This window comes from Aythya fuligula, chromosome 16 (assembly GCF_009819795.1).
Source record: "Aythya fuligula isolate bAytFul2 chromosome 16, bAytFul2.pri, whole genome shotgun sequence".
NCBI classification, from domain to species: domain Eukaryota; kingdom Metazoa; phylum Chordata; class Aves; order Anseriformes; family Anatidae; genus Aythya; species Aythya fuligula.
This window is the reverse complement of record NC_045574.1, coordinates 8,334,952-8,479,130: the sequence shown is the minus strand read 5'-3', so window position 1 is coordinate 8,479,130 and position 144,179 is coordinate 8,334,952. Positions and strand designations below refer to the sequence as shown.

The 144,179-nt window shown below is 41.4% G+C and overlaps 2 protein-coding genes across 2 annotated transcripts; both read left to right on the top strand.

Moving 5' to 3' along the window:
• Positions 1-55,127: 55,127 nt before the first annotated feature.
• Positions 55,128-67,999, top strand: SALL4 (spalt like transcription factor 4). Its single transcript, XM_032198392.1, has 4 exons — positions 55,128-55,242; positions 63,148-65,679; positions 66,306-66,613; positions 67,577-67,999. Exons 1-4 carry the CDS (start codon positions 55,173-55,175, stop codon positions 67,997-67,999), a joined length of 3,333 nt encoding a protein of 1,110 aa, XP_032054283.1. The 5' UTR covers positions 55,128-55,172.
• Positions 68,000-81,135: 13,136 nt separating this feature from the next.
• On the top strand, positions 81,136-142,403 carry ATP9A (ATPase phospholipid transporting 9A (putative)). Its single transcript, XM_032198674.1, has 28 exons — positions 81,136-81,285; positions 90,046-90,190; positions 90,977-91,090; positions 94,492-94,600; positions 100,762-100,820; positions 101,677-101,728; positions 102,306-102,400; positions 103,677-103,757; positions 105,100-105,175; positions 108,121-108,197; positions 108,801-108,961; positions 109,713-109,855; positions 110,638-110,750; positions 113,645-113,857; positions 118,937-119,098; positions 124,215-124,307; positions 125,152-125,235; positions 126,089-126,259; positions 128,236-128,334; positions 128,592-128,681; positions 128,802-128,946; positions 129,778-129,842; positions 130,613-130,768; positions 132,100-132,164; positions 133,010-133,118; positions 134,400-134,457; positions 136,390-136,593; positions 137,733-142,403. Exons 1-28 carry the CDS (start codon positions 81,218-81,220, stop codon positions 137,867-137,869), a joined length of 3,144 nt encoding a protein of 1,047 aa, XP_032054565.1. The 5' UTR covers positions 81,136-81,217; the 3' UTR covers positions 137,870-142,403.
• Positions 142,404-144,179: the final 1,776 nt, after the last annotated feature.

Here is a 144,179-nt window from a genome sequence, read left to right as displayed (position 1 = left end):
GTCAGCTTAAAGGGCAAACACCCTTCTAAGCAGTGACAATATTAGCCATTCTCTTAATGGTTGTGCAATTAAAAAAAAAATAATAATAAAATATATATATAAAAAAAGAGTTGAAGTACCTTTGTTGAAATATGCTTTTTTAATATAAACTAGTTTTAACAGAATGTTCCAAAAGTGTTTAAAGTCTTTCATGCCAATATCAAAAGATTTGTGTTACACCCACTTTAACTATAAAGAATATTTATACATTTAGGTGAAAGGCAGATTAAGAGACTTGTGTTCTTGTTTGTCTGATACTGGGAAATGTATGAGATTACAATGAATGTACAGCAGCATATTCAGGTATTATTAGTCATCTTCAAAACAGATTGTGTTTTCTCTTTAAAACAAAAGGAAACAAAGACTTAGTTGGATGTGGAACTGTGCAGCTCTGTAATCAAGGCACAGGTTGGAGTTTGGGTCTGGACTTGGAGTGATCTTAAACAGGGTGATCCCTTCTCCAGCTCCGCTGAGTACAAGCAGTGCCTTGGGTGCCCCTGACTCTGCCTTGCTGAATGAGTGCAGCACACAGAGAAGGCGATGTTAAATTGTTTTACTGATAAATTGGCTGCAAACACACTTTTTTTCCCCTTTTCTTCCTCACCTCCTAATAAGCCACAGACAGTGCAAGAAAACTCCTCCTCCTTTCTTTGTGGTTGTCTATCACAGGCATAAGGGGGCTAGGAGAAGATTTAAGGAAGTGCTGCTCCTTCTTTTTCACTCCCAGGATTTGGCCACTGATATAGTGTTTTATTTAGCACACTCAACTTAATCTGGAGCTAAAGTAATGAATTCACCTCCATTTCATGTTCAGTGTTACATGTTGAAATTTGCTAAAGTAGGTGAAAAATTATTATTTTTTCCTCTCCCTGTTTCACTTCATTCAACCAAATGGTTGGGAAGATTTCTGCAAGGAGGAGCTGTATTATATTAGGTGGAATCACTGCTTTCTCATAGTCTTTCTCTGTCGGTGCAATAGCTGGACTCTGAATGTCCAAAGTGACATGCCACATTTAGGGCCTGATGCATGTAAAATTGCTGTTGGGGTTCAGGAGTCCAAGATTTGCTTTGGGGGGGATATGTGTTGAGGTGAGCAGAATACACTCAGGAATCATCTTGCAGAGTGCTGGGTGAAACTCAGTTGCAAGCAGACATATTGTTCATAGCTATTTGAAAGACCTTTTAACGGATTGATCGTTTGTAATCAATCTTTCATTGTGAGTAAATTGAAATAAAATCATATTCAGATTCCCATCCAGGCAACAGCAGAAAATATGATAGTTTAGCACCTGGCACAATCATTCCAAGTTCCCAAGCTGTTTTTTTTTTTTTTTTTTTTTCATTTTTAGCTCTGTTGAAAATATGAGATTGCATAATGCGCTGCAGTTTATATAACATCTTCACATGGCTTTACATTATAATTTCACATCAGTTTTACCTCAGAGTTTCTAACAGGTCAAGTAACCTTCTGATTTCATTTAAAGTTTCCATTATTCTCTCCTGAAAGGGAAAATCTAGCTCTTGTTTGGACAGCTTTGGTAACTCCAAAGGAAAAATTGGGCATTATGGTGAATACAAAAGATTCACTTTCCATGCATTAGGCTTTTCAATTGCTTTCTTAATGCAAAGTTGGACAGGAGAGTATAGGCAAGAAAAAAAAAAAGATCATTTTGTGTCCATGGTCAGATGTCAATATTGACAAAAATAAATGGAATGTAACAATAGATTCTTGCAAAGATGAAGGTCATATGACCAAAATGTCTAACTAGACCTTGCACTATAGCTGTATCTTATTGCTGTTAGTGAAAAAAAAAAAAAAAAAAAAAAAAAAAAAAAAAAAGTTTTTGTTTTTTTTACCCATAGTTTAAAACATGCAAAAAGAGAGCATATCTAGAATTTTTAAATTAGCCCAATTTAGGCAATAATATTGAAGGCAAATCAGAAATGAAGTACTTAGAGAATTAAAATATAAAAAAAAAAAAAAAAAAAAAGCCTGGGAAGGTCAAGAATGTCCATCCCATTGAGGTCTCAGCACATCATTCCCATCTGCATTTTTCAAAATTTCTTTCTTCAAAACTTCGATGATGCAAGCTGCTGCCTCTGCCCTGGGGGAATGGGCTGAGTTCCAGTTTGTATATTGGCTTAATTAGCGATAGTCTGAAGGGTCATTGTGTCTTAAACTGAGAGTTTTCTTCACTTCAGATTTTCTTGCCTAAGTCAAACTATTTATGAAATCAGCCTTTGAGATATTTTTTTTCTTTTTTTCCCTTAGTTAACATCATTGTTTTAAACTCAAAACACAAAGATATTACTTAGATGCTGTTCAGCATTCAAGCCTTTTCCCCTAGAGATATTTCCCAATTGTGGCAGCAAAATGTAGCCCTGCATAGTAGCTTCAATCTGGCTGAAATGTATGTCTGTGTAGATAACTTCTGACCACATCTGTAGTATCACTGAGAAGAGTGAACAAAGATTATGTGTCAAGCAAATCCTGCTTTGGTTCACAGAGGTATTAGAAAACTTCATTCATATTTACAAATTATTTGGGCCCTTTGATTCAGACACTTAAGAATTTTGAAGTGCCATAATTTATTTAGTATACAAGTTCAGTTTCTCTCCTTAGTGCTGCAGCATCTCTTGTCATTACTGTTCCTACCTCTTTTTCTCTTACTATATAAAGGTCTATAATACAGGCATCATTTGTTTATCTGAATGGTTGGATATCTCTTGTGAGCCTAAAAAAAATAAATCCTTAGATCCCCATTGTTCCCTGTTCAGAAATATGGATAGATACACAATGTAAGGCAATTTTTAAAAAGGACTTTAATTTGTGGCTGATTTAAAGATTTGGTGAAAGCTATTTTCTTGTCATGAAATATTTTTAAAAAGCAAATTATTCATTTTTTATTACCACTAAAGTCTGAAAAGTTCCTTGTGTCTTGTCTTGTATGTGGAAAACTTAGCTCCTGAAGACAAAGCAGTAGGAAAGGTTTCCTAACCATAGCATTGTCCTTCCAGAGCACTGAACAGCCCCACCAAGTTTGTTTCAATTACACTGCCATTTCCTAACTGAATCCAAAATATTTCTTCAAAAGGCTCATCTGGTTGAGGGTCATGATCATAGGTGGAAGGTCAGTTAGTCATTTGCTGAGACATTCACTTCTCACTCTAATAATCTTTCATAAATCTTAAAGGAATGCAACAGTTTATGGCAGAAGTAGGGGAGGTGGATGGGAAGAGGAGGGTAAAAACATTTATACGTTTATACAAAACACATTTCTTCAAATACAGTAAGTTTCATTTTTTCCTCTTTGTTGCTGTGAGAATGAGGCTGTTTCCTCACTTCCAAAAATGAAGCAGCTACATTGCTCCTAGGAACAAGAAGCTTCTGTCCAGCCCAGGCAGGCTCTGCCTGGAGGCTTAGGTCAGCATGCATATATTTGCTGGTTATATGCACATACATGTGCATACAATTGTGCTGGTTTTATTGTCCTAGTACAGCTATCCTCATGAGATACAGAAAAAAAAAAAAAAAAAAAAAAAAAAAAAGGATTCTGGGAAAGATCCACCTGAAAATTCAACAAAAAACACGTGTGCATCCTTAACCAATGTCCTTATAGGCAATGTCAGTCGGGCTACAAAGGGCTGCTCCAAGCTGCTACCTCTTCTCCAACCACCAACCGGACCTCAGATGCTATTTTAACAGAGCTGCTAATTAATCATTTTGGGTAGAAAACGGTGCCTGGTTTCATCTCTGATGGGAATCTTCGATGGGAAATTTCCAAGTACTGCCAATTTTAATGCAATACCAACAGGCTTTTCAGACAGCTTCATTTCTCTGTTTCTGAATTTGAATAGTAACACTACGGGAAATTCTTATTCAAAATGCGACCAGTCTGGCTTCTGGATTGCAGTAAGTGAGCCTGGTGCTTATCTGATCTTGGTGTAAATACTATGTGTCTGTCCTGGACGCCAACCAGGCTGTCACTGAATGACAAAGGAAAAGCATGCTAAATAGATGGTAAAATAACCTATTTATCAGATGCAAACAGCAGAGGAAAAAATTCCAATGTACTGCTTGTTGTCCTGGAAAATGTACAGAAACTGTCTCAATGTTTCAGCTTTCTCATGTAGGTAGATTTAATCATATTCATTTCACTTTTTTTTTCCTCACATGCAATAGTTTGTAAAGTTTGTTAGATGAAAGCTGCTAGAAAAGATGTCAAATATTAGTACCAATATATCAGTATTGGCTTTGTTGCTGAAAAAAAAGAAAAAAAGAAAAAGAAAAAAAAAGTGACTTCATAAATCTATAGCTTATCTATACTATAGATTTATCCACATAAAGCAGATTTTGGTTCCTCAAATAGAAAATATATGGGCTGATTTCCTCCTCATGATTATCAGCAGCATACAACAAAAGTGTTCTCCACAGTGTTTCTGAGCATGAGTTTGATGATGAGGTGTGAAATGTTTCAGTGATTTGTTTTGTGTTTGTTCCTTTCATTTCTAGATCACTCATGACAAATAGCAATGTATCAGCAGTACGAGACAATTTACCACTGCATGAGCTAAAAGGTGAAAAATGTTCCATACATTTTATATCCCTTTTGTAGTCACTATACTGCACTAAAGATGACCGTGGGTCACAGTGCTTGTACTCAGCATAGTTTATGTGTTAATAACTTATTCGGATGATCTCACCTTATTTATTTTAGGGTCCTTAGATAAGGATGACTGTTGCCTGGGCTTTCTTCCATAACAACCCCTTTCTTGACATGATTCAAAAGAAAACAACCTGGGCTGAAGTTTTTTTGTTTTTTTTTTTTTTTTTTTTCCCCTTCTCAACTAAATGGATTTTTCCTTTGTTTGTACATGACAATTGAGGGGGGGATTTTATGCTTAGACTACTCATGTGACTAAGTCACACGCACACCAGCTACAAAAGGAGCTTTGCCATGTTATGTGTAAATCTCCATTAATTGAGAAAATAGGAAACTTTTACGTGACTGGTATGTTGTTCACAAAAATTAACTTATTATCTATCTCAAACCACAATACAATCAAGGTCAAAACAACTGGGAAAACAAAACTTTGTGGTCATGCTGTGGTACCTACATGAATAGCCAGTGTTAGTATTGTCAGTCTCTAGTTTTCATATCATAAGGTAAGTCTTTGTAAATTTAAAGCCTTTTGTTCTGATTTATGCAGGAAAGGAGAGGTGTGTGTGATAACACAAGCTTTCTGTAGACATTTCTCCTCAACTAACTCCAGAATTTGTTTTCTGGTCTGACCTAAGTTAGACAGAAACAGAAGTCTCAGAGATCATGGCACATTTAATGAATCAGCTCGATATAAGAGGACATCTCTACTTTTGGATTGCAGAAAGGGTTATAACATGTTCACTTTTTATTGGACCTATCCAACTGCATGATATACAGGAAACCTTCATTGCTTTAAATGCCTGTGCACAAAGCAAAAGCTGAGTGAAATGCTGTGGATACATGTCCCCTCCCAGTCTGGGGCCTACTAATGAGGCTGCAGCTCATGGCAGCTTGTCCTGCAGGTCCTCTGATGCAGCCATGAGCAGGTTTGGCTTGAGCCCATCTTCATCCTGAGCTCACCAGGCTGCAGTGGGAGGCGTACCTGTGACTCCTGTGACTGACCTGAAGGAATTCCTCATACAGAACTTCAGGTACAGATATTTACTTATCTCTGTGTTAGATATGCACACTCTGTCTTTAGAGGAAACACCAAGTCCAGTTTTCAACATGGCTTTAAATCTGCATGTAACTGTCGAGACCCAGACTTCATCACAGGCTGTTGTACACCCAAACACATGCACAACCATGGAGCAAGGATGTCTGATGTCTCCTCCCCTGCCTGTGCTGCTCACCCCACAACGAGAGCGTGACCAAGAGCTCACAGGTTGTCTCACTCTCAGTCCCGATTGCATGCTTGTGCTCTCATCATAAAAAGATACCCTTATCTTGGCGACAACAAAGGCCCCAGTTCAGACAAGCTTGGAAATCTGGACAGGTCCAGAGGCACGTGAATGTGCAGTAGAGTCCCACAATGCCAGAGATGAAGTGTTATCCCAAAGCAGGCCATAATCACATCTCCAATGTAAATACTCTGTGTTACTAGTTTAAAAGTTGTCTTCTCTAAATAATCCCTTTTATATCAACAGCTGCTCTTTCTGTGAGGCTTTCCCAGCAAGCAAATCTCTTACACACAAGAACATGGGGACAAACAAATAAAATTGCCATGTATTTTCTTAATTTGAAGCAAATACTGAGGTTTGTTCCCAGCCCTCCATCTGCAGAAAACACGAGCTCTTTCATTTCCCACCACAGAAAACCAAAAAGAAGAAAATTACTGAAATAGCTTGGCAATCTTCAATTAATCTATTAGCATTTTACATTGACTTTAACTTAAAACTTTGCAAAAGACAAGTCCCACTCCACACAGGTAACCTCTTCTTGGTCACTCACTGTAACTCTGCTGTAGGAAGCTGACTGCCAAGGCAAGATTCCTGTTTCAATATGATGGGAACCCACCACAATTTTCAGTGGTTTTTTTCAGGGTTGAAGTACTGCTCTAGTGTTTTAGGCTTATCAGGTTTGTTTTCCATCTTTCGGCAGAGCATTTATGTCAGCTCGGCAGAGCATTTATGTCGGCCTGCATTCGCCTCTGTGCGTGGGTGGAAGTCTGAGCGATTTTACTCTTCCAGACAAAGAGAAGAGAAGACCGACTGCTTCAGCCAGGTACCCAGATTTGCTTTCCCTTCCACTTGTGGCACAGACGCTGTAGCCAAGCGGTTGTCGTCATTAAGCTGTAAAAGCAGGAGTCCGCATGAGAAGGAAATGGGCACATAAAGCCATCCCGTACAAAAGGCGACACCCCTGAGATTATTCCTGCTTTAAGAGTCTTTCTAATTTGTAGATTGGTGAAAGGAAGCCCAGCTTTTGTACAAAGGTTGGGATAAATCTTTTTACAACAAGCAGCACTAAATCTGTGGTGGGGGCAAGTCCTGTGCAGGTGTGAAAAGGGAGCGCGGCCAATGGAGCCACGCGGAGTGTTGTCAGCTGAGGGTACAAGCTCTGCTGGAGAGCTGAGCAAAGCACAGCCTGGCCTCCAAACAGCTTTGACAAAACAGGTTTTTGTCAATATCATGGCCAGGGTGGGCAAATCTCAGAGACAGGATTCTGTTTTCGTGACATGTTAATAATGTTGGAACAAGGTTGAATCAGGTGTTGAAGGTGAAAAATAACGAGTATGTGTTATCCCAAGCAGCCTGCGTCGGTGTCTGCACAATTTCCACTTGCAATGAGTTTGCTCTAACACTTGTGACTGTAATTCATTGCCAGTGGTATGACAGAGTCTGCTTGTGCGTCATCCCCAGTGGGAGCTGCAGGAGACAGCGTACCCTTCCCTAACTGTATGTTCCCCAAAAACTTGGGGGACCACATCCACCCTACTACCCTTTGAAAATGGAGCTAAAGCATGCTCCTTTGTGTAGGGAGGGAATTCAACTGGTGAGCACAGACTGTGGGTAACTACTCCAGCATTCCCACGCATTGCCAAGCACCAGCAAGCCTTGAATTTACGAGTTCAGTCTGAGTTGCAAATTGAACGAGACCTGCTTCTTTTGAATTTCCTAGTTTCATAGTTTTGATCCTTATGTTTCGTTGTGTTAAATCCTTTCATGTTTGGGACAGTATAAAACTTCTGTTTTCTTTTTCTGCGTTAGCAAGAAAGAATCACTTTGTATTCTGGGTGTTTTGCAAAAGAAGTTTAACTGAAATTGTTGTTTATCGTCATAACCGAAAAGCACTTCCTTTCATGTTTCATTTTAAATGCAGCTCTGATGTTCACAAATAATAAAATACAAACTCATCTTTGCAGTTGCAAAAGTTGGTAAAGCACATAAGCAATTCTGGGATTTTCTTGTTTCCATTAAAAATGCCCAATGTCCTGTATTTGCATGGTTGCTAACATGATTTAGATCTGGCCTGCTAAGCTCTTTTCAGCATACTGTAGGTCTAATTGTACAATTTTCCCAAAGAGGAACGCCAGCTTTTCCCCTTTCTGTGACAGAAATGCTCCCGCTGTGAACCTGCAGCAGGGCTGTGCTCCCCAGCGGGGCACGGGGGGGCACTTCCAGCCCCATTTCCTCCACCAGGCAGGGAGCAGGGGTCCCCAGGGCTTCCCCAGCTCTCCTTGGGGCTCTGCCTCTCTGACAGTTGCCAGCTTGCAGCCACACCTGCTCAGGGCCACTAAACTGTTTTATGAGAAAAGCAGCTTAATATCTTCCAGTAAAAATCATTTTGGAGGTTCCGTCCCCCTGAGCCTCCTTTTCCTTTTACCCCTGCCTCTCCTGCAGGCTTGGTGCAAACCTAATTCCCTGTGAGCGTGAACAATCCCATCTCTGGTTTTTATACATTTGGTATAAACATTTCCTGAAGCTCATAAACACCTTTGTCATTTATCAGTGCAGTGAAAGATGTTTATTGCCTAAATATGAAAACTGTGATAGGATTAGTGCTTAAAGAGGCTCGCCGCCTGATTCTGTATGGTGATGTTCTCCAAAAGAGGGGCGACTTTGGGACCGGGTTTTCATTGTGAATACAAAGGCCCCCACTTTTTAATTACTGGTAGCGTTGATTGCAACTTCCAGCATTAAATGGCGAGCACTGTCTGACCAAAGCTCATTTTACAGCGGTTCTGGTATGTACCAAATTGAAGGAGGTAAAAGAAAATGGTCGGGGTGGTGGGGGAGGAAGAGGAGATCTATAACTGGCATGTTAATAAAACTCCAGTTTGTCACTTCAGCAGCACACCCTGAGTGTAATAACTAAGCTTCCTTTCTATACCCCCTATGAGTCCCTTTGTATTGACAGATGCCATTTGTTCATTTACGACGTGATAATAAAAACCTTCAGTTTTACTGAATGTTGTTCTTTTCCTCCCCTGACACTGGGGCACCAAATGGTTTGTACTGCACTCAGCAGGCACTTTTCATTAGAGATCATGGCATGAAAATGAACTGTATTTGAAAACCATTTAGTAGCAAAAGTTCTGGTATTGAATAGGCTGCATATAAATCTTCCCTACCTAGGAAGCGGCTTCCTAGGTGCCTCGGCACACACTAGCACGCATTTACAGATGCATGCTGAAATAATGGGTGTCTTTATGTCAAGCAGCGCCGCTGCATTTGAGAGTCCAAGTGCTCGGATTCCTGTAGTAATGATTGTATGTTGGTATCAGTTTCCTGTGATATATTTCTTTTAAATCTCCATCCAGATTTAAATGGCTCAGAAACATTTCTTTTGGTTTATCTGTATTTCTTTAAACTCATGATTTCAAATGTTTCCAGAAGTTTTCTCTTACACACACACACAAATTAAGCCAAAACTGTAAATTCAGATGTCTGGAAACTAGCATCTGAATTGATAATTAAGCCTTTATTCAGGAATGCTTGTAAACATCAGTTCAAAGTTTATTTTTAAGCACTATTCAGAACTCAGGCTTACAATACCTAAAAATGTGACTTGGTTCTCAAAGACACTGAATGCTCAGCATTCCCACTGACCTGAAAAGAATATAAGTGCATAACTTGTGTTTGATTCACCTTTGAAACTGGTGTCCACAAGTTAGAAATATTTTGTCCAAAATCTAACATTATAAAATGTGTAAAAAAAAAAAAAAAAAAAAGCAACAGATAAGCAAAGGAATGGACATAATTTGCTCTTTTTTTTTTAATAAAAAAAGAAAAGCTTGGAGGATAAATAATATTTTTTCTCTCTTTGAAAAGAAGTCAGTTATAAATTCAGTGGCTATCTATATGTTTTTCTGTGAACAGTACAGTTAAGTTTATCATAACTAGTAATACATAGCAATAATCCATATTCGTTATTCACAACTGAATAAAAAAAGCAATTATTAAACCAAAAAGAGTTTGGCCGAAGTGGAACACAGCCACATACTGTGCTGTTTATGTGCTAATAGAGTGTTCTCTGCATTCTTCCCAAGGCAAAACTCTAGCAACACATCACAATAGTCTGCAATATGACAATGTTACTCTTTTTAATTATTATTTTATTTGAACCCCTCGTATTTCATTGCATTTGGCAAAATCTCTGTACAAAGAAGTATGTACTAACCACAAGAAAGGTAATAATAACTGTTATCATCCTTCCCTGATCATCCAGGAGAGACTTTTATCACTAACATTATCACTTGTTGCCAAACAAGTACAGAGATGTTAGCCCGGAGGATGAAATAGTTTAATCATGGGGAAACAATTTGCAGTGCACAGATCTCAGCTGGTTCCCCTTTCATCTGCTCTCAGTTACTAAGCGACTTCTGAAAATCTGTTTTGTAGCTGTAATAAAATTCATTCTATGGTCTCGCACGCACACACCAAATGGTTTGCCTAATTCAGAAGTGTTACAATCATCTGGAACAAAGAGAGAATTCATAAGTTTTATAGGGGGTTATATATTTTTTTTAATCAAATAAACATAATCCGCGGTTAAAAAAAAAAAAAAAAAAAGACGAAATGGAAAAAATAATAATAATAATTTGGGGGGGCTGCTTGCTTCTGACTCCTTCTGAAGAAAAGATCTGTGGTGAAGTTACACAAATTGTTGCAAAGCATGTCAGCTTCAGATTTAATGTGGCCTGAAAATCTCAATATTCAAAGCTCATAAAGTGTCACAGTAACACAGCATTTTAAGTGTGTATCAACACATGCCTCCTGCAATACATTTTCCATATTAAATAAATACTATTTTTAATCTAAAAAAAAAAAAAAAGAGAGAGAGCGAGAGAAATTTCAGGTATTAGTGCAGCTAAAAACCTGTGTGAAATCTCTGCCCCATCTAGAATTCTGTGAAATTCTTCACATTTTTTTTTGAATCTGTGCTCTTGGTGTTAATCCAGTGCCAAGATGTCTCCTGACTGAAAGGACAATATATTCTAATATAGCATTTGTGCTTCAGCTCAATGCCCTTCATTTAAAGCATGTAAGTAATTTCTTAGCTTAAGAACCTTGGTGAATTGGTACTAACCCAAGCACATCATGCTGACCAATGATCAGAAAGTGCTTCTGTTGCACTGGAAGTGAAGCTTCCCTTGGACTTTATCTGTCTGCTGCTCACTTGAAGGGGTGTTCTGTGAAGTTAGCACAGTTACATCAGCTTAACATGTGGTGCTTTTTCTCTGTTTCCCCATGTGGTATCAAGAGCAGACTGCCATAAAATTATTTTAATGTAATTTTTATACTATATTATGTATCATTTAGATTACAGCTTGTAACTTAAAAATTTGTACATGAACTTCAGGCCTGGTACATGGTTTGCAGTTGTTAAGTACATTGGAAATGCAGACAGAATGAGGAAGTGGGAAATGTGCTCATGGATCATTTGCCAGCAGGTAGGTTTGGGTTTGGTTTCACTGTTTCTCAATAGTCTTAGCTGAAAGTCACCAACACTGTGTTTGCCTTGAAATAACCAAATGTTGGGCTTTGATACCCTTGCATTGAATACAGCTTTATGTCAGAAGCAACCCTGTTGAATTAAAAGCCCTTTTTTTGTTTGCTTGTTCACAGAGAGAATAAATTGGGATTATTTATTTTTTTTATTGTTGAGGAAAGCTTATGAAACTTGTTTTTGACTGGCTGGTTACAGTAGGCTCCTGAACTTGAACAAAAACCAGGAGGCTACAAATGGCAGGGTCCAAATTTATATCTGCATTACAAAAGCCAAATTATCATATATTCCATATTACATGTGTTTCCTTCTCTCTATGGTTTGGCTTAGACTACTAAAAAATGACAGGTATATTGATTCAATAGTTATATTTTCTTTGGATGCCCACATATACTTATCTGAATGTTTTTTGCTAGAATAAAAAATATTTCAGTTTAGTTGGAAGAGCCTATTAATTTCTAATTTAGTACCTGAGTATGACTGTTTCTTAGACTTTGATTAAGCTGGAAATGTATAAAAGTGTCTTTCATAATGCATCTTAAGAAATTGCACTATAATGCTGTTTAAACCAATGTACACATGAAAACAAGAAATGGAAATAAATGTCTAATGTTTTTCATGTCTTATCTCTTCGTCTTGCGCAAAAATGACTTTTGCTGAGCAACAGATAACATCTCTCTCTGAGCACAAAGCGCTGGGGTTAATTCAAAGAGTTCCTCACTCTTCTCAGGCTCAACTGCTCGTCAGCGTACTGTAGGCCGTTATTGTGGTCATGCAATAACCAGAAAGAGAAAGTGCTCTGTGAACCCTGAAAAAGGAACTGGTAGAAACCTATCTGCAACAAATCACAGATACAACACTGCAGGTAGGACCAGTGTACAAAGGAGCACAGGGGGACCATTATAATTCTTGCTAGCAAAAGCAAGGAAGTTCAGTTAGGTCAGGAGGCCTCTCCATCATCAGCATGCCAGTTTGTGTCTATGAGTTACATCAATCCCTGAAGAAAGATTTATTGATTACTTCTTTAAAAGGAGACATATAAGATTCATATAAGAGCAGTATTTTCTATCAGTTACAGCAGTACGGCTGCCTTTACCCCACCTCATGCCTTTTGTCTCTTTATCCATCACACATTTTTGAAATCCTACACTGCATCTCCCAGTGCGATGTTTTCATCAGTGATGATGGGCAGGTCCAGCCTGTGACTGACTCTTCCAGCTGTATAAAACACAAACAGCCCGGTACTGGCAGCTGAGCAGGAAGGCATAGTCTACCTTTCAGTCTTTATGGGAATATACCAAATGTGCTGTTAAAATCCATGATTTGCTCACCGCTGCACGGGAGGAGTCATTGAGCACAGGTTCTGTATGGAACACGAATGGTGTGCGTAAGGGGCAATGGGAGCCTTCTGTAGACTTCTGGCAGCAATTCGTCCATCAGATATAACATCTCCATGTACTCTACACAGCTCACTAGACACCATCATTAATGAAAATTTCATAGACATCAGTTTAGAGAGGAAGAGCTGTGCAGCAAGTGGGATGTTGGCTGAGGACTGACAATTTCCTGGGCAACATGGAGCAAACTACCTGTTCTCTTCTTGCTTGCCCCAGTTTCACCCTTTATACAGGGAAATGCACAGATTATATTGTTTCCCAATGTCAGTGTGATGTTGTGACACATCATACTCAGATACCGTGTAATGGGGACGCTATAAATTCCATAGCTACTTTATCTGATCCAGCAGTCATGAGGCTGCCTGTCTGAAAGTGGCTGCTGTTGATAAGAAAACATTCCTGCTCTTGAAATTCCTTTTTGAGAAAAGAGTAAGGAAGGTCTCAGTCATGTTCTGGTGAGCAGGTGCCTTTGCTGCGGCAACATAATGGTCACATGCTGTGTGCTGTCCCACACTTTGCTGGGTGAAAGTCTCTGTACATGTGCGCTGCTGACGCTGGAGAAGGGGAAGTTATTGGAGAGGCATCTTCTGCTGCCCTTCTGCAGGGCTGAGGTGGCCTTGGAGCCCAAACCGTTGCATCATTTCTTTACAACAAACTGCAGAAATTTTAAGGAACTGTTCTCTTTTTTTTAATTATTTGTTTTGTTTGTTTGTTTTGGTTGGTTGGTTTGGTTTGTTGTGTTTTTTTTTGTTTTTTTTTTTTTTTTTCTGAAATAGCAAAACAATGGAAATTAATTATCATAATCCCACTTGAAAACTATTTTTTTTCTGTATTTAAATATGTATAAATGGTCTTGATTTTACCTGCTTTTTAATGAAACTATTTTTATTACATTTGCTCTAGTTGTGGTAATTTTGCACCAAGTTTTAGCCCAATGCAATACATCTATAACCCTTTGAATGTCTTTGTTCGTTATGGGCTGACAACTGACTCTTAACTCTAATATGGTGCCCTATTATTTATCCTCTGGTGTCAAACTAGCCAAAAGAATTCCAGAACACTCACATATATTACTGTATGTGCAAACAAAAGGAGGTTTCCAGGTTACAAATACCAATGGCAACACTGGAGGATTCTCAGCTAGGCAAACATCATGACAGTGACCATTCAAAGTCTTGGAGAAAAACCATTAGTGCTACTTCTGTGGAGTCGAGGAATCAGCAGCTCCAATACTGTCTGTACACCTGAGTTTCTGATCCCATGGTAGCAAAGTCAGAGAGACTTGTAGTTTTCATATGTCTATTACAAAATTCTCACCTTTCCTCTCCGTCTTTTCATTTCATCTTCATATAGCCAGTCCTACAGGGTTAATTTAAATAACACATTTATTACTTCAGCAGTTCACAAGAAACATGACTTGTCTAGTTCTGTTTATAGAGCATGTAATCATTAGAGTAAAATAACAACAAAGATCAAAACTCTTAAATCACCATCTGTATTTAAAAGTGACCTCAAGTCTTTCCTGTAACAGAAATACTGCTGTGAGCACTTCTGAAGCTTTTGGGGCCTAAACTACAGTATTTTCCATTTTTAACAATATACATCATTATCTTTTGTTACGGTGGATTTTGCTATGTACATTTATTTATACTTTGTTGCTATGGTAGTTGCTACTGGTTTTGAAAGGTAGGGATGTATTATCAGTCAACTAAAATCAGATTAATTGAGCTCCTTCTGATATAAAGATCGCAAATCAATACAGTGTTCCCCCTGTAAAATGCCCAATTTTTGTGTTTTCTTTCATGCCTCCTGAGATCTGATGCATTAAAATCCATGTGGAACTAACTTTTCTTTCTCTTCTCACCCCCACACTTCCCCATATGTGGTTCTGATTTTCCCCTCAGGGTACCTATGGGAGGTCTGGAAAACTCTTGGGAGCTTTCACAGAATGTTAATATGTATAACACTGCATTTTTAGTTTTAAATAAAACATGTGAAGGTTTTTCTTTCTGAGGATAAACAAGTAAAACTGCTAGTTAAAAACTATTTGTGAGAGAAAGTTCTCTTTTATCATAAAAAGCTTAATAACAGTTAATTGTATTTCATAGCATTTGGCACCCATGGTATTAAGCATTTACAATTCCTTGTAAAATGTCTGGGCAACACTGACTTTTAATTCTCTTGATTATTTTTTTTCCCCTCTTGATAAGAAATTTCTACCTAATGGTCCAATCTAGCATTTGCTATTCGATCCTTAAGCATTTTTTTTGCCTAGCAGCAGAATCTGCTCCCTGATATCTATGCTGATCTTTATAAACCTCATCTTTGTGCTGTGATATTTGTTGTGAGTACCAAGATTGCAATCACAACTGGGAGCAGAACCTTCTGCTATAAGTAATTCTACAGATAACACGAATAAGCATTTACAAGATCAAACTCTCAAGCTCAAGCACATATACCAGCACAGAGACACAGGCACCTTTGGATAGATGACAATTCTTTGATGGCAATCAACATGCATTAAGTTATTGGTTATAGCTGCACTCCCTCATTTTACCCTCACTTGAAAAGTTAGCTAGTCAGTGCTTCAGATAAAGGCTGTGAAATTTGATCACTGGAACTAAAATGGATGGCTTAGCTGCCTAATCTCCTCCATCCCGTTATCATCAGCTCCCAATCCCCTCCCCACACCACCTTCAAAATTGGGAAATAGCCAGAGACTTATGGGAATGTTGTGCTGAGCTAAAAGAAACAGCTCTTCAGGATTGTGCAGCCTCAACCAGTACCCATGGGTGGACCTGATGATGAAACCCAAAAAGAGAAAACTGACTGTAGGAGAGATATCACCAATTTGTCTGTCAGATCAGCTTGTTAAAATTGATAACTGTGTTGATAATATCTGAAAATATCTGATTATATAGTCCTAATTTGTTTAATCTGTGTTTATTTGAGCAAATGAGCTCTGCAGACTACGTTCTGACAGAGAATGCATGCTGTTTTCAGGAAGAATTTTAGCCAGGAGAATTGAAACTGCCTCATCGACACTGTGCACCCATCTGCGCAGCACATGGACGGGGGAAGAAGACATGTTTGGATGTCTTTGAGTGGTGTCCCACAATGGAGATCAGATTGTGTTTCTCATGCATGACCCAGAAGCAGCTGGAAGCAGGGAGAGACCCAGCTGCTCCCCTGGTACTGCTAACAGCACAACCAGGGCCAAGTCCCCACCTCCCACTACAGCAGATGCAGAGCACCTGGGGGTTGGCCCCTAAAAACAGCCACCATGGTACCCACAGAGCCATCCCTGCCTCCTCAGTCCCTGTGGCTGTTTCTGAAGCCTGCCAGAGTGTAAGGGTTCAGTGTGCCCTGCAGGACCAATGTTGCTTCTTTGCAAAGTTTTTTCTATAGATATAGCAGGCAGTCCTAGATCTATGGAAGCCTTCTTTTTTTTTTTTTTTTTTTTTTTTTTTTCCTTCCCCCCCAACAGAAATTATTTCTCTGTAAGTACAAATTAAGTTCGTTTTTCTGCACCGTGTTGGAGGACTATTTCTTCTCTATGAATACACAAAGAAGTCAAAATTAATGTGGGGAATAAATTCTAGTTGTGTTTCACTTCTGAGCTTCACTGGAAGGGATTGTGTACACTCGTACTTCTTCCAAGGGAAACTCTTTCCAGCTTTGCTAAATGGACATAGTCTTGCTATCTTGTCAGTGCATTTATGTTGTTAATGGAAGTTCATTTACTGGAATTGCTGAACAAGAAGACAAAATAGTAAAATTACTACTGACATCACGTCCCTTTTACATCCATAGACCTTACAGAGATGAAAAACAGTTACTTACACTTTTCTTGATATTGTAAATTGCAACTAAAATCCCAGTTTAATTCCAGTGTTTATTCTATACTATAACAGCACACGGGCATTCTCATCACACATTTAAATTGTATTAGATGATGGAAATAATTATAGCAAAAAAGTGTTTCATTTTCCAATTAGTTGCAATCCTTGCATAGGATAACACAGTAGGACTAAAAACTGATGGATTGGGCTAATAGTTTGAACCTCTGGAAGCTTTAGCAATATATATACACTTATTATTAGGTTTTAACTGGACATTTTATTGGTGATAAAGTATTTACATTCTGTACTAAAGTGTTTCCAGAACATATGAGTTGCTGCTAATTAATCTAGTTCTGATTATCTGAAGTGTTTTTACAGTAATGTAATTTTTACCAGTTTGCCACTGGTCTGTCAGGTATGGGCTCCTGCTTCTGGCTGAGAGCAACAGCTGAACTCTGGACAATAGTGAATATCTCCCAGGTAAATGTGTAATGTTGAATGTGGAACTGGGGAGTTGGCTTTAGTCCTCACCTGTGGCATAAGGATTACTGTGAGAGTAAGTAAACGATGGTCTCTTATTATTCTACTTTTTACATGCTATTTAAATTCAAAATGAATGTCCTTTATCCAAAAAAAAAGAGAGGTATTTCCTACTCTGCACTCCCCATCCCCCTTACACAACCAAGGACATATTTAAAACTTAAGGGCAAATGTTCCATAAAACACTGCCCAACCCTTTGCAAATTCCCTGCATAACTCTCACATGCATCCTCTAACTTTAGTCCATCCCTACTCCAAAGTTGTAATTTGCCCTCCAGTCCTTTTCTCTCTCTCTCCCTCTTTCTTTTAAAACAATCTTTGAGATGACAATTAGCTTAAGAGAAGCACTTAGAGCTTTGCTTCAATTACAGATGCTTCCATCTCAAGTTATATGCTTGGCTGTTTTATGCTAATTTGAATGTCATTTTGCATGAAACACCAGTCTGAATTCTCTGATTGTTCCCTCCTTATCTGAGATTTGTCTCGTGCTTTCCACCCATGGGTGTGGTGATCTACATCCCCCATAGATGCAAAGGCTAACTCCTTCACCCAAAACTAGGTTTTGTTAAAGAAAATCCCTTTAGGCAGAACTGCTAAAGCTAAAAAAGAAATAGAAGTATTAGTGCTGACCATTAATACAGTCCTTTTCTCTCTATAGATCTCACAAAGCTTCACAAAGAGAAGAAGTAAACATTTCCATTTGCATTTTACAGGTACACAAAGAGGGGAAGAGTACATTTGGACCAAAACAAATCTGATACAGAGTCATAAAGATTTGGGATATTCATTGGGTTTGAGGACACTTTAAATGATTATACTTATGATAAGAGTGATATAGCTGGGGAGAGCTACCATGGTTATCATGATTTTCCTTTCTCCTGTATGCTCATCATTTTTTGTGATTTTTTTTTTGGTCTTAAATACATGCATCTGATAACTTGAAGTAATTGTTATTCATAGTGTGAACCTCAAAATTTCTGTCCAGTTTAACTCCATCAGTGCTACCCATCCCACTCTCCAAAGATATCCAATATTTCTTTCCATGAGAACACCTTGGAGCAGAATAGATTTAAGTAGTGTGTTGGTGGAGAAAATTAGGTTGGGATACCTGGTATTGGGTTGCCAAATGCTGTGAATCACTAACTGGAAGAAGCAGTATGAGATGTCCTTGAGAACTTCAAGGAAGCAAAGACCACCTGTCTTCATGCCAATAATCCTGTCTGAGAAAAATGATGCTGGAGTTAAAATTGTACGTGACACTTTCATTCTTGGTCTTCCTCTTCACCCCTCAAATTTCTGCTGCTGTATATTAAGTATCCCCCTTGTGAAGTTAAAGTAGCTCATAAAAGTGTTAAGTAAAAAGTCAAAACTTACATGGGAACTGTTACATTTTCTCTGTGTGGCCATAATGAGGTTATTTATGGTACATGTAGGAAAGATTAAAGGTTTTCATAATAAAGGAAAGCAAGAGCTCAAGAATTGGGTGCCTCCTAACAGCACTGACTCTCAAGACAGGATAAATCACCCAAGCAACCATTAAAACTTCAAGAAGATTGCTTGTAAACCTCCAAGCAATGCCAATAAAGCATATTCCTTGCCATATAGCAGTCCATATGGTGGAGCTCAGCAGTTTTTCAAAACTAAGGGCTATTCAGAATTTAACCCTACTGTCTTTTTTCTTATAGGGCATAGTGCCAATGAACCACTATCAAATCAATGCGATCTTTAAATGTGGGAGGGCGGGGGACCTGGGGAGCAGACTGCAGTCTCAGGAAAAGTTAACTTATCGGGAAGCGGGCTTCCTGAGACCATGAAGATGTTTTTGATTCCTGTGTTTAGGAACTCAGCACCATTTTTCATTATGCTGCTTCTTGGGGGTCTCACATCATAACAAAATATTAGAGGCACATTTTTATGGGCTATCAGGAAGCTAGGAAAATAGTCCAAGGCCCCTCAAGGTTCTGGTTCATTTGCATTTTAAAAAAACTCAAGTCTGCCCGTTCCTTCTACTCTGAAAGGCCAAGGTAGTGAAAACTGCAATAAATCATAATGTAAGCTTGCGTGTGGCATAACATCAGCAACTGCATCAGAGCCAGAAATGACCCCTCTAGTTTTACAGCAGAGGAAAAAAGACCAAAGCCAATGATATTCTTTCTCTTTCTTATTCTTTTACTTTTTATTTTTTCCTCCCAGTACTTATCAGGAACCTCAGACCAGGAGATTTGATCCTACTAGCTCAGGCTGTATGAAGGTAAGCACTGAGGAAACTGATGTAGGAAATAATATGGGTCAGCACTGGCTGAAGTGATGCCCAGAGATGGATCACACAGCTTTGCAGACCCAGGGGATTTTATTTATTTTGTTTCTTGGATTTTATTTTATTTTATTTTTTTCCAATCCTTCCTCAAGGGAAGTTACTGAGTGTGATCTTCATGTTATTCATAACCTTGATTTAAGAGAGTACCACAAATTTATTAAGAGTCTTAATTCCGCAGACTTCAGGCTCCACATGGCAATCTCCAGTATGTTTCTGGGGGACTTCTCATAACAGACTTGTTTCCCACATGGACAGCTCGATTCTCACTGGAGGAATTTCTAGTGTTGTTACATAATAAATAACAATGATGATAATAAAATAAGGAATACCTAGTGGTATTCAAATAAAGCAGATTTAAGCAAATGCTCAGCTTATGAGAAACATTTTCTTCCAACCCACTTTATAAGAAAAATATTTTTGGAGGGAAAGGAGTAAACCCAAATCTTTTATGAATACATCAATATTGGACACTCATGTAAGTCAATTGGACTCAACATCAGCTGATATAAATTGTCATAATTCTGTTAGTTTTTCATTGAGTTATTCTAGAGCTGTGCTGGAGTAATTTTCTCAGTCAGTCGAAGTCAGTGGACATATTAAATCTGTGACTTTGGTGTCTATGTGGACTGGGATTTATCTATAAGAATCCCAAACTTCTGTCCATACAAACTAGACAGTAAAGCAGTCTCCAGTGCAATCTTCAGATATCATTGTGATTCCTACCATAGACTACCTGCAGATCTGACTTCAAAAATTATCGAGCTTTCAAGCCCCCCCAGACTCCCAGCAAAATTGAGGAATGCTTTAGGTGTTTAAAACCTGTGAAATTGGGTGCTATCATGATAGATTAATCAAGCCAGAATTCTGCTTCTGCCTGGGAAGGAAAAGGAAGAAACAGCAGAGCTGAAATTGTCAGGTCTCAGCACATGTTTCTCTTTCCACTGCCAACTTGGGAATCAGTAAACCCCTGGGACAGGATTGTGGGGGTCATATCTGACTCAGTGATGCTGAAGGCTATGGGAGATACCTGAGAATGAGCCTCCCCAGCAATATCAATAAATATCAATACAGCGGGGGCACTGAGGTGGTGTGACTGGAGGGGGCAATGGCCTTGACACTCCAGCAGTACTCTGAAGTTCTGCTCTCACCATTGCTTGCATTAATCTAGTCCAGCACTTATAAATGGGAAGAAAATTTCTTGTCTGAGGAAACCAAATTGCATTTCAGGCGTAGCCAAGAAAGATATGTTTCCTTTGTCTGTGGGAAGGTCAAAAGCACTCAAGAGTCAGACCTACAGTAAGACCAAAGTAGGGGAAGTGAATTGGGAACTAATATTAAAAAAAAAAAAAAAAAAATTAAAAAAATGTGGCAAATGTGGTGCAAGTCCACTAAATTCTCATTCCTGTTTAGTTCACTCTCCCTTACTCTTCAGAAACCCATGTGTTCCCAGCACAGTACCTTATTCTTTTTATTTTTATTTTTAAAGTGCCCTACTGAATTAACCGTCGTATTCACATAGCAAAATCATTCAGCTATCCATCCAGAAATGCCCATGAGATTTGAAGTTAGCCTGGAAATCTTTCAAAGGACACCAAAGATAACTACACTGGGTCTTCTATTGCATTTCCATTTTATGGCATCTTTTTATATTCTGTAGTAGGCTTTTCTGAATAAAAATGAGACAGCCTCTTAAGAGGCCTTTTTATTATTTGCATTTGGCAAAAACAGCCTTAATGAGCTGTTAAGAGTCATTCCCCAGTCCTATTGTTGGCGATGCATGGGAGCCTGTAAAGTGTTGAAAAGCCAAAAGACAATTTATGATCCCTGATGCTATCCCTTCCTGAGACAATTCTTCAGAAAGGAAGATATCTGGGGAGTAGGAAGTACCATTATTTAAATGCCTGAATAACTTTTACTGGAGTCATAACTGTGGAATTTGCTATTTTAATTTCAGACTTGTTTACACTCTGTGTTCCCTAAAAGCAGCAACGTCATGCGTGCACTGCATGGTCATTCAGATCTGCAGCACTGGAGATTAGGAAGATGACGCAAGTAAAATTCACCATTCATTCCCAGGACTGAATAAATAGCACAAAATTCCAAACAGGCACTAATCAACTTACAGAATTCTTAATATTATTTTTTTTCCAGACACTGTTCGTGCTTAATATCTGGAGGCAGTGGTCCATTTGTCAGCGCTAGTTGTATTAGCCTGGTCCACACAGATCTGGAAAGTGTAAAGGAACTAAAATTCACTGACATATGGGACAAGAGGGTTATTCAGCACAGTGGGAAAAAATGAAACAAAGAGTTTCACAAGTTTCTGCAGCAGATGGATGTGTGGTTGTTGGCATTGTTTTCTCTTTGAAAATGGACAGCAGCCAGTGAGTGTCAGAGGTGTTTGTTATTGACTGAGGGTGCTGAAAAGACAATCAAATATTTGTGACAAAGGCAAAGACCTTGGATGTTATCGTTGACACCCAGACATCTCAAGAAAAGAGCAAATATTGCATTCATTGTACTGTCTCTTCCTGTAAATGGCAAAATGACATCTTTTACCAGACTCATGTGTATTGATCTGCTTCAGCCCTTACTAACTTAAATACTGTAAATGGGTGAGGGGATAGGTTTGTCTGTTTGGCTTTAATTAAGTGATACTCTCACTGTCTGAACAAAAGGATGACCCAATGAGGCCTTAAGGTAGTGCAATTTTTCCTGTTTTGAAAGAGCAATAATCACTTTCCTTGCTAATAAAAACAAGGAAAGCATTAAACTAGTGCAAGATTAAAAACTGTCTTTAAGACAGCTTTTATTTGCAATATATTCTCTTTCAATACAATATTTAAAAAGAAAAAAATGAACAGTATCCTCCACTGTGATATTTCCATTGCATGCCTTACCATACGATCTCAGCACACCTCAGGTGTACAATGAACACAGAGTTTAAGCATGATATTTAAGGAGAGGGAAAAGTCATTTAGATGGTTAACTAAAGCACTCAGGTGAGCTTGATACAGTGACTGGCCAATAGGTGAATAAACAAATTACCAGGAAAGAAAGGAAAAAAGAGAAAAGGCTCCAAACACTGTTCTGCCTCTGACAAGAAATTCTCTACTCTAATCAGCCAGGTGAGGATATCTGCATGCCACCCCCAGATGCTGAGTTGGCAACAGTAAAAAAGAGAAAGAGAGAGCAGAATGAACCCAAAGCTGCTATAAAGGGGATTTGTAGCCAGCTCCAAGCCCCCCAGCCCAAAAGGAGGTGGCTCACGGCCTGATTTTAGCATGTGGCTCTGCACCCTCTGGGACACTTACAATGCAGCATGATAGGAAGAGCCCCAGGAAGCAGGAGCAATGTGAGATGGATCAGATCCATGCCTTCCCTCTACTCCTTCCAGGCAGTGCCATCTCCTCTCTGCAGACCATGGCTTTGGGTACCATCTGGGCAGGAATTAAGGCACAACGAGGGCCGGGCAATGAGATTTCAGGCCATTGTTACATTCAGCTTTTCATCTGGTTTCAAAGGGCATGCCACATGCTTGATTTGGATTTGGATGTATAATTTACAAGCTATTTTTGACTAAATAATCAAACGTGTGTAATTTGATTGCCTTCCTTTTATTGGTACACATAATAGTCACTTATGTTCTACTGTAAGAGAACAAAGTTTCCAAAAATAAAGTAACTTACTCTTACTAAAGGTGCCAGCATGGGTACTACTTTTTACTCCTGTCTGCTAGGGGGGCTGATAAAGTATGAGGTCCTGCAGTGACTCCAGATCAAATTTCAATTGATTCTTGCCTGTGCCCAATATCTATTTTTTTTTTTTTTTTTTCAGACACAATCATATTTTTCTCTTTGATTTTTGAAATCCCCTGAAATGTCAAGGTCTGATTCTGGCCTCACGTCTTAAAATCAGTAGAGTGACTTTGACTCACTTCTTCCATTAATAGCGATATAACTGCAGTATAATTTTTCTTCCATCAGGGAAATATTGCCTTGCTGTTTTGTTAACGCTGGAGTCCTTTGTCTGAAATGTAATCATCAGCAATTACCCATGTGCAGAGCATTTTGTCACAGTTACTTACTGCTCACAAGCCAGCCGTACATAGTAAACAGTCAGACCCAGGGCCAGACTCTTGCTGGTGCAAGCGGCTGTAAGAAGTGTGACAATAAAGCTATGCAAATTTGCAACAGCTGGATTCTTGGCTCCTCACTTGGCTTCTGATTATTTAAAAATGTTCTTTCCTTCTGTAATTTTATTTGCATAAAAACACAACACAATAATTTGACGACTACTCACCCTCACGCTGTGCATAGAAGCAAAACAGCTTACAACTGAACCGAGCAATCAATTTTTATTTTTTTTCTGAATTCACACATCTTTCACTTTCTTTTCTATGCTGTGACTTACAAAAGTGACTTACAGTGCAGCTGGGTTATGTGGTAAAATGAGTAATTCGGAGTTGTTAAAAAGAGAAGGATTATTCTTCTGTTAGCTCGTGGAACAAAGCTTCCCAATAAATGTCGTATTCTGCTGTGCACTGAGTGCTTTTGTCCAGTTCATAGCACAAATCATACTGTTCCCGAGTGCTCATCCACAGCAGTATTCTTTAATGCTTAACTCAGTGACCTCACAAAAATAATTGGTGTGAAGCAAATTTACTTAGCCCTCTGCCTTTATTTGCAGACTGAATGGCTCAGAGAATTGTGCATATTGTTTATGGAAATGAAGAGGGAGAAAAGAAAACAGAACATTACTCTCCAGATAAAGATGGGCCCATGCACAGAAGGAACACAGGGGCTTAGCGTGATGTCCCTGCCTGTGTGAGAGACACCTAATGAAAGATTCTGATAGACTAATACAGCTGCAAATCAGTTCAGTGACTGTGAAAATCCAATCCAGCTGCTCTGAGTTAAAACAGTTAGCATTTCTGACATTATTCCTAAGTTAAAATTTCGGGTTTAACTGTGAGCTTTGACTAATAATTATCCCCCAGATGCAAACAGCAATAATTTATAAGCAGATTTCTGTTGCCTTGCAGGTGAAAGGACAGATTCTGTATAAATCTGAAAAATAAAATAAATAAATAAATAAATAAATCCCAACATAGCCCTAAGTGAAATTTGGGGGATTTTCAGCAAAAAATATGTTCCGAACACAAGCCATTGTTTCAAACTATCTTTCCTCTGTGCTACAGCTGGTACCAGCGCATCTGGCAGCTCCTTGCATACTGAGCTCCTGCAGAGGAAGGCAGAGAAGGGGGTAGGAAGGGTGTTGTGGAGCAGGTCAGTACGCTGGCTATTTGTGTGCATCTATATTTATATGTATACAGATGTAAACCTTCCCTATGGAGGAAAAAAAAAAAAAAAGAGAGAGAGAGAGAGAGAGAGGGAAAAAAAAAAAAAAACAATCACGCAGTTTAAAACAGGGTGATAGACATAACAGAATAGTTGTGCTTGATGTGCATGTGATATAACCATAGCACAAAAGAAGCTTACCAAACAGCTTGCAGAGATTAGCTAACAAGAACTAAGCTATTCTTTTCAGGAGGTGTTATTAGCATATTTTTCATCAATACTATACTTAACAGCTACTACATAGCAGGAAGTGGTATTTAACCTCTTGTTGCAATGTAACGAGATTACTTTGTATGGTTATGTTACATTCCATTCATAAAGGCCCTCCTGTGTCCAGTTAATTAGATTCACTGTTTGGCAGCATTAGCTTGAAGAAAATGTAACAAAACGTATTTGGAATATTTAAATTTTAAGCTTTTGTTTTGCCTTTCTTTCTCGAAGGCTATATTGAGAGCTATGTAAAACTTGATTTGGGGAGATTGGCATTCATTACAGCCTTCTGCCAGGGGCTGATTAACGTGGACTTTTAACCACTTAAATCCCCGAAGTCTAAAGGAAAGCTAATCCTCAAAGTTATAGTTATCCAAAATAGATGATGATCACCTGATTTCACAATCAAAACCAGAAAATGAAACTATTTTTTTCCTTGATTTGCCTGCAAAAGTGTGAGCAATGCCATGAGTTAGAGGGGACTTTCTGGTCTCAAGTTTTGCTTTTCAGTGAGTTCAGGCTCGCTTTGGAAAATAGTTGGAACATTTGGAAGAAATTGATCTGAATTCAGAGTCTGGAGTAAAACAGTAAAGCAGGTGAGTCTTGTGGAATGTCACATTTCTGTTTTAAACAACTTCTGTGGTCCTGGTATTTTTTCCATGAAGAAATGACTGTGGAGTGCTTTTGTTTTTCATTATTTTTTTTGGTCATCTTTTTCCTATTTTCCTAAATATTTCCTGGGTTGCACAACTAGTGCCAGAAGTGCTATTTATTTCAAAGACCCACTATTAGTTAACAATAAATAATTTAAAAGAGAAAAAAATAAACATGCAACAGCTGCATGTAGTTTGTCGAAGAGTTACAGCAAGCAAAGAGGAATCAGCATCTCCCTCTTGCAGAAGCTGTTCTGTGCTTCTACAAAACAAACAAACAAAAAATCTTGAAAAATAGTTAAACAAGGCTATTTTTTCATCTTCCTGTAAAAACATGATTTTACCACTGAGTAAAAAAAATAAAAGGGGGGGGGGGGAGGGAAACACTAATGAAATTCAGCAATCCAGCTTAACAATGCCACTATTTTGCTGTTTGGCCATACAAAGCATGCCTGGCTGCAGTATTACAGGCAGCAGTTTCAGTGCTGTAGCACAAAAGACAAATCACTTTTTTTTTTTTTTCTTCCCCTGCCTTCCGCCCACCTTCCTAAGACTCATCAGCCTTTACTCTCTGTACATTTTTTAAAGCCAAAGCAAAATTTACAAGAGGACAGAGAAAATGTGTTTTCATGCCCAAGATTTAAAAAAAAAAAAAAAAAAAAAAAAAAAAAAAAAAAAAAAAAAGAGGGGGGAATGTGTTGCTGAGATTTTTTTTCTGAGAACCTGAAAATCAGATTTAAAATATTGATTTGTCTTTAAAAATATATTCTGAAAGTGCTAGCATATCCTCATGAATATTATGTAGTGCCTCGTTGGGTTGCACAGTTAGATGAGCTAATGTCCTGAAGCCTGACAGAGATTCACCTTTTAGGAGCACATTGGTGTGGATAGAATCCACGGGCAGATTCATGCCCTCAAGGAAGAGGATGAGTGGCCACCTGGCTGTGCCTCTGCAGCCTGCCCTTGCCTCTCTGTTGTCCATCTCCCCACTGAGAGCCCCTCTCAGGCAGCCCCCAACTGCAAATCACCACCCCAGAACTGAAGGGTCTTGAGTTTCTGATCCTTTTCAGTGCAAAGGCTGCTCAGCATGGCATCAGCATCAACTCTTGGGCTGTTGGATGGAGGCCGAGGGGCATCCTGTGAGAGGGGACTGGTGGCAGAGCCTCAGCACCCTCCCAGTCTGCCCTACTGGAGGGGACCCCACCAGCATGGTGAAATGAACCTCTTGTTTGTGTTTCATGTGCCACTGCTGCCAGCAAATGTCATAAAGCAAAGGAGTTTTCACCACCAGCCTCCCAGCCGCTCTGCTTTTGTCCTCCTTGCCCAGGCCGGGTGACATGGGCGGGTGGCAGAGGGCACAGTTGGCAGGCCCTGTACAGAGCCCTCAGGGACTTCCTTCCCTAGCACAACACGGGCCATGCAGAGCAGCAAACTCCAGCCTTGCCACTATTTCTTGTTCAGATAACAAATCTGTTAAAACATCTTTTTTTTGTGTTTCCAGACTGCAAAATTAATTTAAAGGGACACTGCCAAGGTTAGCATCCTCAGAATTTGATTTGACCAACTGGGCATGTTTCCTAATAACTTTGAAAAGTCTGCACAGATCTTTATATGTGCCTTTTTTTTTTTTTTCTTCCCTCTCAAGACAAAGATATTTCTCCAGGGAAAATATATCAAAGCTGCAGGTCTGTCTGTCTTCATGGGCAACCCTGGTAAATCTGCCCAGTGTTCATATATAATAGACAGAAACCAAATTAGAATGAAAGCAAGCTTCCTTTTCAAGCCTTCCAAAGGAGTGAGTTTATTTTCAAGAAAAAAAGGAGCTGAACCAAGAGTTGGATTTTATAAATGGTGTACAACTCTTTAAGCAAAACTCTTTGAAATTTAAAAACCAAACAAACATAGCAAGTATTTGTCAGTGGATTATGGGGCACTTATTGACTCCTATAGCAGTTCCCACACTTCCCAGGGTCACACTCAGTCTCCCATCTGCTTCAGCCCTTCCAGATATAGCAGACAAATCCTGACATCCATATTTCTCCACTGCAACTGCTGCTTGCAGGACTTATCAATTATTCAATCAATAACTTGTAAGATGTGTGTCCTCCTATATGTAGTTGCAGAAACTTATTTTCCCCAGCTACTGTGACGTTGCTTGATGAAACAAGATGGTGAAGCTCTGGGGTTCCTTGTTGGCCTCACCCTCAGTGTGTACTCAAACTTCATTATGTGTCACTTTTAGCTTTTTTTTTTCCCTGGAAGAATACACCATCTAAATATTTTACTATTGGCACAGTTGTGCCAGCCAATTGATTGCAGAAATGGCCTACTTGAAATGACAGGGCAAGCCATGGAAACTTCCTAAATATAGGGTGATCTGCTCTTGAACTGTGATCTACCATAGAATCAGCTACAAATAACATCATCTCCAAGGTAAACACATCTATTCCTAGGGCATCATTTCAGAATGGAAAGTAACCAAATTACATCCATGGAGTTCAATTAAAGATGTAATCTTACGTCTGTGAGTTCTGATTTTTTCTAAAACCAGTAAAAGCCATTTTTCTATAACGCTTTCTCACAGCTTTTCCAGCCATTTCCAGTATCTCGTTTGTGGTGGTGCTGGTGGTATGTTTTGTTGTTGTTGTTTTGTTGAATAAAATAAGGGCCAACAACAGGTAGGTACATAACTGAGGCACCCGCTGAGGCATTTTGAGCCCTTAGCATCTGCACTAGAACTGTCTCCTTGTAATATGGATGACAGGTTTGTTACTCCTTTTTAAACTCTGCGGAGTATAGATATTATTAACAAATTCAATGCCTTGTAGTACTTCTTACAATGCTCTAAGAATTGTTTCCCAAGTTTCATCTCATTTCTCAGGTGCACACCCTGTTTCTCTTAAAAAAAAAAAATACCACTCGCATTGCTCCCGCTTGTCAGCTCAGCAAGCATCTTTTATGCACTGTTTACCAGGAGCAGACCCGCAGTATTTTCTCTTACATGGAGATAAAATATTCTGCTTCTGCAGGTACAAAACAGTACTCCAGAAGTGTTAGAAACACTGCAAATGAAAACTGTGAACCTCTGTGAATTTCATTTAAAAGTTCCCTTTCAAGTGGAAATTCGTTATTTTTCCATGAAAAGGATGATCAAATTAGATCAGACTCTAGTTTTTCGTTTCCTCTCTTTCCTTTCTTTTCTTTTTTTTTTTTTTTTTTTTTTTTAACATTTCCCCCTTCTGCAGTGAAGATAGGGAGTAAAAGAAAACACTTTTAAAAGACCTGCACTTTTTTCTTGAAAGAAGTACTACTATTCAAGTAACTTCTGAAAATAAGCTTCGAAGCAAATTTCTTCATTTTGCTTTTGAGACCTCACATTTATTCTTTGCATTCCAAGTACTGCCAATCCTATGGAATTCTTTCAGTAAATTCACAGAAGCAGAGCACCCTCGCTACCTTTCCCTCTATCTGGATTCTCTTGCAGCTGCCAGTGGAACGCGTGATGGGCTGGTACGGCACGGCACAGCCCAGCTTCCCGGGCGCCAGGCAGGAGCTGTCCAGCAAGGCCCGGGTGGCTGTCGAGCTTTCAGCTGCTCCTGGAAGCCACCAGCACACTGCTTGGCTGCTTTATACCAGGCAAACGTCAGGGACTGTCTCTGATCATCTGCCTTAAATTTTATAGAGTTGCATCAGCTTTGCAAAGCGAGGGAGACGATGTGGGGTGTGAGCTGTCTCTGCGAGCATAAATGCACAGGCATTGCGTGTTTACAGCGTCGGTGTTTGTGCTGAACAAACGTCCTGCAGCCCCTGCTCATCCTCATTTAGCCTCTTCTCACACCCTAAATCATTCCTGAAAGGGAAACGTTCACCTGCACGGCCACTGTGGAAAATACAGTTCTGTTTAGCCTTCTGTAAAACCCTCTGTAATTTCATTATCATTTTTCAAAGGCTTCATTGTATCACGTATGTTAAAGGAATATCTGAAGGAGCTATCTTTAATCCTTTTCTGTAGGGTTTTCTTGAGTATCTTTTCTCCCAACTAGGTTTTAGGACCCTTCATATTTCACCTCCAACTGGTAAACCATTAAGCTGAAGACCAAAAAGCAATGTGACTGTTCCACTTGTCCTGTGAAAGATAAGGGGTAACTATATAGGTTGGATCAATTATTTGGCTGTAAGTTAGGAACATACTGAGTCACGCACCAAAATTTGAACACACATGTTTTGCTGGGATTACTCACATGCTTCAAGTTGGGCACATGAGTAAGTAGTTTGTTGAATCAGGGCCTAAAATGGCATGCTATTTCTCAGTATAAATTATAGTTTAAAGCTCATTCTAGACCACCATGGCAAAATAAATCTTTATCTTAGCTACTTAGTACTAATGAAAAACAATATTATCGGTATTTTTCCTATAGCAATTCACTTAAAGAGAAATGTTGTACAATTACAGAGAATGGCTAACCGTGCTTCTTGATCAACCTGATAATTAATAGGAATAGAAGAAAAAGCCCTGTATTTCTGAGTGCCGATCAGGCTGCAAAGGCACTCCAAACATCTGAAGAAAAAACAGTTTGTTAATTGCTGTCTAGACAGTTTATTGCTGCAATAAGATCAAAACACAGAATACTGAGGTTTGTGGTATGAATCATGCAGACTAAACAATTGTTTTATTGCATTTACAGAGCACTTGATTTATAATGCAGTCAGTTTGGTAATAAAATTCCTCCATTGTATATCCTGAATAATTTCACCTCTTTTTGCATCTCTCTTTTAATTCTATATCAAGATGGTTTAAAAATGCCAGTATGGAGGGAGGATTACTGTCATGTATATAGGATATTACTTAGCATGGATCCCTGTTACATTGTCACTGAGCATACAACACTCAGCTGAGCCTTGATCAGCTGGTGGTATTATGGGCACACCAAAGAACAGATTTATTGGGCTGCAGTGAGCACACTAGAGGAAAAGTAAGGCTGTCCCATTGTAAGAGGTTTTGTTCCACTTGAACCAAAAGGGATCAATCAGGCAAGTGACTTTTTTTTCCCTTTTTAAAAAAAAAAAAAAAACTTTATTACTCTGAAAAACTTTTTTCCTGAGAGGAGTGATTCATTGCTCCTCTTCTGTGGTTATCTCTGGAAGACTGAGGTTTAAGGGAATTCCTCTGGGAACCCAGAATCTTTTGGGATGAAGAAAGTTACTCTTGTCTTTACCGAGTGCCTGAGCTGGGATAGGGGAGTAATAGCATTAAACATTAAATTTTCCTGGGAACACAAAGTATTGTCTTTGTATAAGAGAAATATGTTTTGTTTTGTTTCATTTGCCAGTTTTGATCAGCTATAATCATCCTTGTATCTATGAAAAGAAAAATATTGGAACACAATGTAGTTCTGGAGCAAAACCAAAACAGAGCCCTACAGCTTGATGTTCTTAATTTCATAAATTGCATACTGAAATCCTGGTCCCATCAAGTTTGGTGGAAATGTTGCCATTGATTCCATTGGGTCACAGTTGGACATACAAATTTAGTGAACTACTTATTGATAAATCTGAGAGTGCTGGGGGAAGCACGATGATATTTGTCACTTTATAAAGACCTGTTTACGTAAGATTTTGAACTGAAAGCTGTTTGGGTAAGTTTAGATAAGTATCTTTTGTACTTTGCCTTAATATTGGGGGGAGGGGGGATCCTTCTGTGCAGTAATCCCCTGATTAAGGAGATCTGTTCTCTCTCATTGTAATATCTTAACTTGAATACCCTCACTGTAGTTGTATTTGGAGTTAAGCTCTTTAAGAAGGCAGGGCAGCCGGGCTTGACTGGTACGATATGTCTGAAGTGGAGGTGTTTTTGCATATACTCATACTTGGCTTAATTCCCCCCAGTAAAAGTTGATGTTCCTGGTGGTCAAATGAAATTACTTCTGACGATCACACAAGGCCTGTACAAAGCCTGCTCCACCCACCAAGTGTACTGTACAGGCTCTTCATTATCTCCTAGTACAAGCTGCATTCCAGAGAAATGACAGAAAATGCTCTGGTATAAATTTTGACCCCAGCTGCCCATACTCACAATGAGTGGAGATCAGCCCTAGCTCTTTAAAACTTCCAAGCATTGCATTGCCTGTCTGCCTTGTAATTCCTCTCGCAGCCATGCAGGAAGACCACAGTGGCCCCAGTTCAAGCTGCATTTGGATCTCAATCTTCCACCTAGGGCAGAACAAACCTGCTGAACGTCCGAAGCATGCGAAGAGCCGAATTTACAGGGGACAGATGGAGAAGTGCACAGGCCAGAGTGCAGCGGAGGAGCTGACCTGAGGAAAGGTAGGGCTCTGGGGACAACCCAGACAGCATGGGTCTTGTGGCTGATCCTACAAGCTTTGTGTGTCTGCAGGGCACGAGTCTCAGCAGCACACTCAGGTGAGGAGCCTGTAGAAGCTGGGGGCTCAATCAGTGCACTTCCAAGAGAAACCCAGAGCAACTCTGACACAGGGCTGGGTGAAGAAGGGGAAGATGTTCAGGCAGGTACCATGTTACACATTTCCGAAAATACCACTCCACAGCCCCCTTCCTTTCTTCTCTAAATGACAGAGGAACATACAAGCAGAGAAGAAGGTGCCTTTTTACGTAGCTGTTTTATTTAACAAATAGGTAGTGATAGTTGTAGACAAAAGCAAATACTAAAAGCCACCGTGACAGGGCAGGCCAAGCCCAGGGGGCTTCCAGCAGCATAAACCAATGCACTGTGAACAGAGAGAGGCTGAAAGAGTGCCTGAGATACAAACAGCATTCAGTAGTCTTGCAAGCAATCTGGTAAGTGATCATTTAGACTTGAAGGTTTTCGTGAATAAAATGGTAAAGTAAATCTACAGCACTGATGCCAATAATGCAGAACTACTGTTTTCCAGTTTGGAGAGTCCAGGTAAATTATTTGGTCACTTTCTGCAGAAAGAAGGAAGCTGTTGCTGTCTGAGAGGATTTGGCATAAATTACCTTGTGGGAATAGCAGAAGAAGCTCTTTTCAGAGTCTGACTTCCCTACTGATATTTTTTAAAGCAGAGCAAATACTTCTAAAAATGTGCCTTTCTTCTTTATGGTAGGACATTGGTCCACACCACACAAGTGAGGTAGCTGCCAGAGCGTGTTGATACCAATTCAGGCAGTTTTCTCCTCTGGTTCTCTAATGCTTCATGTGCAGCAACACGTCAGTCACCTGCACGTTAAGAAAAATTTGGGATGCCATTTCTATACATGTTGCCCAAGATGTTCCTGGGCCCATCCCTTAGTGCAGAGGACCCAGAAGATGGTTCTTACCCCCCTCTACTATGAATGGCCAAATACACTAACAAGCATAGAGGTACTTGTATGAAGAACTTTAAGATAAAAAGTTAGGAATTTTCCTCATTTTTTGGTCAAATGTCAGCTTACTGGCTTTGAGTGTGTTACTCTGGAGGATGCATTCTCCACATGCTCAGTGTGTATCCAGGCAGGACGGCAGCACAGTGGGCACAAAGTGTCCTCGTCCCCATACTTGGGACAAGGAGCAGGGGAATTTATTGTGGGGAAAGGCAAAGTGAGAGAAGGCTTATGTCTAGGGAAAGGTACCAAAATGTTGTAGATGCTGCAAGCAACAAATGCAGAGGCTGAAAGGTGTTGGGGACCAAAGGCTCGGGAAGTTACAACGCAGCAGCCAGTGTGCAATCCCCCCAGACAGGTCTGTGCCCCCCTCCTCCAGCAAAGTACCTTCTCTCTCATCAGTGCTATGTAAGCTGTTACAAGCATATGTACTCGAGGCAGTCAGCCCTTTGTGCTCTCTTTTACGTGGCTTTAAATGCTGCTAGAAGTATTTCTGTTGTTTATTGCTGCTCAATAAAGTTTTATCTTGTGAAAGTCATGATTTATTTACTCCATCTTGCAGAATAGACATGTGCGCTCTCCCACCTCAGCACCCCTTTACCAGATTCATAAAATGTGTTAACAATTCATTTAAAATTCATATACAAGCCAAGTACAGTTCCTTCACAAAGCTGCACCAAGTAATATAAAGCAGCACGCGCCCTGACATATGGCACACTGTCAACGTGTGCTCTTAAGGCCTCCCTCAGCTGTAAGTACTTCAGTGTGCTCTTGTAATTGCTCGTGTCCAGCCAGTCAAACAGCATCTTCCCATTTTCCAATTACTGTAGAGTTTTTGCTAATTTTCCCTCTCAGCTACCATGAAAACACAGGCTGTGAGGATAGGTGGTTTAGAGAGAGACTGGTCAAAGTTTATCTTCAGCTTTAAAGTTTATTGACTGCCTGTTTAACAGGGGGCTTTCACCTGCCCAGACAAGACATGTCTCCTTGCTGGTCTGTGTGTGAGTTATGCAAGGAAAAAGGTAAGGTGAGAATCAAAATAAGAATTTCTATCCAGTGTACCCTTCTGGGAAAATCATCTTACTGGTAGCTCTTGTGACAGTCCTCATTCTGAAAGGTGCAGTTGCCATGTGGCTTCAGTCACCTTTTACTAATAGCTGTGAAACATCTCTGGTTCTTCCCTTTCCCTGGTATATTCAGTTTTCTTGCAGCAGACTCACTCACATCACTGTTATTTTCATTTCCCAGCACTGAAGAGCTGTGGCTGTGAACCTGACCCAAGCACATCTCCCCTCCAGGCTCCTCGCAGCAAGAAGCCCTGCTCCAGTCTGCGCCAGGAAAAGACAGCTATGAGGATGTAACCTTAGGCTTCAACATCCTCTGGTACCTCACAATGTTTGTGTAATTCCCAACTGAATGAGACTTGAGGGATCTGTGATGTCTCTGCAGCATGCTTTTTTCTTTCTATTCCTATTTTAATAGGGCCATGCACAGGGAAAGGCGTGTTGGGGATTCCAGAGAGAAATCTATTGGCAGTTCTGTGCTGGCCCAAATAGTAAAATAAAACGTTGGGGTGTGGACAGGTCCCAGGCATGTGCTTCAGGCCGTGGCTCTTCAAAAGAGCACCCAGCTGGGCGGCTCTGCTCTGTGTGAAGCTGGGCAGAGTCCTTGCTGCATTCCTCACGATGTTGCTACACACATTTGTGCAATATTTGGCTTATTTGTGCAACATAATTAATGAAACATGTCTCATTGGCACCAACATCCCTAGGGACCTAAAGCAAATGGGAGGCTTTGAAGCCTTAAAGGATCTTAAAAGCAGAAAATATTTACCACAAGTTTATTAAATCAAGCTTTACTGGTAATAAATTAGCAGCCTGTAGACATGCCTTTTTCTTGAGGATCTGACATTAATCTTCTAGAAAAATACAGTAATGATTTACAATTTTCATAACACCTTTCTTTCTTTCAGTTTCCAGGCATTTTGCTTCCAGAACTCCTATGTTTGTTCAGGTCTCCCTACGGTGAGTTTCCTGCAGAAAAGGGCAATGAGAGAGGGACCCTCATTCATGTGCCATTCTCAGGAAGTCCATGAGAGACATGAGCCTTACAGCATGCTTTATAGGTGCATGCGAGCAAAACCCCACACGTAATACACTTGTTATTCCTTTTCACGTAGCCACTGATCCATGACGCTGGAAGTATTTTAAAGACATTGACCCAGAGTCTCAGTAATGGAGCTGGGGGTGGCTGAAATGCCCATTCTGCTCCTACATCTGCAGTTTAGGTTATGTGATCTTACTGTGCTGTTTTAAACCCAGAAAACAGTGGGGGGGTGTTTACAGATTTGCACATCTCTCACACTACGCCATTGTATGGTAAATTACATTGGAGCCTCTCCTGAGCTCATTAACAAAAGCCCATTGTGTGAGGGTGTTATATATCCCATGTGCTTAGCCTGGGACTTATACGTGTGTCATGAAAGTGTTGGTGAGCTCGCATGAGAACTGCTTTCTAGTATTTCTGTTTGGATTTTTAATGACATTTGTGCAGGTGCACAGCTTATAAAAGGAATCTTTTCTTAGTCCATGGAGTTGTTCCACAATTCAGCTGGAGCAACAGGCATTCTTAGCAAAGCTTGATTTTTAGTGGTGACCTCCAAAATTTTTGCTGCATCACTTAGAATTACTCATTTTTATTTATTAAGGGTGTGCTTGACTATCTTCCCATTAAATAGAGAATATTCTATATACAGCCAGGGGAGGGCTTGTCCAGTTCGACAAAAGCTAAATCAAGACCAGGCAATTGTACTCAAGGACACAAGCAGATGTGAATAAGCTTATCTTTTCAGTGTAATGCTGTTTTACAGTAATAGGTGATTAAGTTTTATTGCAAGATCAAACCTTCTGTGTTATGTAGTATATTCCTGGCTGTGTTTGACACAGCTTGATAACTGCTCAGAGGGATATCTGTGGCATCCGTGAGTGGGAGGTTAGGGGATGGTTGGCCTAGATGATCTTTGAGGTCTTTTACAACCTTAATGGTTCTATGATTCAAGCTTTCATGACAGAAAGGGGTTGGTGACAGGACTGGCCTAAACTCTTCTTGCCCAGTTACACCTTCCCCAGTTTTCCCCAGTACCCTTCCCAAGCTGGCTCTCCACCTTCTTTTTTTTTTTTTTTTTTTTTTTTACTGTTTAAGTTGGATCACATCCCTGAACTGGATCACAGACTGGTCACCCAAGAAGATGGACCAACACAAAAAGGACTGTGGTACAGAGAAGAGAAGTTAAAAAAAAAAAAAAAAAAAAAAATCAGAGGGATTCCTGGATTATTGGAAACCACAACAGCCTCAAAAGTCTCTGTAACATGAAACTGCAGATAAGGTTGGTCATAGCCCGTGACGTGCAGCTGACGGCTGAGCCCATGGGAGAAGAGCCTCCCAGCAGCATTGTGCAAGGGGCTGATACCGCGTCCTCCTAAATCTTGGAGGGCTGAAGCTTATTTGTACAACAAACAAGGCTTGACTGGAGTTTACCGTGCAGAATTGTGCCTCTGTAACACAGTTCAGCTGTGTGTATATTTCATAGCAAAGAAAATATAGCGATGACTTCCACTGGGTTTCTTCATCAGTGGCCATTGCATTAATGCTAAATGTTTGTGTGACTTGTTTGGGTTAAAAGAAGTGCATTGGACAGGATTCTGAATAAATGTAAATTAGAAGTGACTCATTAAAATATTTGGAGTTACAGGCACAAACGGGATCAGAGTCAAGCCACTTGTCCTAGTTTCTGTCACACAAACACTAACCCTTTATAAATCATTAATTTCCAGACTGTTTATTATCCAGGGGAAGTAACAAAACAGTAGTATCACATAACACATCCTAAGAATGCCTTGTTCATTTTAAGAGCAAATAAAACTAAATAGCACCAAGTTGTTAGTGATTCAGCCTATGAGAACAAGCCGAAAGACAAAAAGGGGAGCTTAATGAGTCTGAGGCCACAAAATAAACAGGGGAACGGGTAAAAAAAAGAAAAAGAAAAATAGTACAAGAATGACTTCACATAGAGTATCTTCACATAGATATTATTTGTTTACTATCACATGGAAATTCCCTGCTCATTACATGGTGGTGCTTTCACTGGGGATGCCACAGCCATGCTATTGGAGTGTGAATGCTTTCCACAGCTGCTGTTACCCTTCATCAGCTTTCTCCACAGGCATAGAACAGAGTGGAGCCACCCTTTCAAAAATAATAGTCGAAATTAATTACTCTGTCGAGAAAACAACCTTTGTGTTGTTTCATTTACTAGCCCCCTCTTCTAATGTGTTTGTCACATGTTGCCCAGAAGCTGCCCATGATGAGGAAATGACATTAGCGCACAGCTGAGGATGAGGCAGGGAAAGTGAGCACCGTGTCTGTCCTCGCTAGGACTGTGCTGAAGTTCACGACTTGCCTTTCTATGGGGCAAGGGGACCTGCCTTGGCTGCAGGAGCCCACCCTGCCACGGGAGCCCACCCTGTGAAGGGAGCCCATCTGCCTGCGCCAGGCAGGCTGCTGAGTTTCCCAGCCATGCAACCTGCTTGAAAGCACAGGGATGGAGGTGCAAGTACGAAAGTGGGAGTTAGATAAAACAAGTTTTTTTCTCACCTATTTTGTATCATTTCGATGGATAATGCTGACAGCTGAGGGTGCACAGCTATTTATTCCTTGCACTTTTGCTAATAGCAGCAACGCTAGACACCGTACTGCTTCAGTACCATCGAGCCTTGCTAGCACAGGCTGTATTGGCTTGTTGTCAATTTTGCTTAAATCCGTTCCCAGTTTCACTAGTAAAAAGTCCTTTTCTAGCCAATGTTACTGAGCTTATATTGAACTGGCTTTTTTGCTAGCCTTACTTGTCAGTAAAGTATCGTACTTCTAAAAGCGATGTTAGCAAAACCGTAATACAGGCCTCGCAGATGATTTGGGTCCATATGTTATTTATTTTAATCTCTTAAGGTTCCAAAACACTATATATTTACAGTCACTCTTTAAAGTTATTGTTAGTTACAAAATATTAGAAACATAGTTTCATCTATAAAATGCATGATTAATTTAATCTTTACCATACTATTTTGCATCATACAGGAAACATTTTAGCCTGATGAATACCATGGATGTATAATTAGTGCTTTATACAGTAAACTTGATTATAACTTACACTGTCCACCCTGGCTCCAAAAATCCTTGCAGATTTTAATTCAATTGCTGCACTTTATCTGGATGAAAGCATTTGAATTCAATTATTATTATTCTGCATGCATTTGTGCCTTTATATAGGTTAGATGTGGTAGTAGTTTTAAAACAAGTTTAGTGGAAGTCTCAAATTAGGCATTAGAGTCTATATTTAGGCATCTATCAGATTTTAAATGCTGACCATCTGATTTTCCTAGCTGAGGTTTGCCAAAGTCAGGGTTTAATGGGTATTGAGACTGGAAGATAAAATTAAAGGGAAACAAATTTTGAGGTGTTTCTGAATTTTGATGGGAATTAGGCACCTGCCCTGCCTGGACTATTGCGAATGCCACATTACCTGCTTATCTGTACCTGCCAATGCTCAAATGCCTTTAAAATCTTGGCAGGATGCTTTGGATACCCACATAACAGTAAACCCATTAAAAATCTCCTTGCTCATTTGATTTCGTCTTTCCATGGCTGAGAAACTTTTAGACATTTTTGGCATCGAGACATCCCTTGAGGTAGCTCTGCCCTTTTTCATTTTAGCTGAAGAGAACTTCATGCTATAGCAAGTTTAAGACATTTTTAAAAATGGGACCCTCAAATTGGCCACGTACTCCTGTATTTAGGCATCTCCTGGGTTTAAACACTGGCCAAGGGGCCAGATCTGTGCAGGTTGGTGCCCTTGGCAAGGAGGAGGTGGAGGTGGTCGTGCAGCAGCCTGGGCGCTGGCTGCTGGAGGAAGCAGAGGCAGGCCATTCATTCTCCTATTACAGGCCATTCCTGTGTTTATACCATCTTGTTTAGCTTACTCCTAATGCACATCCTAAGACGTACCTCTAATACACATCCTAAGACATGTTTATGAAAATTCTTTATAAGCAAAATATTTTACTTCCATTGAGTAAGTTCAGATACAGAACAGCCTCAGTGCTGCGCCTGGTTCAACTGCACTCCTGCTCTCTCTCTCCCCGTGCATCTTTTCTTTGAAAATTCAGCCTTCAGCCCACCCACATTACCACAGCAAGACCCAATAATTGTAACATATGGATTCTCGGCCAATCTTGTTTTGTTCTCGCTAACACGTTTACAAGCAGTAATTATTCTTCAGAAGATTAAATACTGCTTAGGGCTGCAGAAGGTAAGTTGTTAGCTGGAGAACCAGCAACTAGATTTTGGATCCATTTTTGGTTTTAATTCTTTAAAGGCTTCTTCAGAGCAGATCCCATATCCTTTCATGAAGCATGTATTCCCTAGGTGTGATCCTCAAATCAACAGCATCATTGAACTGGTTAAACATAAAGAATATGCCTTGGCCTGAAAAAGATTGTGAACGTTTACAAAACCGATTGACTCCATTTGTGGGTGCTCAGCACTTCTGAAAATCAGGCAAGAAGCTTTTAAAGATGAAACAATAGCCTGACTCCAGCAGGAAGGAAAATAATTTAAAATTTCAAGAGAGACACATAAAAAGGGGACATGACATTCAAGAGATATTTTATTATGTTAGACAGCAAATTCATAGGAAATGCTTTTTTCTGTGAAGTGATTTATAGTACTGTGAGACTCATGGCCACAGAGACAAGGATTTTAAAAGTTTCATGCGCAGACTGGATGACAGAACTATCTTTGTTTAACTGTAATTGCTAATAGCATTTCTGCAAGGGTTGTTTAACCTCAGGCTTCACAGCCTAATCTATACTCTGATTTTCAGGTCAAGATGAAACCTAATGTGGTGGCTGATTATCTTGCATCAACTTAATGCAAGGTCTTTTACACTGTCTGCTCTGAGCATCCACTGCTGTCCAGTATCAAGAGTGGTTATTGAACTAGATAGGGACCTCCCCCCTTTTAGTCCCACACAGCAATTTCTGCTGGTCTCAAATCAAGTGTTGGTGTTCGGACACAGCAGGGAAGGTACTGTGCAAATGCCCTGCAGAAGGATTCTGTCTGTAGGAGACAAGAGATGATGAGCACAGCAATATCGGGCTACTTAGATAAAAGTTTTCTGCCCTGCATGCTGTGATTTGTCCTTAAAGTCTCACTCCACACAGACCCGATGCCACATGCCCAAATCTCACATTCATCATCTCACGTTCAGGTGGGTGCCGCTTCCCACACTGCTGAACTCAGCTTTTCCTGCATTATTTATGGTTATTCTGTTTGGGGGAAGAAGAAAAAAAAAAAAAAGAAAAAGAAAAACAAACAAACAAATATTTTACATCCTTTTTAAGCTCATAAATATTATAAATCAAAGGCAATTTGGCAAATCTGCTTTATAGCTAGGGACCTTGGATCTGCCCACTTAGTTAAACTCCGTCTTGCTGAGGCATCTTTCTATGTCCGACGAGTCTGTCACTTTGAGCCAATCGATCATGATGACGTGCTGTTCTTCCCCCGTGTCAGGGCACTTGTTTCTTTTTATTTACCCATTACTTTACTTCCTGCCATCTGGCTCCCTGGAGCTTTCTTTTCCTTATTTTTAATACCTGTTCCAAATTGTATTGCCACCATCTATTTGCCCACTGTGATCATCAGACTAAAAGCAGAAAGAGGCTGAAGCTCCTATTGCCATCAGCCCGAAATCTGATTTCCTGTGCCTTTTTTATTCATATATCATTGATAGTATCTGGAAAACTGAATATGCACTGGATTTGAATGAATACATCTCACATAATGGTGAGATAAACATAGCATTCTGCTTCACAGGTATTTGAAGAAAAAAATGTGCAGGTATTAGCTTCAATTTCCCAAAAAACTCCACAATAAGCCCTCTGAGATTTATAAAAATATATGAAATGTTCTTTTTACTTTCTGGGGGTTGTGACCTAAGGGTGACCCCACAGAGACCCCACATTTTCAAGATTTTCTTTGTTATCATGTGTTTTAAGATTACTTTACAGATCCACAGAATAAAGGCTTCTCATACAACCATTTGTTTCTCTAGGAACTCCAGTTCTAAATGAAACATCAAATATCGTGGGAGTTAGTAACCTGAAACCGAACAGCTCCTATCAAGAAACTGCTTGATACAACATTGAGTGCTCTGAATAGCAGTCATTCATTTTCAGAAGTGCCATCAGCTGAAGTGCCATGTAAAAGTCAAGTCCCAAAATTACAGAAATGTTCAGAAATATACCCTCAAGTATATTCAAACTTTTTCCCTCTTTTCTTGTGAATGCATGGATGGAGTTTCCACAACATTTTATAGATAACATAGAATTCCACATAAGGCTTGATTTAATAAAATCAGTGTTTCTTGAATGAATGTTGAAAGTAAGGAGCAAGGTGAGAGAGCAGCTGATGTCTGTTGGTGCTGGGGCCAGAGCTCAGCTGTTATGCATCATGCCACTTATTTTGGAGCCCATTTATACCCACACTCAGGCCCTAGAGGGTTCCTTACTAGGGACTATGCTGAAGGGTGGGTGAAGGTGCTTTTCTGTTGCTGCAGATGTGTCCCAAAAGGTCTGGAGATCACCTTCCTTAGGGATTTGTGAAGACTACACAGGTGATTTTATGGGTGTTTTTTTTTTTGTTTTCCCCTCTTGTATTAGTAATGTGCTTTTGCTAGGTGAATTAGCAAGAAACAAAGTATGCTTCTGGTTTTCAGTGGTGCAAATTCAGCCCAGAGCTGTGCAGAGACTGGGGGGGGGCTATAACACCCCTGGGAAAAGCAAACCTGGGGGCTGCACTATGACATGTACATGGGCTTCAGATGCTGTCGATCCTTTCTTTGTTTCACTAATTTTCAAATTCCTTGTGAGTTTTTACATAACACCTTATTTTGATGTCACTGCAGATAAATCTCTGTAGATATCTAAATATTCAAAAAGCTGTTTAACCCCAGGAACACCCTCAGTACTTCACTGCGAAAAGATAGAGCAGGCTATTAAAAAAAAAAAATGTGGGGGGGGGGAGGGGGTAGCGCCCATACTATACAATTCCATGACTTGAGGTAAATCCACCCTAGCCCAGGAAACTGTATCCTGGGTTACTCATTCAGAGTATTTCTTCCTGAGAGGCTGGTTGTTTGTATATGGCTGCCCCAGGCTATTGCAGCAAAATTCCTTGTGCTGAAGCAACTCCATTCATACAGGCAGGGCCTGAAATAATGTGCACCAGGGCTAACGCACAGCTGATCCTGCTCGGGGGAGCTGCAGATTTGCATCCCAACTGACCTGACTGCAGTCAGACACAGCCTTATCAATGGAATTGAAAATAGAGAGAAATTCTCAGCACTTATATACACCCTGGGCATCCAACAGACCTCTCTCCTTTCTCAGAGGGTTACAGAATGCATTAATTGAGCTTCAGAATGGCTTATAATTGCTGACTAATTTCCCTTTCCTAGAGGTGAAATTACATTAGTAGCAATAAAATAAAATCCTGCACGGCTTCCTCAGAAGTACTCCTGGATACGAGACCCAATCCTGTCCTGACTGCAGCCATGCTGGTGAGAACCTGCTAAAAGCAAGAGAATCTGATGGGAGTTTTTGTGGCTGGGTCCTTTCTGTGCTGGTTGATGCTTCCTGCCTTGCTACACCAGATCTGTCCCAGAGATGTGGCAGGATGCTGCAGCTCATACCTAGCCTACTCTAGCCCCACATGCTTCTCCTCCTCAGCTGCTGGACCCATGAGATTTTTTTTGTTTGTTTTGGTGGTTGTGGTCTGAGGAAATAATCCAGCTGAGTTATGAACTCCTTACTGGCTATTTTTCAGCCAATGCAGCATAAAAAGAACAAAAGAGGTGGGAGCACCTAGCTATGCTGCTATTTAGGGCTGATACTAAATGTTACCAAGCTAAACTGGGAGGTTTTGGCTCGGTGAACAAGAAAACCCATCTAAAATCTTGTTGCCACCCAAGGGAGAAGGCTTTAGTCTTCTCCCATCTTTACTCTGTAGCTTCACCCTGAGAGAAAACACCAGGTCTCCTGACTGCATCTTTGTCCTCTTCTGTGTTTATACAGTCCTGAGCGTACTGACTGCACAACATAGCAGAGGAAATGCAGGTGATAGACTGCTCGCTGCTTATTGTAGATAGCTGTGCCATTTCTGAGACCTGATGTGCCATGCCACATGCAGTTCCCTTCATTGCCTCATTTTGAGAGAAAGCCCTGCAAGTTGATGGTGCCTGATCAAGTCTTTCAACCCTTGGGCAGTTACAACTTTATACTTTCTTTGACAGCTGTAAGGATGATAAATATACATGCATTTCTTAAGATTATTTCAGGTCTCTGAAAGTCCAAGTTTTCTAATCTTTTGCTTTTCCCAAAATAATACTACATAAAGGATTATCTCCATCTTAAAACCTACCAGGAGGTCTATTGCTTCAGACTCAAAATTGCAACTTGAGAAGGACTGTAAGGAAACAAGTCTGCAAATGTATTTAGTATATGAAAAATGATTTTCTTAAAAACATACAAAATGTTCTTTCACCTAATTCTGTATTGATTCCTGTAGCATCATCTTTTTCTTTTTATTCTCTTAATGCATTTCTATTTCTCCCAAACGCAAAAAACTGTTTCCTTTACAAAACAGAACAAAGAAGTTTTCCTTCCCAATCAGTAATTTTGTTTTCTTTTGTAATTGTAAAAAGAAACTCCTGAAAAATCAATATATCGTTGCCAAGTCATACACAATCAGGAATGGAGCAAGCTTAGTAAATAAAGGAAATTGCAATTTTTTCCCTCTCTTTGGTCAGCCTTTAGTACATTCAAGGTGACTGTCAATCTCTTCTGTGTTTCGGGTTTGTTCCTCCCTGCAAATTTAAAAGTTAATCTTGGAGATGAAAAGAAAAGTTTGAAAAGAATTGTTCTTGGAGTCAAAATTCCTGATGTCCTAAATTACAGCAACCCCCACCCCGAAGTGATTGGCTCCTTGAAGTAATCTGACCTCTCTCAATTAACTAGCACAGAGATAAAGATTGTTCATGCTAAAGTTGTCACATAACACCAGGCTTAGAAATTGGAAAATCTTAAGTAAAAGAAAGATACCTTTTCAGCTGTATCTGTAGTTTCAGCATATATCAATATTTGGATTTGGTTTACTCTCTTGATGTGCAAAATTGAGGGAATTTATGTAGTGAAACCTAACAAAAAGGACTTTTCAGTGAAAAAACATATTAATTAAAATGTAGAAGGAAGCACTTACTAGCTGAACATTTGCAAGCTGGGGTCTATGTTGCTTTTTCTAGGCAAAACTGTCACCTGCAAAATATATGCAGAGTTTTGGAGCTCAGATGTGAACTGCTTACAAACCCAAGCGGGGGAGAAAAAGATGTTTTAACGAGTTGATTTGCACCTGCAATTAAACAGACACACAGGCTAGTCTAATTTACACTGAAACTTAATTGCAAGCATAAATCTTGTGTATACATGTGACATAAATAAAACCTCTCCTAGCTATTCATGATCTGTCACAAAAGAGCCAAGAGTACCATAGCTCTTTTTTTCATGGTTATAGGTCTCATTTTTGGATATGGAATTGCTTTAATGCATTTGTCATCTTCCCTGAAAATACCTAATTGTGGAGTGTCAAAAAATAAGTAAATCAGCAACCAATTTGTCTTGGAGTACCTCTAAACACGGTTGCTGCTAACAGTTAATCAGCAAAAGTATGGGGAAATACAGGCATGTGTGCTATAATTTATTAAATGTAATTCCAGCTTCTTTGAGCATCCTGCAAAGGTGCTCTGCTGCTTTTGCATATTTGTGGAGGGAGCCAGGATTGAGTGTTACAGGGAATGGCTGAAGGGATTATAGATTTGCTGAGGCTACTTTTATCTTCTAAACAATATTTCATGTGTGGAAAGGCACTTTGAAACTCCTAGGGTGAGCAGCATATGACACTGGGTCAGCAGTCTTTACATGTGTGGCAACTTTTTGATGAAACCTAAAGGAGAAAGTATAAAAGGAAGCATCCAAAAACCAACAAGAAAGCAACCCAAGCTGGGTGTTTTCACCCAAGAATACCTCTTGCATAACAATTTATTTCTGTATGAGCTTGAATATTTCGAGGCTTTTGAGGAGCCTGGATAAGGAGATTGAGGCTAAGATGTAGAAGGCTCGAGAGACCTTAAGTCTGGACAACAATGGAGCACCATAGCCACCCTCTGAATAATGTTAATATCTTTATGGAGACTTGTATAGAAATAGGACTAGATACTTTGAGGGTCGAATTTTAATTTCAGTTTTGAGAAATGGCCAGTCAGTTAAGAGGCTGCAGATTTGTTTTGTTTCTCTTGCAAAATAAATTCTCTACGTTTTTCCTATTTGAATTGTGAGCCTGCTGTTATTCTGATAAGCCTGTTTATGGTGTGACCTACTTAACCAGAGCTCTGGTGGCTCAAGGCTCACAGTAGCGCAAAGACTAAAGGCCCCAAACAGGAAAAGATATCATATGAAAAAAAAAGTTTTCAAGCCTTTGTCCTTTACATGCTGCAAGGTGTCAAGCACTGAACCAGTGCAGAAACCATTGTTCAACCAACTGCTCTTTTCAAATGGAAATGTCTGCAAAAGCCATGTCAGCAAAAGGAATTCGTTGCTTAAACTGTGCCTCCTAGCTTATATCCTACAATAAAACCTGTGGCGTATTAGTCCATACTTAGAACTTGTTACTAGGTTTTAAAGCTCCTTTCAGGCACAGTTTTAGCCTAATCTGGCTGGATCACTAGCACGGGCAAGATTACGAAACTGCAAGGTTATGTTGCCTTTGACTTGCGAATGTATGTCAAAAGTCTGGTTTATAGTTTCCACCAACACAATTGTCTTTTAAATAATATCTTACTGCTGAAGGCTCTGCAATGGTACAGGACTAGCTACATCTACACAGGAAACAGGATCAAGGTTTTCCATAAGTCTGTTGATTTTTCAGCTTCCATGCTCTGAAGATATATTTCCTTTGAAGTGTCTCAAATAGGGTAGTATCCAATTATATTTGTAATCCCAATCTAATTCAATCAGAGACTCCAATTATAGCTGATCTGTCTTTTAATCTAGTTAAAGTCTGTAGAGTAGACTACACCTTAGCTAGCATAACAAAATTAAAATTCAAGCTGTTGAACACTTGTAATCAGGGATAACCAAGTTACAGCTGGAACTAGCTGAAAAGTGGGAGGCTTGCAAGGAAGAAGGGCTATTATAATTTAATGTCCAAACATTGCATCAATTTAACTTGAAGCTTGGCTGAGAGCTAGCTGCTAATTATGAAGGACTGTGAGAAGCACTTTTGGATGGAGACAGATACAACAAATATTTTAGCTTTGCCTAGTTTTCTTCCTCCACAAAGCTGCATCCTAGCTCCCCAATAGTGGGCCAAGGAGGTAATGCAGCACCACTTTCACAAGTGCATCACCTTGCAACTCTCTGGAGCAAGTGGCTTATCAGTTGCTTGGTATCTTACCTGCTTACTGTGAGGCCACAGCATGCCTGGAACAATTGGGCAGACACCCAGGTCTCAAATAAATCCACCCTCCTCTGCACACCTCCATTGAAAAGCCTGACCCGAAAATCCTCTGTGCAGTACAACCTGAGGGACAGCAGCTGACCTGACATATATGGACACACATGGTGATGGTGCAGCATTTACACTAGGAGAGGGAAAAGTCAGCACTAAGGGGCTTGTAGATACAGGAAGAGACACTGTACAAGAGCTGAAAGGGGAGCTTCACACAGGGACGTGGCTCTGCTGGCTGGTCCTGCTATATTGGTATAACTTCAGAAAATACATCCCTAGTTAATTAACCAGTGTTGAAAACAGCAGGTCCTAAACCAGTCTGATCAGCCAGTGTGAACGAGGTTACAATGAAACAACCGAGCTTCCTAGGCAGAAAAATATTAGAGTTTGTTTATTTGTAATTTATACCAGAATTGGCTGGCTGAAGTGACCTTGGCCAGCAAAAGAGCAAAGATATCCTATTGTGTTTAATCATACTTGGGGACAGCTATTAAACTTAATTAGTTCTGTCCCAAATCTCAGTTGCTCACTTTCAGTGTATTTATCTACCAATTCCAGTTCCCTTCTTTCATTTCTAAGGGTTGTACTTAAACTGCCTTGATGATGAATAAAGTCTGTTTCAGCCATTTTGGGAGATGATGCATGAACCATGTATGACCTAACACTAAAAAGTAATTTCCTTTGTTTGAAGAGAGAACTGAATAGCTATACTGGTGGTGGTGGTGGTTGTTGTTTTGTTTTTGTTTTTTTCTTAAAGTAGTGTTTGACAGAAGAAATGCTTTGCAGAAAGTGGCAGTTTATAATACTTTGGCCTGAGTTTTCTGATCTGACTTAAGAAAATACATATGCTGTAATTCTAAAATACAGTAATGTAGACACATGGCTACACAGCATCTAAACGGAATATTCACTCTGGGCTTTAAATCTTGCTGATTTATTTTCTTGTGTAAGGAAATTCCAATGCAATTTTTATTTGTCCTATCTAAGCAGAGATACTGAATAATATCAAATGTTGAGTCTTATCTTCAGTGGGCTCATGGTTCACTGCCGTGCACTTCAACATCTGCATAATAGCCAGATCAAAACCAAAGAGTTGCTTGAAAGAGTGTTACTTGCAGCAGGCAGAACTCACTGCCATCTTCAAGACTTGCCCAAGAATCAATCTATAAGAAAGTTAGAATGAGGCAAAAGGGTGACATTCTTCCAAAGTTTACGCTCAGCACACAATCCATAAATTGTGAAAACAGTAAATTATTCAGATGTTCAAGAGTGATCACACTGTTATATCCCCTCCATTTTCCACCTTATATTCATAGTGTAAGAAGTAGAGTACTAAGCCTAATTGTGTTAGATATTTAATTCATCATTCTACATATAAGCTAACACTTCACAAGAGGTGCAATTCATAGATTTCTGTCCCATTTTCTTTTAGGCTGTCATTCAGATAGCTTGGTGTTGACTTCATTCTATTCATTGTTTTAAGTGTTAATGTTTAGCTGTTGTTTTTTTTTTCTTCACCTTGTCTTCCAACCATAACAACCAAAACCAGGGTGCTTGTTTTTTTGTCACTTTTTTTTTTTTTTTTTAATAAAAGCTGAGTTATCAAAGACCAGATAGCACCTTCCGAACCTGCTAATGCTCTGAATCTCCACTAACAATTGGTTGTCAGCCCTTCATTAGGAATGGCATGAACCAAAGTCACCCACATGGAAACCAGCCAAATTTAGGACTAGGATATAACTGATGAAAGTAATGGAAAAAAAACTGCTGTAGCAAAAGAAATGGAATTAGGTCTACAACATCAAATACATACATTACTAATCATAGTCATAAAAGCAGAAAGTGAGAGGTAATTTTACTAAGTAGAAGATGTAGAAGATCCCTGCTAAGTGGTATTTTGACATCTGAAAATAATTCAATTTCGATCTTGGTGCTTCACTGACACGAACAGGAAATGCATAATTCTCTGAGCTGTTGTTTCAACCCTACCCTGCATAAACTCTCAGATGCCCAGCAGACTTTCTTGGCAACCCGCTAAGGGATCTCTTGAAACAAGGTCAACCCTTTGCCAAGACAGACAATGTGTTTCATGAGCCTTTCATAGAGTGCAGGGAGCTACTTTTTGGGAATCATAGAATCATTTAGGTTGGAAAAGACCTTTAAGATCAAGTCCAACCATTAACATAATGGCACGGCACAATGTATTGACAAATTATGAAGCGATACCACATGCAAATCTCTCACAGTTATTCAAGATGGTACATGTAAGTGTACAGGGGAAGTCATCCTTATTAGTTACTTACTGAATAGTATTTAGTATTGCTGACAGATTAAATATTTTACAATCACATTTGGACATGGTTTGCTGTTCATTCAAAAAAATATACCTCATGATCAAACCCTATGGGGCTCAATTTGTAATTCTGAAGGAGACTTACCACTAAAAAATGCCAGCCCTGAGGCAGCTGTGATGGCCTGGACACGCGGTTAATCTGGGGCCCCCTTACAGTGCTGCCTGCATTCTCGCCTGTAAAAGGGACAATAATTAGACATTTCTGATGGCTCCATTACAGCTTAGTGTTAAAAAAAAAAAAAAGTTTGTGTACCTTGTCTGGAAGGAAATGATCTCACAGGATTCCTGTTACTATCTGGGATGTATCATTGGGTCATGAAATTCAATGAAGGCAGCACCACAATGACAAGTTACGCTTACCTCTGATCTTAGTGTTTATTCAGAAGCAACTAGGTGTTTGCAAATTAATAAATATTGCAGAGTGGGGGACTGCTATTCACTTAACACACAGCTAATCCATTCCTTAAAATATTTGGTTTGTATTCTTGGGCAGAGGTGTATCCCTCACTCTCCAGATTGCATCTGCCATCTAATACAAGATATTACACTAGGATGCTTCTCATGCTGTGAGAAATAGAGCTGATAGTGTTTACTCTTGCCTAGATGAAACGCTTGGGCATTTTAACAAACATCCACAGATTTGTTTGTTTACCTGCCTATCCCACATGCCTCTCATTCCTCCAGGCTGGGGAGCCAGTTGGTGACTCTTTCAAGAAGTTACAATTCCTATGTCATTCCTCAGCTTACTTGGGACACATAACTTCCAATCAAGCTGCTTCCTGCATCTTCAGTGAGACACATCTTTCATAAAACTCGTTTTAGATGTAACAGCACAGAACCCATGGGAATCAGCAGTCCATTAGCTGCATTAGGAGGACTATTATGAAGGTGGTACTTCTGTTGTGTTTATAAAATGTTTTAGAATTGTCAGCATGGTAAGCCTGAGTAGGAGAAACTGTTTACAAGTAAGGAGGGAGGGTAACTATGAATACATCTTACACACACACCATTGTGCTTCTTTCTCCTTTACCTTCCCACGCTCTAATGGAGGTGTGAAGATTTCACCACCTCCAAACTCCTCATCCCCTCTTCAGCCCCATCATCCGTGTCTAAATATTGTTCCTAAAACATAATGCAAAATAATGTAATATCTTCAGGGAAATCCCAGCTAATGGAGCTGGAGTAGACACTGGGAATGGGGGCAATCAGATGGTTACGCAGAATCACAACAACTAAAACAACAGGGTTTGTTCCCATCTTTAACATGAGCATTAAAATAGTGTGAACATTGGCTCACACTTAACAACTTGTTATTAGTGAATAAGTGTTCTCTGATGCTGTTACCTGGAGGCTACATTTAGTGTACAGAAAATATGAATCTCTCTTAATACCCTGGTAGCAGCTTTCATGACTTTTACTTAGTGTTTTAGCTCTTAAATGTCAGTAACGTCAGTGCCTGGATCCTTTTAGGATATTCAAAAGATTTGGCCTCACAGATTTTAGCCCTGTGCTTGAGAAACTGGAAGCAAATTCAGGAGTTCCTAAATTTAGCTTAAAGTTTCTTCATTAACAGGTGTACCCTTTAATTATTCTGCCCTGCAAATACATATAAGGTATTGCTCTAGTGAGGGTAGTTGTATTAATTCCTGTGCAGAAAGTACTTAAGCTGTGTACAGTGCCTGTATTAATAGGAGCCATGCTAATTGGCCTGATAGGTCAATACGTAAGCTGTCCCTGTGCAGCAGGCTAAGGAAGCCTCTTTCTAAAGCTTTCTCCTCCATCATTCTCCTGTTCCTTGGTGTTTCACCTGCTCAGTCCGTGATGTGTTTGGGTGGCTGGTGCCAGCACATGTGTGCAGACCTGGAGCTACAAATTGGGTGGTGGGTCAGCAGTGCTAACATGCTGCCTCGTTGCTGGCTGCCATGCAGCTAAGGGTTGAACCACAGCCCTCTCTTTCAGTGAAGACATAATGTGCATCTTTCCTCCCTGTTTAGATGCTGATCGTCACATGGTTTCCAAGAACTCGTGTTTTTTGAAACTGCTATCCTGCTGTCAGGTTGGACAGAAACAGGCAGCAGGCTCAAGACTCATTTGAAAGATGGATGGATAGACTGACTGTGGAAAGACTTAATGCTTATTTTGTTATAAAGCAGGAGAAGAAAAAAAAAAAAAGTCCTTTAATTATCAGAGTTATTGCGGTATAAAAACTGTCTCAGGAGTGTGTCTCCTGACTTTGGATTCAAGTAAAGTCTAGTTTGGGAGTCAAAAATAGTTACCAACATGGAATTTAACATACTTATTAACCAGTTCTGAATTCGAATGCCTGAGACTCAACATTCAATCCTGATTAACTGGCACAACAATGAACATTAATTACCCTGATCTACATTAGTTACAGAGCTATGGTCAACTTCATATCAGCAAACTTGAGGCTTCCTAAACACGTCTAACAGGTAACATTCAACTCACCTTCCATGTAGTAGAGATAAGCCCTGAAAGCCTGCAGTAAGGTGTGGTGGGAAGAATACAGGAGGAAAGTGAACTGGTGTGCCTCAGAGTATGTCAAGGCTTGTTTTCCCTACCTCTCAAAGCTATTAAAAAAAAAAAAAAAAAAGAAAAAAAAAAAAAGTAAGTAACCTGTAGCAGCACAGCTTTTTAGAAAAGGACATATTTGTATTTAAATTCTAAATTTAGAAAGAAAGATTACATTGTAAATGTGTACATCCTTCCCAGAAATAAATTGAACTGATCAGAATAGGATCAGCACAGGATTTAAGAAAATACTTTTTACCTTGGTGGGAGTTAGTGTGTGTGTATGGAGATATATACACACGTATATATGCCAACATGTATACATAAATGTATGTATCACCACTTGTCAGATCTGCCACAGTCCTAATCATTTGGCAGTGACATTCCTGAAGAGAGGAATTTCCAGGGCTGGGCAGAGCCGTGGTTGCTGCCGCTGGAAGCAGTTTCTTGTGGCAATGAATTCCACGTGCTCATAATGCACAGCATTAAAAAAGCTTCCTTTTATCAGCCTCGAGGGTGGGGCTGGGCTGCTGTTGGAAGTATGCCTATCACAGATGATGCCTCAGCTCTGTTGGTGGTAGAAGATTGTTCCTCTGGACTTTTCTTAAAAAAATAAATAAATGTCAAGCCAGAAAAGGAAGCCTGCTATTTTTCAAATCCAGAAGCTGTAATCATGCTAATCCATATGATCGTACTAAAGCCAAGTTACATGCCTTTTGCATATGATGTAATCATGCAGAACAGCCTATTTATAATCACTGCTAGCTGGAGGTACCTTCTGAGAAAAGTTTTTTGGTCACATTTCCCCTCTTCCTATATTTTCCAGTCAGTTATGCTTTCTCCTACTTAAATACAGCAATGTGCATTGCTTCTTTATTTTTCATGTTAATGCTTTCCAACACGCCTTCTGCTCTCAGTGTGATAGAGCCATACCAACTGAAATCCCAGTACTCTGAAATCAATACCAAAACTTCCATTGATTTCATATAATATATTCTTTTAAATTCAGTACAAATTCTCCACATGAGATGCTTATTTTAAATATGGATCTACTGTACAGGGCTGTCTGTCTCAGCTTGATACATAAAACAGCATGTTTAATAAATTCGCTGGTGTGGGCTGGCAGCATTATGTGTAATAAATGAAAATCTGTTGGTTATACTGAGCATATCAAGTGTAAAAGGAGAAAATTCATCAATGTAAATACCTATCTGTGGATCAATTGCTATCAATCTTGTTTAACAGTCTATTTCCTCAGGACACACTTTGGAAACAAAGAGCATTTCAAACTGCTGGTTAAACAAACAAATATATAGAAGCTCTTTGGGAAACATGAGGGTGGAGTAATCATCAGATAAAAATGGTCGGAGTAATTTTAAATACCTGTTAATCTCTTCTATTTTATATTAGTAAACACAAAGTTTCTGATGGAACATGTCCATTCAGAGTACCCCATCAAGAGTAGGGGTTTCTGAGACAATGATCTGCTAGCAGAGGAAACGGCAAGAAAAGCAGCCTAAAAACCAAAATTTGTTCCCTGACCTCCATGTTCAGTAATTGTCCAAGGAGGAGGGCAATACCTTCTGCTCTGCAAGAATTTTTCTAAGATTTGTATTATCCTTGGCTAAATAGAACCCCTTAAGACACACTATAAAAACAAAACAAAACCCCAAGAGGATATATAACTAATGAGATCATGATGCACTGTTTACCTTGCTCTACAATGCTAAGATCTTTTCATGGCTGTCATGTACAAACTACAGCTCCCCCCTCCTGAAGCATCACCAAAAAAAGTCAAACCTGAACTATACCACAGGCACTTGGCATGACTGCGTTCACAGGCACAAACTTCATGATATAATAAATGTACAAAATGCAGGTTTTTTAAAGTTAAAAATGCTGATGAATTAACCAGTAAAATGAGACTGTAGTATTGTGCAATCGTGTCTGTGGCAACTGCATGGCCTTGTTATGTACTATTGTTTCCTCCCAACCTTTGTGCTGTCTACCCAGATTCAGGTTTTCCACCCTAAATCACCCTCCTGACACACACACAAAATAATCTATAGATCCATGCGTGGATGTTTGCCCTCATAACAGCTCTACAGCTGCAGAAATGCCATCCTCATTTTACAAGAGGGAAACTGAGGCACAGACCCTAGCAAAATGTGAGCACACCAGCAAGTGCAGGTCGAGTCCGACTTTGAACCTAAATCTGAATTCACCACAAAATCACCTCTCAGCCAAACCAATCTCACCAAAAAATCCCTGTAGAGGATTCAATAGGAAAACAAAAGAAATCAAGTCTCCCCCCCTCCCGGTTTTGCAATCCCCATCTCCAAATGCTTAAGGAGCCTCACACTTTTGCTTGTGCAATGTCCAGCTGGCTTCAGTGGGAATCGGAGGGGTGGAGGTGACTGCTCTGTAACTCTCTGGGGCTTTGCAGCAAAGTAAATCTGAGGCTCAGCAAAGTGGGGTGCAGCAAGCCGATGGAACCACAGGGACTGTGCCCCCAGCGTGCCACCAAACGCCAGGGGCCACCCAGATGGCTCTCGTGGGGAGCATTTAATCGGGCATTTTTACGTGGAATCAGACAAGTTGGAAATGACCCACCGTGTGCTGACCCAACCAATTTGGCTCCCGTCGTCACTTTCAAAGCACAATTTTTTCACTTGCATCAAGTTTTTTTCGCGTGAATCTTTTCCATGACTAACGTTTTTTATTTGCTTTTCAAAATACTATCGGCTCACTTTTGTCGGCTTCCCAGAAAGTGAGACTTAAGAGCAGGTTTTGCACAAACGCCGGCTGCAGCCGCCTGTAAAGCCCCTAACTTGCCACGTCGGGAGCCCGGCTTCGCCCCCCCCGGGACAATCGGGGCTCTTTCCTTTCCCACCTTATCTCCCGCTTTGGGATTAGCATTGTCCCGGGTTTCTGCTCGCTTTAGGGAGAAACCCCAAATCTCCCAAAGCACACTATAAAAAGTGCAGGTGAGATAACAAAGGTATTGTCCCTCGGCAGCCCGCCGGCTCGCTTGTTTACTCGGGGGGCCGGATCCTGCCCCTTCCCCGCAGCTCGGGGGGGGCTGCCCCGGCCCCCGGCAGGGCGCACGCCTTTGTCAGCCGGGCCGGGCCGAGCCGAGCCGAGCCGAGCCGTGCCGGGACTACATCGCCCAGCGTGCCCCGCTGCGCCCTGATCAATGGACCTTATTTGAATAATCTGTGAGCCCTTGGACTCAGGCCAATCAGCTGTCAGGGACCCATGATAAATCGCAATGCATTATTGATAATCATAATTACTCTGACATGCGCATTCCGCCCAATGGGGGTAATTTCCCAACTCTAGGAATTTGTTGTGAAGAGGAAAAATAATTGCTACTATTTTGCTCCCGATGCTGGTGCACCATGTCGCGACGGAAGCAGGCGAAGCCCCAGCACATCAACTCCGAGGAGCAGCCCCCAGATGCTGCAAGTGGTAAGGCGCGCAGCCCCGGCGCCCCCCAGCCCTGCTGATGCGCGGAGGAGGCAGAGGGGCTCTTGCTGGGGGGGGGGGGGGAATTTTTCAACCCTCGTGTTTCACCCCCACCCTGGGTCCCACAGGCTCCTCGCTGGCTTTTTGGGGCGCTTACATCTCTGTGGAGTTGTTCCGCGGGGCTGGGGGGGCTCGGTGTTTCCCTGGGGGGGGGGTCGGCTTGGGACTGCCCTGCAGCGCTGCCCGAGGGGGTCCCCCAATGTCCCCCCCCCCTCCCCAACCCCCCTCACGGGGGCACCCTGGTCCCGCGGAACTCGCGCGGGTCCCCGCGTGGGGTGCGCGCTCGGGGCGCAGCCCCACGGGAGGCGAACCCCAAATTGCCTGGGGCGGAAAGGATTTTTTTTTTTTTGGGGGGGGGAGAGTAAGGGGGGGAAGAGGAGAAGGAATTGCGAACCGTCTTCTCAGGGGTAGGAAATGACTCGAGGTAGGTTTCCCCGATTTCTCTATTTAAGACTTTCTCGGTAGTTCTATGAAGATTTTTTTTTGTGGGGTTTTTCGAGAAAAAAAAAAAGCGTTCGGACTATTTTTGTTGGAGATCACAATCGCCCTGGACCTTTTGTAGCTTGACCTCCAGCCATCTTTGATTTCCGACTTCCTAAAATAACTCCGGTGAGCTAATGTGGGGTGTGCGTGAGCGCTTTGTATTTGGGTGGCGGGGGGGAATTTGTGCTCCCGCAAATCACGGTGCCTCCTTTTCGGGGAGCTCGCAGCACTCTCTTGTGAAGGGAAGAGGAAAAGTCTCGATTTGAACTCAAAATTATCCCGGAGCGCTGGGTGGGCGTGCAGGGGAAGGGGTGGAGGGGGAGCAGTTGTTTGCCCCTGTTCCCCATGGGAGCGGGGAAGGGTCGGGGCGGTCGTGCCCCGCAGCATCGTCCCGGCACCCTGGGCTCGGGCAGGGGCTCTCACCCTTCTGTTAACACCCTTGTGGCCGGGGGTGGGGGGCAAGTTTCAGGGGCACTTCCCCGCGGGGGGAGGTTGCTCGGCCCCCGCAGGCGCTGCGACCCCCGGGGGGCGCGTGGGGGCGCGTCGCGGGTGGGGAAGGGGAGGCTGAGGCTGGGTCTTAGCAGCCCGAGTACTTTTGTAGGTGCCCCCCCCGAACTTTTGGGGGGTTTCTGCCTTTTTAAAGGGCTGGTTTCGTGTGGGGTTTTTCCGTGCCTGGAGTTGATCGATACCAGCGCACGTTACAGGAGCTGCTGATTCCCAAACCGCAGGAGGTTCGGGCTCTTAAATTTTTTTTTTTCCTCCTCCCCCCTCTCTTCTTTGATTCGAAATGTGCGATTGTTGGGTCCGGTTAATGGTGACTTAAGAATCGGCAAGCTGGCCAGAAGGCAATAAATCCCATGTTTAATGCATGACTGTTTTCCTTTGTGCATATGGTTAGGTTGGGGGATGGAGGTGATGTTTCCACATGTAAATCTCTGCCCACTGCTGGAAAGGCACCTCCGGGGCTGCGCTGAAACAAAAGGGTTAATAACTCCTGATGCGGCCCGCTTGGGGCGGGGGGGCGTGCGGGGAGGGGAGGGAGGGTCGCTCCGCACCGCTCCTCTGGGCAGCGGGCAGCTGCTGTGCGCTTGGTGGGGGGGCTTTTTTATTTATTTTTTCTCTTTTTAATAACAAAACTCTGGATGAAAACTACCCCCCCGTTCTCCAGGAGCCGGAGCAGCGATTGCATGGGCCGGGGGGTGGAGGTAGGGGCTCCTTTTTGGGGTCGCGGCGCTCGCCGCAAGGGGAGCGGCGCTACCGGGGGCCCCCCGGTGCCACCCCCGGTGTCGGTGGCCGCTCTCGGAGAGCCACCTCGCGGCTGCGACACCCGCGGCTCTTATCGCCCGCAAATCTCCCTGCCCGGCCCCGTCCTCCCCGCTCCAGGTGTGTCCGTAAATACCAAGTGATGAAGCTGCATAACAAAGTCGAAATAGCCCAGGGATTTGTCTGGGACATTATCGGGTATATACACAATCGTAATAATAAAATCAAGCCCTTATCTCCTTCGCAAGTGCTCCTTTTTTTTGTGCAAAGCGATTTGGGACCCACCTCTGCGAACAATGCGGCACGTTGAGAAACGGTTCTGCTAACCTGAGGATCAATTAACAGGTCAAAAAAATCAGCAGGTGGTCACCGGAGAATAATACTACACAGCGAAAATTAGCATTTTCACAAAGGGCTTGAAAATGCCCATTGTGTTGGATTGCTGCCATTAAAAAAAATAATCGGGTTCGTTCTTAAAAATACAGTATGAACCGGCAACTTTTTTTCCGGACAAAAAAAATTGGAGATTCTCCCTTAATTCCAATCTCAGGTCGAGCCGTGTTGATGCCGCGAGGGAGGTGTTGAGCGAGGAGGAGAGCGAAGTTGCTCGGTAGTGCTGCTCTGATTTTTATTAATTATTATTATTATTATTTTTCGGAACTCGCCCGTTGGCCGGGCTGGGAGCGGGATAAGGTTGAGTCGGCCCGGGACAGGGGGGACCCGGGAGCGGTGTAAAGGGTGAGGGTGCCCGGCGGTGGGCGATGCCCGCTTGTTTTTCCTTTTACGTAAGTGAAACATTAGAGTGGTTGTAGTGCCGGAGCCCGGCTGGGCTCGGCGGCATGTGACGTTTTGACAGAGCTGCTGCTCTAACCTTTGCCTCCTCCCGCTTGCCGTGGGTGGTAAGTTGATGTCAGGCTCACAATTAGGACTCTCATGCAATTGACCTTGGCAGCGGGGTTTGCGCCGTTTAGCCGGGTCTTAAACACTGTACTAGTGTTAAGTGTGCTCCGGGGCCGCCCTGCTTCCAGCTGCGGCCGCGCCGCTGGGAGGACCGAGAGCCGCGGAGGCTCCGCCGCCGAGCAGGTAGGGCCGAGGGCGGCCTCTACCGCTGCCTCCGGGGGGGAGGCTGCTGGGCTGCCCGCAGCCTCTGGAGGAGCCCCCCCACCTTTTCCTTAAAAGCCCCAAGAAGGGGGGTGATGCTCGGGGATGCGAAGCGCAGGTGGGTGCGCGGCGGCGGAGGCTGAGCTCCGGGGAGGCTGAGGCGGGGGTCCCGGGGGGAGGCTGCGGGACGGGACGGGAGTGCCCCCCGCCGGCCGGCCCCGCCGCTGGGGCCGCGGTTGTGCCCCGGCAGGTAACCCGTGGACGTTTTCCAAGGGGTTTGTCCAGGAATTTGGGGGTTTAAAGCTTTTAAAAGCGGCCTTGGAAGGTGGAGTGGGGCTGGGGGCTTGCACTGGAGGCTGTGCCCGGGGCTGGGGACAGTGCTGCTCGCCTGGAGCTTTCCTCGGGGTTTTAGGGCCGCTCGCTCACATGGGGCTGTGCACCATTATTCTGTCCTCTGCCGGGTGTTCCTCTTGGGTAGGTGGGTGAGCAGAGCTCAGATGGGTGACTCGGGAGGTAGGTAATGAAATGCCTGGCCAAAACCTGAAAACACGGGAAGCCCTAATGGTTAGGGGCAGCTCTGCTTGTTCTTGGGTGCAAAAGTGCTGCTGATAAATTCAGGATAGAAAACATCGAGGCCTTTGAAATAATTCTGTAAGTCATCAGCCACGTATTTGCTAACTCAAACAAACGTTTATTGGTTAAAACTTGAAGTGGAGTAGGGGAAGAAAAGAAATTTGGGACAGTTTAATGTTCTTGAAATACCCCAGCTTTTCAGCTGGGAACAGGGCAGGGGGGAAGTACGGGAAGCACCATGCCTGAGGGGAGCTGATGGCAGAGCTGGGGCTGCAGTGGATGCTTACTGATCCTTCGCGAAATAATACTCACGTGGAAGTACGTGGTTACTGTAAAGCATTAGAAATTGATCCCCCCTAGCCTGTAGGGGGGAAAAAGTAAACTCACCAGAGGTATTAAACTTGAAAAAAAGGGGGAAAAGAAAGGGGGGGGGGAAAAAAACAACGGGTTTTCCACCTCATTCAGGTGAAATAATCTTCTCACAGTAGAAAAAAATTAGGTCACTAATTGCTCAGATGAGTGGTAGACCAGCAGCACCCTTTTGAAATCAAATCAAACCAGATAAGGCTTACTTCACTCTTTTACTCATTCCCTCAAAAAAAATAAATTAATTTGAGCTGTGTGGATTTTATCAGCCCTCCTTGTCGATGACCGCCTTGTCCTACACAATAGTGGATTTTTTCCATCCATTTGCCAGTGATTCAATCTAACCCCCCTGCTGGGTTTACTGCATTCTTCTAACTTATTGGATAACTAGATGCTGAGAGATAACATTCCTGAAATTCGGGGGTGGGGAGATAAAAAAAAAAAAAAAAAAAAATAGAAGTCCTATCCCTGGGAAGCCTTTGGAGAGGGTTAACTTGAGTGCACGAGCAATTGTTCTGGCAGGGCTCTCGCTCCTCCACCGGTGCTCTTACAGTATTTGGGCTGAGCTGGCAGCAGATGCACGGGGAGGCTTCTGGGCAGGGAGGGAGCCTGGGATTAAGCCCACTACACCCATGTGTGATAGCTGGGGTGAGTGGGGTGCACTGCTGGCTGCCTAGCACTCCTGCAGGGCTGGGTGGACTGGAACAGGCTCCCCAGGGCAGTGGTCACAGCACCGAGCCTGCTGGAGTTCAGGAAGCACTGGGACAACGCTCTCAGACACATAACCTCATTTTTTTTTGTTTGGGGGGAAAGTGGTCCCCAAAGTACTTGATGATCCTTGTGGGTCCCTTCCAACTTGGATATTCTATGATAAATTGAGATGAAGAGTTTATAGAGATAGGTTTTGTTTCTTTAAACAGTTGATTGCTGCTTTGTTATTACAGCTACGGCACAATAAGCAAGCACCTTGTTTCTACTACGTCTTTTAAAAACAAAATGTTTAAGGTAGGGGAAGCATTATGCTCAATTTTGCTGAGGTGGAAGGGAAAATAAGGCATAATGCTTCCCTGCTTGTCATGCAGCAAGTCACTACAAGCTGGGAATTGAATTTGTTTGGAGTCCTCCCTTAGTGCCTCACTGTCAAACAGGGGAACTGGAAAATAAAATGTGGCAGTGACAGCGCTGGTGGCTGCAGGCAGGCTGCTTTCCCAACATGCGTACCTGCAGCTTACTGCAGATGCCCTCTGAGGTGGCAGCTTGCTTATAAAACCAAAAAAGTCACTTTTGGAGCTCCTCAGTGTAAGAAAAATGGGGAAGGTGGACTGTTGTGTGGAGAGGGAGGAAAGGGCTTTGAATTTAGTATGGTCTTATCAGTGGAAAAATAAGGTACTCCCAATGGAAGGGGATAAATAACGATCATGTGTTTTGAAGCAGTTAAAGTTTGAGGACTTGTCTAGACATAGTTATCCTGGAATATCTCCTTGGGGTGGGCTACAGTCTTTCATGCAGCCGTTTCTGTTCCACTTGAAGCGTTTTGCATTGCTACCACAGAGGTGCAAACTGCAGTGTGAAATGCGTGTGTTTGCAGATGAGAGAGACTGGAAGAAAGCTTTGTGTTTTCTAAAGTAAAACCTAACGTTACTGTGCAACACAGAGAAAGTTAAAACCTTAAATGATAAAGGATTTGGAAAAGATGTTTTGGTGTTTTAGGCTGTGGTCTGTAAAGTACCTATTGTATGGGAATAGTTATGAAAATAGTCAAGTGAAGACCTGGAGTCGGTGTGCAGCATACTTATGAAAACTTACTGTCTTTTTTTTCACTGTTTAGTACTTTCTTTCCCATTTTATCTGCTCACACTTTTGCGAAGATGGGAATTTAAACACATTCAGTCTTGACCTCAGTCGACCCTATTTATTGACTAAGTTCTGCATCATGTACTTCTTGTACTTAAATAGCAGAGTAGATTTTGTCCATAGTTAAATTAACTTCAGAGGCATCAATTTAATATTTGGAGTGGGAAATGTATGCAAAAAACACGCTTTTCTTCTCATTGCCTTCATTTATGAGGGTTGTTTGGGCTGAAGGAGGGAGGGGAAAAAAGTGTTTCAGTCTCCCTGTAGGACTGTTTGGATATGAGTGATCCGAATGGTTATGATCATGGACGTACCAAGAACATTTCTTCTCCTCACTCGAAGGCAGTTTTGACTTGTAACTCTGTTAACCACAAATTTCAAGGTTACATACGTACAGATTTGGATGTATTGCTCTGCAGACTGTAGCATAAGGGGGCCTCTATTTGTGTTTTGTAGTTGATCTATTTTTTAAAAGAAAACTAACGCGTACTTTCCACCAGTCAACACATCAAGCAGTTGAAGTTTTGATTAGTTGGCTATATCTATCCATCTTTATAAAATATGTAATATTCTCGTTACCCTTACAAATGTCAAAGTTTACAATATCCTCCCCCACAGAGCTTTTACACTTCCCTGAAACAGTAAGTGAACGTGCTCAGGTTGTTGCTTGGACATGCTCGTCCTCCACCCTGCCATGTACAGGATATACACATGTATCAGATGTGCGGTTCAGTTACACCTTTAAAATGAAAGCCGCAAATAGCTCCTCTGCTTGCAGAGTCTTTGGTTCCATTTTTGAGACAGTGTGGGCTAGCAGCGTGGAATCAGAGCTAAGCCCTGGGGTGAACTACTGGAGGTGCAGGCCCCAAATGCGAGGCCCTGTAGTATGAATTTTCTGTTGACTGAGGCCTGCAGAGTGCCCCTGACTGTGTGTGCGTGTGGGAGGCGAGCAGGGGCAGTGAGGCACTTGGTTACTACACCCTTGACACCCATTAAAATGGGACCAATTACTGTGAGTTACAGGACGTTTCACCTGGTGTGGGCTGTGAATTATCTGAGGTCTTCCGTGCTCCCCCCTCAGCTCTACAAGCCTCAGGCTTTACCTCCTGCATGCTCCCAAACACCCACCCGCCTCGAGCTCTGTGTGTTTGTTTGAAAGATGGCTAGATTGAGCAAAAACATCCTGTTTTGGTTTAGAATTTCTCTTAACCTTTCTTCCCACTCTTATATTTCCCTGAATCATGTTTTCTGCATGTCTGCGTGCAAGTTGTGCTCAGTCGGTGGGGCACTGGCGGAGGGAGGGCAGGAGTGGACTTGCAGGCTGGCTTTGCTCTCCTTCCCCCTCCCTAAAAGCGGGGGGGGGGGCAAGTTAAAAACACAACTAAATCCAGCATCCTTACCGTGTCTGGAACTGCTTCGTGAGTGTTGCAAGCAGGCCTACTAGTTTGCTTGCTAGTAATTGTCAGTATCAACATAAGCTTATTCTTGCATGTGGGGTTCTTGTAAGTTAATCATCTTTTCTTTACTTCTGTGACTTCATAGAGGATTTTTTTTCCACGTGAGTTGGCTTTTGAAGTGTTTAAAAGCTAATATTGGGCTCAAATTTTGTTTCTGTCAGCCCTCTTTGGTAGCAATTACCTCCGTAACGGAGGAGTGGATGTCATTCAATGTATCAGTGTATCATTAAGAACTGCTCTGAAGTTCTTTTTTTTTTTTAACAACCATATGAGCTTCTGAGACCGTTAACTATGAATTCTGAGGTGATGTTCAAAAAAAAAAAAAAAAAAGAAAACCGAACACATGAACTAAGCTTATGAGAATCAGTTTTTTCCTGTGTAATGATGCCTTCTGTCTTGATTAGGTCATATTCCATTTAGCTGTATTGTAGGGACTAGCTGACTTGTTCCACTGTTCCATTTCTACCTGTAAAGGTAGAAAAAGGGATTTAAAGGACATAAAAAGGATTTTCAACAAACTTATTTCCCTCAAGCCTTGAGACTTTTTTATTGTTTTTATGGGAAACAGAACTGCGGTGTAGATTTCCTTGGGGGCTGCCAATGAAATAGTAGCAAAACAGCATAGGACTTCTGGTCAATCTGCAAACTTGATTTTTGACACTTGAAAAGTGTCGTGTATCTTAACTTGAAATTCTGATAAAGTCAGTCTAAACTGAGCTATTAACGATGTGACTTTCTTTTTTATTTTAAGGGAGTCCACAAGACGTCCCAGGTGACGGAGATGGTGAAATGAGTTCCAAAAGGTGCCGAACAGAGGAAACTAAAATCTGTGAGAAATGCTGTGCAGAATTCTTTGATCTCTCTGAATTCCTTGAGCATAAGAAAAATTGCACTAAAAATCCACCTGTCCTAATCATGAATGACAGTGAGGGAGCAGTACCTCCTGAAAGCTTCTCTGAAGCTTCTGTAGGGAGCTTCCCAAGTGACCGAATGGATAGCAGGACACGCAAAGACACTCAGGCAAAGGGCTGCACTGGCTCTACGGAAAAGAGAGAAGGAAAAATGGATGCTGAATCGGTAGGAGGAATGTACCTTAAAATAGAACCCCCTGCTGCGCCTGCGACTCCTGGGCTAAGCTATCTACCAAAATCCAAAGTACCAAACACTAATGTGACTTTGCAGACGATACGTGGCACTAAAGTGGCTGTGAACCAGCGTACCTCCGATGCCATCTCTTCTTCAGCAGCCAGTTTTAATGCTATTCCGATGATCCTGGAGCAGCTTGTGTGTTTGCAGCAGCAGCAGCTCCAGCAAATCCAGCTGACGGAGCAAATTCGCATTCAGATTGCCATGATGGCTCCCCATGCCCTGCATCCTTCTATAGCCGCTGCTGCTGATCCACTGAAAGCTCTGGGTGCTCACATGTCTCAGCAGCTGTCGGCTGCTGTTGCTTTAATCGGACAAAAAGCTGGAAGCCAGAGCCTATCACTGGAATCCTTGAAGCAAGGAAAACTACCTCATTCTAACACTGGCGTTGCGGCTGCTGGTTCGCTAGCTGCCGGGCTTTCCTCCTCCTTCCCCTTGAAGCCGGAGGCAAGCAGAAGCTTCCCTGGCTCTATTTCTCGGTTCCCAAATCCTTTGCTACCTCAGTCCTCCCACTCCGTCATCTTCCAAAATCCACTTTCGGCTGTTTCTTCTGTAATAGACTCCTCAAAGAGGGTGAAGGGGAAACCTCCCAATATTTGCGTTTCCGAAAGCAAATCGAATGCAGAAGAGCCGTTCTTCAAACACAAGTGTAAATTCTGCGGCAAGGTCTTTGGCAATGACAGTGCCCTGCAGATTCACCTCCGTTCCCACACCGGTGAGAGACCCTACAAGTGTAACATTTGTGGCAACCGCTTTACAACCAAAGGAAACCTTAAAGTGCATTTTCAGCGTCACAAAGACAAATATCCCCATATAAAGATGAATCCGTACCCGGTTCCTGAGCACCTGGACAATGTTCCCACTAGCAGCGGAATCCCTTATGGGATGTCTGTGCCACTGGATGAGTCCAACCTAATCGTGGATAGCAAACCTCTCCTAACAACCCTGCCTACCTCTGCGGCCACCAGCACACCTCAGAATGTGTCCAACCTAGCAGGCATCAAGGAGTCCCTGCCCAGTACATTCTCCGGTGACCTGCAGTCAAGGCCTTCTCCAGAAAGTGAAGGTGGCTCTTCCTCATCAGGGGCAGTCGGTCACGAATCAGGAACAGAGCAGAGCTTGAGTTCACCACAAGCTGCCTGCAGCGCGAGCATCTTCAACGCTGGTGGGTCCAACGAGCAAGGCTCTGAAACGTCAAAGCTTCAGCAGCTGGTTGAAAACATCGACAAATCCACTGCTGACCCCAATGAGTGTCTGATCTGTCACAGAGTGCTGAGCTGTCAGAGCTCCCTCAAAATGCATTATCGTACTCACACTGGAGAGAGGCCGTTCAAGTGTAAGATCTGTGGTCGTGCCTTCTCCACTAAAGGGAACCTTAAAACTCACTATGGTGTCCACCGAGCCAATACTCCTCTGAAGATGCAGCATTCGTGTCCTATTTGCCAGAAGAAGTTTACAAATGCAGTTGTGCTGCAGCAGCACATCCGCATGCATATGGGGGGACAGATACCTAATACACCCATACCCGAAAACACCTCTGACAACACTGATGTGGATCCTGCTGCAGCTGAGAAGAACGGAGACATCAGCCGCCCAGATGAGAACGTGGAGAACATAGAGATGGAAGAAGACCTGGAGTCTCAGGATGGCCCTAGGAGTTCCTCAAAACCTCCTACTCCATATGATGCACAATCAGAATCTCCAGCCACGGCATCTGGCTTCTCTGGTATTGCAGCACTGGAGAATCAAATGAAGATTGTCAGCTCTGCTTTGAACTTGCAACGGCAAAGCAGTGTGAAGTCCAGCGACAATGGTTCTGCAGAAAGTGATGGCATGACAAATGATTCATCTTCTGTGGCAGGAGATCCAGATTACCAGAATGGCAGGAGTCCTGCTGCCTCTGAGTCTGCATCCATCCAGGCTTTGTCCCCAGCCAACAGCCAAGCTGAGAGTGTGAGGTCGAAGTCACCTAGTTTCAACAGTCAGGAAGACGCAGGCACAGGAAATAAATCAGAGGGTCATGAGAATGCTTCAGGAGAAATGGAAGGAGTTGTTGCTTTGGATTTAACTTACGGCAATATTGGTCGGAAGGTCATTAAAGAAGAACCCGGCTTACACTTTGCAAATGGAGAATATGGTGAGTAATTCGAGATGCTGGCAATAACTTGGGGTGGGGGAATAGTACTGGAGGAAGTCCTTCTCTAAAAGGATCAACAGGAGTCAAAACCACCTTGGTTTTCCTCTTCCTTCTCTGTTAGCAAAGGAGTGTATGCCCTGGGGAATTTTTGTGACTCAGACTCAAAATTAAAAGACTTAAGTGCTGTCCTCTCCTGCAAGGGGAAGTACAGAGGTCCTAAAAGTAGACAGGCTATGCGCTTACTGCCTTTCATGGACTTGCCTGATAGCTCCCTGTAGCTCTCTAAAGATACATGTTGGTGTTTCTTGAAAAGCATTTAACAAAAAAGTGGCATGTTGCTGGAATATTTTGAGGGGGTTTTGAGCTCTTTAGCATTGAAGCTGATGTTGACCTAAATTTGATCAGAAAGTGAGGCTTCTGAACTCTTAAGCTCACTAACAAAACCAGGGATAAGTCAGCTTCTTCCTGAGCCTAGTAGCAGCCCTACTGCATCGCTTTACAGGGCTCAGCAAGTGTGCTGCTCGGGTATGTGCAGCTCCAAAGGCAAGGACTTCGGTATCTCAGCCAGATTTAAGCTTGGCCACAGGAGATGGGATAAGTGTTATCTATCTGTTCTTTCTCTCCAGGCCGAACTAGTATTCCAGCTGCTTTTGTTAGGGCCCCACCAGCCCTCATAAAAATGGAAATGCCAAGCGAGCGTCCCATTAGCACTAGCCATTTCATTGGCCCACCAGCTCTCTCCCCTGGTGTTGCCCCTCTCCTCGTGCCACGACCGAAATTCTGCCGTCCAGCCAAACAGCACATCTGCACTACGTGTGGGAAGAACTTCTCCTCTGCCAGTGCCCTGCAGATTCACGAACGGACCCATACCGGTGAGAAGCCATTTGCCTGCACCATCTGTGGGAGAGCCTTCACAACGAAAGGAAACCTGAAAGTAAGCCATCTCCTGGGTTGGGATTCCCTTTTGTTGGGGAAAGTCTTACAGGAGTGGAAAAGACTGTTGATAACATTTGTCCTGCCTTTGGGGACATCTTAGATTTTTTCTTGTAGTTCTTCAAATGGTCATCTTCTGCTCCCTTCCTGAGTTTGTTCACACAGCTGGCTCGCTAAACTGTCCATAAGTCTGCTGCAGCCTTTGATTTCTTCTTATGATGGAAGGAGAGGTTTAGCCTTTACTAAGCCAATAACTTGATTTCTGTTTGGATTTGGAGTTGTCAAGACAGTCTTTTTGTAGTTTAAATGATACAAAATGATGTTTACAGAATACATGTGTTTCACTGCATGGTTTGGAACATCATGCAGGACAAGTTAGAGAAGTACTGCAAATCTATTTACTCCAAGTTGCAACTCCCTGTCATACAGTGGCTTTTCTGTTCCTGTGAGAAACCTTTTAAAGCTCTTCGGTTTTCTTGCATAAAAGCTGATGGGGACGGAGGACATCCAGCTTTACAGTTTGTGAGCAATTGCTTGCAGGAAGCAGTAGCGGTTTGTGTTGTGGCACCGAAGCTTTTAGTCTAGGTGTAATGCTTCTTCCATATTCCTTGGTGTTTTTTTCATCAACTAGTATTTTTTCAGTGCAGTCTGTTCACAGCAAGTGTGGCTCTTCTTGGGTGGCTAGAATGCCAATGTCATTTAAAGTAAGCGTAAGAAACCAGTCCTCCAAATATTTCAGTAGCAAACTCTAAAGAGCCATGGTGATATAAGGCTGATGAGGCTCTCTTACACATGGAAGGCTGAGGACAAATACAAGAACTAACCAGCCTAAATACTTACCTTTGTGCACACTGAGTATATGTATCTTCTGAGCAGCTTAGCTGCAAGCAAAGTAGAACTCGGGTTTTTCATAAAAGAACTGCTATGTTAATGATTCTCTTTACTTATTTCCTCCCTCTGAAAGGTCCATGTAGGAACTCACATGTGGAATAACTCTGCCAGGCGGGGAAGAAGGCTTTCAATTGATAACCCCATGGCTCTGCTGGGGAATGATCCCAAGAAGGTATCTGAAATGTTTCCAAAGGATATAATGCCTCCTTCAGTGAGCATTGACCCCACAGTATGGAATCAGTATGCAGCGGTACTCAGCAATGGCATAGCAATGAAGACTAACGAGATCTCGGTGATCCAGAGCGGTGGCTTACCTACCCTTCCAGTCACCATTGGGGGTGGTTCGGCAATAAATACTGCTACGGTTTCCAAAATAGATGGGACCCAGTCTGGGACTGGTTCTGATACGGAGAAGGCCAGTGGTGCTGCTGCAGACAACGTGCCAAAACATCAGTTCCCTCATTTCATGGAGGAGAACAAAATTGCTGTTAGCTAGAAACTCTAGTGAAGTTGACGTACAGAAAGAACAAAGATATATATACACAAACATATATTTTTAAGAGATTCCACTTCAGCCTCCTATTTTCCTATTGATGTGCAAATGATTTTATGGTTGTCTTTGTAAGAGTTGCCCAGAGTACAATCATGATATTGCTTTGCAAATAGTAAATAATAAAGAATAGGATTTCCTTCTATTTGGAAAGATGCGGGTCTTGCAAAGTAGTTCTTATGTGTGACTTTAATGTGTACAGCCTTACAGAAGTTTCTACAACTTGAAATTCCAAAGGTTAGAATATTTACCTCTTTGTTTAGAGTGGAATACTTGGGGGTTTTGAATAGAGTGGAAACAACCTACTGTTGATGGAAAAGCTTATATTTACTGATGAGAAATGAAAACTATTAATGCGGGTAAATATCCTAGAATGTCTGCCACCCTCTTAGAAGTAGTTTTTCTGTTTGGATTTTTGGCTCTGTGTGGTTTCTGAATGTACTTTTTACTATAATGGCTATAAGAACTACAAAGTCTTTTTTTTTAATTCCTTTTTTTGCCTCAGAAGTTCTATGAAAGGAAGTTGCTGTTTTTCTTTAATCACTGCTTCTAAGGAATTGATTCTCTGTATTGTTGACTGCTGCTTATTTAATACTACTACTAGGACAGTTCTCCAAGTGTAGTGCCAAAACTCCTACTTCCAAAGATGTGCAGTTTTTCCTAGATGTTTTATTTCAATACCAAGAGCCCCAAACAAACATGGGTGGGTATGTATATACTTTTTTTTTTTCCTCTCTTGAAAGGGAAGACTTGCCTTGGGAAGTCAGGTCTAAAAGCTCTGCAAGGAATCTCAGGTGACTGTTGCAATTAGGCATGGGAACTGGTTTCCTTAGCAAGAGATTTTTTTTTTTATTTTTTTTTTTTTAATTTGGGTAATTTAGAAGATCAGTCTGTGTAAACCTGTATTTAAATATGAAGTATTCATGCTTAGGTTAAATGTTTTGTGGGTTTTTTGGATGGCATTCCTACTCTGGTCATTAAGTTTCTTGGTGGTCTGTGAACTTGCATTCTGCCAAAATGGTAATTAATGATCCATGTGTATTGTATGAAGGTTGCTGGGATGGTCATCTGGATTCTAAGTTATCTACCTCATTTTTTTCCTTTTGTAGATTTAGTGTCTATTTTTCTATTAATGACCACTGTAATGAACTGAGATTCAAACAGATGCTTCCATGCACTATCTGAAACCAAAACCTGATGTATTAGTGGAAGCACCTGAAGACTTTACTGGACTGACCTTTCACTATTCCTCTAACGTCTGCTGGAACTATGTGTAATGGGATCTAAACCAGACTGGAAACTGAGCATTTGGTATGGAAGGACTGAACAATGGAAAGAAGTCTTTTGACTGCAGGAAATCAAGTCCAGTCTCTGTTGTGGAAGGCCCCAAAAATGCAGATTACCAAAAGTTTGTGTAATGTTGTTGCACCTGATTCTTGCTTATGATCTCTGTATGCCGAGTTGTGCCTTTCCTGCTGGACTTGTAAGTAAGAACATACCAGTACCTGTTTACACTGTAATATGGATATTGTTACATAGAACATGCAAAAGGCATCCCAATTGTCAAGTTTTCTGCATTGTGAATGTATGACTTTTAAGAACTCTGTAGTTTTTGAGTATCTACTGATGCGTTTCTGTTGACATTTTGAGAATAAATTTTGGGATGGCTTTTTCACACTCCTTCTGGTAATGCATTTGTCTCCTGAAGAGCAACGTTAGTATGCAGTACCCTGTTGCAGTCCTGGGTTGTGATTTTTTTGTTGTTGTTGTTTTGTTACTTAAAGCCCTAGATCAATTATTTGGGAATACTGGGGTTCAATTTAAAGGTGATAATAAAGGGTAGGTGTGCTGGAAGGTAGAAAACATAAAACACACAAATGATCTACAGCTCCAGAAGACAAAATAGGTGGGGGCAAGAGAAGACAATCTTTCTGCTCAAGGGAAACTAGGTGATTACAGCCTGAACCACTGCTGTTGAGGAGTATAGCAAGAGATCTTTAAGCGGTGATAAGTAAAACCAAACTGTAGTCCGCGTGCATTCATACTAGCATGGGTACTGTTGCCAAGCACAGAGCAGTGGTGCTCAGGCTCCCTTTATGTGCTTGTGGCCAGAGCTGATGTTCCAGTTGTGCCTGATTCCTCAAGCACCTTGGGCTGGGCACCACATTTGGGGCTGATTTCAGCCACACAGGGAACAATGTGGTGTGAAAGAGGAGGCAGTGGGTTTTTGGGACTGGTAGGGCAGGTCTCTGACTGTAACCTAACCAGGAAATCTGATTGCTAGCAGGGGCCAACCAGGGGTAGGGTGAAGAGGGGGCCTCATTTCAGGACAGGCTGTACTAACAAGGCCGGCCTCTAATAAAGACTTAATACTAAATGGTGTCATGATGTAATGGAAATGTGACAGTAGCAGGAGAAAACAAACAGTTGTGCTAGCAGGAAGACCTGCCATCTGGGGGTTTGCACTGTTAGTAGCTTCTGCTCTCCTCATTCTTGCAGATCCTGAGGTGTGGGGTTTCTTCAATGTAGATTCTGAGCACATCCCATGCCAGCAAGCTGTCATTGAAGTTTAACCTCAAGGCGGGCTCTGACTGCCTTTTTGTTACCCTCTATAAGTGTGTATTTGGGTGTGTGCTGTTTACAATTATGTTGGTGAACAGGTGGGAAGTGGAGGTGAGAAGTGAATAAAGTAGGAGTTAAAGTATAAGCTCTGCTCTAGATGAACTAACAGGGTACTTTGAGAAACCAAGGTGAGATTTTTGTCAAATAGTTCTTCCTAGCCTGTGGTTGCTCAGGGTTTAGGGTGGATGTGGCTGGGACGTGCTGCAGCCAGGCGGATGGCTGTGAGAATGAACAAGGAGGCCTGGCAAGTGCTGCTGTGGGGGCTTACCCTCCAGGCCATGGTGTCGAGCTCTTGCTGTGCCTGCGGCTGGATCTCACAGCTGGGTGACGAAGGTGCTTGGGGCTGGAGCACTTGCACTGGCTCTTAGCACAGGACCTGAAGAAAAGCTGGGACCCATCCAATGACTGTCACCATGAAGAAAGCAGTTCGTGCCACAGGGTACTTGGGGTATTTCTGCTGCATGTAGTGGCACCAGAGGCTGCATTTCTGGAGCACACAGGGCTGGGAGTTAACTGCTGTCCTACCCACAAGAGCTGAACCAACGCTAACCACTCAGCATGCTGGAGCTCACCCACTGGCCAGTGGGCATGCTTTACAGCAACACTTCATCTTCACAATTAAAATAGACAGCTGATTCTTTTCTTCACTATGTTGTTGTAAATGAGGGACAAGTTTACTGAAGCTAATAAAGCCGCACTGGTGTGAGAGCAGACCAAGCATGGTATGTGTGCTGTCTCTGCTAATCAGCCTCTCTTCTTGCCTGAAGGATTCTCCTGTTCTTATTTGTTAGTGCTTACTTAGCTCATTGCATAGAGGATTTGGCAGAGCTGTTGAAAGCAGCATACTTATTCATTTGAGATAAGGTAAAATTGGCTTATTTAAAAGGTTAAATTTGAACTTGCAGGTTGCATAGATTTAAAAGAAGTAGAGTGTGCTAGGTTTGTAATATATGGACTCTGTTCCTCAAGAGGAATGTTTCCCTTGACCTATCCCTTTTGTCCAAAAGTTTCCAAAAAGTCAGTGTATGCTTCAAGGTGCAAGACTGTCTTAAAACCACGTAAATAAGTGTCTCTTCAGGCTGAACTCAGCAACAGCTGATCCAACAGCTGGCAGTGGGGAGGCGGGAGCCTCCTCAGGGCTGATAAGTACAACCTGGAGCAAGGCACAAATGGCCAAGGAGCTTTGATCCATCCACAGAGGGAGAGGACCTAGCTGAGGTGTTTGAGCCACTGGGAGGGCAGAGGAGCTGAAATGAAGGAAAGGGGACGAGTATTGCATTCATTTGTAATGTTTTCCTGTTGAAAGCTGTTGTGCTTGTTGCAGAGTTGGTAGTACATTTGGAGTTAGGAAAAACAATGTCCTGTGTTAGCAAAATAACAATTTAGGTAGGAGGCTTTATTACCGTTTGTGATCCAATTCCTGCTCTAGTGCTGAGGCTTTCTTAGTCTCTTGTGTTGGGCTCCGAGGGCTCCTGTGCATGCTGCCTGCAGCCTCGCCGCGAGTGCTCTGCTTTGGCACTGCGTGGGCGAGCACTGGACACACGTTTGGCTCCATCTCACATTCATCACTGACCTAGAAAAGTGTCTCTCACTGCACACCCAGCAGGACAGGAAACATAACTCAGAAGCAGAAAATGGAACTGTCAATTCCACACTCCTGTGTGTTATAATATAATCCATTTTGTTATCGTGTTTTTTATTTTATGAACTTTTAGTTAATTACTATCAAGGGTAGTATTTTTTGGTAGCATTCTGACTTTGTTAATGCCACTGCTACTTGAGAAGGTGTCTGACAGATGCTGCTCTATTGGCAACCATACTTTTTGAAGCCTACTGTAACTGGACTATGTGCTGGCTATCGCAGCCAATCCAATGCAGCATCCCTCTGCTTTCACAGTTCTTTATTAGCCTCTCTGTCTGTCACATCTTGCAGCCCAAAGCTTAACTTCTTTGATTAAATTACTTTGTGCAGAAAATGTCTCAATTCAGGACGAGAACAGGTGGATTTCACTGTGTGCCTTATTTTCCAATACTTTGTTGAGGCAAAATCCAGACATTATTAAAAGCTTGTATAAAAGTGTCTCTTTAAAGAAAACTGAAAAACAAACCAAGTAAAACTCAGAGCACCTAGCAGTAGTTTATATAATTAAAAGTACCCATTTGAAACCACTGTGTGAGGAGCACTACCATGAGTGTTACGTATATTGCCTATTACATATATTGAGCTATTTGTGTTAAGCAAGGATCCCTATATGTAATGAAAATTCCTGCCACCTCATGCATTTTTTTGTCTTTAAGGGGTTGTTGCAGTCCATCCTCATTCAAATAGCCAGAGGAACTTGAAAAGTACCTCTGCTTAGAAAACACCTTTTTTTTTTTTTCTTCCCCTAATGTAGAATATAAACTTGTGAGGGAAAATCAGGGGTACTGTCTGTGATGTCAATGCAATACCTAGAACTACAAAAGCAAAAGGGACAAATGGGGTGAAATCTGAAGACCACAGCCTAAAGCAGGGCGAGGAATACAAATGCACCCTGGCAGTGTTTGTGTCTCTGAGCAGGGAGCACAGTCGCTGCTTCTGTGCACTCGGAAGCGTGAAAACCATCTTAGCTGAAAGTTTACTGTCAAACTGATGCTCGCTCAGGGACTGCTGGAGGAGGGAAAGTGAGCAAGCTGAAGCCTGCCTGCCTGCCTGCCTTCAGGGAGATGTTCCTCGGCTGCTCACAGATGCCAGGGGCTGGCTTCAGTAGGTAGATACCACAGGGAGCACTGGCAGTGGGTGGGGATGCTTCTGTATTCCCTCCCAGTCTGGCTCAGCTAGACACACTGAACAGCTCAAAAAAAGCCTTTTTGGAAAACTGGTAACTGTTATGTAAAGGCGATTCTATGCTTTTGCTTAGATAGATTTAAGGGCAAATATTATGCAGAGCATAAATAAGATACTGTTTTTATTACAACTGGTCTCAGACATTTGTCTGTACCTCAGTAAGCTCATTTGAGCTTTCAAAATGAAATTAATGCTGTGAGCTGACCAAAAGTCAAAGCACCTGGTTTATGAAACTATGGGAAGCTGAGGGCCAGCTGCACAAAACATGGTGCGTGCTGAACAGAAAGGAGGTGCAGGAGGAATGCATGGGGCTGATAACTGCCTGATAAATAACTCGCATTCTTAGTGCAGTAAGGCAGAATCTATCTATCTGGAATTCTTTCATGGATATTATCTTCCCAGATCTTCAATGGCTTTGCAATCCCATGGACGTGATGACAGAGGATGCTTTTTAATCAAGTTAACTGAATTGGGTTAACAGTCTCTTACACTCCTGGAGATCCACTTTGCAAATTTGTTTCAGAAAAAAATGTCCCTACATGGTCTGTATGTTCAGAATACCAAATGCATTTTTTTTTTTTTGGCCACACTAGTTGTTTCAGGGAAGCCAGTTTGATTTCTTAGGTTCTTAAAGTTAAGCAGACATTCAAATAATTTGCAGGGTTGGGGCACCTAAATCTTGGTACATATTCTGAGCTCACAATGTCCAGATTTGGAAAAAAATCCGATTTCCTCATGACCAATTCTTCTGTTCCTCCTATCAGTTCTTTCAAACTGACATAATAACCACTTTTGGTAGATATTTTTGTAAAATTTCCAAACATAAAATGTAAAACAAATACTGAGTTATTCTCAGTTTAAAGCTTTACTTTTTTTTTTTTTTTTTTAATCACACCCACAGGATGTGTAACAAATAAAAATCAGTGTGATGACAGCTTATACGACAGATTAAGTTAATACTAAGATCTTTTCAAGAGCTAACAAAATGAAATGTGTGTTTATTTTTCTAAAAATCAGCACCTTTTTCTCTCTTTGTTTCTTATATTCAGCAGCCATCCTGTGTGAATGGCAGTTTGATAATATTCTCGTTTTGAAAATTAGGTACTGAGGGGTTTTCCTCTTGATCTGCAACATATAATTGTGCAGGGAAGAAAAAGATCCTATACAAATACTGCACTTCCTCAGCTCAACATGAAAAGTATCTGCTCTGCAGCTTCATTATGAGAATGCCAAATGTTCCCTCGATAACAGAGCCTATGGCAGTATGAGCTTTATTGTAGTTTCCCTTAGCAAGTGTTGATGGATTTATGGAGGCCTTCATTAAATATAGGCTTAAAGGATATCCGCTATCGCCCACTTGTCAAAAGAAAAAATAATATCAAAGCCATCCGTGCAGATCAGAGATGCAGGTGTTAACAGTGCATTATAATCTGGTAGTGTTTAACTTGCCAATTAATTGCAGTAGTCTTGTCTGAGTTCAGACGCTTGACAGATAAATTTAAAAGATGAATGCATCTCATGTAGGCTTAGGGCACATGTACACGCATACCATATTGCTAATGATTCCTGCTTTGGCATCCCTGTTCATGTTTGCATTTCTCTTACAGAAACGCTCCTTCCTGGCAATGACGGTGTGCGTGTGCAGCCGGTGCCCCCCAGGAGCAGGCAGTTTCTGCACGTTTGCTCTTATTTTGAGTGAAGGCAATAGCCCGTGTCTGTCCCAGTGCTGCCTCGCAAGGGTGACGTTTCACCTCACCAGAGCTGCCTGTTTCCTTCTCATCTATGAGTCAGTAGCATGGGGAAAGCACGCAGCGTCCGCCTGCCTGCTGCACAGCTTCTGCATGCCGGTGAGTTTGCAAGTCCCTGGCAACCCAGTCCCTGCTCCTGCACACCTGCCTGCCTTGCAAATGCTGCCACTGCATGCACAGCTCCGTAATGAAGCTGAAAATACCATCTGCACTCGGTTATGTTTTCAGACTCGGAAGGTGCATCCTGGTATTTGTAAAACACGCAGTTGTGAAATCAGGTAATAATAGGTACAAAGCTTAGTGTCACAATTTGAGTTGCCTGTGGAATCATTGGCATTTTGTGCAACCAGTTACACGTGAGCCATCTCTTCAGATGTCAGAATTACCTTTAATTGGATAGTTGGGTGGGGGTGTGGGCAGGGAAGCAATAAACAAAACAAGCAAAAGCTAATGTAGTCCCAAATCTCTAATGCTCTTCCAGCGTATAAAAGGTCAAGTAGAATATTACTATCGTGACCTTCTACAGGGTTCATCAGGTGAAAACACAGGAGTCCTATACATAAAAGACTCCATCATTTATTTAGTAATGCAACCAAAATTGAATAAATCTATGGCATCACAGCATCTAAATAGGTAGTGAGTACAATTTGCAAACGTACCGTCAAAGCTAACATCCACAGTTTGAGTGGGGAACTGGCACTAGGGCTTGCTCTTTGGAGGAATTTAGGCACCGCCCTGTAATAGCTTATTATTCACATGTTCTTTAGTTGGTGGAGGGTAGAGACCTGGTTCTGTATGAGGACTGATGAAACACTCAGGGAAGGTATCACTTGCAGGTGAGCAGCTGGATGCAGAGCTGCGAGGAAGAGGAGGTGGCAGTGCTGCATAATGGGGTGGGGGAGAAGGGCAAAGGGATGGGGTGTGAAGGCTCTCTTCCAAGAACGGAGAACCACTATAGTAAGTATGGTTCTTGATTTTTTCTTGATGTTCAGGTGATTCAAAGCATTTGGCATCTAAATTATTTGTATAAAATAATTTTTAATACAAATTATGTTGATTTTTCAGTGCTGGTTTGCATTTGTGGTTAGGAAAGGGGACTGAAATTATCAGATTATTTTAACTTTATTCCTTTTATGGTCCAGGCATCCCTGGGCAGTCAGTCACGTACGCAGGCTGTTCTTTGCAAGACTGAACTTTCACTTGTCTTCACAAACTTGAATGGCAGACCACAAGAGACTCATGACTATTCAGGGCATAAAATATAATCCCACTTGCAAAACAAGTGTGCTTGCACTGCCTGCTCTGGGAAAAGATGCTAAATCATTCTAATCAACCACCTGGCAGATCTGTACAGCCCTTTGCATTACAAATGGGGGCTCAACCTTGGACTTTCCGATTTCTGATTTTGAAACAGGGTATGTAATGTGCAGTGACAAAAACGCTGGCACCATTAGATAAATTCTGCCTACAGGACAGACCCAGAGGAGATCAAGTGCTCCAGATTTTCTCTATGAAAAGAATGCAGGGGAAAAAAAAAAACAAAAACAGTTTGCTATGGTCTTCATTTAATTATCTGGGTAAAAAGGAAAATAAATAATAATGATTTAAAATATGAAAAACAAATTAGCTTATTTTAGTTAGCAGTTGTCAAATTCTCTGCTTGCAAAAATAGAGCATCAACAGAACAAGCCAGTGGCGTCAGAGAAACCAAAACAGGCTTTATTTCACTTGATTTAACAAGCCTTGAGAAGTTAGACTGGAGGCTTTCCTTTGGGCATTCCTTCTCAACAGGCAAATGAAAGGTTTGGGAATCAGGGGAGCACATACCTGCCATGAATGGTGAGATCTGATGCAAAAGCTTTACAGCAAGGCTAATGCTACAGAAGAAATATATCAAGAAGTGGGTTTAGTCTGCTGTGCTACAGGCTAGTCTAGATTGTTCACTGTGATTTTCTAGCTAAAATCAAACACATTACAACACAGGGCAGAAAATGAGAGTCCCCTCAAGGAAGGCTCTGAAAGCTTGTTTGAATCCTGAGATGCTGTGGGAGCAAGTCTGTAGACTGCACAATCACAATTGCTTGATTTCTGGCACTGTTTGCCACATTCATACTAGCTGATTATGCAGGTATACGTAAACCTGGCTATGCATCCCTTTATCTACTCCATGTAAAGGAGTGATGGCATTCATTTCTGTCCTGAATCACACAGACGTCAAGGGCCAAAATGTGGTGCTAAAAAGAATGCTGGCAACGTTAAAATTCAGTGCCACTTTCACCTCAAAAGAAGTAACACTGATATTTGAGAAGTTCTATTTATTATACAGACTGAGACTAAAGGCCTTGAGGCTATGGTTATCATTTCAGCCAGTCACAGCATAGGGCCAGTGGTTTTGTGGCAATGGTGATAACACTCGTGACAGTTTTGGTTACATAAAACATCCTGTTTAGGTGCTGCTGTTGCTCCTTTTATTACATTATCATTTGAAGTGAATTCTATTATTGTATATTTTCTCTCATTAAATATATATAATGTATATTGTTTTTGCTTTTTATTCCTGAAGTTGAATATGAGAAAAATGGAATAAATGGGTTTTATGAGCTGAAATGTTTGTAGGAGGAGAAGGGATTTCTACTTCTATTTCTATTGCCCCCATGAGTGGATAGAAATGATAGATCGAGAAGAAATTAAAACATGATATTACTATATTGAAATACAGTATAGTCTTCTTGGCATAAGACTGCACTAGCTCAAATAGCACTGAAAATATCTACCTAAACAGTCTCAGTGGTGGTGCCTGAAACTGGTGTAACTATTAATTACGTTGCTGAAATGTCCTCATTACAAAATGTCCGGATGACTGCTGCAACTGTACAGAAAAAAAAATTAAATGACAACTGCAGTTTTTGTGCTGTTGTAATCCATAGTATGACCTGAGCTAGAGCTCAGCAAGGACAGGAAATCAAACAGAGCTACCCAGAAACGCTGATGGGGTTCACTATTCTTTGTTCTTCTTTTCCTTTTTTTTTTTAAAAAAAAACATTTTTTTCTTTTTCTTCTCCTTTTATTTTCCTTTTTCTTTTTCTCTTGCATGAGAACTTCTCATTGTAAAAAAAATAAAAAATAAAATAAAATAAATCCATCTATTTGGCTATGCTAATGAATTTTTTTTGGTAGATGAAATTACACCATTAGTGAGATGCTAATCAGAGTTTTCATTTAAGTGTTATTAGTCTACATCATTCTGATGTTAGGCACTTTCCACCAAAAAAAAAAAAAAAGCACAAGATCTAAGAGTTAGCACTTGTGATACCACTACGCATGTCTTCTACTCATGTTTTTCCTCTGCGTTCTTGCAAAGCAATTCTGTTCCTTCTATAGGAGAAGAATCGCTCATATTTTTTTCAAATAAGTATTCATTAAAGACTAGTAAATTATTAAAAAAAAAATAAATATTAGTATTATAAAGAAGTCATTAAATATTTTTGAACAACAAAACTGGCAGATCATATGATTTTCTCAAATATTTCACATTGAAAAGAGGACTTACCACACTGTAGGAAGTGAACGTGGTGCTGAAGGATTAGGATGCATGTTGTTAGCTTTGGGGACAGGCGCTGCATCCTTCAGAATACATACATTTTGTCTCTAACAGGTATTTTAAAGACTGTCATTTAAATGCCATAATTTTTATATTACTGTACACAACATGCTTGCATAGTGCTGCTTAATTATGAGACTCATCATTTTTTATCATGTACATGTATTTTTCTTGCCCAGGATCCCGAGATGAAACATGGTAGCAAAGTACACTCTGTAACTAACGTACACTTTGAACTGACATGTGGGTTACTCACACTCTGCTCTTGGTCACTGTCCTTGTGGCATTTTAGCTGGGCAGCACAGTGAGCAGCTTGGAGTGGCCGTGCAGGCAGATGCGTGCCGGCAGCCTGGGCAGCAGAGTGGCACCACATGCGTTCATGGCACAGCTGCATGCGTAGGCACTGAGTTTTTGCCCTGTGAGCATTTCCAGGAAGGTTACTCGTTAAGGGAAAGATTTTGCCACCAGCCTGCCAATGGAAGAGGAAAAGCCGCCCTTGCTCTAGAAAGAGGTTCACATTTTGTGGTGACCAGGACTGCAGTGTGAGAGGCTGTGATGGATACGTAGCTCTGTTTTATACGATCCTTATCTGCGCTGGGCATTTCCTCCATCTGTAGAGGTGCACCGGTGTAAATCTTTGTGGTTTCAAACAGGAAGGAGCTACACTGACACAAACAACAGCCTCCAGCACATTTGCTGTGCAGGCGGCAGGAGCAAACTTCGGGCAATGGCCAGGGCAGCTGGAGCGCTATTACCCGGCAATAACCTTGTCGTCAGCTGGCTGCAGTCAGCACCTAGGGCACAACCAGTGCTCAGTGCAGGCAAGGTTTTGGTTATAGCCAGCATTCAACACCCAGGCTGTGATTCCCCAGGAGGTGAGGTCCTGGTGCAGCGGCATGCTCCCTGAGCTGCCCGGCTGCCCACAGGCTGTGCTCTCATCCAACTTCCCATGGGATGTGAAATAAAGACATAACGGCACTCTCCCAGACAGATGTTTTTTGTAAAAGCAGTCACTTTGCCAAGCTGATTTAGAGTGCAGCCACACTGCGAGGTACGTGGTGCAGGGGCACAACGAAGCAGGAGGAAGTGATGTGTAAGGGCTACAGGCTGGATCCGCACCAACCAGATGTCACACTGGGACACAGAGCCATTGCCTCGCTGGTTACAGAATTTGGAGTGTTTTTTTTTTTTTTTCCCTTTGTTTTGATTACTGAGATTTTTCTCAATCACTTGTTGGTTTTCTCCGCTGACTTTCACCAAGCTTCCACCAGGCTATCATGGCTATTTCTGGTGGCTGACCAGATACCATTAGCCCTGTTAGACTTCCCTATTTGCGGCTTTCTAGATATTTTTAACATTTAAAAAGGATGTTGTATAGGAGCATTTGTCTTGCCCATTTTTTTTTGCAACAACATCACTAGCAATGCATACATCATTTAACTGGGACCACGACAGTACCACTTCACAGTCTTCGTTATGAAGTACATCTTTGCCACCGGGAATTTTGTTTTTCACGTTTGAATGAAGAACAAGGTCAGCAGCAAGAAAGGTGTGTGGGTCTTGAAGGGTTCCTTTGCTTCCTTGTTTATGGCAAAGAAGAAGGTGAAGATATGGAGACGGCAGGCAGAAAATGCAGTGGAAATGGGAGAGGTGGAGTGAAGTGAGATAGATGGAGAGGACGGAGCAGCTGGCAGATGACCCATTGGGCTGGGGCAGGGTCACGAAGCAGCTGTGGGAAGGCCCGTGGCTGTGTCCCCGTCTGACAAAACCCACACAGGCCAAGCAGACACAAATCTCTTCAGTCTCAGCTGCTGCTGTCCAGCGCTTTATTGGAATCTGGTTTGTACACCCAGTTATGACGGAGAGTTTATTTAGGTGATTTTACAGAAAAAAAAAAATATGTCACAAACAGCGCGGACACATTGGAACAATTTCTGCCTGGATTTGCGGAGGAAATCCGTGTCAGGACCCAGAAGCGAGCGCTGCTACGCGTGGGTGACAGTCCCCGGGCCCTGCACGAGTGGGGTGCGAGGTGGGCGCAGGCTCGGGGCGCCCCCACACCCCTGCCCGCTGGGGGGGCCTCGGCTGCGGGCACGGCGGTGCCGGGGGTCGGGACCCCGAGGGGGCGAGGCGGGGGGCGGCGTAAAGCAGCGGGCATAGGCCGGGCCCGGAGCGGGCCGAACCGGGCCTGGGGGAGGCCGGGGGCGAGGCGGGGCGAACCGGGGCGGGCGGAGCGGGCGCGGCACCTGCGTGCTGCGAGCCCGGCCCCTCGGCGAGCCGAGCCGAGCCCGGCCGAGCCGTGCCGAGCCGAGCGAGGCGCTGCTGGGAAGCGCATCCCGCCCCGCTCCGCCCCGCCGGCCGCGGCCATGACCGACAACATCCCGCTGCAGCCCGTCCGGCAGAAGAAGCGGATGGACAGCAAGCACCGCGGCGGGTGAGCGCACCCCGGGGGCGGCTGCTGGGCTGCCTTCATCCCCCCCCCCCGCCTTCATCCCTCCCTGCCCGCTGCCTTCATCCTCCCCGCCCTCATCCTCCTCCTGCCCGCTGCCTTCATCCTCCCCCCCCCTCTGCCCGCAGCCTGTGCTCGGGGTGTGGGTTGGGGGGCGCCGCGCCCCGGTCCGAGCCCGGAGGAGGAGGTGAGGATGAGGAAGATGAGGAGGATGAGGAGGAGGCGCTGACAGGTTGCTCCTGACGCCATTGCCGCGGCACGCCCGGCGGAGGGAAGGCTCCTGCTGGGGCCGGGGGAGCGCGGCCGGTCCCTGGGTGGGGAGGCAGCAGCCCGGCCTGCCCCCAGCCCCATCCCATCCCCATCCCCATCCCTATCCCCATCCCCATCCCCAAGCTGCTGCAGCAATCAGAGCCCGGACACAAAGCGGTGCTGAGCGGCAGCGAGAGCCCCCGGGGGTCCCCGTGTCCCCCCGCTGCATCCCCGCCGGGTGGGGAATTGAGGCTGGGGAGGGAATGGTGCTGCTGCCCCAGCCCGCGGCCTCTGCCTGGGGATAATGTTGGCCCAGCAACAGTGTTTGCGGATCTGTGACAAAGGTCTGGGGCTAAACGGGCTTTAACTGTATCCGTGACAGCAATACAATGTGCCTGCTCGGCGGTGTTGCAGCGTTCTGCATGTGGGATGTGTTCCTGGAGATGCCTCTGGGTGTTGGTACTGATATTTCCTTCCCAGCACCTTCCTAGGGTGTTGGTACTGATATTTCCAGCCAGGAAGCTAAATAGGAGGAATGAGCCTCGAACACTGTTTGCGTAGGAAATGGCCCCTCTGCCAGACAGGTTGGTTTGTACGCAGCAGGGCGTGCGGGGTGCCGAGTTACCTGGCTGTCAGGAATTGCTGTGCAGGCCTCGGACGTGTGTGCTTCTAAATGTGAGTGATGGGAAAATAAAGCAAAATCTCCAGGGAAATCACGCCTGTCAGAACAAGAGGAAATTGTTACTTTTTCCGTTGTTTATTTTTTGTTGGTTGGTGGTTTTTATTGGGGTTCCTTTAATTGAAGTTGTTCTCTGTAGTTTATTTGAATTATTTGAATTATTCCTTGTTATCAACGTTGTTTCTATTAGCTGGCACGGATGTTGCCACATCAGCCTAGGCTGAGCTGGGAGGTATGTGTGATGCAGCAAATAATTCCCCAGCCGCTCTGTAGCATGCACGGCTGGACAGGTTCCACAAGGTGCAGCCACCGTGGCATTCAATTTGGCGATGTGATTGAAAGGGATCAGCGAGAGGAGGCAGCCGCCAGAGAAATTTCTCAAAGGTTCTTGAATCATTGGTTTCAGAAAGTGCTCCAAGCTCCAGCAAGCCCCTGTTAGCAGTGTCTGACCAAAATAACCCTCATCTGATCTAAGCTGCAGTTCACTGGTTATGGACCTTACCTGGTGAGCAGTCACAGAGGTGATGCTTCCTGTGCTAGTGAGAAATCTTGGCAGCATGAAGTTGTGAAGGAAGATGAACGTGGGATTTTTCTTACTAGCAGTCTGAGTAACTGGGATTTGGTGTTCTATTTGGTGCTGTAACTGTTTGGGGATGTGATTGCATCCTGAGAACTGCTGTCTTGTTTTACTGATCAGTAGGCTGTGATAGGTCCGTAATTCCACTGGATGATAGAGTGGATTGCATTGAGGTGAGGCAAGTCCAAAATACTGTTAGCAACTGAAGGAGGAATCAGCCAGCAAGCTGGAAAAGGTCCTGGGGTCAGATCCAGGATGGAGTTCTGGGAGCCGTAAGCCATAATCAAGACCTTCTTACTTCCGTTTCCTCTGAGGAAAACACAAAGACACTTGAAAGTCACTTTCGTTTATACGTATGAAAACCCAGTGGTAACCAAGCCTAGAAAGGCTTCACCTTTACATAGCCCCAACTGCAGTTTGTAGAGTGTCTATTTTTCCCCCAATGGGGACAAGTTCTTGGGCAGATTTTGTCAGCTTGGTCTTCTGGAGTGGGAAACAGATTTCTCTTCCTGTACTGAATGGCTTCATAGAAATCCTTGTGTATGTTAGCAAAACAGAAATAAATGCCTAATTCTCCCATAGGCAGCCAGGGGCAGGTGTCATCCAAGCACAGCTTTGATTACAGCCTCAGTCTCTAGCGTACTTTGAAGAGAAGCCAGAGAGGAACTCCCACAGTAGCCTTGCAGAGATGAATAATGGTCCAGACAGCTGAGATCTGTGTCAAAGAGAGAAAGCATGTGCTTTATAAACCAGAGGGAGTAGTGGTTATCTGTTCCTGAGCATAACTTTAATGTGGGTCTTCCTGGCCGCAATCAAAGCCTGTGTAGTCTGTGTTCTCCTTGAATTCAGCTGTATTCATCCAAATGCTTTGCAGCACTCTGAAAACCACTCTGAAGTGTGTGCCAATTAGGAAGGAAGGATAGCATTAACTAATGGGACTGCTGGTGCTGTGGCATGGGAGCCCGAGCTTCTCAGGGGCTGCACTCTGACGGGAAGTGAGCTGCAAGTTCCTGAAGCACCCCAGATGCTCCATTCAGTGCATGACACAAGTTTTTCCCTAAATAGCTTATGGTCTCAGTCCACAATCCTGCGAGGCTTTTTTTTGAAACTAGCAAACTGCTGTGCTCACGCTGCCTCTGCAATGGAAAAAGGCCTCGATCCAGAAACACGGGGGGAAGGACGGGGAAGGAGGAGCTTTCCAGTACGTGCCTGTGGGCTCTCCTGGTCTGTTTAAAATGGCAAATTCCATTTCAAAGTCAACAGAGAGAGACGGGAGCTCCTGGCAGCCACCTGCCTGCGTGTGGGTGTGCCAGGGCAGGGCCAGGCTGGCTGCCTGCAGTCGGAGGGAGCTGCAGAGATGCCCCGAGACAGGGCACCCGCCCCTTGGGTAACGTGGAGGTGTGTAAAGAGCCAAGGTGGTCATGCACTGCTCTGATTTTTTTTGTCTTTTAAATTAATGGATAATTCTTCATATGCTTTTACAATAATGAAATGTAGGAGATGGGTTTGTGGATTAAAGGTGCCAGGAGATTAACAGCACTGCCTGTGGGAAACGTAGAAGCATCATCTGAGAAATGTGAATGTTGTTGTAGGAATGACTGAATGCATGGAGGAACTTCAGCAGTAATTTGACCAAAACCATCACTGTATTAAGAAAATGTGGCACTTTTTTCATTATTTTTTTCTTTCGTAAGCATTTTTCATGTTTTCCCTAATATATTTCTTTATCAGACGTGCTACATTTATAAATACAAACTGCCTCTTGGTAGTTGCTTTTAGTCGGGCAGCTGACAGTCAATCTGTCATATTACTGTTTCTTACATCATTGCTAAGAATACATTCTTGTAACCAAATATACTGCCATGTAAAACACACAGTAAACCTTTCTGATCTTTACCAGCTCACGTTCATTCAGATCCCTGTGCAGATTAAAAGCCGTATCACCTATAGGACTCAAAGTTCAGGATGCAGCTCACATCAAAAAATAGATGCTTTTGAATGATTTTGGTGACTTTAGAGTGTTTTGCTGTTTCTCAAGTTGTGATTTAGAATGTGAATGGCACGATGCTGTATAAACTTCCCCGTATAAGCTGCCTTCATACACTTTTTCATGTTATTTCTGTAAGATACCCATTTATAAAGTTCATGGTATGCAGTGGTTTGTTAATTTGCCACACTTCGGGAGCTCTTACAATACTGTTCTCCCATACCTCAGTTGCAAACCAGAGTAGGAGAAATGTTTAGAAATGCGTATTCCTAAACTGTTATAGGAAATTGCTCACATTTCTGTAACTTTGTGATTCCTATTCCTGGAAAGTGCATGCTAATTTTATCAGCATCTCTGAGCAGCAGTGAGGGAATGATGTAAGCTGTTCTTTAATAAAATCTTTCTCTCTTTTCAAGGATATAGTCCCTTGACTTCCTGCTGGAAAAATATTTTATTATTCCTAATAATGCAGATAATTGTCTCCTACGAGAAACAGCCAGCTTCCTGCGGTGACACTGATGTTGCCCTGAACACAAACTGGGGAGTAACGTGGTGGCCTGAGCAGCCCCTTCCCTCATAGGATAGGGCCTTAAGCTTGATACCCCAAAATAGGGATGGTGTCCAGAGAAATGGCAGATCACAGAGCTATGCATGGACAATAAAATTATTAAAAGGAAGAACACGTAAGCCAGGTAGAAAAGCTGACAGCCCCAATTTAAAGGGGTACCAAGATAATCTGAAAGTACCTTTGTGTATTTGTTTGTGTGTGCCCAGAGTACTTGATTAACAAATCCATTCAGTTGGACACCAGAAACAATGTGTTCTTTTTTTTTGTTTGTTTGTTTTTTGAGGTTAAGTTTACTCTTCCCCTTCTTCTCCTTAGGGGTATGAGTAGACTGCCTGAAATGTTTGTTAGGAAGTTCACCATCAGTCTTCTGCATCTTTTTTCCATTTTTCACTTGGTATGAGTTGCTTCGTGGATAGGAACCCTGTTCTGTCATCCAAGCACGTGGGTATCCCAAGTTTCATATTGAGGACTGTGCACCCGTAGCATGGCCATCTTTTCCCTGGTGCAAGCCCTCAGCAGCTTTGGGGTTTTTGCTTGGGTGGCTGTGCACGCGCAGCAGCGGTGCAGCAGGGGTGAGCACTGTGCTGTCACCCCACGTGCTCTGCCAACACAGCCCAGTGCAGTAATAAAAGTGCCCATGAAAACTGGTGTTTATTCACTTTGTTTTACACGTGCTGATGTTACAAAAAGGGTTTGGGGGGTGAAATTGTCCTGCCTGCATGTGACATTAGGTGCATTGATGAAACCTGCCATTAGTCTGTTAAAACACAAACTGCCAGTGCAGCCACTCCTGTTTGCATAATGCAGTTTGTAAGGAACACAGATGGTGTATGGAGGGTTTTCAGTCAGAACTAATGAGCTTAAATATGTATTCTTCGTTAATGAAGTTTAAGACATCATCGAAGAGTTAAAAATAAATAAAATGATGACCCTTGAATATCTTTTAGGCTGGGGAGATAAGCATCGGTCTGTAAGAATGAGCACCTTGTTCTGTTCTTGAGACGTCTGTATCCTCGCCAAGAGCTCCATTTTTAACGTTGCAACAGGCTGTGGGCTGGCACTTGCACAATTAGTGTGCAGATAGCTGGCACCACCAGCGGTCCTGCCAGCCCCAGCTTCGGGCTGTGGCTTTCTGCTCTGCCCGCTCAGCAAAACACGGGCAAAATGCAGGCGGTTGGTGGGACAAGAGGGGAAAACAAGGTCAGGGAATAGGCAAAAGTTAAATGCCAGCACTGGGGTTGACAACATGCTTTCATTTTAAAAAAATGAAAACATATTTATCTTTGGGGATCTTCTTTAATATATGAGATAAAGATCAGCATTTGTACTGCCAGGGTTTTCAGCTGCGGGTGCGCGAGTTCCCAGCTCAGCACTGCGTGCCCTGGAAGAGGCTGTGAGGCAGTGACGTAGCGGGATTCCTGGGCTTGCTGATAAACCTCCCTGCAGTTGTTGCAACATGCGACTTTGTTATTGCTGGTTGTAGTATTGTGTTCCATTGGCTGGATTTTTTTTTTTTTTGACAAATTACTTTATGTTGCAAAGAAACCATGTGTTAAAAGGCTACAAAGAAGATTTTGTGGTAGAAATGCTGGATATTCTTTGCTGGAGCATTGATACTACTGATAATCGCCTTCAGAAACTTGTTAGGCAGGAAGTTTTTCTTTTGTTTGTCTAATTATGTTTTCGGTTTGCTTTCCCTGTAATTCAGGAGGTTGTGAAAACTGTGACTCTAGCCAGGGAGTAATTTCACAAAACTGTTACTTTACACAGCAGATTCTCCCATGCCCTTTCTTGTTTACACTTAGAACTGTGTTATTTTTAGACTGATTCTCAAACCTTATAGTAACACATCATTTGGAAATTAAAATTCCTCCAGCAACAGGTTTTTCTGTGGTGGGAATGCTGTGAGAGGTCATGGCTTTGATTGCAGAACATGTGCTAAATTTTGGGTTATTTCACTTCTGTGAAATTGCTTTGTACTTCCATACCTTCACAGGTGCTGTCAGTCTTGGCTGCCATCTCATTTGGGAAAGCACAATTGTAAGCAGTTTTGCAGTGCTAGGTGTTAGTTTTCAAAGTATTGAATCCATAGTTATTTGGAAAAGATTAGGAGCATTGGAATTGTATGTAAACAGCTGTGTGGAGCACATTCTTTTAAAGGTAAAACGTTCTGTTTAGTTTGTGGGTTCATTTGTCGTTTTATTTTACATTCATGATGAAATAGGCTGATAAGTCATAGAACTTTTTAAAATGTCTGTAAGTCTGCTTTGGAGTCTTAGATATTGGCTTGAAAATCTGCCCTAATATTTAGATTTTTTTTTTTTGAGTTTACAGATGAATGTTACATTGTAGAAATTAACAGCACAAGTAAATTATCTGTTAAACTATAGAAGTACCCTGCCAAAGCCTTATCCTATAGTGAATATTACAATATAGGTACCTAGCTCTTTCTGCTGTTCAGTAGGATCCTGACAAGAGGCCCAACCTAAAAAATAAACAAAGGTAACTGGTTTCAGATGTCTGACTGGAAGGGCTGAGCAACTCCCTCTGTAGCTGGGAAGCACGTCTGATGAAACCGGGTGTGTGAACACCAGGTTTGCTCCCTTGGGCAAAGCCCCTTGTTTGGAGCTTTATCATAGGGGTCATTCTAAATTCACAGTAGTTAAAACATGAAATCAAGGCTAATCTTCTGTGGTTTTCTCCATCATGAAAAAAGGCAAAATACGTTTTTTCTATAGAGCATATCAATTTTCTATTGCAATCCAAACACAACTATTTTCACTATTTTCATTTAAAATTGGAATACAAGTTACTCTTAAAGTGACTGTTTGTTTTAGCTCTTTATTTGCAAACACAAAAGGGAACTGCAATTAAAAGTTACCAAGCTACTAAAATATATTGCTGGCGTAGAGTTTGTGAATTGGAGTGTTTAACATCAGCTTTACTGTTTGTCCTGTGTTGGTGACAGCTTTTCTGGTGTGGGTATTATACACAGTCATGCGGGGAAGAAGGATTTTCTCTTTAGTTTTCTTAACAAGAAAAAAGTTTGTGGATTTGACAAAAATCAATAGCTTCAGGAGCAAGTGTAACTTTCAGAAGTGGGCTATATTTGGGCTACTGGTGTTTCTTACTTTTTTATGGTACTACCTGTTATGGTACTACAGATTGTCAGGGGTGGAAGTCCACAGAGAAATATTACAAATTCTAGGCAATGTCCCTGCTAAAGGTAAGCAGAGATGGCAGCAATGGTGCTGCAAGTCCATAGGAAGTCAGATGCCTCTTCTAGATACTCAAACATCAAAGCATCTCCAATTATTTTATTCCAGTAATTTGATCTAGGTGATCGTTACTATTAGTTTTTTGAGCTGTTTGTTTATTTTTGTCAGATTTTCCTGCATTTTCTCTTCAACAAATGAACAGTTTGTGAAGTCCTCAGGTATTGAGGGTTTCGCTTACCTGGAGCTGGTAAGCAACTATTCAGCACCATCCAAAATTTGTGATTTCCCAGCACCAGTATGCATGCTATGTAGTGCTCTGCAGTCCTATCTGCATGTGTCTGAGAGCTGCTTGAGTGAGAAAAGTGTCCTTCCTATGTCTGCTGGCAGCTCTATGCAGATGGCCTAGGTTGGCCAGGCTAGAGAGCCTACCTCTTCAGGGCTCATCTGCTACTCTTCCTGAAACGGAAAAATGTTAATGGACTTTGATTATGGAAAAAAATACATCTTTTGTATGGTTTTAAAAGCTTGCGAGGAAATTCTCCTGCAAGTCAGCCTTGTGAGGTTAATACCCATGTATGAAACACATGAGGGAACCTGTTCTTTACATCTGGAAGCAAAGTTGACTTTTATTACCCTATAGACTGAAGGAAATTATTTAACTGATAACATTTCTTTCTCTATTTGTATCCAGCAGTTATGGACAAACAAACAAAAAGCTATTCTCGTAGAAAACCACATTCTGTGTGGTAAATTGTAAACTGTTCCTCATGCTGCGTGCATCTATCTGGCAAGACAATAACTTCAAGAGCTGAATACTTTGTGTTCTTGCTTAAATAGTTCTTTACTTTTTCATTTAGTTAGGTGTGTATTTAGCTAAAATTCTGTATTAGAGTGCCGTGAACCAAGACAGATCTTAGCAGTGTTTTCTGGAAAGACTTTTTGCAAGAGCTCTGAAGCAATTAGTTCGCAGTTTGGCTGGTAGTAGCCTTTCCAAATGTCTATGAAATCCAACAGGACTACTTTTAAATAGACAGGAAAAAAAACCAAGAGGGATCAGGAAGAGATTGGCTTTCAGTGTGAAACAGTGACAACAGAACAATGACTCTTTCGGGGTTTGGGAGGTTGTAGTGCTGCCATTTTGAACAGTGAGCATGGCGCTGGGACCTGCGTGGCTCTGTGGCCGTGTTTTGTTTCAGTACCGGCACCAGCCCTGCCTGAGGTGTTGGCTCGTGGCCCAGTGAGCTGTGAGGCAGGTCTGCAAGGCCTCCGGCTGGCAAGGAGTCAAGCTCTTGGTTTGAAGATGCTCGTAACATGGTGGATACCTGGCAGATGAGAGGTGGCTGGTGGTGGATCAAGGAGCAATCCTCAGATGTTCTTCCCAGCTGGTGGAGGGGGTCTGGGGTGTGTGTGTGCAAGTCAGGATTAAAGATTTACTTCTTGATTTAAAGTTAGACGTTCCTCCCATAGGTGTTGCGAATGCCTAAGATGCTGCGGGAGAAGAGACCCAAGGCCTCGTACGGTTTGGCTTGGCCATCCAGAGAAGAGAGACCAGCGATACCCTCGCAATGTTATCAACAATCAGAAATACAACTTTTTTACGTTTCTCCCTGGGGTAAGTGTGAAGAAAGTTGCTTCTCATCCCACCCCAATGCAGTGCCCGATTTCAGCGCTTCTGCAGAAGGGAAGTGCAGAACCTGGAGCTGGAGGAAATGAACAATGTTCACGTTGCATTTGGTGGGCCTCCTGCAAAGGCTGCAGGCAGCTGCAGCAGGACAGACCCACGCCTGGTGGGATGAAGTGGTGAGGAGGACTTCACTTCTATCCCTGCAACAAGGCCCTGCTGCTGCTGAGAGAGGGGCCTGGGTTCATGGGATGGGCAGCAGCTCCTTGGTGTCCACTCTTCCTGGGAGGAGCGGCTGAATTATCCATCCTATGCATTCTTCTGGGGGCAGCAGGAGAAACAAGTCAGGTGCCCTCTGATTTTATAATCAGAAGTCAGTCACTGACTGGTTGGGTAAGAAAATGAACCACTGTCAAGTCTTCTGAGTTATCTGGGTTCCTCTAATGTCTACAGTGTGATTTTGCAAACAAAATCCTGTAGCTGGTTATGTTCCTGTTTATTGTGAGCATCCCTTTGCAGAGTGGGGATTGTTAAAAGTTTAAATTCAAAGCAAAATGATTTATTTGTGTTAAAGGTTTAGGCCCAGTTATGTGGAAGTGTTATCCAACAGGCAGAGTAAGTTGACCTTTAGCAATGAATTTTCAGACTACTGTAAGTGAGCATTTAGACACTAGAGGAGCAAGCAAAAATGTTTCAGATTGTTGGTTCAATTTGGGTAACTTCTGAACTCCATTAATGTCTTATTTCCTCCTTTTTTTTTTTTTTTTTTTTTTTAAGGTGTTATTTAACCAGTTCAAATACTTCTTCAACCTTTACTTCTTGCTGTTGGCCTGCTCTCAATTTGTCGTTGAAATGAGGCTTGGTGCGCTTTACACATACTGGGTTCCTCTGGTAGGTAATTTAAGGTTTATTTATTCCAGAAAGTTTCAGTGTTTGACTCAATTTCTTTTGCTGCATTTTTTCTAGGGTGTAAGTCTACACTTCAAATCATGTTGTGAGCTTACTCTTCCAGGATTTTCTTGTACATATTGTAGGATAGATGCCTGTTTTGGCTTTAAACTTCATTTTGTAAAGGTAGGACCAGGTTGAGAGAGGACTATGCCTTCACCTTGTTTGTTGTCTCTTTCATATAAAAGCCATATAAAAATATATATATAAACATACTTGTACAGCCTCATACTTCCTCAAGGTGCAGATACTCTTTCCTTCCTGCAACCATTTACCCTTTTCTTTTGATAGCTATATGTTTCACTTGCGTTCAGAGGAAATCAGTAATAATCAGCTTTAAAGCACAAACTCCAGTGCTGTCAAAGGATGTAATGAGGAATAGTTCTGTGGGCTTGTTAGATTTCTAAAATGTACTGTATGAGCCAATGAAAACTGTGTAAATGCTTAAGTATAGGTAGCTGTATTTTTTTTTTCTTCAGCTTTTATTCTAGTTAAACTACTATTTGTTTCTTTATGTAAATATCTTTTTGCTGCACTTCAGCCTTATAGTGTTATAGAACAATTTTGATTCAGAGACGTCTAGTCCAACTGCCTGCTCAAAGCAGGGCTATCTTTAAACTTAAGTTGGCTTAACTCATCTAGCTGAGTTTTGAAAACCTCCAAGGATAGGCATCTTTTTTACTTTAAAGAAATGATATAAAATCAACTGGAAGTTGATTATAAAAGCAGAGTGTTTTAAGGCACTACTTGTTTGCTCTTTTGTGAAATGGTGGTGGTAAAAATCCATGGCTCAACTGAGTCAGGGTGAGGAGGGGCAAAGAAAAATTTTCTTGCCTTTCAGACTTCCAATAGATTGAAATCCCTGGCACAAGTCAGAAAGAAGTAAAAGGGCAACTTCAGGACATTGCTTCTAGAACTGTTTGTATCAAGGCCTGGAGCTCACTGAATTCTCTCTCAAGCATGTGCTTAGAATTTTATTTGCAGTATGAATTCAACACGACTTTCCCAAGATCCTGTCCTATAAATAAAGTACACAGGAGCTCCCTTTCTGGGTTTTGTATAGGCAGCTGCAAATTGTCTGTGCCAGGTGAGCAATTAGGGTTTGGCATATGAGTTGCCAGAAAGCAGCATAAGAAAGGTCTTTGTTCATTACTGGCTGCTAGTATGAGTTCTGGGGATAGGATGACATATGTGATGGCATAGTGAGACTGAACATGTGGGAATATTTTGAGGTTATTATTCGAAGACTCTTTAAGTAGCTAAAACATAAGCTGAAAATAGCCAATGCTTTTTTTTTTTTTTTTTTAAATAAAAAAATAATTAAAAAAATAGGAATTTCTAGGTAAGCACACAAATGCAGTTTACACGTGGAAGAGAAATGCTCATTTTCTCAATTTGTTGCTTACCATAATGAGAGAACTACTATGGTGGTGCAACTGACATGCTGGTGCTACTGAACTGTAGGGTGAAATGCTTCTTTGAAAAGACTGAATTCTTGGCTTCTGAGTTTCAGTGTTTGTGAAAGCAGCACTGAATACCTGCATTAAAAAAAAATAATTAAATGCCTTCCTTGTGACTCTCCACATGCAGTTCTTGTTAAGGAAACCAGGCAGGTTTGCAGAAAAATCTGACTTATTACACATGTGATCCTTATTGTTCTTTGTATGGCAGAAATGTTGTCTTATATTTGTTGTAGGAACTTTCCCTCCCAGTTGATAAATATTGTCTGTTCCCAAACGCATACATGCTCTTCAAAGGCTATGGATGAAGCTGAAAGGCTAGGGGAATAATATTTAAATTTCATTTTAAGACCATTAGGGAAAGAGATATAGTTAAGACAAATATAAAGCCTTTTTGAAGGGTCATTTGCATGCTTAGATCTTCCTTATTTGTTTCTGCATTTTTAAAAAGTGCCAAAAAATACAGCATCACGTTTCACAATTAACTGTATTTTTCTCTGATCTTGGTCAGAAAAAAAAAAAAAAGGATTTTGACACTATGAATATACTAAGACTAATGAAGTTTAGTTTTATTATAGGACTGTACGAGCAGGTGAAGTGTGTCTCAGCCCCTTTATTAATTACAGAAACTGCTCTCTTGAACTCTCAGTAGCTTTCAGGTCATTCTTCATTGTTCTCTTTTATTTAAAAATAAAAAAAAGTGAGAATTTGAATTCTTACTGTTTTGGGTAGTGTTGTTAGCAACGATATGCAGCGAGGCTTTCCTGAAATGGTTGTGGTGTTCAGGGTCACAAGTTCTTTGTGCCTGACTTAAAAACCTATACACAACTTTTTTTGGAGGTGTGTGCACAGCTGTTCTTTCTAAAAATGAAGTTAAAGTTGGAAATTCCAACCCATTGGCCAAATCTTCTGTTTGCATAGTTTGATGTTTACAAACATTTTCTCAAATATTATTAAAAGAGCAACACACATGCTATTGACAGATAATGAGTTCATGGTTGCAATTTTGTATAATACAGGCTGTAAAAAGTTTATATTTCTTCTGTACAGATGTGTTTTCACTTTTTAGTGAGTCCAAGCTGAACAGTATCTAATAAAAATAACTTAATGCTACTAGTCTCATAAAGAATTATTTTGCATTAAGTTGATTTTTTTATAGTGAAGGGAGTGATGTGTGCATTTTCCTTGTGACATGAGGAAATGACTTCCGCAGAAGTCATCCACAGAAAACTAGGACTAAATCCCTAATCAGCTAAATAGGTAATTATACAATGAGTGTTTCATCTCGGTGTGTTTAAGGTGCTTATACACGCACGCAGTTTACCAGTATGAATACATACACAGGAATGTACAGACACATTATATATGTGCATGTGTGTATATATGTTTATATATATGTAAAAATCTGGGATATGTTAAATATTTATGTAGATTATATAAGCATATGAAAAACTTGCCAAATTAGGTAAATTAACTGTAATTGTTTTATTTTGGAAAGAGAACTGAGATTTGAGGGATTCAGTCTTATACTGGACTTGTGTAACCTCCTTCAGTTGTGGTTACTCACCTGTGAAGTGAAATGAAATATATTCACGCTTAAAAAGAAGCACAAAGATTGGCTTGGGAAATGCTGGCAGGTCATCACGGTAAAGGTGAAAAGCACAGCTGCGTTTTTCTTAAGTGGCAGGTCTAGTGTGCATTTGCTGTTAGGAGTCCTGGACAGCACCACCTATCACTGTAATGATTTAGCAAGAGAAAATAGGATAAGGAAATGCAGATTGTTGACATTGGTGCTGATAAATATCATGCATTGCTCTTATTAGAGGCAGATGTGTGTTTTCCTGGCCCTTTCATCCATTCTCTTCCCCCCCGTGCGCTTTTCAGGGATTTGTGCTTGCTGTTACCGTCATCCGAGAGGCCGCAGAGGAGATCAGATGTTACATGCGCGACAAGGAAGTGAACTCGCAGATCTACAGCAAGCTCACAGCAAGAGGTCGGCTCTGTGGCTCCAGCACGGCCGGGGCTTGCTGCTTGGTCGCATGCTGCTGGGGCTGGCCGGGGCTGGGTGGCAGCGGGCGCTGGGCTTTGGGGGCTTTCCTGGGGAGGCACAGGGCTGCTGCACTGCTTACTTGTTTCAGGTAACTGCCCAGCATCATCTTGCAGTGTGGGGGGCTCACCGCAGCCAGCCCTGGGCAGGGAGGATTGCCAAGCAGCTGATGTTTTCCCTTCTGTAGAGCTGTGACATGAGGGAAGCACTCCATAAGGGTGCAGGGGTGAAGGCAGGAGAGGCAAACACCACAGTAGGAAGAAAACAAGTGGGGCTATAATAGATATGTTGTTTGGACTTTTTTTTTTCTGTTTTCCTTTCTGTTTTGGTATCAATGTCTTTCCTCTCGTGTTTTTGCTTGGTCACCATGTGGGGAAGAGAAACAGATATACAGAGGATTCCTATAAAGTAGCACTTCATATTCCTTAAGGGAAACAACAAATTTATGCCTAAAAATGAGAGAAGGATCTACATCGTCAGATTACTTGCAAAAGTACTTTACTAAAAAATTGAACTGTGAAATTGTCAGAAGATGCTTATGCAAAAGAAGATTCAGCTAATGAGGGGTGAAAGTGAGCTGTGTCCCAGTGTCTTATGTGGGAAGCCCTTTCAGCACAGGTACTGCAAACCATAGTTAAGTACAAGTACTCCATACTGAGGATGCTTGGAATGGAGCTTGTAAGTGCATGTGTTATATTTAGGGCGACTTACTTGACATGCTGACACGTTATGTCCCTTACTGAACATGCAATACCAGTTGAGTTTCATAGTTCTTTCTGGGCTGTACCTAAAGAGGGACTTGCATAATGCTAAAAGAGTTTGTGCATGTGTACTGTTACTACATCTTCTGTGTGTTTCTGTTAGCAGCAACTGAGGTAGCTCCTTAGTATTGGTAATATCTTCTCAGGTATTTTTGTATGCATCTTCTTTAGCCACTTCCTCCAGCAGTGAGGAATTCAGAGTCCCCAGACTGCAGATCAGCTGTATCTGCTCACTGGCTCTGGCCATTGTTTACAACTTGGTAGCACCTAACAAAGACATTTAAATTCTCATTTGAAAAATTGAATGCTGCCTCACTATGGAGTTGCTGCTAATACCATGACAATGTCAGTGAGGCCAGGGTTTTGTTTTTAAAAAGGGAATGAACTGAATTTAAGCAACTTTTTTTTTTTTTCATTTCTGGTTTCTTTGTTATAGAAGTTTATAACCCTGAATTAAGATGCAGTGAACTAGGTGTATTAAAACTATGCTGCTTTCAACACTTGCGTGTTTAAGAATAAGCCTGCTTTTTAAGCATAATTGCTTAAGGCTGTATATATTTCACATGCCAGGAATTATGAGACAACTCCAAACTAGGGAATTTGAGTTTCTGAATATTAAATCCCCCTTTAATAACATGTTCTTACTACAACACTTAAAATGCTTGGCAACCAACAAAAGCCCCATCCAAGAGGGGTGTACTATGTCTATTTGAAAATATAAAAGAGTTGCCTTCTGGATTCTATTCAGTGATCTATAAGGGGCCTGACCTCTCCTTTAGTTCTTTTCATATTGCTATTACGTTTCCCATGAATGATTTCCCTCCCCCCAGTCCTTTAACTTCTCTAATTTTGTGAAAGAAACCAAGGAGGATTGGCAGCTGGGCACTGGCTGAAAATCTTAAGCCACTTTGTTTTTAACACACATTCGGTGTAGAAACAGTAATGAGACGCTAGCAGTATAGCCTAGAGTAGGAAAAATACATAAAATTATTTCTGATTGCTTAGTGGCTTGGGGAGCAAAGCCACTTTCTGTCTCTCACGGAATCCAGTGTCTGCCAGTAGTCAAGCTTTTCAGATCTGAGCCTCCACTTTTTCACTGATTAAAACCTTAGCACCTCTGAGAATCATCTATGAACAAGGGAGTAGCATGGTTGAGCGGTGGATAGGTGGTTAATTTTTGTGTGCTTGTGCCTATTAGAACAGACGAAAATATAGGCAAGCTTTGGAGCAAGAGCTGCATTGGGTCAGAAGTAAAAGCAGTTAGTACCAAAGTTAGGGTAAGTTGAGAGCAGCTGAATGTAACCATTAATTTTCAGTGCAGCTGACAAAACTCCAGGTAGGACTCAGTCCCCTTTTTTTTTTGCATGGCACAGTTCATGCTTCAGGAGGTTGGCACAGCCCTGTACTGAAAAGGGGCAGTGCAGAAGGGTGCACAAAAGCTCTCTGAAATGTTGCTGGCTGGGCTAAGCCTCACAATAGTTTCACCTCTAAAGCCAGTGCTTAGGAGGGGAGAGATTAGGTGAGGCTTGATGCTGAGCACTGCTGTTCTTGGAGATTGGCTATAATGGATCTAATGGATCGCTGTAGCTTTCTCCAAGCTATTTTTATTTCCCCTGAGTAATTGCACTAAGCTGCCATTAAGGTGACTGGAGAATAGTTTTCCAGTCCTCAACCTCAGCCTCCCACCGCAACCTCAGGGCTGTAAATACATTCTCTGCTCTAAATGAAGGCAGGGGGACTTAAGCACAAGCTTATAGGCTGTTTTGAATAAGGCCGGAGGTAAACACAGATATGAGTGCCTTCCTGGATCGGGATCCTCAGTTTCCCCTGGGTGTGCTTGCCCATGCCGAGCCCTGGGGCAGGGCCCTCCAGCCCTGCTGCCAACCTGCACCCCACTGCTTGGAGCTGCCTCTGGTGCACAGCATCGCTCCTGTGCATGGGGCTTTGTGATGCACAATTCCTGCTCAGCTTTGTAAGCTTCACTCAGCTGCTTTCTTTGTAGAGAAGGAAGAATCCTCTTTGGATAACATTTTATTTTGAATATAGTTGCGAAATTCCAGTGACTCTAGTGTTTTTGGAGTCCAGTGTGATGTAGAGCCAGCAGGTATTTTCTGTGTTCATTTATTTTACATAACATCATAAGGAGAAATAAAAAAAAAAAAAAAAAAAGCACCCTGAACCTTTCTTCTCTTTCTACCATTATGATCCATTTATGTTCCAAAATGTTGAAACCAGAAGTTTTTTTTAATAGAAAGCTCTTTATTTAAAAGACAGCTGTTTGGATTGTAATAAAAAATAATCAAATTTCAATCCCCTATTCATAAACCTACAAGCCTCCTTGTGTTCAAAAGTCTGTGTGCTGACTTTCTGCTTGATAGAAAGCTAGAACTGTGCTTGCAAATTCTTGGTTTGTTTTTCTTCTCTCTCACTCCCCCTCCCCGGGTAACACTGCATAATAGAGAGAAACTCTACAGAAAGCAATGGGAAGAGACCTCCTACTGAGGGGTGCTACTTAAGATACAGATCATTGGCATTTACCGGCCATATAAAAACAATATTTTCCCAAACCCTCTGAGTCCTGCTCCACAGTTTATACAGCATAAAGCTGCAAAAGCCAAAAGTTTGTTGCAGCACATCCAGAACACCCTTTTGTTTTTTCATATGTATTTGACTTGTTTTAATAAGCTGGTGGCTTAATCTTTAATTCCAAATGAAGTATTTTGAACCATGCCTTAGAAGCTGCGCATATTTATTGTGAGAGCTTGACTTTAGTACTCACACGGTAGAAGAAGGTTTCTCTCCTGGCTAATACATTTAATACTTTAAATAATCTGCTTTATTATATCCCTCACACTGCAAATTTTGTGGTAATTCCAAAGGCCATAGATGAAGTTGGAACAAAGTACTTACACTATATTGTCTCCCTTTCTGTCCATTACCCAAATAAAACAAAATAAATCTTCAGAACATAGCAAAGAATGAAACAAGTGCCAAGCAAATTTTACGAACTGATTTTATTTAACATAAGAGATAAAAACTTTTATTTAAAAAAAAAATAATTGTTAACCACTGACTTTATTCTGATTAGCTTCTGAAAATACAAACTGGAAACAATGTAAATGCTAAATACACCTAGGTGTGTGTGGAAGAAAGCACTTCTAGATGCATTTATAAAAGCAGTAATTTATTATTACAAAAATATTTTAATAGTAGAGCAATATTGGGAAATGAAGCAGTTGTGTTATTAGCTAGTTTCTTAAACATGTGTGAGAAAACATCTAATGTTTAGGAGCTAGTTTCCCCACAGAAAGAAAAAGGAATTACAGAATTCCCAAGATCAAAATAAAACTAATTCAAGTAAGTTGCTTTATGGGAGTCCTGAGTCAAAGGAAACATCTGGTCCTGAGCCTTCTTAGTGGGACATATGGTACATGCTGCAGAGATGTCATCCACGAGAGTCCAGGAGTAGGGCTGGAAAAGTAGAACTAGATTTGCTGCCTGAAAAGGGCATCTCGTGTGTACAAGAGTTATAAAAATGCATATTGGTTCAAATGGTCCTCTCTTTCCTCTACCTAAAACTAGCTGAGGTTGGGAGGATAATTGAGGGTTATCGATACAAGGCAGATCTCCTCCGGTTGCTTTTTTTTTTTTTTTTTTTTTTTTTTTTTTTAATGGAAAAAAGTTTGGAGCAGCTAACATTGTTTTCAGAATAGTGATTCACAAAGCCCTTTACGTGCATAACAATAGGAAATAATGGCATTGTAACTTTGCCCAATTTTATTTTCTGGCATGAATTTATTTCATTAAGTGACACAAAATTTTCCATTCCTGAGCTCTGCAGGTAGTGCTGCCTATACTGGCAGTCACCAGCTCAATCCTTGTGATTTTTAAGAGAAATACATAAAATATGGCTGAACAAGTCCACCTGTACTGCCAAGAACTTTTTTTAGTGCAGTGGCGCAGGAGTTGCTGTGCCTGTGTGCAGAGGGCTCGGTTCGTGCCCTCCTTTGCCCAGAAGAATATTCAAAAGCACTTTTTGTTGTTTCATGAATAACCGTATTAAAAGGGGAGGAAGAGATGTTATCTGTCAGACCCTTTTAGTGTCAGAGTACCTAACTTTGTATAGCCCATACAGAGGACTGCCAGGGATGCTTTTTGGGATCCTCTCGGAGTGCGGCTTTTCTTTTCAAGCCCCTGCGTAATGGACTCTTAATCCCCCGTATGCTTCCTGCCCTAGCAGAGATGTCTTTAGCCCGGCATTCGTTTTGTTTACTTTTTTTCAGCTAAAACTCTCAGAAGGCAAAACCCAGAATCTGCAAAAGACCTATGAGATATTTGTGAAATGGGCCATGACTGCTTATAATTTGTAGGAATAATTACAGCATGTAAGGAAGTCTGCATTTATTAGCAGCAGTGATGAAGCATGTTGTTAAGCCCGCAGTGTGTCACCAAAGCAGCAGGCTGCCGGGAGCCCAGAAAGGCTTTCATTGTTAATTTGGAGCAGAAACACTGAAGCATATCCTGAGAAGGATGCTAATGAAGGGACTGCCAGTAGTAAAATCCTAGTGACCTTTGTGCTTTGTGCTAATTTCTGCTCCCCTCCCTTCCCCCTTCTCCTTTCCCCCTGAGCTGCTATCTGGCCAGTTAGCCCCTGAATTTGGAGGTACAGTAGGAGTGTTGTCCGTGCCGGGGTGAGCTCCCACGTGCCTCCCCCACTTCCACTCAAATCACAGCAGATTAAAGAGGCTTTTGTTGAAATATAACAGACAGACACTTAGAGGCAGGGTTCAAATTAACTGATTATAAATCACTAGTTAGTCTGAGAAGTCAAATCTAGAGCTGGCTAATGATTTGAAATTACTAGCCAATTGTGAAATGAATCCCCTGTTTTAAAGCAACTGGGAAATGCTTGAGAGCTGCAAGGAAATAAATACGTAGGTGTTTTCTGGGGGACTCGTGCTCTGCGGGTTTGTTCAGGCTGTGTCTGCACAGAGGCCAAGGAGAGGAGGTCGAGCTGAGCCAGACACAAGAGCAGTGGCTCAGGAGGAAATGAGCCTGGTTTTTAAGATGTGCCCCTTTTAATTGTGGCTTCCAGGTCTTGCTTCAGAGAGTTAAGCTTTAAATTTTCATCCACTTGGGGAAGAGAGGTCATGAGCTCATGGTTCCCTATTGTAGCTTTCCTGGGTTTGCACTATTGTCTGCCTGGCGCATGCTGGAAGTGTTTTCAAATTCCTGGGTTTGATGGCTTGTGTCAGAGTTGTCACTAGAGGGTGACAGGCAGCACCCCGAGTCCTGTCCTGCTGCTGCGAGGCGTGGCTGTGATGTACTGGTGTCTTTCCTCTGCAGGGACTGTGAAGGTGAAGAGCTCTAATATACAAGTAGGCGATCTCATCATTGTTGAAAAGGTTAGCCTCTACGTGTCTATCTTTTTTGTAAAGTATGTTTCTTGCAAGACCTTTGAAAATGAGATATTTTGAAGTCATATTTGTTTTATGGTAGGCTCAGAATATTGAGTGTTGAACGTTCGTTATGATATTTAATCACTTTTCAAGGTCTCTCCCTTTTTCCCCCTGGCCCTGGAAACAGCATCGTTGTCCTTAAAAATGAGAGCAAATCTGTGCATAAGCTGTGTTTTCCAATTGCACTATAGCAAGATAAAGACTCTCTGGCCCTTACCTTTGACTGTTGGACAGGGGTTAAATGCCTGATACAAATGCAACATCAAGATGTTGTTTGGTGTAACCAACACAAGTACGGGGAGAGGGATCCATTTGCAGGCACTGGAGTGTACAAGTATATTCTCCCTTTTGTACAAGTTTGTGTTTTTTTCCTCAATTTATTTTCTTTACACGCACGCTCCGTGCAAATATCCGTGTTCTCTAAAACTGATGAAGGATGAACATATTCAGTCCAAAAAAAAAAAAAAGAGCTGGTACCTGTAGATTTCAGATACTTGCTTTCTTCTGGCATAGGGCTTCTCGGAGGGAAGCCGGCATTAGTTTAAAATTTCTTCTTCTAGAATTACTCACTAGCTCTTTTGTAAACCTAGACATTGGCCAGTCTGGTCAGTGGGAGCTGGCACCAGTTATTATTCTGCAGGGAAGCAAATTTAGGATTCAAAGCAAAATGAATACCAACCTTCAGTCTGACAAAGAAATACTTTCTCCTCCGTAGCCCCTTTGCTTGTCACTGGGGCTGTGGAAGAAGGCTGCACACGCGTGCAGGGTCTATGCACAATAATGGCCTTTCTTCTTGTAACAGAACCAGCGGGTCCCTGCTGACATGATCTTCCTGAGGACGTCGGAGAAGAATGGTAAACATCTGGAACCAATTGTCAAAATAGCCATTAACCTTTCACTGGTTGTTTAGAGAAAATTATCTTTTGGAAATGTGAAAGAAATAGATAATAGTAAAATTTTGGAGCGACCGGGAATTCAAAGGCTTTGATGGACCGCCAGTTTTCAGGATGTTACACTCTGGTCTTGTTTGCTAATCCAAGAATGTAGTTATTTGAACCCAGAGTAAATGAATGGGATTGCAAAATGCTGTGCATTATAGATGTAAATCATTTTACTTGCTGTTCAGGTTTGTTTTGTCAAGTGTGGGATAAGGAAATGCTTGATTGGAAGGTTTACAAAACATAATGACTAATAAGAATATTTAAAATGTCTTAAAGATACAGTGCAGAATCTCACTGCATTTTGGACTAGTGGAAGGAAACAGATGTGAGATGCAAGAATATAATTCCTTGATTCTTACCTTATTAATAAGTACTACTTTAAATCAGATACCAAAGAAATAAGTGTGCTAGAAACAAAACCATTTCATGAGCTATAGGTGTACATAAGAAAGCTCTAGAAAGAGCACCAACTGTTGTTGAAATTCCCCAGGGTCTTGCTTCCTCCGCACTGACCAACTGGATGGTGAGACAGACTGGAAACTGCGGCTGCCAGTTACCTGTACTCAGAGATTGCCAACTGCTTCTGTAAGCTGCTTTATTAAAAATACTCTAGTTGTTAAATATGCATGTCTGATTTTCCTGCAAAGTGTTCAGGTGCTTCAGTTAATGGGCTGCTTCGAGAAGCGGGTTAATTTAGCATTCCTTTGCACAGGGCTCAGTGCATGTTCCAGGTTAGCTCTGGCAGTAAAGAGTGTCTGGTACTGAAACTAAGGGTAAACCAGCTCTTCCTGAGCTGCAGGCAAGATGTCAGGTAAGGTGAAGCAGGGTGTCTGGGTGCCACGCAGCTGTCACTGCAAAGCTGCATGGACAGAAGGGTGCTGGGGCTGGCAGCTAGGGAGTGGCTTTGCAGCAGCAGGTGACTCATGGCAGGGTGCTCCTGTTTTCTTTTTCCTTTCCAGACACCATTGCAGTAACTTACTACAGGGTAGGTCTTACTGCGGCATACGTATCCTTGTTCTTCTTAAAGTCCCCCTTTCATTCACTGGAGTGCAGTATACTGAGACACAAGTCATCCGATTTAATGAAATGGATTCAGAAATAAAGCTTTCATTACTCTCCATCAAAAAAGGCGGAATTGTCACTATGGATGCTCCACTGCATGATTTGAAATGAGTGTACAACCTCCATTAAACATTCTGTTCCCTAACTAAACTACTCTCTAGCTAAAGTGGTTTACTCTGACTACTCTGTAGTTAAAGAAGTTTGTGTTGAAAAAAAAAAGGGGGGGGGGAATCTGTGTACCTGTTTTATTGATGTTCTGTCTGTAAAAAGTACAAGAAGTTTATTTTATACTAAGGCTTTGAAGAGAAACATTCTCTCCATGGAGTGAATAGTTCATGAGTGTAGGAGTCAGCAGTGAATGTTCTTTTCAGAACTGGCATATCTCCTTGTCACCATAGAACTGTTCCCAGTGACACTAGCATCTCAAACTAAATACCTAGTGGTAGGATGTTCCTTGGTTGCCTTGGAAAAGTAATCCAAATCTTTTTTTGATAAATAGTAGTAAGTGTTTTAGGCTAGCTTCATTATTCAGGCTGAAATTGCTTGTATGGGGCACCAACAACTAAGTAGTTCCCAGGAGCCTTTGTTATCATTGCAATAAATACTCTCGGATAAGTACTTTTCAGTAAAGCTGGTATAACAGTTGTATTTTCTCTCAGTTGAACTCAAGTAAGGAGTATAATTTAATTATTATCTTAACTTGATTAAGTAACTCTTGCTCAAAGTATTTTTTTAGAAACATTGGTACATTATTAAAATGTGGTTATCTAACTGCCTGCTAAAACATGTCTGTTTTTAGGACCTACTGCAAATCCGATCCTATGTATATGCAGAAGAGCCCAATATTGATATACATAATTTTGTGGGGACCTTCACAAGGGTAAGTCCTACTTAGATATGCTTGAAATAATGTATGTAGTGTTTTCTGTGCAAACCTGCTGAATCACAGGATGCCAGACTTTTTTTGGAGAAGTGGTGAAGTCTTGTCATTCCTTGTACCCTTTCTGTGTTTTTGTTTTTGCACCCTCCATAAAATACATGTAATAAATCTGACATAAAAATATGCTTATTGAAGCTTTGACTTGGAAACAACATAATAGACTGTTTAAGATTAGGGTTCTTACTCTTAAAGTATTAGGTCTGAACATTTGGACTAAGATTGGTAGTTACACATGCATGGTGTTCAGAATGAAATCTGGACCACCACAATCACTGCAGGGTTAAAATTGTTTACTGGTGAAAAAGCAGAGGTTCTTAGATAGATCAGTCTTAATTGTGAGTCAATTGTTTTTTTCTTTTGCCTTCAGTTGTTGCATGCAACCTGTGTGAACTTAGTTATATCTGCCCTCAGAGGGCAGTGGCTCAAACTCTCTGTGAAATATCAGAGAATATCTATCTTTTGACTTGAAGATGTGGTGCCTATTTGAGGCAAAAGGTTGTGGTGTTTTTGTTTTTTTCCCTCTCTCCTCCCCTCCCCTCTCACTGGGATTATGAAAACATTAAGAAATACATCTAGTACCCTTGGGGAATTTTCAGAGGACAAATGTTTTTGTAACAAATGGGAGACAGTTACAGCTTTTAGAAGTTGTTTGCTAGTATTTCAGTTCAAAATTGTAAGTTTTTTAACTTTGAGGCATGGTTTAATCTGATTAATGGCGGTAGTATGGATTAGAAGTTTGAGTGGCTTAGTGAGGTTGTATATATGTTGTATAAACCCTGGGCATATATTAATTTACTTTCTTATGCAAAAGTACAGTCCCATAGAATTAGTCTTTTGGTGCCTAAGAGGAATCAGATTTTCTTGAAACTGTTCTCTGGCATGCATCAGACAAGTTTCCAGGCATCACTGAGCAGTCCAAATTGGATCTCAGTGAGATCTCACAGCAGAAGGCAAAATGCTATTAATCTGCATGGACCAAGTGAGGAATACATTTCCCTGTAGTCCCTGGTGAGCTCCTGACAAATCCCTTTCTCATTTCTGATTCCCAGGGTCCTTCAGCAGGAACATGTTTCTTAATAGATTTTTTTTTCCACCCCTTCCTTTCTCCACTAAAATCAAGTTGGTTTTTAACCTAGACATAGGTTTAACTGTTTTTGAAAATCCTCCATCTTATCTAGGAGCTCTCTATCAATTCCCCCAGCATCCCTCTCCAAACACCCCTGTGTAACTCTGTCATCCAATAGTCTTTTCAATTACTGACATTTTTTTATTTTTGTTGTAGGAGGACAGTGACCCTTCCGTGAATGAAAGTTTAAGCATAGAAAACACTCTATGGGCCAGCACAGTGATTGCATCAGGTAAGATGGAGGCATGTGTCTTTTTTTTTTTTTTTTTTTTTTTTAAGGGAATATGTTAACAATTTTTAAAGGTCTTTTTGTAATGGAATAATCTCTGTCAGTTGGAGAAATTAGCAGTCAGAGTGAGGTTTCCCACTTGTCCTAACACCTCTGGGGAGCAAGACTGACGTCTAATTGCCTCTTGGACATTCCTAGATGAGAAAGAATTGGAGTGGCCTTTGGGCACTTCTTTAGCATCTAGGACCAGAATAGCACTTAATTGCTCTCTGCATTGACATCCTAATCTGTAACAGAAATGGTGTCAAATAGATTCTGGTAACAGAAGCTAAGATGAAAGATTTCCAGGTAACTGCTTCCATTGAGTTTGTCTTACGTATTTTTAAAAAGAAAAAAATAAAATCTTTGACACATTTTTGTATATGTATACAATACGCTCACAAGGCCTGAGATTAATCAATGCTCTCTTGCAGAGGCCTGTCAAAGTAAAAGCCTTGCTCTTCTCCTGCCTAGCATGCCTGCAAGATTTACAGGACAGTAGCTGGAGAAGAGTGAAATTCTGTAACGCAGTGCTGGATTTGAAGCTGTTGAATGGAGGGACTTAAGAGTGCTGTACCAAGGTGTATATGGAATTAATAACAATGAGAAGGAACTTCAAAAGGCTTCATGAAGCATCGAAAAGATTTTGATTTGCTCTTTTTTAAAACCAGAATATAATAAATAGATTTTATACCTGTATGTTTCTATCTACCCCTACCTAGACTCCTAGTTGAAACACATCTCAGTATTGTCACAGGATGTGACCAAAGGGTCATAAAAATCTAGTTGGCCAAGTGTTATTTAGTCAAGTAAATTATATTTAGGGATGAGTAATTGTTATGCAGTAGGTAACCTGCCTTCCTCCCTTCTGAGTGTAAAACCACTCAGATGCATTGGGACTGGAAGTTTCACATACCGAACAGGCTGCTTAACTCATGAGCCTCAGTCCATCCTGCTTTGGAACAAATACATTTGAAAGGAAAGCCACTTTCCTTGTGATTCTGACTTGAATGGCAATTTTTCCTGCAGCCCCCTTTCCCACATGGACTTTCTTACCTCTTCCTTGGAAGCTTTTGTGCTGATGCCACAGCTGAGCATAGCGCATGTGTGTGCTGCCACGAGCAGTGCAGCTGATGGGAGGGAGATGCTGTCCTGCCCTGAGCCAAGCTCCCAGCCAGCCTGCTGAGGGTGAAATCTAACCCTCCTTTCTGAGTATGAACAAAGTTATTTGTAGATAGATATCTTTTGGAGTTCAGCTAGTAAGAATAATGTTTGCAGATGTTCTTGTAATTTCAGCTGGTTTGTACAATGAAGTCTGTTTTGGATAGCCATAAAATGATTAGAAACACTATTTATACACATACCAGCATGTCTTCAAGCTGTTTTCTAGCCCTGGTAGGTTTCTCCCCTTATTTCAGCTGACTTGATCAATTTAAATTCAGTTGTGTTTTTCCTGTGGCAATAATAAATAGCGTGGTGGAGGTCATTTCTGTAAGGAAAACCTATTGGTTTGGAGAAAGTGTGGATATCATTTTTCTTCTTCTGTAAGCAAAAGCTGTCAAGTCATAGTGATGCCATCTCACTGGGGCAGCCTTTGCTTGTAAGATAAAGCAGAGCTATGTGACTTTCTCCATCTGCTGCTGTAGTAGGAGCGGGTCTGACTCTGACTGCAGTTGATTTGGAGTAGCTGTGCCATCTGCTGATTTGAATTGTGATGATCTTACCACCTCCTGCCATCTGGTTCCAGTGACTTCTTGTTGTGCTGTTTTTTTTGTTGTTGTTGTTTTTTTTTTTTTTTTTTTTTTCCAAAGGAATGTTTCCCAGCATTTTTAGAAACCACCTCTTTTGAATTATTCTTATTTGATAATAATTCACTTGCAGCTTGCTAAAACTTCTGTTGCTAATGGGAGCAGGGGAATAGTGGAGTATAAAATGGCAATGTATTAACAACAGAACAACAGTGCTTCTTTTTTTTGTTTCCCCACTGTTGTTTTTATCCATTTTTATAGACTCCTAAAATTTTCTGCTAGAAACTTTGACTTTGGCAATAGCACAATAGCAGCTTTTAAACTCTTGACTGTAGCTAGCTTTTTCTTGATGGCTTTTTGCAAAGGCTTTAAGAGAAACCTGTAGAAAAACAGTGGTTTATGGTACTAAACTGTATTGTATTTCTGCAGGAAGAAAAGAGAGCTCTTTAGAAACTGTGGGACATAGCATTAAAATACATAGATGGGCTCCCAGCAGCTCCATCTGTTGCAGTAAGGTGGGAGTTGGTATGATTTGCCTTTCTGCTATTAAACAAATACTTAATTTAAACTAAAACGTAGATTTTTAAAAGCTTTTACAGATAGAATTACCTTAAAGATAAAATTACCAAAAGATTGTGGAAGACTGCACCAATAAAGAACAACTACAGTCCAGAGCACTAATTTAGATGCGCTTACAGTGGAGGACCACTATCTGAAGTAAGGCAAACTTAGCACCTGAGTGAGGTTCAAAATAGTGGGAGAAAACACAAGAAATCCTCCTTCCTCAGCAGCTTTTATTGATATTGAGAAACAACAGCTTACATCAGAAGGGGTTACTGAGGAGCCAAGAGAGCAAAACTCTTGATTTCTCTTTCCATGCTCTTTAGTTGCTGCAGTCTGTCCAACCCAGCTGGAACAAGCCCAACCATAAGGGCAGTGTGGTTGAAGACTTGCTGACTTCTAGTAGGATGTCTTCAGTTCAGCATCTGTTTTCATGGATTTTATATTTCAAGTACTGGCCTTTCTAGTCTGATTGTTATTGCGTTAGAAATTAACCTGCTAAAAGTCCATTTCAACTGCCAAGCCTCTGTATTTAACAAGCATTTTGCAGATAAAACAAGTGGAGATTGTTTTTCTTAGGCTAATGCATGTTTTGTTCAGGTACTGTTGTGGGAGTTGTCCTCTACACTGGAAGGGAATTGCGAAGTGTGATGAATACTTCAAACCCAAGAAGTAAGGTAGGGTAAGGATAATAACTAATTATTATCTTACAATAAAAGGGGGCAGAAATTTATAATTAAAAAAAATATATATATAAATCCAAAGGCTATGTGTACAGACTGTAGGAACAACATCCTACAAATGATTTATATCTTCCAACCTATGATTTAGATAGTTACCATTATCAGAGACATATTTTATTTTTTTGATCCTAACTACAAGTATCTGCTCACTTTTTGACAATGGTAACACTTCTATTTTCTATGGTTATAATAAAATAGACCCAGACAGAATGGGAAGGCTGATTTTGCTGCATTTTTTACATTATAGCAAAGTTAAGACAAGGTGTGGGGATATTTATATAGTCTGCAGCTTTTGACAGCATGAGTCTTTCACACCTCTTCATGCACTCCTCAGCTTCCAAAGGATGGAGCTCTTATTTAGTAAGCTGGAACAGTATCGTTTATAAATTTAAATATGTTTGTAGTGTTTTATGTGAAAAAAGTTAATGACTGTTGAGAGACAGCTCGTTGGATATAGCAGCTCATTCTCTTTGTGAATACTAAATTGAACTAACACCTTCGCTAGTGTGATTGAAATGTCTCAATTTCATTCTTTAGATCGGTCTCTTTGATTTGGAAGTGAACTGTCTTACGAAGATCCTGTTTGGGGCTCTTGTCGTGGTCTCGCTTGTCATGGTGGCCCTTCAGCATTTTGCTGGCCGTTGGTATCTTCAGATCATAAGATTTCTCCTCCTGTTCTCAAACATTATTCCTATTAGGTGAGTCAATTGCTAGTTCTTCCAGCAAGATACTGCTTCCTCTGCATCCTCCTCCACACTTCTGATGTGAACAGTCATGTAAAGTCATGTGTGTTCCTCATTTGACAACTAAATAAATTTAGAAATAGAAATCGAATTACTGTTAAAAGTTGTTTTGTTGTTTCTGCTGAATTTGTTTAGTGTTTTAGCCTGTTTGCTGTCTGTGCTCTCTAATTTAGGCTGCAGATTAGTCATTTAAGGCACCTGTTTCTGTGTTCAGGCTGCCTGGTTACTCTGATAAGAGCAAAAATAGAGGAGAGAGATTTATATAGCATGTAGCATAATAGGATCCAACTGCCTTTAAAAAGGGGCTGAAATTTTAATATTTAATTGTGCTATATTAATAAGCAGATTGTTATTTCCAGTGTAGGTCAGGGATTTGTTTCACTTCCATTTTTAACCTGCTGTCTGCTTATCAATCACACTGTCCTTATGCGTCTGAGTCCATCATCCTCTCAAATTATCTGTCCTCAATGTAATTTTGTCATATATCCTTTTGAATCACAGTACCACTGCAGCAGTGCGCAGTTCTCCCCATCTGCCACCCAACCACTCATTTTGAATATACTTCTCCCTAAATTCCCTCTTTGGCTGCTCAAGCTCAGTATGGAAGGCCTGGCCTTCTATTGCATTGTCACAATTCACAGTGATTTTTTCCAAAGTTTTAATGCAGATACACTTCCTTTTTCTTTTTCCCATTCCTCCTGCATAGTTTGCGTGTGAATCTGGACATGGGGAAAATTGTCTATAGCTGGGTGATCCGCAGAGATTCCAAAATCCCTGGGACTGTGGTTCGATCCAGCACTATACCTGAGCAGCTGGGGAGGATATCCTATTTGCTCACAGACAAAACAGGTATCTATGTAGAAAATACAGTTTTGAGTTGTGGTTGAGTTGTTCTTTTTTGTTATGTTTTTGACTAGCCACCGATCATAATGTAGGATTTCTTTGGGTTGGGAGAAATACGCACTTTCTGCCACTTTGACAATATGATTTCATCAGTTTAAAATATTTTTTGAATTTTTGTTGTTGTTCTGAACATGTCATAAATAAGAGAGGACACGAGTACTATGCTACTTGAAAAAATGGTTCAAGTGTGATATTAAACCAAAAGTAGAGGTTAGACTTAAAATCAACTTTTAGAGTTAATTTTTAAAGCTGGATGAAGATAAGTTACACATTTGGGCAGAAACATACGATCAGTCTGCCTGCTGCTATCCTCACTTTTTACAGTTAAGTTGATTACAAAGGACTAATCTGTAAAAAAAAAAAAAAAAAAAAAAAAAGCTTTGTCTGACATAAACTCCTGGTTCTGTTGAAGGTGTTCCCAGAAATTTTCTTTGGTTCCAGCAGGACCAGAGCTACAGCTGCCACTCTTTCTGGCATCAAGTTTTGGGTGAATGATCTCATTATTTCTTACTGGGACAGTGATGTGCACCACAACTTCCCAGGAGATTGTGCCCTGAGATTTTTAATACCATCACCTTTGGTCTCAGTCTGTGCTGAGAGCCTTGTGAAGTGACTGACTCAGCTTCTGGACCATTTCCTCTTGGAGTTGGGATACAGCAAGGACAAGAACGTGCCCTGGGGATAGACACGTTGGTTCATGTTCCATGTTGGTGCTGCTTCTGTTACAGGAACGCTTACGCAGAATGAGATGGTCTTCAAGAGACTTCATCTGGGCACGGTGGCTTATGGCCTGGACTCCATGGATGAAGTGCAGAGCCACATATTCAGTATATACACCCAGGTAAAATTAAATTGGATTTTTTAACTCTTTGTTAAAGTTTTCCAGATTGCTGGGCTAACGGTGAATTAACATGTCAGGGACCTGCCTATTAAATGTTATTTTTTTGGAGAAGTCTGAAGACCATTGGGTGCTTAATCCAAACATATTAGCCTGATTGCATGCTACATTTTTTGGTTATTTCACATCCACCAGTTTTCTAAGTCCAATTGCCACAGCACTTGCATGGGCCTGTAAGTGTAAGCACACATAGGTGCCTGTGTCTTGTTACTGAGGTCTGATCATAAGATAGCATACTTTTATTTAGACATTTACCACTTACAGCAGCCACACCATTTGCTTCACGGGAAAATTGATAGGGTGATGGATAGTGGATTAAGTTGCTGTTTGAAAGGCTGTGTAAAGGAAGAGGAGCCATCAGTATTCAATAAGCAGTAACAGAGAACAGTGGGCCATTGCTGCTGCTCTAGGCCAGGTGGTTAAAAAAGAAAATGGTGAAAGTGGGATTCTTTCAACAGTGCACCAGTGGCTTCTAGAAGTCTCATGTGGCACATAACTGATGTGTGCTTTGAGAAATAGCTATAGCTAAAGAAGACAGGAAAGTCAAGATATAAAGCATAGAACAGGAAAATCTTGGTTTGGAAATCTTTCCCGTGCATTCCTCTTTCAGTGTAACTGGATGAGTGAGCATCCAAGAAGTCTTCATCTTTGGATGAAATTCTAAGAATAAATTCTTAGAATTAATTTCAGAATAAAGAATTTATTCTGAAATAATTAAATTTATTCTTAGAATTTATTTCAGAATTATTTTAAGAATAACTTATTAGAATTTATTTCAGTTTTACCTGATAACCAGATAGTGCCATGAGATCTGTCTGGATCAGCAAGCTGTATTTCCTTAGCATGTTACAGTGGACACTTATCAGCTGAAATTTCATATAGATGCATGCTGTTCTTTCTTATAGATGAACTTTTACTTAAAAAGATTGTAATACCGTTGGCTGGGGAGGGATCAGCTGTCAACAGCTGGTGTTCCAGCCACCCCTCTGAGCAGTACTTATTTAAGATTTAAGAATTGTCGTTAATAATGTAATCATGGAAGCATTATTTTTCATTTTCTGCTAATAGCTGGTTTTGCAACTGCAGTTATTTCTAACTTTTTTGTGACTTAATGACAACTGAATTTTCTTTTGTAAAATGTGATTCAACAGATGCAATCTGTGGAGGTTAGTGATGGGTTGCTAGTCCTGCATTGTGTCTCAAGCATTTTCATTTCTCAATAGTTGTGGTATTGCTTCGTTCCTACAGAAACCACAGAAGTGGTTTTCAAGGTACCTGTGAACTGGATTTTTCATGTCACATTGTTCTTGTTTCGTTCTAGAGATTTTAGACTCAAGTGCACTTTCTGTAACCCAACAAACTGAAACATGAAGCCAACATTCTTGCCTGGAAAAGGGCACTACCATAAATAGGATTTTTATTTTTTGATTTTGTTCAAGGTGGTAAAGATATACAGCATTTTTCCTTGACCTCAGTAATCTGTCTGGTGGCCTAACTTTTTTTCTGGGCAGACTGTCAGGCTACTGTATCCTTTTAACCATGCATATTATGATTGCTAAATACTTGGTATTTTGAGCAATTATCTTTTTCACTGACATGTGTCTCAGGTAGCTTTTAACTCCTGTAGCCATCTCTCTCTTTCCCTCCTCTGCTTTCACAGCCCTTAATAGCATCTGCTTCTTCTCTTGTTGTTGAGACCCTTAAATGACTGAACTGTACATTTTTTGCTAAATACAAAACAAACAACAACAACAACAACAAAAATGTAATAAAAAAAAACAAAAACAGACTTCAGATTTATTTGCCATCATTTTGTATTCAATCTCCAGAGAAAACTTGACTACTGGTTAATTATTTGCCAAACTATTCAATATTTGTTAAGAATGTTGTGATGACTGTGAGTAGTCCAGTATGTGAATAGTTGTACATCAATCTAAATGTACTTGAGCTGAGGGTTTGCTATTGTTTGGTTTGTTTAAAGCCTGTTGCAACAGTGCTGATGAGCTGCAACAGTAAATTTGAAAATCTTGTGTGTCCTAATCACTAGAATGTGGAAAGTAGCATGTGGAATTACACTGGTAAAGGACGTGTCTCATAAAACGTTTATCATTACAAAGTCAGATTTCTTATAATGAGAAGCATTTGCAGGCAATGATTCATTTTGAACTGTAGTTCTTATTCTGTGCTCTTATTTTTACCACGTTGTGCCCTTTGACCTGGAAGCGAAACTTTTGTCCTCTTGACACTAAAGGTTAACAGACCAGGAAACTAGATCACTGTGTGTCCCCTCTTCAACCAGGATAATTTAGTAATTGTGCAATTATCTGAAGAGTCCCATTCTGATACTAAAAATAGTATTAAAAATTAAATGAATGTAATTAAGATTTTCTAGGTCCATACAAGTCATCTGTTTTCTGTTTTCAGCAATTATATGCTCTCACACATGAAACCTAGCTGAGGCAAAACTTTCAGAGCCATTGGTCTTTTGTGGAGCAAAGAGTGGTTTCATCAAGTCTTCTGACTTTGATCTTGCATCCATTGGTGTTTGATACATCTGCAACTATGGCCCATTTACTCCACGTACCATTCTAAAAATTTAGGTGAATTTTTTGTGGGCACCTTCCTCCACCACTAATTGTGATACATAAATTGAATTAGTGTATTCCTGGTCAGAGTTAGAGTACAGTGAGCACATCTCATTCCAAGGGACAGAAGAGTCTGCAAAACTACTATAGTACATATATACTCTTCACTGAAGTAAAGTTTCAGTTTGAATCTTTTTCTCTCCAATAAGACTTTATTCTTTATTCTTTTTTTTTTTTTTTTTTTTTTTAAAGCAATCTCAGGACCCACCTGCTGTGAAAGGCCTTACCTTAGCCACCAAGGTGCGTAAAACCATGAGCAGCCGAGTGCATGAGGCCGTGAAGGCAATTGCGCTGTGCCACAACGTGACGCCGGTGTATGAGTCCAATGGGGTGACAGACCAGGCTGAAGCCGAAAGACACTACGAGGACTCCTGCAGGGTGTACCAGGCCTCTAGTCCTGATGAGGTCAGTTTGCGGAGTTTGGTTCATGTTTCTGCACTCGTGATTTGTCCAGGATGTATTTTGTAGGTCAGTATTTTAAGTTCCTCTGACAACGCTTAGCAAATTATTGGCAATGGTGTCTTGGGAACTTGTGGAAGGTGGTTGGACCACTCTCATCAGCCAGCTTGTCCCTCATTGGCAGTGTGTTCAAACTTCCAGACAGAGTTCAAAGTTGGAAGTCTTGCTGGGTCTCATGTCTTACCCGGGAGGCATCCCTTGCCGTGCAGATGGGACAGACCTGGAGCCTGAGTTAGCTCTGCAGGATAACCAAAGTGAAGCAGAGTTGGTCTTGGAGCAAATCTGTGCTGTGCCATTTCTCCATCAGCACCTAGTCCAGCCTGGGCTATGTGTAGTGGTACAGCAGAGGGGAAATTTGCAGAGGATTGATGGAGACTCTTACTGGGCACTCTACAGAGCAGACTGAGTACATAATGGATGATACAGTGCTCTCTGCCATACTCTGCAATATTTGAAAAAATAGTATGATTATTGTGATGCATCTTCTTGAGTGCAACTATGCTAAAACAATTTATCTATTAACTTGTACATTTGGTTTATGCCATTGAAAGACAGAAGTTTTAAACTTTTCATAATATCCTACTGAGGTCCTATTGGCCATTGGACTACATTTGGAGGATTCTTCCATGTATTGCCTCAAATAAAACAAAATTCCCTCTGGAAATAAACTTCTCACCCTTGACATCAGAAGAGAAAGTAGCTTTCCTTATAGTTAAAGATGAGAAATTGTTTGCATAAAAATCAATGTATAGGTAAAAATCTTCAAATGGACAGGTTTCTGAGATTGTAGTGCATGTATTACTGAAAGACTGGCATACAGAGTTAGGCTCCACATTTTGTGCCATTCAGAATATTCTTTGTGGTGTTCTTCTACCCAAGCATGCAATTCATTAATTTCATAGAATGTGGTCTTCTCTGTATTATGCAAAACCACTATCTTTGCTTTTTTTTCCCCCCACTCCGTTGGTATGCCTACAGTGACAACAAATGCTTACCCCTCCCTGCTTTGAGCTGGTGAGCAGATCCCACACCATGACCCAAGTCTTGTGTTTTGCTTACCTGCTTTTCTCCTCTAATGTGTTGCTTTCCCCCATGAAGGCAGCTTTACAGAAAGCAACTGCCTTTGGATTGAAATGAGATCTGAATGATTTCCAGATGGTAATTTTTGTGATCTGTATTTAAGTTTTTTCTTTCCTTTTTTCCCCTAAAGCATTTACTGGCTATTTTTGTGCAATCCTCTGTTTATTTACATGTGTGCTGTGGTATATAGTGAAGTCAGTGATTTTTCTTTTCCTTTTTTTGCTTTATATTATTCTGTCTTTAAAATATTTATGGAGCAATTTGTCTCAAATACCTAAGGGATTATTGTTTGTTTGTTTATTTTACTGTAGCATGATAACTAATCCTACCAACATTATTGTTTAAGTTCTTTTTTCTTTCTTGTGGTGTTTTAAGTAGAGAATTACAGTGGGTTCAGAAATCAGATATGCTTTGCTGCATTGAGGAAATCTCGTCTGTAAGTCTTAAATATACAAATATTGTTTAGACGTGCTCTGTGTATGTCATACTAGATGCTACAATATGCAGGATCAGCACAAGTCAAGTCCTTGAGAAGAGAGTGATGCTGTTAAATAACATTCCCTGTAGGGGAATGGCTTTGGACTCCTGTTAAAGCCAGCCTTTGAAATTCTATATCAATAAAATATTACCATGGCAGGGAAGGTCAGTTTATGAAATGAGTACAAAAACTTGTATTCTCTTTACTTTAACAGCAAGGGTAATTTCTACCAGTTGGCATAGGATTCATTTCCTGTAACAGAAAGCAGGATTTCCTAAATTTGTTTCCTGTGCACACTGCTATTTAGAAGACTTGAAGTATCTTTATTCAGGTATCAGTTACAGCCTTGGGGCTCTGCAAGCGTGTCAGTTGTAGCCATACAGTAACTAACAGGGGAAATGAAATAGATATAATCTGATCAGAGATAAGAGTGCCTGGGATTCCTGGGCAAACAGTCTTTAACCCTGACAGCCCACCACAGCTGCCAGGACATGAAAGGGTGCTCCAATCAATGGGTTTCTGCCTGTTGTCTGTGTGCCTAGGCAACCCTAAATGGGACGTTTGTAGAGCAACTCATAGCACAGAAGGATCAATTTGTCCCTTTGGAATGAAATTTATTAGTCGATATCCACTTCGGTGGTGGCTTGGGTAATTTAATTGTCAGAAAGAGCAAAGTTGAGGGGATGGTACGGCGGGCTCCCGTAGCTGCTCTGCTCTGTAATGCGCGGATCTTTGTCTGACTTGGCCAGGACAGAGCTACGAACTCCCAGAGAGCTCTCAGGAACCTTGCTGACTTCTCCTCATCAGTCAGCATGGGCTCATGAAAAGATGTATGAGTGGTTTCCATGCTGGTTAAAGCTGTCAACGTATCTTTGCATCTTCCATGTTTCGCATCTTTTTGCTGTGACCAGGAGCCTTCCAGTTAGCGATTTATGGGGTGCGGAGTAAAGTTTTTCTGGCCCATGCCACTCTGGAAGCACGTTGCCTGGCCAGATGCCCCGGCCCTGCAGGAGAACTGGTGGCCTGTTGTCCTTGGTGTCATCCTGCAGTGTTCAGGGCTGAGCACGTTGTGCTTTGTGGTGAATGGGGACGGTAATTTCAGTGCTTGCAGTGGCTCTGATGGGAACACTTCAAAATGATATCACTTTTCCTCTCTGGTAATTCGCGAAGCACTGCAGAGGCTGGGAGGTGGCAAGTTAAAAGGGGTCAGCCCCACTTCCCCGTGCTGAATGGGCTTCACCTGGAGGGCCATTGAGGGCTGAAAGAAGTAGTGCTCCTGGGCTCAGCAGCAAGGGAGGGGGGGGATTTCCTTCATTACTCTTCCCCTTCTGCCGACATGCCTTTTTGTGGTCTCAGGGCCATCCGAAATGAGTGGTGGCACACAATGAAATGCAGTTAGTTTGCAGTATGATGTGTGCAGCATAGCAGGTATCCTCTGCTGCTCTTCAGTTGCTACTGTGCGCTGGGCTTTTCTTCCAGGAGGTTTGAATGCTTCCTGACATAGAATTGAAGTGAGATGCTGGCAGGGAAGGAGGAATCTGTGGAAGAAAGTAGCAATGGAGATGCTTTAACAGCCTGAGGTGGGAGCAGAGCTTTATGTCTTCAGACATTTGCAGCTCACCAACACGGGCAGATGAGCATCTAGTGCTATGTACACCAAGCAGGTCCTTGTGTTAACATCTCACTGTGAAAAATTCTCAATCATTATTAACCAGAGTATTAGAAACCTGAGCTCAATCTCTGCTCTGGGAGGTAGTTAGGAGGATTATCCAACTGCATCCTTTAATGCACTAAGGATGTCTTGAAGAAACTTTTGAAAAAGAATCTTGAAAGGTCCTTTGATTTGTTGTAACCTTTGTGAATAAGCCTGCAAAAACTTGCTAGTATTAAAACAAATATTGATTTAAAGGCCTTTAAAGACAAAGCCAACTCAGCTAATTTTTTTTTTTTTCATCTGATGATTTAAGACTACCTTAAGAAAGAAAAGGATTTATTTTAGGTTGTTTTTTAAACCTAATTGTGGATGAAAGGGAGCCGAGATATAAAAGATTGTCTGATTAGACCAATTGTATCAACTTTCCTAGTAAAACCTTGAGTCGACGCAAGTATTTATAGATTTCATTTCTATCTGTATTCTAGTGTATGTGATTTCCCAAAATAAATCTCACTTTTATGTAAGGTATTTGTGGGAATAGGCAGTAAAAGCAGAACCTGAAATGCCCAAGAAGTAATTAACCTTCAAGTCAGCAGCAACCATGTGCCGCACATTCTCACATTCTTGAGAACGTCACTGTAAAATACTTCTAGTATTTTGTATTTGTTTGGGGAAAGTATCCCTTGATCCTTCCTGGAGGCACGTGATATATGGGCTTATGTCAGCTGCTGCTCCCATCCGTTACTGCCAGGACAGCTTGTAGAGCGAAATGCCTGTATCTCAGCAGGATCATTCCTAGGTGGCTATGTCAGCTGAGGTGGGGAGACGGGGGCAGCGCTTGGGGAGCAAAATGAAGTCTTTGGTCTTCTGTTGTGACTTGGTTGTAATTTAGTGAATGCTTATAAGGAAAGCAATGTTGCAGGTCCTCAAATACGGAAAGCGGCAGTCAAAATGATAGTTGTATAAGCTCAACTGAGTACTTCTGTGTGTTGAAAAATCAGGTTTTTTTTTTTAATTATTATTATTAATTTGTTTGTTTTAATGTGTGGGGCAGAGGAGCTCTGCTAAAAAGTGCCTGCGAGCCAGCCTTCAGCTGTTTTGCTGCTCAGTACAGAGATTGCAAATTGCTGATGAACTGTAACTACCAAACCGAGTACAACAGGGAGCTTGTTTTCCTTTGTTTTTCCATGTGAATTTTTAATGATCTCTGCGTTAGCAATTCAGGCTTTGATACTGTAAATCCAGGGTGAAAGCATCACTTTGAATTCTTGATTTCATAAACAGCAAGTTTTGAAACAGCACATTCAACAAGTTAGGTGTTTGTAAATAGATTTTACTAATGGGCCCCTACAGAGGTTTGGGTGCCCTGGAGCTGGGCAGAGGGTACCGGTGCCTCCATTTGCTGTATGTTTTCCTTCTGGACACTGCAGCCAGAGGCAGGGAGCCAGCGGCCACCTCCTGCTAAGGGCCTAGGAAGGCTTTGCAGCTGATTCAGGAGCTGGCCTGCCCAAACCACAGAATTACTCTTAGTGAATGCTCAGTGTCAGGAAAAGCCCGTTATATCCAGCTGTACCAGAGCACCTGTGTAAAAAATGTATCATTAACATTAGGTGGAGATTTCAGCAGCCTGATGATCCACAGCCCACCAGTTTTTCTGGAAAGCTTGGGCTCCACTTAAATGCCAGACCCACAACCATGGTTAGGGTGCTAGGCCTGGGCTGGCATTTCCCTTTCTGCCTCCGTGAACAGTTTTAATTCATGATACAGCATAAGTTTCAGAGCAGATTACAACCTGCTGTGCCTTTCCTCTCAGGTGGCCCTGGTGCAGTGGACCGAGAGCGTGGGCTTAACGCTGGTGGGCAGAGACCAGTCCTCCATGCAGCTGAGGACACCAGGCGGCCACATCCTGAACTTCACCATCCTCCAGATCTTCCCCTTCACTTATGAGAGCAAGCGCATGGGGATAATCGTCCGGGTGAGTGGCTTCAGTTACACGCTTCTGTCTGTGATTCTCCTGCGAATATAATGTGGAAGGTACAAAACATTTGCTCTCAGGAGTGGTGTACTTCCTCAGGCTATAAACTGGTTCTGTGTTTTGAGCTAATAGCATCTCGCTGCTGGGTTAGTTTGGTGATGTATCCTTTCCTTCATCTTCAATTTTTGAACTTTAGTCCCTCATTCAAGCTGACAGGAAAAGGGAGGAGTAAGCTGAAGCTTCAGGCACTGTGTGCGTGTGTCCTCCATGGCTCCGTCTGCCTCTGGCTTCTCCTTCCTGCTCATGTTTTTAATTTCTGTCCTGGATTTCAGCCGTGGGTCCAGCTTGTGCTCGGTCTCCACAGCAGTTGTGGTGGTACAACAGGGGGAGATAGAGACAGCAACAACTGAGAAGGAGTGAGGGGATTGTGGACTGATGCCACAGCAAACAACTTCAGCAGATTGGTAGTGGTAGTGTGGTACTGCCCTGATCTCTGCCAGGTGCTGAAACTCTGTCAGACATTGTGGAAGTACAAGACTGCTGGAGAGGGCACTTGCTGTAGCTGCAGAGAATGGTGGAGGTCTTTCTGAGCTGTTTAACATCTCAAAGCCGTGCTGAGAGTGTTGTATCATGAGCAGAGTTCAAAAATAGCTGAGTTAAGGTAAAAGGGTACATCTGTACATGCAGATAATTTTATCAGCAGGGGCAGGCACTGCACAGGCTAAATATGTGCCCAGCTGAAATTGTGCATGTACCTTTGTGATTCTGTCTGCAAATGCAATAGAAGATCACACTTCCAGAAGTTAATTACCTTGAAAAAGAAAGAATAAGAAAGCATGGATGTTTTAAAAACAGTAGAAACGAGTTATCACCATTATCATCATTAGTTTTCCAGATACTGCTAGGAAATCAATGTTAGAAAAATAAATCAATCCAGCTGAAGCAAGGCACTTCCATTTTCCTGCAAAGCAAACAAGGTGAAGCAGTTTGAATATTTCTTTTGGAGATAATTAAAACATTGCTGTTATTTTTTTTACTGAAAGTACAGACATATAATTGGTGCCAGGAATTTAAAACACGAATCGGAAACCTATAATCCAGGGCAAGATATGATTTGCTGTATCATTGCATAGGATCTGCAGCCTTGTTATTTAGGGTGGGGAGAATGGGTAAGGTTGATCCTTGCCTCCTTTTGCTTTGTGCTAAAACTAGGTTGCTGCATAGTTATTTGGGGGTATCTGGAAAGAGAGTGTAAGATTATCTTCTGTCTCGTATTTTAAGTTATAAAACAGTGGGTGGAATAGTCCTTGTTGTCATTAGAAGCAGCTGGGACCAGGGTAGTGTATGTGAGCCGCTTCCACAGCAGATTTATTTGGTCTGCTTCATTGGCTAACGTTTGGAGGCTTCACAAATATGAACTTCTCTGGCTGTCTGGCAGAACACAGCCTCTGTCAGAAACAACATCATGGAGGAATAATGTCACGGAGAACTTGAAATCTCTCAGTAACAGCAATATTGGTTATAAAGATAGAACTGTAACGTGCACACAATAGCTTTTGCAAACCCATGCATGACAATCTGTGTTTCATACAGATTGAAATTCATTAAAGCTCACGCAAATGGCTGTATTTGCATTATTCCACCTGAGTATTTTGGACCTGGGTCTCCCGTTACTCAAGGAACTGCTTTTAAGTGCTGGATTGCAGGCCTCAGTACAGCGGCATAAATACGTATTTCAAGTTGTTCCAGGCTTTGGAATATTAAAACATGCCTGAGGGCAGGAATGCTGGTTGAAATGGGCTGATAGGCTGAGCTTGTACAAAGTAATCAGTGTGTTAAATCTGTGAGTCTAGAGACCTGACTGAATGTGTTTGAACACAGAGTCCCACAAATGTGTCCTGCTGCATGGGATGATAGCTGCAGCAAGGATAGCATATGTACCTCTAAATACAGCAAGCATAATTTCTTCAGCTGGACTATTTTTTTTAATGGTAAAAGTGATGTGGTGCCTTCAGGCAACCTTTTTGAGTCCTAAAAGAAAAAGATGAGCAATAAAAGATGGAGGAATAAAAAACCTTTCCCTACCATTACTTATGATAAGTACTTTTTTTTTTTTTTTTTTTGAGGAACTGTTTTATCAAAAGTTTAAGAAGTGGGCTAACCATCAGAACAAGAAAACACTTCTTTTAAATTGTGATTGCGTGCTCAGCAGAGAAACGGATGCTCTGAAATGCTTTCTCATCTAACAAAAAATAGAAAAGTATCTAAGTAGAAAGGAGATCTTTTTTCCCCCCTTTATGTATGATAAAATGACAAGATGCAAGTCAGTGATCTGAAGCTTGTGCCTTTTAAAACAACCATGAGATACATTCCTCCCATTTAGGAAGAAAAAGTTTCCTATTGTGCATTTCTGTATTTAATGTAGTACTGCTGAAGAAAATGGCAAAACTCCCACTTGTGGTCAGTGGGAGCAATATCAGGCCCAGATCCCAAGCCTGTAAGACAGGTTTGTATTGCTAATAGAAGTACGCACTGCCTCCTCCATCATGCTTGGTAGCGAAGTGTCTTCATTTTGCAGCTGTGAGCTGCTGCTAAGTCACTGTACAGCCTCCTATGCACCCTGTGTGGAGCCAGGTTTGGAGTAGCAGCTGCTGGCTGCTTGAGTGTTACCTTAGCATGTTCCTGTATACTCCAAAATACTATCAGGGTTTACATTTGCGTTAAAAACAGTTTAAAAATCACTAACTGTCAAATAAAATGTTTTTATTGAATGTGCATGTATGCAGGTATAGGCAGTCATGTTGGTTTTGATACACAACTTGCAAAGGTGGTTAGTTACCTCTTCAGCAGATCTTCTAAATCTGTGCTACTTGTCTAAGGATCAGAAGAAAGTAGCATAAAGAGTCCAGAAGACACCAGAAGCATTGTGCAGGAGGGGAGAAGAGAGCAGCTGTAGAATGAAACCACACTCAGGAATGCAGCGAGTAGAATTAAGATGGTAATATTTTCTGCTAAGCCATACAGATATTGCCCATTCTTAGAAAATGCCATTTTTCCAGCTAGCAGGAGCCACTGCGATTGTCTTGCCAGCATAATCTGGGTATAGAATTTCAGCAAGTGATTCATGCATCAAGCTCAGCAATGCCGTTACCAAACTCTTTGGCAGGGACGCCCGTCTCCCCTGCTGGTCCAGTCCTCTCTGGCTCTCATAAAAAGATCTCCTTCAACACACAACATTTAGTAAATAAAATAGTAGTTAATATTGAAAACAAGTAGCAGATGTGCCTCATTTGGGATATTTTTGCAGTATCTTCTATATGTGATCAAACTGTCATCTCTGTAGCTGATTATTTCAGTTCTAAGAAGTCCCGTTTTAACAAAGCAGCCACTCTTTACAGTACTGTTTACTTACTTATCTTCTTGAAAAGAGGCCTGTTTGTTTGACCACAACATTTTCCATTCTTCTTTCTCTCTGCTTTTTTCCCCTTACCCATGTGGAATGGTCTTTGTTGCGAAGTGAAGATAGTGCTATTGTCATATCTGGAATTGAAAGAAGCCTTTGAACTGTGGCCAGAATCAGACCACGGTGGAAAAAGATGCTTCTCCAAAACAATATAACTGGCAAATCTTTGTGTAGATTTATAGTGTGATCTTACCATAATATGAGAACGCACTAACCTCCTACTGAACTCGGTGAGAGGAAATGACTAATGCAAGGAGATAGCTGATACAGTATTTATATTGGACAAAAACTCTAAACTATCTTAAGCCGGTTCTGCAGCACGGGAAGTAGAGTCCTCATGCAGTTTCCTACAGAGATGTTGTTAGACACTTTTTAATCAAATAATTTAATAGATAAACCCTTACCTTTTGCCAGCGCCAAAAGTGTTATGTTTTATTTAAGCAGATTTTGTTTGTTTTGGTAGTTGCACGTATTCTGCTTTGGGGGAGGTGGGATGTATGGGTATCGGTATGTGAAGGCTAAACCTTTCAGGGCTTTGAAAAACATTCTTAGGCTTAATCATAAGAATCTTACCTGCAAAGCTCTTTGAGCTTGGCAGAAGTCTTTGGTAGAGTATCTTAATTATCCTTGGCCACTTCTTAATTGCCCTAGCCAAGTCACTTATTTCTCTTCCTTGGGTTTTTAGTATCTGCATCAGGTGCTGCTTTGCCCTGCTGTGCAAGTGAACTGTTTTGCCACAAGACGTCAGGCTTTTAATCTATCGACTTGTACTCCTCGTGTGTGAGAGCCATCACCACGAGTTTCTGTAATGGCAGAACAGATTGACGCCTATATTAAACAGTGTAAAAACAAAGCAGTGTTCATTGTGCTTTTCTTTAATTTCTCATTTTACCTAAAGTATTTCTTCCCCTTTGTTCATGGCTGTCTATTTCCAGACCTTTCTAGACTTTCTGCTCTTGCGTGTTAAGTTTATTTTCTTCCTATCCCTGGTGGCTATCTTCGTTTACAGAGCAGTTTGTTCCTTACTCATTGTTTTGTCTCCTTTGAGGAAATTGCCAGGGTTTCCATTAGCTTGTAATACTAATAGCTGTGACCTCCTTAGGTATCTGCCTGGTTAGAAGGGATTTTTTAATTTGTGGTAATGTAAATATGCTTTGCTTGCAGCCTACAAATTACTTCTATCAGATAAGGCAAGCAGCAATCTAACCTTTCCACGGCAAGCATAAACTTTAATTATGCTTATGTTGTATAATGTAACAGGGTAAATTAAAGTGACTTTTACTCTGTTAATTTTTGTGCATCTGTTTTATTGTTCCTGGTAAGTATGAAGCAGGTTTTCAGGGTGAGGGCTAGAGGTTACTCCAAAGGCACACGCTGTTAGGATTGAGAAGTGGCTGCACGGGGATCACATGTTGCTGATTAAGAAGCTGATCATACTTGTCTAAATTCCTGCTGCAAGTAACTGAACTGTAATTGAATAGGCATCTCGTTCTGGCCCTGAGACAAGATGCTGGGCCAGATGGACCTTCAGCCTGACCCTGCACAGACATTTTTGTGACTGTTGTGTAAAAAACCTCATCACTTAGCTTGCTGAGACCACTCCAAATGTGCTAATAATGGCCCAACTTTGACTCTTCTGCTTCTCAACTTCAGGATGAATCAACAGGAGAGATCACCTTCTATATGAAGGGCGCTGATGTGGTGATGGCTGGCATTGTGCAGTACAACGACTGGCTGGAAGAAGAGGTATGGGGAGGTCTCTCTTGGTCCTGAGGGTTCCTCCCGAGAGTGCTTTTCCCCTTCCAGGGCAACACCTGACAAAGCTTCTGCTGTCAGTGTGCCAAAATGGGCACAAGTGCTAAAACACCTGCAGGCCAAAAGATCATGCATTATGGCAATCCACTGTTAATCTTCAGCCTTGTTACTTCTTCAGCAGTAACAAGGAAGTCAGGTGGCAAGTTCAGCATATTTAGTGCAGAATAATTTCTAAAAATAAAATGGATTTTGCTCCAGACGGGTTGCTATTCAAGATCACCTAATTTGTCATGGGCTTGATCCTGTGTCTGGATTTATTTTAGACTGAAAGGTCTGATTTCAAAACTCCATTTGGCAGATTTGTACTTGGATGTGTTTGTCAGGTTAGCAGTAATGTTGACACAGAGTTCATAGCAGTAGCATCATTTACTGGTATTCCTCAGCCCCACACCCCAGAGTTCATAGAAATAATGGATTGGTCTTATTTTAAAGAGTTTGTGGCCAAAGATTCCAAGTCTTTAAATCAAAGGTTTGTGTCCTTTTACTTAGAAATGGAGAAAATGAAATCAATGGGGCTGTTTTTGCCATGTTGATATGGCAGAGGGGACAGTTTTGTTTCTGATCACTGGGATAGATTACAAACCATTGCAGATCTCCTTTTTTCCTCTCGAGTTTATCATGCACTTTATCAGATGTTATAGACCTGCTGGGGTTGCTCAAATGGGACGGTTATTTTCTTAACCTGCTATCTTGCATTGCAATCTCTGAAATGCTGTGCATAAATCATCTTACTTGAGATGCAGTTTATGGTTTACAATGTGATACTTCTTTCCAGTGTGGTAACATGGCTAGGGAAGGCCTGAGGGTTCTCGTTGTAGCCAAGAAGTCTCTGACAGAAGAGCAATATCAAGACTTTGAAGTAAGTTCTTTGTTTGTTTTTTTTTTCTCTTTGTTTTTAAACAAATAATCACTGAAGTGATTCTCACAGACCTCTAATGATAATGCCGCCTCTCATCTCCGTACTCCTTCTGTTAGAATTGCCATTTTTCAGTGTCTTGCTGTTCTTTTAATCAAAGTGCCTTTTAAAGTGATATGTAGGAAACTGGATCCCGTCCAGGACTCTCCAAAACAGTTCCTGAATCCTGCCTTCTAATCTTCTACGGTTATAAATTCTGCAAATATCCATCATTCATTAGACAAGTTGTGTTTGTTTGAGGCAATGTGTTGGCTTTTAATTTTCATTGTTGCATTCTGGCATCCAGGGAAACTACAAACATCCCACATATAACACAGCCATGCTTCATGGAAACACAAGCTTCATGCGTGGGGTATGTTAGATGGGTCTCTGCACACGGTGCTAACTTCTGTACCCCAAGCAGGCAAAATGTGAAGTAAAACTGGTTAAATGCAGAAGTGAGATGGTGGGAAGCTTCAGGATTCTCTGCTGTCCTCGTTTGGAGAAGTGTTAGTCAGAAAAGCAGTGGTTGGACCTGTGGTGTGATGGCATTGTTCCCAGGTTTGTGTGTGTGTGTGCCACGCTGTGTGCCGTGCCACTTGGCTGGCATGGGATAGGGGCAGAGTGACAAAAACTTCCTGAAACATTTTCTGGCCCATTCTGTAACAGCACCTTGTGCTCATGGGCCATTACAGGTGACACCTCTGAATGACAGTCAGCAGATAGTTTTGGGGCTTCATGCTGGCTAACCCCTGTGTTGCACAAAAATGCAAGCTGACCGTTCATGTGGCTGTGGCTACCTCTGCTCTGTCCTCAGGCACGCTACGTGCAGGCGAAGCTGAGTGTGCATGACCGCTCCCTGAAGGTGGCCACGGTCATCGAGAGCCTGGAGATGGAGATGGAGCTGCTGTGTCTCACCGGCGTGGAGGATCAGCTGCAGGCGGATGTCAGGCCCACTCTGGAGACCCTGAGAAATGCTGGCATTAAGGTTTGCCTAATTTAATATTACCCCGGCAGAAATACCTAGGCTCTCAGGAGTTTACTGTCCTGCAGACAGAAGCTGACAGTTTGGGGCCCTGTTGATGAAATGTTCTAGCAAGTGCCCTTTGGGAGCAGGAACAGTGAGGCTGGCTGATGCATTTGAGCACGACTTTGGGTACAGAACATGTGGGAAATGTTAAAAGTTAACACGTGAGAGTGCGTCATCTTCTGTGCGTTTCTTCCCTCGGCCTGTTCTGGCTCCTTCCGCTGAGAAACCGGGTGCATGTGCAGGAGGGGAGCTGCAGGAGACTTTGGGGTTACATGAAACAACAGGGCTGTTGTGGGGTTTAGTGGGTGATATTGGAAGTAGGGTGATGGTTGGACCAGATGATCTTGAAGGTCTTTTCCAACCTTTATGATTCAATGACTCTGGCACACGGTGGAGCTGGGGTGAAGCGCTCGGCTGTGGAGGTCAATGCTTTGCAGCAGCCACTAGAGGGTGCCTGAGCCAAGAGAATGAGAGGCTGGAAACCCATTTTTTTGGGCTCCTGCATCTGAGACGCAGGCACTTATGGCCCCAGCTGTGCTTGGCAGAGAAGGATTCTTGCTCAGTTTTCCTCTCTGAGAACTTGTCATTCAGATTCTGGTTTTGAAAAAGGGAAAAAATAAAAGACTAAACATTCAGATTCAGGCAGTAAAAGTAGATAAAATGTTCTGCTTGTGGCTTTTCTGCTTGAAATATAAAAGCGAGCAAAATATTGAGCTGTGCTGTAAATACAAAAGCAGGGAGGGCTGTGTGTTGGAATTTAGATAGGAATTGGAATTCCAGGCTTAAGACAGTCTTCCAGAAGTGTTTTCTGTTTGGAGCAATCCCTTTAAGCAACATGATCTCGAGCTACAAAGTGAGATGAGCAGGATAAAACAGTTACTCAGCAGTGCTGTGGCTTTATCTGATATAGATCTGGCCAGTAACTCTGGAGCAGTTTAATATTGTTTTCCCACCTTGGCTGCAGTGGGCATTGTGGTGCAGCGTGGGTTGTGTGGGGCTGTGCTTGTTATGGTGGTGTGTTGATTAGGGTATAGCATGCAAAAAGCAAATCAGAACTGAAGGCAGTCTTGTAATTCATTACAGGGACCATCTTGTTAAGATCAAATCATTTTCCAACCTCAGATTATTAAATAAATGAGTCCCTGTGCATTTTTAAAAAAGTTTAGTTAAATAGTTGAATATTCTTGGGCGTTGTCTTGAAAGAATAAAAACACTGAAAAACCGGGGGGGGAGGGGGGAAATAGAGAAAAAAAAAAAAAAAAAAGAAAAGAAAAGAATAGAAAACATATATTTACAGTATTGAGGGAATTCCCTGCCAGATTATAATATATTATTGCTGCTGAATATTGCGGCTGACATTGCTTTCAAATGCCCCCCAGCAGCAGAAAATAAAAAGAGCAGTGTGTGTGTAGTGTGTGTGTATATATATTTAAAAAAAAAAAAAAAAAAAAAAAAAAAAAGACTAACACAAAACCAACTCAGTCTGTTCCAGATGCACACATCAGCAGTGAGCTAACCCCAGTTGCATCATCCACATTTGAGGCAGGGCCATGAGGGATATTTCTGCAGCAAGGCCTGCTTATTTCAGCGTACAAGAAATAGCTGGGGTGGGACACATTAACACACGCATACACATTCTTTAGCTTGCATTTAGTGGGTTTTATCAGCAGAATCTTGAAATATTGCAGGTGGAAAAATGCTATTCAGCTTGTAACCTCTTTTGCAATTCAGCCTCTTTAAAAGCTTTGCTTTTTTTTTTTCATCCATGAGAATTTTCTGTACATATTAAAATAGGCCTTTTTTAGAGAAATAATTTGTATGTATATTTCCTAATAGTTCTCTTCCATGCCTGAACTGGTAGGTGGTAATTTTAGATGTCTTGCAGACGTGGCTGTTAAGTTTTGTGTTTAATATATTAAATACTTGGATTTTAGGTGTGGATGCTGACCGGGGATAAGCTAGAGACAGCCACGTGTACAGCGAAGAACGCTCATTTGGTGACAAGGACACAGGACATCCATATATTCAGACTAGTGAGTAATACCCGTGTACTGCTCTCAAGACCTGTTCAGGTCACCAAATGCCAGGACAGGAGGGGTGCTGAGATCAGAGCTCTGTTCCAGCAGCAGACCCAGACTATTTATGTTTTTTTGACCCAGCTTTTTATCCCCTTGAGGTTTTGTTTATCAGTGTGCTGCCTGTCCATATTGCTTTTGCTCTCCTTGAGACTTGTTTGCTTTGTCGGGGTGAAAACAAACAAACTCTTCCTCCCTGCCATGTTTTTCTCCAGGTGACTAACCGTGGAGAAGCCCATCTCGAGCTGAATGCCTTCCGCCGGAAACATGACTGCGCACTTGTTATTTCTGGCGACTCGCTGGAGGTAGGCTGAGAGCTCCCCAGACTGTTCAGGAGCAGCCCCAACACCCTGTCGCTGATTTCTGATTTGTAAAGAAACATAGCACAAACGTAGTGATTGATGCTTGTGATCTCTGTAAATTAGGTGTGTCTGAAATACTACGAGTATGAGTTCATGGAGCTGGCGTGCCAGTGCCCTGCCGTCGTCTGCTGTAGATGTGCTCCAACACAGAAAGCCCAGATCGTGCGTTTGCTGCAGGAAAGGACTGGCAAGCTCACCTGTGCCGTAGGTAATGGACTTGAGAGAAACTTGAAAAACAGTTTTGCCTCCTTTTTAGTCTGCTCAACCTCTTGTTCATACATTAGGCAGAGTCTAAGATTTTGTGTCTGTGGGGACATCTGTGGCTGGTATGAAAAGACTGAAAAGTGTTTTAAGCATGTGAACTGTTGTTTTTCTTTAAAAGCCTGACTTATGTCAGCTTCAGGCTGCAAGCAGCCAGAGGTTGAAGTCAGAAAAGCGTGTTTTGGCTATGCAGCTGTGCAATAAGAAATCTGTTATAAGTGTTTCAGAAACAGCACCGCTCTAGTTAGAGTTGAGTGGCCGTGTAGGATGGAGTCTTTTTATTTTTATTTTTATTTTTTAATGTGAACAGTCCCGTGTCATCCCATAACACCTGGAAATGCTGAGCTAAGGAACAGGTTCTTTGTTTTTTTCTGGGGGAAGGATGATTGGTAAAATCAAGTTTTGCATATGGAAACTCATAAATATTTGGGGTGATACCTTTGCAGAACAGAATTTGAACTTTGTCAGATACAGTGTTATTGTTAACAGGAGCTTTATTTCATCATTGTATGTAAAATAGTACACCTACTAGTCAGTTTAACTGATCAGTGGCCTTGAATTCATACAGGTCTATTAAAAACAAAACAAAAACACACAAAAAAATCAAACCACTTCTTTAAGAATTCAAATTCTCAAGTTCTGTTTAAATTCCTGCTTTTGTTAATAAGGTTCAGTGTTTCTTCTAATGTTACAGCCTGGCCCAGATGCCTTTGGTTAGGTTGCAAGTTGGATCTGTTGCTTAACTACCAATGTCATTCATCTGTGCTGTGACCTGCAGGTGATGGAGGGAATGATGTTAGCATGATTCAAGAGGCTGACTGTGGTGTCGGAGTTGAAGGAAAGGTGAGATTCTCATGCTTAATAAGACTTCTAATGGCAATTCAGAAACTAGTTAGCAAGTATCTCTTAAGTAAATCCTCAGAAATTTGTGCAGGAAAGTGAGAAGCTTCCACAAGAATAATCATCCAACCAAAAATGAAGTGACAAATAGTTTTAGTAGAGTTGAAGTTTCTAATTTGATTCTTGGGAGATTCCTTGAACTTGAACCACCATGGTTAATTTGGGGTTTTTAATCGTGTGTTGGTGCTCCAAATGCTGGGGTTATGATTGCTCTTAGAATTAAAAATGGGTTATATTTTATCTGTAGAGTGTGTATTATTTTAGAAAGCAAACTCTAGGGTAGAGTTCTAGTTCATGCATGTGGAGTTGTTTTGAGCAAAAGGACTGAATTTAATGGGGGTGAAAGACTCTGCTTGCAGTATGCCAAAACATTAAAATTGAGTGAACTGTTGAGACTGAACATTTGTGTTCAAAACTGACCTGGTATAAAATGAGTGTCATGTTAACATCCATGTTGTGAATCATAGTCCAGAGGGTTGATTAGAATCAGAGGCCAGGGTTCAAATGGGAATTCTTTTCATATTTTTGCTCTTTAAGTAAAGGCTGTGGTGGAAGGCAGAAATGCTGAGGTAATACTCTCCTCCACCTAATGAATTGCAATTTTTCTTGGAAATTCTGTTGTGATAACTAGTAAATAATATATATATATATATATATAGTTTTCCCCAATAATAAAATGATTTCCCTATAATTTTGCTTGCTATTGTACACAGGAAGGCAAACAAGCATCACTTGCAGCAGATTTCTCTATCACTCAGTTTAAACATCTGGGTCGTTTGCTGATGGTGCATGGACGGAACAGCTACAAGCGGTCAGCAGCTCTCAGTCAGTTTGTAATCCACAGGAGCTTGTGCATCAGTACAATGCAGGTCAGTGGGCTGTCGTGTGGGCTTTTCCATTGAAGAGGTAGAAAAAAAAGCAAAAAGCAAAGGTTCTGCTTTTCAGTTTGCATGCAGTTATTTTTTCTTCTGAAAATTTTCTTGGGTTGGGAACTTCAGACTGTTACTTTGTTATGAAAACACACAAGCTCTTGGTATTGGATGAAGATCAGCAAGTTCTCCAAAACTGGACAAACAATATTCTGCCCTAGGAAACATTGCTGTGATACAGTATGGCATTGCTGATTTTAGTAATGCCAAAAAGTACTGAAAATCTGAAGGAGAACAATATTCTGCTAAGTGCACTTAATTTCAGGTGTGTTTTAGGTAAGGACTTCAAATAGTGGGACTGTAGTTAAGCATCTGGCTGAAGACCTGGCTCAGAACCTGATGAGGTTCCCGAAAGCTTGGTCTGATGTGGTGCAGAGTGTTCCCAGGAGGCTGTTGAAGCACATTTTAACCTCCCCAAGTGCTCAGCAGTCTGTTCCTCTTCGTTCCAAAGAGAACCTTAGAAACAGATTTAGTAGTCTTGAAATCTATGTTGCTCGTGTGTGCAGAGCCCCAGTATAACAAAAATGCAATTGCCAGTTGACAGGGAGAGCTGAAAGAGATTTTAAGAGTTTGTAATCCGTATTCTGTTCTTAGCTGTGGTGACTGGAGTGAAAGTTGCCGTTAAGGATGAAGGTTGCTCTTTGGGACTTTTATTTCCACACTGTAGAGTATAATTGCATGCATAAAAAATACTAAAGCTTTTTAGTAAAGCACTTGATATTTTTCAGAAGGCTCATTCTTCCTTTCTACCTTTTTAGAATAAATGTGTTAAAGAGGGATAACTAGAGACAAAAGGCTCAAACTCGAGAGGATGATCTAGCTTCCCCTTCAGCAGAGGCAACCTAAGAGACATCCCAAGCTAAAAACAAGATCAGAAAACAAACCCATGATTTCTGTAACTGACAAAAATTATTTTTACATAGTGCAGGCATAATCTAGGGAATGAGACATAAATAAGTATGCACCTGTCCTTCACAACATTTGGATGGCTTTGATCAAAAGAATGGGCTTCGAAGGAAACTCTTTATGCTCTTTTCTGTGGAATTATATTACAAAAAATTTTCCAAGTCCAGTTCTTCAGTGTTTGCTCTTAAACATAGTTTTCATCCAAGGTTTGCGTAGGAATAAAAGGGTTGATATTACATTCTTCTTAGTTTCGGGAATTTGGAGAACCCACTGAAAGTACTTTCCAGCTTGAACAGGCCATATTTTTAAGCTGTTACATTAACTGCATTATTTAATGCCTGAAAAGTTTCTATTTTCTTTTCTAGGCTGTTTTCTCATCCGTATTTTACTTTGCTTCAGTTCCCCTCTACCAAGGCTTTCTCATCATTGGGTAAGAGCTCACTTTTTTATTAATAGTGTGGAAAACATATGTGTAATGATAGATTTGGGCTAATTAACATGCAAGGCATGCACATCTCTGCTCTGCATATTTCACAGCACTGCTTCAGAAGGCAGGTGTGATCTGTATCCCTCTGTGTTGAACAAAGCCACCGAGGCAGTGCAGTCACGTCTAGAATCCTTTCCAGAAGGAGAATGTCTCAAATTCAGAATATTGGAAGGTTACAGCAGTGCATCTTCCAGAAAGGGCTCCTTCAATCCTGGCAAAAGTAGAAAGACAGTCCTGGTGCTCTGGTGGCTGTGCAGCAATGAGAGCCAGTGCCCAGCTCCTGACAGTGTCATTTTAAGGGGACAACACAAAATCTTCAATGGGAGGAATCAGCTGATACAGTAAACTGAGAGATAGCAGTAAAATATACTGGTATTGCACTTGCAATCCCATTACTCTATAAGCTATCCATTATGTGATTAAAAAACAAACAGCAAATTCATCCCCACTCCCTTCTGGTGCGAACAGGACTCAGCCCAAACTGTGGAGTGGAATTTAGGGTGGGGACAGGTCTGTCCTTGGCTCCATTAATAAACCTATAACACCAGTTGCAGTACTTGAAACAGTCATGTAGCTGTGAATGTTTCTAATCAAAAGCTATTCAGAAAGCAAATCCTGCAGGTTTTTCCTACATGCAAAACTCTAGTGTGTTCCCTTTGGAAGTTTTTATAATACGGACGTTATTTAGTACTTTGAGTTTACTGTACTGTATTTTCTTTCTGAAGATTAGCGTTTTTGTTTGCTCATCTAGATCTTAGCTAATTTTTGGTCTTTAACCTTCTTCGCAGGTACTCCACAATTTACACAATGTTTCCAGTGTTTTCCCTAGTCCTGGACAAGGATGTTAAATCTGAAGTTGCAATGTTGTACCCAGAACTCTACAAAGATCTTCTTAAGGTGTGGGAGACTCTCATATGTTTTGGTTTCAGGCAAAATCCTTGTTTTGATTAGAAACTCTCTAAATGTTTTAAATCAAATGTATTTTCAGTAGATACAGAACTCATTGTTGGCCATATCATATATTTTCAAGCAAAATTATTTTAAAGGCAAATTTGAATTAACGGATATAACCAGATTTTAGTGCAGTTTGCTATTGAATGCTGCATAAAATACAACTTATTAAAAATGGCTGGGAAATAATAGTTGTATTCTGCAGGAAATTCAAAGTATTTAATATTACTGATTTGTTCCAAAATAAAGGGAGAAGAGAAATTGTCAGGGAATTTGCACTCTCCTGAAGCCAGAAAAGGGGGGTGGGGGTCATAGGGGTAAGGGATCTATTAATTTCATGAGGGAAGGAGGTTATCACATAATTTCTTGAATGGAAATTTGCCTTAAGGATCATCTAAGGGGATTGTCTAAAAGTTTGGTTGCTGTGCCTTTTGTTGTTGCCTAAGCATGAAAGACAGAGTTCCTTCTCCTTAGACAAAGGAAACTTTATTTGATACTTACCATAGAAATATCGGGAAGGTAAATCTTGTCTTTGGTTCTCTTTTTTTCTTTTCTGGAAAATTTTTTGAATAACTGGGTATGTGGACTGGGAACATCTTTCTTAATTGAAGGAAAGGATGGACTGAGTCTTCAACAGATCCTTTCCCTCAAGGATTTCTGTTAAACAGATACTCTCAGAAGCAAAGCCTGTTTTTCCAACAGTCTGAATAAGTCTCCATCTGGTTTCACTTGTATGTTGTCTCTGATGTCATAAACCACTAATTCTCCAACCATCCTTAGGCCTGGTCTAAACATAGGTTTTTTTGTACTGGTATAGCTGTGTTGGCTGAAGAAGCTTTTTTTTAAAACCTATCTGCCTTCAATATGATGTGATTTGTGTGTGTATAGAAATATAATATTAATATATACATATATTTGTGTATACACACATCTTATATTTCACAGTACAGTGACTAAACTCATGAGACATCGTTGCATTGAATTAATTGTGTGTGCAGTAAGGGAGAGGTACTGTGCAAGCAGTGAGCTTCCACAGTCCCAGGCGTCCTCTGCACATCATGAAAAATGAGAATAAAGAGACAGTACTTCAGGGTTGGTTGGTTTGGTTTGGTTTCTTTCCAAATCACCTTCAAATTCCCTTTTATTAATTGGTGGGTTGACCTGTAAGTGAATGTTCATAAAAGAAAACCCTAAGAGAGCTGTTTTTTTTTTTATTCCCTCTTTTAGGGACGACCATTGTCATACAAAACATTTTTGATATGGGTCTTAATAAGCATCTATCAAGGTAAGAAATCAGCTTCTGCTTATGCCTTTACATGTTTTGATGAGTACAGAATATCTATTTATACTGTGAGAAGCTAAGGAAGTGAATTTAGCAATGGATCCTTAGGTTATTGAATCAATATTTCTTTTTTTGTTTGTTTGTTTTTTGTCTCAGAAAATTTTGGTAGCATTCCCAAAGCAAGAAACAATTTAAAGCTAAATATTGGCAGCAACTGGTCAACAGTGTCACAGTGGTGTGATGTCAAAGTTCAAAACATTTTGCCTTTTTCCATCGGGACAACTCTTTGTGATTTTGTGCAAGTTCCTTTTGGTGCTGTAATTGTTCCATCTGTATAGTAGAGCTGGAGACTCTTCCTTTGTTTTGAAAAAGGTTTCCAAATGTATGGGTTATGCTGGTTAGTCAGTATGCAAAACAGAATCTGTGGATTAGTGTATTTTATCTAAACCCTGTTTATTAGCAGTGGCAATAGCTCTGGTTACTTCATAGCCATTTGTAATTAAGGATTAGAGTAGAGCTCAAGGTCTTGATCATATCACATATACATGTACTCCACGTAGCCTGCTAGGATAGTTGAGCAAATACCTTAATTACAATGCATCCATTTTACAAAAGTGGATGTGGGGATAGGGATATATGACTCTACAAAGTCTTTTTATTTCATTTTGTCTTTTTTTTTTTTTTAATTAAGTAACCTCAAACTCTAATACTTTAACGGTTAATCAGGGTATCATGGAAAAAGTATACATAACGCTGAGCTATAAAGCTAAAAATGGTAACATGATCCTGTGACAAAATTTCTTGTTTTCCAAAACTCCTTTATCAACAACAGTCAACATAAATGTGCCAAAATAAGCAGCTAGTTCTTACTGATTTAAATGATGTTACCATCCTCCGTAGGGAGTGAAGCCAAGAATACAAAAGCTCTCTTAGCATTATCTTCTGAAATCTAATACAGTAGAACCCTTCGACAGGGCTAACGGTCTTCTGTTGCTGTATAAATATGATGGCAAAGCCAAGGCATTTATAGAAAACTCACAAGTGGTGGAAAGCTACAGCCAGAGGGTGATGCATTGAGGGAAAGATTTATCCTTGAGCTGAGACCACTATCTCGTTACAATATTTGGTTAAAGTGACTTCACTTCTGATGTGCTAAATAACTAAAAAACATCAGGCCAAACAATTGGACTAGTTGCTAGCAGAGATGAGCCTAACCAAAAACTTGAGCAGCCCTAAATTTTGGAAAGTTCACAGCTGGATTTGAACTCTGTGGCTCGAGCTCTAGTCACTTGCAGGTTTTCCCTTCCGAAACTAGCCTAGTGTGATGGATGTTGGTGCAGATTACTCATGCTGCTAACATGAGTTATTTATGCAGGTGGCTGTGCAGGGTGTTTTGAGCATTCCCTGGCTTATAGCTAGAATAAAAGTACACAACAATACATCATTAATGGTGTGCTTTAGTGTGCCCTTCTTTTAGGGGAAAGTGTCAAGGGGAGAGAACTTGGCCAAAGTAGTACAAAAAAGAAACTAACTTGTATCAACTGAGCTTCATAACACCTTACTTCTATCTGGGCACTGAGGCAGTGCAGTGGGATTTAGAAGTATTTGATATCTTTAAGCTTCTGAGTAGTGACCAGCTGCTTTTCTGGAAGGATAGAGTTTCATGATGCTAGAAGTCACCAGCTGCCAAAATAGTGTGTGTTAATTTCCTATTTCCATGTGTCTATGAACATAATAGATTATCATAAAAGTCTGGGTACCTCTGCAGTAACTTTTCCTTGTCTTATCAGTTGTCTCCTAAATAGTAACTAGGTCATTGTCATTACATTTAACAGGCTTCATGACTATGTTTCAGCCTTTCCAAGACTTAGCAGTGGGTTTTAGAGCTTCAGCTGTTTTTTAAAAAAATATCCAAATTGGTCTACTCTTTTGCAGGTAGCATCATTATGTATGGAGCACTCCTCCTCTTTGAATCTGAATTTGTCCACATTGTCGCCATTTCCTTCACATCTTTGATTCTCACCGAGTTGCTGATGGTAGCATTGACAATCCAGACATGGCACTGGCTCATGATAGTGGCTGAGCTGCTTAGTCTCTCCTGCTACATAGCTTCCCTGGTCTTCTTACATGAGTTTATCGGTAAGGTTAAATGCCTTTTTTCACCAACCAGTTGCTTCATGACCTGGACTGTAAGGACATGAACTCAAAGGCTGTTGAGGAAGTTAACATGATTATAATGACAGTGGTTCTGACCAGAGCAAACTCTTTAATTCTGAAGGATATTTTATGGTTCCTTCTCATAGCAAACACTAGAGGAGATAAGGGTAAGGTAGTCAGTAAGCTTTGTGCTGATCAGTGAATCTCATCCTTGCTTTCAGAGCTCCACTGCATATCACCTGTCGTGTGGAATAGTGGTCTTTTATTTCCATGTGGGAACTGAACTTGAAACTAAAAATGTTATCCTCTGTTGTTGATTTGAAAGATGCCATCTTCTAACTGGATGAAGTAAAGTTACCCAATTCTATCTGCTTCAATGGGGACTCTTCTCTTGTGTTTTTTGTTGTTGTTTTGTTCATTTGCTTTTTTTTTTTTTAATTTACCTGGAAGACAGCTAATCATTTTAGTTTCCCTGGCTAAAGGGAAAAAGGCGAGGAATTCTAAATTTCCAGATTTACTCTGGTAGTTGTCTGTTTGCAAGTATCAGGTCCATACAGTTTGATCCAGGGTTTGTTCAGGAAGCCACAAGATGTCACTACTTCTTCCATAAACTCTTTGTATCCTCTGAAGACAATGAAGATAACTTCCCAGTGGGCTAGATCTCACGAATACGGGTATACCAGCCCTATTTTGAACAATACTTCGGCTATTTTTGTAACACTTCTGAGATACCATGACTGAGTTAAGAGATGTATTTGCTGGACTACCAGCCACGTAGCAGAGGACAAGTCCCAGAGTACAAGTAGTCCATTTAAAGGAAGCTCAGTATTGCCAGCAGATGGATATCCCAGTTTCAGATGAGGAATATCTGTGTGCTTGTCTGTGATGGGTTATGTGCCCTGCTGGAATCCTACAGGGAATGAGTTATGCAGAAAGCTGAATCTTCTGTGAAAGAGAAAGGCAGAAAAGTGAGGAACCAGGGACTGCATGAGCTTTGAAATTCTGTGTGTGTGGAGAAGGTGAGGCTGTTTAAGCTGCATTGTTAGATTGTATGGCTTTTCTGTACCTCTTCCCAGAATGTGCTTCCCTTCTTTCTTGACTCTGCTCTTCTCTTTTTACAGATGTTTACTTCATTGCAACTTTGTCATTCTTGTGGAAAGTCACCGTCATCACTCTGGTGAGCTGCCTTCCCCTCTACGTCCTGAAGTACCTGAGGCGAAGGTTTTCTCCCCCAAGCTATTCAAAGCTCACATCTTAGGGCTGCTTTTCTTGCACACCAGAGATGAATATTGCACATGGCTGAGAGACAAAAATCATGTAGTTGTTACTATAATGAATACGTCTGATATTTGCATAAGGATCATGTAGTAATCTCTATTACATGCTGCTTTATTGAAAAAGACTTCACAACTACTACAAACGGAAACCTAACGATACAAGGGAAGGATTTTTTGAGGGTGGAGGCACTTGTTAGTTCATCCACTTTTTGTCACTTTTGTTCAACTTAACTGGGGTCGAATGCATGCAACTGCAATGATGATTGATTCCTCATGCGTGGTTAAAAGTACCAAAAGCTGCTAACTGACCTTGGAGTATATGTTCGACAATTTTTAAGTTACATTTTAAAAATATCTGTGGTGTTCCTTGCATTGTGTAACATAGTTTTATTATTTATTTTTTTGATTCAAGTAGGTACATTCTTTTTACATCTTGGAAATCCCTTAACGTAGGTGATGCACTATACTGTTGACAGCTGATTCCTGATTTATGGCATGCTGTTCCCATAATGGGGCTCCAGCACGTCGAATCTACACACACTGGAGAATCTGAGCATGTCTGAGATTTTCCTTCAGTTGAAATGTGGTCACCCTGGTGATTTTGGTGGTATCCAGCCATCGATAAATACAGAGAAATGTAATCTAAAATGAAGAAATTCAGTTTTGTTTAGTTCTTGTGCTTCCTGTTAAAAGGAGCTGGTGACATAATAACTTTACTCTGTATTTATTTGTATAGGACAAAATTATCTAAACTAAAGCAAATCCTCTTTGGAAAAGAAATTTGCACTTGATCAGACTTGAAATGTGTTGACAACGTGAGAAGAGACTTGTAGTGTTCCGCAGACAATGTGGCAGACATGTCTTGAATCCTCGGAGACTGAAAGGAAAGGTCACAGAGCTGCTACTCCTCACAACTACACAAAATCTGTTTCCTGTTAGGGTGAAACAGTGAAGATGAGCTGCAAATAAGCTGAGGCACTCCTAGGTGGATGTCATTCTTGACGCCCTCCCTGCAAAGGGAGTTTTTGAGAACCTTGCGCTTGTGTTGGTCTAAAACCAAAACTTGAATGGGAGGCAGGAGCAGGGTCTGTACAAAGGTTCATGTGCAGAGCAGTATACTTGTTTTTAATTTTCAAAAACTCAATTAGTTTTGTTTTCATAATAAGCATTGTTCCCCTTATAACACAGTGAGGAGGGCAACACGTGCACAGGCTGTTCAGAAGAGTGACAGGGTTGCAGAACCATTCACCATTGGATCTGTGCATCAAGCATGGCTGAGCTTTTATAGTGGCAGCCATCCTCATCTAATGGCTGTTTAGTCTGTGATAAATTAGTTGCTTGCTGTCTTGTTCCCACATCACAAAAACCACTGTCGTGGTGGGCACAGCCTGGCGCCGTCGCTGGTCGGCTGCACGGAGGGACAGGGAACGGCAGAGCCCAGAGCCTGAACTCCCGCTTGTCTCTTGAGGCAGCCCCTCCAGGTCCAGGCAACAGCACTGGTGTGAGGAGCAGAAGCTCCCTGGTTGCCTCTGTGCCATGCTGAACCCCTTTAATGGACTGCCAACTTCTGTTGCCATTGCTACAGACGCTGTCGCAAGCAGCACAGTGCTGCATGAAAAGCTCTGGTGTGAAAATCAGTGGAAAATCCGAGTGTTGTTTTAAAGGGAGAGCGTTGATCTGCGTTGATCTATAGCAGCACGTCTTGAATTTTTAGATCTAAGATTGCCATGACTTACGTGGTTGATTTTTGGTAATTTCTCTGAGGAATGCTTTGGACAACCTGACCTGCCTTCCTTGTTCTCAGTTACTGAGAGGAAATATGAAAGAGAGGAAGCAAGTTCCAAAAGCTATATAGAGAAATTCATAATGCGTGTAGCTTGGGGTGAGAGGAAGGTGCAAGTCCATATGGCCTTGTCATTAGTTCATGTGGGGGAAACCCTCGTAATTTAGGAAGTTATGTTTCAAAATCCTTCAGGAATAAGAACAGCCAACACCCTTTAATCTAAGACAAGGTTTTTTCTTTTGTGCCAGTCTTCTGATTAGGCACTTGTCTGAAATCCTAATACATGGCAACCACCTTTAGAAACAACCTGCTGACCAAGGAAATGTAGCTAATTCTTAGCAGTCACCTTTTAATAATTTGTAAATTTGCCTTTCATTCTCTTCTAATTTTTTTCCTAAAAAGAATAATAATATATATTCCTACTATTTTGACATGCATTGGGTACGGGCTTCAAAGTCCTATACTTCTCATTGATTTGTCTCAAAGAATTAAAACAGTGCCCGAACAGCTCTATATCGGAACAATTGGGCTAGCAGCTGTCTGTGAATTATTGCCAAAAGGTACCTCATGTTGTCTTTATTGTGACTTGCTACAGTTCCTGGATACTGTCAGACATGCAGCTGTTCTGGAGTCCCCAGTCAGCATTTGATTTAAATAGATTTAAAGACAAGAATCATTTTTTTTTTTTTTATCAGCTTCTTGTGACTGAGAAGTCAAGTACCTCTTGTTCTTTGGAAAATACATCATGATACACATCTTTGTAAAATCCCTGTCCCTATCTAGCGTGTATTAGTAGTTCAATGTCCTGCAAAAATAACAGTGCCATGCTACTGTATGTAAATATTTGAGACGTATGTATGGTAGAATTCACTGTTTCCTGAAGTCAATACAGTTTACACTGAGTGGACCATATTTGCAAAATATTAGCCTACACCAAGAAAGGGAGTGAATTGTGATTTCAGTAATATTTATTGAATCATAACTTTAATAATGAATGCATATTTAGTGGCATTGAGACTAATCTGTAGCTGTGTCCTGGGGTGGGGATTATGTTCCTTTACAGCTAGTTTTTTTGCACAAGGTTGTAAATCCAGGAAGTAATTTCTCTCTGCATTTTTTAAATCAATCAGAAAATTAAAACTGCCATCTAACAAACAGCCGGAGAGAGGAATGATTGTTGTATTTTTCAAGTTTAGCACTTTGTCTGAAATATATTTCTCTTAAGTTATTTAAAAATGTTTTTAAAAGCAAAGTTTAATACATATGTTCATACTTACTGTACATCTGAATAAATGTATTCTCTGCTGGAAATTTAAATTAATCTTTTTCATCTAGTATGCTCATCATTTGTGCTTATTGAGAGTGAAAGCATTGTTTTCTTGTATGTAGTATCTTGTTTGTAGATTTAGTGTTCTTTTTGTTCCTTTTTTTTTTGTTGTTGTTCTGGTTTACGTACTGCAGCAGTTCGTATAACTTGTGAGCTTTGGGACTGCGCTACAAGTGATGCTGTAGGATAGCAGTGTGTGTCTTGGTGTGTTCTTGTTTCTTCTGGCTGCTGTAGGGAAGCCTGTGCTCTGTGATGTGCTGCTTTGGTGGTTAGTTACGTGCAGATTTTGTGATATGCACTGTTCTCTTCTTGCATCACTGCAGTAATTCCAGGTGCTTAACAACCTCTTTTTTTTTTTTTTCTTTTCTTTTCTTTAACTCTTGGATATGTTTCCTCTGTAGGGTTTGCCCCATTTCTCTTTGCAAACACTTGTTCAGCTCATACTGCAATTGAAATGCAACATCCTGTGTTCAGCAGCTCAAATCTGGGCAGGGTCTTATCAGAACTGGGCTGGGGAGTGATGAGTGACATCCCTGGTGTCCCCTCAGAGTTGAGAGCTACATGCTGAGGGCTACAGCTGTGGTTGGACCAAACTGAGCAGTATCAGAGGCATTTTTCTGCAGTCTGCTGAACTATCACAATTAAATACTGTGACAAACTATCTTGCTCACTGCAACTCTTGATGGAAATTTTGCTGTAGATGGGCTGTTTGTCAGGGAGCCCTGGTGAATTAGATGTGTGAATCCCTAAAGCTTGTGTTCTGGCTTTATCTTTTAAAGAGAGCTGCTGCATCTTCAGATAATAAATCCTTAGTTTGCACAAGCAGTGCTCTGAACCAGGTATGTGATCTATATTGTATGCAGCTCACCGTCACACATCCTTTGTGTACAGCTGTTCAGATGGGGATTGACTTGTCTCCACAGCTGCATAGCTAGGGCCAGCTGAGTGCCCTCTAGAATCGTCAGTGTGAGCTGGATGGGCTCTTTTCATTTTTATTTATTATTAGTTATTTCAAAGTTAATAAACTCTGATTTGCACGAAATCCTGGGTTCTACAGCTTTGCCAATATGGTCCATTACTACTGCCTACTACAACTTGTGTACTTATATGCCTTTGAGAACATTTTTAATTGTTAAAATTTGTTAAAAATTAATGTTAATTTAATTTAATTTTTAATTGGGGAAATGGATTCTGTTGTCAAAAGGATATTTACTGTGATGCTGATGTTTTGTACTTGTCATCTACTTAAACAACATGTAAATACTCTTGATTCAAGAGAAATATGAATGCCAATTATTTATTGTTCTGTGGAGTTATATGTTGCAGATGTGTAAGAACTTAAAAGGGAATGTTGTAAAACAAGGTGGAAAAATAAATTTTATGCAACTTCTCTATTTCATCCATATATGCCAGGTGTGATGCACCTGAGTTAGTCCTGCCTTGATCAGTCCAAGATGTGTTCTGACAGAATTAAGTGTAGAGGTCAAGCTGCATTGTGGCCCTTTAATGTGGCTAAATGGGAAATGCACGTGTGAGAAATGATCAGTGCTCCCTGCTGATCAGTGTGGACCTGCTTCGTTAGACTTTGCTATAAGCAGTTTGCTAGCTGTCTTCGCGGGAAGCTTAAAGTGTATAGGAGATGGCAACTTCTGCCGTCCTTCGCTTTATCGGTGGCTTCTTGCAAGGCTGCAGCTTCATGCAGGATTGCGTTCTCCAAGCCATCTGAGCTTTGTATCGTAATGTAAAGGTATTCATCAGCCCTGGGGAGCAGCATAGGAGCAGCTGCAGGTGGCATCTGTGTTGCCACAAGGTGGAGATTCAGGTGCCACCGCGCTCCCGGCTGGCCCAGGTGCCTGCCTGTTTGAAAAGCCAGTTTCAGGAGACCCAGCTCGTTCAGGAAGATTCTGGTTGAGTTAGCCTTGGGGTTTTTTTAAGCCGGTGTAACCCCAGTGAGGGAGAAGATGGTTGGTACTGGTGATTCCCACTGGTGTGAATTAGGAGGCACAGGCCTTTCATTCGAAACATGGATGTGCTGCTCTTGGAAAAGCAGTGACGCAACAGCAGTAGGAGCAGCTATTTTTGGCATGTTCTCATCACTCGAACGTTTGATTAAGAACTCGCTCTGCACACAGCAGTCACACAGATAGAGCTGACTGCCGTGTTTGTGTCAGAAATGGAGGGAGAGGAAGGAATTTAATGCCGAATATTCTCTGCAGAGGAAACTGCAGTAACTTTAAGGACACAATGCTGTGTTTTTCTACTAAAATGTAATAGAGCTATAAACACCCTCAAATAAAAAGAAAGAAAAATAGAATTAGATAAAGTAAATCCATAACTTGGGAGATTATTTAACTCAAGCAGTCATTAAAAACTATTCCCTCAGACTCCTAAATATATATTAAAAAGCTTTTCTTTTAGGTTCTATAGGAGACAGATGCCAGCATATTAACCTCTCTCATGATTAACATTCTTTTGTGTAAAATAGTTAATGCAAATGTTAAATACGCATTTTTTTTTTTGTGATGTTTGCACACATCAAATGAATGCTGTGGACTCCAGAAATTACAGTAACAGACTTCACTCCCAAGTGTTACCAATTTCCCACTCTAAATGGGTTACATAAGCCCTAGTTAGTGGTTCTTTTAATTTATGGACGGTTTCTTTTTAATGGTGAAATGTGTAATTAAAAAAAGCTAGAAATAGTTTTTCTAAACTCACTCTGGAAAGGGAAGGAGAATTTCTGCATTTTTTTTTTTTCACCCAAACATTGCATAATAGTAGAAATGTCAAAGATTTCCATGGGTTTAATTTCATTCTTCATGTGGCTGTGGTCATACAAGAAGTTTGAACACTGCAGGGGTTGGCAGATTTTTGGAAGATCACGCATCCTGGGATAAGTTTTCAGCTTAAGCTTTACCAAAGAATGCCAGTGGCCTTATTTTTCAAATTGTGGTTGTATTATATACTAGTGTCTTTTTTCTTTAAAGGGAGGGGAGGAGGGGAAAAAAAAAAGGTGCTGGCTGGTAATTGGGTTTCATACTATGGCCCTGAGCCTTACGTGTGGCATGAAGACATACAGAACCTCACCTTAAGCCATTCATAAAGAAGAAAATCCTGTTGATGTGCCCTCTGTCTTTTCCTTCCAATGGCTCCAGTTAATGACAGCTGTACTTCTGTATTC

What these genes read in the sequence shown, in the direction of transcription:
- SALL4 (XM_032198392.1), top strand. Translation starts at nt 55,173, where the DNA reads ATGTCGCGACGGAAGCAGGCGAAGCCCCAGCACATCAACTCCGAGGAG. An exon ending in GCCCCCAGATGCTGCAAGTG is followed by an intron (nt 55,243 to 63,147) that starts GTAAGGCGCGCA and finishes TTTTATTTTAAG; the next exon opens with GGAGTCCACAAGACGTCCCA. An exon ending in CTTTGCAAATGGAGAATATG is followed by an intron (nt 65,680 to 66,305) that starts GTGAGTAATTCG and finishes CTTTCTCTCCAG; the next exon opens with GCCGAACTAGTATTCCAGCT.
- ATP9A (XM_032198674.1), top strand. Translation starts at nt 81,218, where the DNA reads ATGACCGACAACATCCCGCTGCAGCCCGTCCGGCAGAAGAAGCGGATG. An exon ending in AGAGATTGCCAACTGCTTCT is followed by an intron (nt 102,401 to 103,676) that starts GTAAGCTGCTTT and finishes GTCTGTTTTTAG; the next exon opens with GACCTACTGCAAATCCGATC. An exon ending in CAAGGCTTTCTCATCATTGG is followed by an intron (nt 132,165 to 133,009) that starts GTAAGAGCTCAC and finishes CCTTCTTCGCAG; the next exon opens with GTACTCCACAATTTACACAA.